General features: G+C 48.0%; 13 protein-coding genes, 1 long non-coding RNA gene, 1 other non-coding gene and 2 pseudogenes across 25 annotated transcripts; 5 read left to right on the top strand and 12 right to left on the bottom strand.

Moving 5' to 3' along the window:
- The first annotated feature begins 13703 nt into the window (after positions 1 to 13703).
- LOC100285073 (anther-specific proline-rich protein APG) lies at positions 13704 to 15400 on the top strand. 2 transcript variants are annotated; one of them, XM_008645577.1, is made up of 4 exons: positions 13704 to 14031; positions 14149 to 14276; positions 14382 to 15135; positions 15249 to 15400. In XM_008645577.1, the coding sequence occupies exons 1-3, from the start codon at positions 13782 to 13784 to the stop codon at positions 15132 to 15134; spliced, it is 1131 nt and encodes a 376-aa protein (XP_008643799.1). In that variant the 5' UTR covers positions 13704 to 13781; the 3' UTR covers position 15135; positions 15249 to 15400. The 2 variants fall into 2 exon arrangements, with proteins under 2 accessions (XP_008643799.1, NP_001151440.2); NM_001157968.2 differs by having other exon boundaries at positions 13736 to 14031; positions 14382 to 15396.
- A 4479-nt stretch (positions 15401 to 19879) lies between these two features.
- LOC100216665 (C2 calcium/lipid-binding plant phosphoribosyltransferase family protein) lies at positions 19880 to 23753 on the bottom strand. Its single transcript, NM_001309901.2, has one exon. It carries the CDS (start codon positions 23264 to 23266, stop codon positions 20249 to 20251), a length of 3018 nt encoding a protein of 1005 aa, NP_001296830.1. The 5' UTR covers positions 23267 to 23753; the 3' UTR covers positions 19880 to 20248.
- Positions 23754 to 63040: 39287 nt separating this feature from the next.
- Positions 63041 to 69390, top strand: LOC100383859 (uncharacterized). 3 transcript variants are annotated; one of them, XM_008645894.4, is made up of 8 exons: positions 63041 to 63595; positions 65012 to 65125; positions 65211 to 65300; positions 65509 to 65883; positions 65962 to 66225; positions 66738 to 67127; positions 67508 to 67748; positions 68185 to 69390. In XM_008645894.4, the coding sequence occupies exons 1-8, from the start codon at positions 63511 to 63513 to the stop codon at positions 68852 to 68854; spliced, it is 2229 nt and encodes a 742-aa protein (XP_008644116.1). In that variant the 5' UTR covers positions 63041 to 63510; the 3' UTR covers positions 68855 to 69390. The 3 variants fall into 3 exon arrangements, with proteins under 3 accessions (XP_008644116.1, XP_023155806.1, NP_001349100.1); NM_001362171.1 differs by having other exon boundaries at positions 63434 to 63595; positions 65512 to 65883; positions 68185 to 69233; XM_023300038.2 differs by lacking the exons at positions 65012 to 65125; positions 65211 to 65300 and having other exon boundaries at positions 63249 to 63595; positions 65512 to 65883.
- A 2729-nt stretch (positions 69391 to 72119) lies between these two features.
- On the top strand, positions 72120 to 74588 carry LOC100281965 (uncharacterized). 2 transcript variants are annotated; one of them, XM_008645422.4, is made up of 7 exons: positions 72120 to 72427; positions 72507 to 72581; positions 72906 to 72994; positions 73199 to 73283; positions 73772 to 73853; positions 73945 to 74067; positions 74319 to 74588. In XM_008645422.4, the coding sequence occupies exons 1-6, from the start codon at positions 72248 to 72250 to the stop codon at positions 74031 to 74033; spliced, it is 600 nt and encodes a 199-aa protein (XP_008643644.1). In that variant the 5' UTR covers positions 72120 to 72247; the 3' UTR covers positions 74034 to 74067; positions 74319 to 74588. The 2 variants fall into 2 exon arrangements, with proteins under 2 accessions (XP_008643644.1, NP_001355038.1); NM_001368109.1 differs by having other exon boundaries at positions 72193 to 72427; positions 73945 to 74059; positions 74319 to 74575.
- Positions 74589 to 76377: 1789 nt separating this feature from the next.
- LOC103627890 (carboxyl-terminal-processing peptidase 2, chloroplastic) lies at positions 76378 to 80992 on the bottom strand. 2 transcript variants are annotated; one of them, XM_008648195.4, is made up of 13 exons: positions 80641 to 80992; positions 80040 to 80382; positions 79778 to 79930; positions 79281 to 79363; positions 78970 to 79178; positions 78731 to 78799; positions 78509 to 78624; positions 78350 to 78425; positions 78226 to 78267; positions 77251 to 77359; positions 77035 to 77132; positions 76854 to 76947; positions 76378 to 76759 (listed from the first exon to the last, which is right to left on the bottom strand). In XM_008648195.4, exons 1-13 carry the CDS (start codon positions 80725 to 80727, stop codon positions 76631 to 76633), a joined length of 1608 nt encoding a protein of 535 aa, XP_008646417.1. In that variant the 5' UTR covers positions 80728 to 80992; the 3' UTR covers positions 76378 to 76630. The 2 variants fall into 2 exon arrangements, with proteins under 2 accessions (XP_008646417.1, XP_020394331.1); XM_020538742.2 differs by lacking the exon at positions 78731 to 78799 and having other exon boundaries at positions 80641 to 80962.
- On the top strand, positions 80488 to 84437 carry LOC100284663 (diphthamide biosynthesis protein 1). Of its 2 annotated transcripts, none has more exons than XM_008645565.3 (2): positions 80488 to 82627; positions 84132 to 84437. In XM_008645565.3, exons 1-2 carry the CDS (start codon positions 81241 to 81243, stop codon positions 84194 to 84196), a joined length of 1452 nt encoding a protein of 483 aa, XP_008643787.1. In that variant the 5' UTR covers positions 80488 to 81240; the 3' UTR covers positions 84197 to 84437.
- Positions 84438 to 84886: 449 nt separating this feature from the next.
- Positions 84887 to 88581, bottom strand: LOC542459 (formaldehyde dehydrogenase homolog 1). The gene is made up of 9 exons (NM_001112015.2): positions 88484 to 88581; positions 88213 to 88349; positions 87703 to 87749; positions 87283 to 87608; positions 86585 to 86667; positions 86432 to 86507; positions 85615 to 85772; positions 85339 to 85500; positions 84887 to 85264 (listed from the first exon to the last, which is right to left on the bottom strand). Exons 1-9 carry the CDS (start codon positions 88521 to 88523, stop codon positions 85148 to 85150), a joined length of 1146 nt encoding a protein of 381 aa, NP_001105485.2. The 5' UTR covers positions 88524 to 88581; the 3' UTR covers positions 84887 to 85147.
- A 366-nt stretch (positions 88582 to 88947) lies between these two features.
- On the bottom strand, positions 88948 to 91936 carry LOC100274347 (uncharacterized). The gene is made up of 9 exons (NM_001365845.1): positions 91682 to 91936; positions 91504 to 91563; positions 91207 to 91254; positions 90978 to 91110; positions 90805 to 90881; positions 90288 to 90383; positions 90139 to 90209; positions 89543 to 89633; positions 88948 to 89438 (listed from the first exon to the last, which is right to left on the bottom strand). Exons 1-9 carry the CDS (start codon positions 91910 to 91912, stop codon positions 89322 to 89324), a joined length of 924 nt encoding a protein of 307 aa, NP_001352774.1. The 5' UTR covers positions 91913 to 91936; the 3' UTR covers positions 88948 to 89321.
- Positions 91937 to 93877: 1941 nt separating this feature from the next.
- LOC100277436 (YCF37-like protein) lies at positions 93878 to 94818 on the bottom strand. Its single transcript, NM_001196203.1, has one exon. The coding sequence runs from the start codon at positions 94580 to 94582 to the stop codon at positions 94037 to 94039; it is 546 nt and encodes a 181-aa protein (NP_001183132.1). The 5' UTR covers positions 94583 to 94818; the 3' UTR covers positions 93878 to 94036.
- A 2388-nt stretch (positions 94819 to 97206) lies between these two features.
- On the bottom strand, positions 97207 to 98752 carry LOC100217196 (uncharacterized). Its single transcript, NM_001143555.1, is given in 4 exon segments — positions 97207 to 97634; positions 97709 to 97981; positions 98082 to 98183; positions 98282 to 98752. Coding segments are annotated over 4 exon segments (864 nt in total). The 5' UTR covers positions 98720 to 98752; the 3' UTR covers positions 97207 to 97583.
- Positions 98753 to 100428: 1676 nt separating this feature from the next.
- Positions 100429 to 103198, bottom strand: LOC100281952 (60S ribosomal protein L23). Its single transcript, NM_001154870.2, has 4 exons — positions 103098 to 103198; positions 102008 to 102292; positions 100874 to 100915; positions 100429 to 100706 (listed from the first exon to the last, which is right to left on the bottom strand). The coding sequence occupies exons 1-4, from the start codon at positions 103108 to 103110 to the stop codon at positions 100624 to 100626; spliced, it is 423 nt and encodes a 140-aa protein (NP_001148342.1). The 5' UTR covers positions 103111 to 103198; the 3' UTR covers positions 100429 to 100623.
- Positions 101568 to 101710, bottom strand: LOC111589472 (small nucleolar RNA snoR137). Its single transcript, XR_004849890.1, has one exon. It is a non-coding gene; the product is annotated as a small nucleolar RNA snoR137 (small nucleolar RNA).
- A 2166-nt stretch (positions 103199 to 105364) lies between the features above and the next one.
- LOC103627889 (protein PHOSPHATE STARVATION RESPONSE 1) lies at positions 105365 to 109385 on the top strand. 2 transcript variants are annotated; one of them, XM_020538741.3, is made up of 8 exons: positions 105365 to 106538; positions 106926 to 107534; positions 107731 to 107938; positions 108087 to 108163; positions 108255 to 108294; positions 108457 to 108517; positions 108950 to 109022; positions 109148 to 109385. In XM_020538741.3, the coding sequence occupies exons 2-8, from the start codon at positions 106935 to 106937 to the stop codon at positions 109337 to 109339; spliced, it is 1251 nt and encodes a 416-aa protein (XP_020394330.1). In that variant the 5' UTR covers positions 105365 to 106538; positions 106926 to 106934; the 3' UTR covers positions 109340 to 109385. The 2 variants fall into 2 exon arrangements, with proteins under 2 accessions (XP_020394330.1, XP_008646416.1); XM_008648194.4 differs by having other exon boundaries at positions 105365 to 107534.
- A 187-nt stretch (positions 109386 to 109572) lies between these two features.
- On the bottom strand, positions 109573 to 110480 carry LOC100276225 (uncharacterized). Its single transcript, NM_001320251.1, has 3 exons — positions 110269 to 110480; positions 109958 to 110183; positions 109573 to 109873 (listed from the first exon to the last, which is right to left on the bottom strand). The coding sequence occupies exons 1-3, from the start codon at positions 110442 to 110444 to the stop codon at positions 109748 to 109750; spliced, it is 528 nt and encodes a 175-aa protein (NP_001307180.1). The 5' UTR covers positions 110445 to 110480; the 3' UTR covers positions 109573 to 109747.
- Positions 110481 to 111484: 1004 nt separating this feature from the next.
- Positions 111485 to 112795, bottom strand: LOC109939601 (uncharacterized). 2 transcript variants are annotated; one of them, XR_002262102.2, is made up of 3 exons: positions 112647 to 112795; positions 112443 to 112557; positions 111485 to 111744 (listed from the first exon to the last, which is right to left on the bottom strand). It is a non-coding gene; the product is annotated as an uncharacterized lncRNA (long non-coding RNA). The 2 variants fall into 2 exon arrangements; XR_002262101.2 differs by having other exon boundaries at positions 112443 to 112619; positions 112709 to 112778.
- Positions 112796 to 113007: 212 nt separating this feature from the next.
- LOC103627888 (pumilo motif and calcium-transporting ATPase motif pseudogene) lies at positions 113008 to 114082 on the bottom strand (annotated as a pseudogene). Its single transcript, XR_002262100.2, has 3 exons — positions 113722 to 114082; positions 113408 to 113620; positions 113008 to 113164 (listed from the first exon to the last, which is right to left on the bottom strand). The product of XR_002262100.2 is annotated as a pumilo motif and calcium-transporting ATPase motif pseudogene (transcript).
- Positions 114083 to 114319: 237 nt separating this feature from the next.
- On the bottom strand, positions 114320 to 114795 carry LOC103628909 (Peptidase M1 superfamily pseudogene; annotated as a pseudogene). Its single transcript, NR_165311.1, has 2 exons — positions 114695 to 114795; positions 114320 to 114573 (listed from the first exon to the last, which is right to left on the bottom strand). The product of NR_165311.1 is annotated as a Peptidase M1 superfamily pseudogene (transcript).
- Positions 114796 to 137770: the final 22975 nt, after the last annotated feature.

The raw sequence follows: 137770 nt of genomic DNA, 5'->3' as shown, positions 1-137770 counted from the left end.
CTTTAAGGTCTCTTGGGTATGAGATTTCTCCTGCAAAAAGAACACCCAAGTGAAGCGAGAATAATCATCCACAATAACTAGACAGTACTTACTCTCGCCGATACTTATGTAAGCGATCGGGCCGAATAGATCCATGTGTAGGAGCTCCAGTGGTCTGTCACTAGTCATGATGTTCTTGTGTGGATGATGAGTGCCAACTTGCTTCCCGGCTTGGCATGCGCTACAAATCCTGTCTTTCTCAAAATGAACATTTGTTATTCCTAAAATGTGTTCTCCCTTTAGAAGCTTATGAAGATTCTTCATCCCAACGTGGGCTAGTCGGCGATGCCAGAGCCAACCCATGTTAGTCTTAGCAATTAAGCATGTGTCGAGTTCAGCTCTATCAAAATCTACCAAGTATAGCTGACCCTCTAACACACCCTTAAATGCTATTGAATCATCACTTCTTCTAAAGACAGTGACACCTACATCAGTAAAGAGACAGTTGTAGCCCATTTGACATAATTGAGATACGGAAAGCAAATTGTAATCTAAAGAGTCTACAAGAAAAACATTGGAAATGGTATGGTCAGGTGATATAGCAATTTTACCCAATCCTTTGACCAAACCTTGATTTCCATCCCCGAATGTGATAGCTCGTTGGGGATCTTGGTTTTTCTCATATGAGGAGAACATCTTTTTCTCCCCTGTCATATGGTTTGTGCACCCGCTGTCGAGTATCCAACTTGAGCCCCCGGATGCATAAACCTACAAAACAATTTTAGTTCTTGACTTTAGGTACCCAAACGGTTTTGGGTCCTTTGGCATTAGAAACAAGAACTTTGGGTACCCAAACACAAGTCTTGGAGCCCTTGTGTTTGCCCCCAACAAACTTGGCAACTATCTTGCCGGATTTGTTAGTAAGCACATAAGATGCATCAAAAGTCTTAAATGAAATGTCATGCTTATTTGATGCATTAGGAGTTTTCCTATTAGGCAACTTAGCACGGGTTGGTTGCCTAGAACTAGATGTCTCACCCTTATACATAAAAGCATGATTAGGGCCAGAGTGAGACTTCCTAGAATGAATTTTCCTAATTTTGCTCTCAGGATAACCGGCAGGGTATAAAATGTAACCTTCGTTATCTTGAGGCATGGGAGCCTTGCCCTTAACAAAGTTAGATAAATTCTTTGGAGGGGCATTAAGTTTGACATTGTCTCCCCTTTGGAAGCCAATGCCATCCTTGATGCCAGGGCGTCTCCCATTGTAGAGCATACTTCTAGCAAATTTAAACTTTTCATTTTCTAAGTTATGCTCGGCAATTTTAGCATCTAATATTGCTATATGATCATTTTGTTGTTTAATTAAAGCCATGTGATCATGAATAGCATTGATATCAACATCTCTACATCTAGTACAAATAGAAGTGTGCTCAACGGTAGATGTAGAGGGTTTGCAAGATTTTAATTCTACAACCTTAGCATGCAACATATCATTCTTAGTTCTAAGGTCGGAAATTGTAACATTGCAAACATCTAATTCTTTAGCCTTAGCAATTAATTTCTCATTCTCATTTCTAAGGCTAGCAATAGAGACATTCAACTCATCAATCCTAGCAAGTAAATCAACATTATTATTTCTAGGATTGGAAGTTGAATCAATACAAACATGAGAATCAACCTTAGCAATTAATTTAGCATTTTCATTTCTAAGGTTGTTAATGGTCTCATGGCAAGTGCTTAGCTCACTAGACAATTTTTCACATTTTTCAACTTCTAGAGCATAAGCATTTTTAACCTTAACATGTTTCTTGTTTTCCTTGATTAGGAAGTCCTCTTGGGAGTCCAAGAGATCATCCTTTTCATGGATAGCACTAATTAGCTCATTTAATTTTTCTTTTTGTTCCATGTTAAGGTTGGCAAAAAGGATACGCAAATTGTCTTCCTCACCACTAGCATTATCATCACTAGAAGATTCATATTTAGTGGAGGATTTAGATTTAACCTTCTTCCTTTTGCCGTCCTTTGCCATGAGGCACTTGTGGCCGACGTTGGGGAAGAGGAGTCCCTTGGTGACGGCGATGTTGGCGGCGTCCTCGTCGGAGGAGGAGTCGGTGGAGCTCTCGTCCGAGTCCCACTCCCGACAAACATGGGCATCGCCGCCCTTCTTCTTGTAGTACCTCTTCTTTTCTCTCCTTTTGCCCTTCTTGTCGTTATCCCTGTCACTGTCACTTGATAAAGGACATTTAGCAATAAAGTGACCGGGCTTACCACACTTGTAGCAAACCTTCTTGGAACGGGATTTGTAATCCTTCCCCTTCCGTTGCTTGAGGATTTGGCGAAAGCTTTTGATGATTAAAGCCATCTCCTCATTGTCGAGCTTGGAGGCGTCAATTGGTTGTCTACTCGGTGTAGACTCCTCCTCCTTCTCCTCCGTTGCCTTGAATGCCACCGGTTGTGCTTCGGACGTGGAGGGTTCATCAAGCTCGTTGATCTTCTTTGAGCCCTTGATCATACATTCAAAGCTCACAAAATTCCCGATTACTTCCTCGGGAGTCATTAGTGTGTATCTAGGATTACCACGAATTAATTGAACTTGAGTGGGGTTAAGGAAAATAAGTGATCTCAAAATAACCTTAACCACCTCGTGGTCATCCCATTTCTTGCTCCCGAGGTTGCGCACTTGGTTCACCAAGGTTTTGAGCCGGTTGTACATATCTTGTGGCTCCTCCCCTTGGCGAAGACGGAAGCGACCGAGCTCCCCCTCGATTGTTTCCCGCTTGGTGATCTTGGTGAGTTCATCACCCTCGTGCGCGGTCTTGAGTAGGTCCCAAATCTCCTTTGCATTCTTCAACCCTTGTACCTTGTTGTATTCCTCCTTGCTTAGAGAGGCGAGGAGTATGGTTGTAGCTTGGGAGTTGAAGTGCTCGATTTGGGCAACTTCGTCCGTATCATAATCCTCATCCCCTATGGATGGTACCTGTGCTCCAAACTCAACAACATTCCATATACTTTTGTGGAGTGAGGTTAGATGAAATTTCATTAAATCACTCCACCTAGCATAATCTTCGCCATCAAACGTTGGCGGTTTGCCTAATGGAACGGAAAGTAATGGAGTAGGTCTAGATGTATGAGGATAGTGTAAGGGGATCTTACTAAACTTCTTGCGCTCTTGGCGCTTAGAAGTTACGGACGGCGCATCAGAGTCGGAGGTTGATGTTGATGAAGTGTCGGTCTCGTAGTAGACCACCTTCCTCATCCTCTTGTGCTTGTCGCCTTTCCGATGCGACTTGTGGGAAGAAGATTTTTCCTTCTTCTCTTTGTGGTGTGAGGAAGAAGATCTTTTGTCCTTCCGTTTGGAGGAGTCCTTCTTCTTCTCCTTCCTCTTGGTGCGGGACTCTTCCGATGAAGTGCTCCCTTGGCTCGTAGTGGGCTTGTCGCCGGTCTCCATCTCCCTCTTGGTGTGATCTCCCGACATCACTTCGAGCGGTTAGGCTCTAATGAAGCACCAGCCTCTGATACCAATTGAAAGTCGCCTAGAGGGGGGGTGAATAGGGTGAAACTGAAATTCTCAAAAACAATCACAACTACAAGCCGGGTTAGCGTTAGAAATATAATAGAGTCCGCGAGAGAGGGCGCAAAACAAATCACAAGAGAGTAAGGAGAGTGACACGCGGATTTGTTTTACCGAGGTTCGGTTCTTGCAAACCTACTTCCCGTTGAGGAGGCCACAAAGACCGGGTCTCTTTCAACCCTTACCCTCTCTCAAACGATCCCTCGGACCGAGTGAGCTTTCTCTTCTCAATCACTTGGAACACAAAGTTCCCACAAGGACCACCACAAGATTGGTGTATCTTGCCTCAATTTACAAGTGAGTTTTGATCGCAAGAAAGAATCAAGAAAGAAGAAAGCAATCCAAGCGCAAGAGCTCGAAAGAACACAAGCAAATCGCTCTCTCTAATCACTGGGGCATTGTGTGGAATTTGGAGAGGATTTGATCTCTTTGGTGTGTCTAGAATTGAATGCTAGAGCTCTTGTAAGTGGTTGGGAAGTGGAAAACTTGGATGCCATGAATGGTGGGTGGTTGGGGGTATTTATAGCCCCAACCACCAAACTAGCCGTTTGGTGTGGTTGTCTGTTCGATGGCGCACCGGACAGTCCGGTGCACACCGGACATGTCCGGTGCGACAGCCACGTCACCAAAGCCGTTGAGATTCGACCGTTGGAGCTCTGTCTCTGGGCCCGCCTTGATGTCCGGTGGCGCACCGGACATGAACTGTAGATTGTCCGGTGCGCCTGCTCCCGCGTGCCTGTCGACTGCGCGCTTCTGGCGCGCATTGAATGCGTCGCAGGTAGCCGTTGGCGCCGAAATAGCCGTTGCCCCGCTGTTGCACCGGACAGTCCGGTGAATTATAGCGGAGTGGCCGAAGTGAATTCCCGAGGCTGGCGAGTTCCGGAGGCCGCTCTTCGTTGGAGCACCGGACATGTCCGGTGTACACCGGACAGTCCGGTGAATTATAGCGGAGTTGCCTCTGGAATTTCCCGAAGGTGAGCAGTTTGAAGTTGGAGTCCTCTGGTGCACCGGACACTGTCCGGTGGTGCACCGGACACTGTCCGGTGGTGCACTGGACACTGTCCGATGTACACCGGACAGTCCGGTGCCCCAGACCAGAGGTGCCTTCGGTTGTCTCTTTTCTCCTTTGTTGAATCCAACATATGATCTTTTTATTGGCTAAGTGTGAACCTTTTTCACCTGTATAACTTATACACTAGAGCAAACTAGTTAGTCCAATTATTTGTGTTGGGCAATTCAACCACCAAAATTATTTAGGAACTAGGTGTAAGCCTGATTCCCTTTCAGGGGTCATTTCCCAAAGCGACAGCCGTCGCTCCGCCAAGGGAAGCACCCTCCGACGGTGGATGGCGGCAATCACTCCCGCAGCGGTGAGTCCCCCCTCCCGCAACGCCTCCAAGGCCTGGAGAAGGGGTTCGAGGTTCTTCTGTCTTTCGTGCGGGGTCCCGTGGCGCCAAGCGTCGGTGGCGGTGGTGACTACTCGCTGGGAGAACGGCGGAAGCAACTCGCCGTCATTCCGGAGGTAGAACCACCGGCGCTGCCACCCCTTGTTCGAGGACGCGAGGATGGCAGGAATATACTGCGACGCCCGCGACTGCCTCAGCAGGAGGGTGCAGCCGCCGGCCCGCACCGCCGCGCGGACCTTCCTCTCCCCCGTCGGCGAGGCAAAAAGCTCCGCGAAAAAGAGATGGGTCCACAAATCCCAATGGGGGCGATCCCCAAATACCCCTCGCACACCGCTACGAAGATAGCGGCCTGCGAGATGGAGTTGGGGGTGAGGTTGTGCAACTCCACCCCATAGTGGTACAGGATCGCCCGCATAAAGCGGCCCGCTGGCACACCGAATCCCCGCTCGTGGAAGGAGATGAAGCTCACGACGTACCCCGGCGGAGGGGATGGAGCGGCTCCGCCCACGGGAGGAATCCATTCTGGTCGCTGCTCATCGGTGAGAGGGCGAAGCAAACCCTCGCCGACCAGATCCTCCAGATCGCTCGCCGTCACCGTGGAAAAGGGCCATGGATCGCGCGGCGAGATGATGGTCACCCGGTCAGCCATCACCAAACGGAAGGGATGGCGGCGCAAGGGGCTGGAAGGACGGTTTTCTCTTCTCTGGCTAAAGTCTCTCGGGTTGCGAAAACCTAAGAAGGAGGCAGGTAGCAGAGCGAAGAACCGTCACCAGACCCTCTCCCAGGTATATAAAAACCAAGGCGAGACCGTTTCCAACGTTTCGCCCGGACCGGATGCGGGATTCAAAAAACGCGAAGCGAAACAGTCGTTCCTCGAACGGCTCGCGCACGCGCAACGGCCGCCCTGCCAACAACTCGCCCCGTCGCATTAACTCCGCGGAGGGACAGACGACGCTTCTGGCAGGAGAAGCGGGCGACGCTTCGCCTTCGCCGTAATAACCGCGCCAAAAAAGGTACACCGCGTCGTTCGATTTCGTATCCTTTTCCGTTTTTCCTCTTTCTCTATCTCTTGCAACAGGGACCGGGAAAAGGGGATACCCCGAAAAAGATCCTTCCCCGTGAAGGAACCAGGCTCCGAGCCTCCTTACTGATCAGAGGTTCGAAGGCTGCCCCCCCGAAGGGTTTCAACAGCCGCCTCAGATCGCGTGGGCCCTACACCCACTACTGGTCAGAGGTTCGAAGGCCGGCCCCCCGAAGGGTTCCACGGCCGCCTCAGGCTACTCGGGCTCCGCGCCCATTACTGATCAGGGGTTCGAAGGCTGGCCCCCGAAGGGTTCACAGCCGCCTCAGACGCCGAGTGAGGGATGACCAGGGGTACGTTCGATACATAACCAAGGCTCGGGCTACGCTCCCGAGGTACCCTAGAACATTTCCGAGACCAGCGGGAGCGATCTTGTAATGGAATCCCATCAGAGGGAGGCATCGAGCCCTCGGACCCCGTCGCCAGGGGACCGGGTCCGGCAGATCACCCGCAGGTACTTTTGGGCGTGCCTCTGGGCCCCTAGCCGACCCCTAACGAACGGGGCACGGACGTCCACTCGGATTACCCGCTTGCAGCTCACCGGAGACACCATGTTCGGCACCCATCGAGGGTAACATGGCGCTTTCCCCCCTCCTCCTTGCGGAAAGGCGACGCAGGGGCGTGTGTAAAAAAGTCGAGTTTGTCCCTGATCGCCCTCGCGCCCTGTGTGGAGGCTCGGGGGCTGCTCTCGCAAACCCGGCTCCGCCCGAACCGTTGATAGCGTCAACGTACCAGCCCGAGAACTTGGGCCCCGACCGTACACCCGGGCTACGGCCAGTTCGCATGAGGGAACAACCAGACCGGTCGAAGCGTTACACAAGGCATTAAGACCTCGGAGGAGTGAAACCACTCCTCCGAGGCCTCGGGGGCTACACCCGGCGGGTGCGCTCGCGCGCACCCACCGGAACAAAATGCAACCGAGAAAGGCTGGTCCCCTTGCAAAAAAGTGCGACGAAAGCCTCCAAGCGAGTGCTAACACTCCCTTCGAGGCTCGGGGGCTACTGTCGGGGACCATAATTAGGGGTACCCTCAAGACTCCTAATTCTCAGCTGGTAACCCCCTTCAGCATAAAGCTGCAAAGGCCTGATGGGTGCGATTAAGTCAGGGATCAGTCCATTCGAGCGACTCGATCATGCCTCGCCCGAGCCTAGCCTCGGACAAGGGCAGCCGACCCCGGAGGATTTCCGCCTCGCCCGAGGCCCCCCTCCAACGGCGGACACATCTCCGGCTCGCCCGAGGCCCTGCCTTCGCTAAGAAGCAACCTTGACTAAATCGCCGCACCGACCGACCGAATCGCAGGAGCATTTAACGCAAAGGTGGCCTGACACCTTTATCCTGACGCACGCCCCCCGGCAGAGCCGAAGTGACCGCCGTCACTTCACCGCTCCACTGACCGGCCTGACAGAAGGACAGCGCCGCCTGCACCACTCCGACTGCGGTGCCCCTTGACAGAATGAGATTGACAGGCAGTCAGGCCCTGCCAAAGACACCATAGGAAGCTCCGCTCCGCCCGACCCAGGGCTCGGACTCGGGCTAGGTCCCGGAAGACGGCGAACTCCGCTCCGCCCGACCCAGGGCTCGGACTCGGGCTAGGTCCCGGAAGACGGCGAACTCCGCTCCGCCCGACCCAGGGCTCGGACTCGGGCTAAGTCCCGGAAGACGGCGAACTCCGCTCCGCCCGACCCCAGGGCTCGGACTCGGGCTAAGTCCCGGAAGACGGCGAACTCCGCTCCGCCCGACCCCAGGGTTCGGACTCGGGCTAAGTCCCAGAAGACGGCGAACTCCGCTCCGCCCGACCCCAGGGCTCGGACTCGGGCTAAGTCCCGGAAGACGGCGAACTCCGCTCCGCCCGACCCTAGGGCTCGGACTCGGGCTCAGCCCCAGAAGACGACGAACTCCGCTCCACCCGACCCAGGGCTCGGACTCGGGCTCAGCCCTAGAAGACGACGAACTCCGCCCTGGCCTCTGCCGAACGTTCTCCGCCTCGCCCGACCCAGGGGCTCGGACTCGGCCTCGGCCATGGAAGACAAACTCGACCTCGGCTTCGGAGGAACCTCCACGTCGCCCAACCTAGGGCGCAGGCCAGCCACGTCAACAGGAAGCGCCATCATCACCCTACCCCGAGCTGACTCGGGCCGCAGAGAACAAGACCGGTGTCCCATCTGGCTAGCTCCGCCAGATAGGCAATGATGGCGCCCCGCATGCTCTGTGACGACGGCGACTCTCAGCTCTCTTACGGAAGCAGAAGGACGTCAGCAAGGACCCAACCGCTCCGACAGCTGTCCCTCCGCCAGGCTCCGTCGCTCCTCCGACGGCCACGACATCACACCAACTGGGTGCTAAAATCTCTCCGGCTGCCACATCGGCATGTACTTAGGGCGCTAGCTCTCCCCCGCTAGACACGTAGCACTCCGCTACACCCCCATTGTACACCTGGATCCTCTCCTTACGCCTATAAAAGGAAGGACCAGGGCCCTCTTAGAGAGGGTTGGCCGCGCGGGGACGAGGACGGGACAGGCGCTCTCTTGGGGCCGCTCGCTTCCCTCTCCCGCGTGGACGCTTGTAACCCCCTACTGCAAGCGCACCCGACCTGGGCGCGGGACGAACACGAAGGCCGTGGGATTTCCGCCTCTCTCACGCCCATCTCCGGCCACCTCACTTCCCCCCTTCGCGCTCGGCCTCGCGTCGACCCATCTAGGCTGGGGCACGCGGCGACATTCACTCGTCGGCTTAGGGACCCCCCGGTCTCGAAACGCCGACAATTGGGTTATTGGAGATAAAGTACTTAAATTTCTTGAGCTATTTTATGATTCTACAGTTGGTGTTTATTATCCTACATCTCCACTTATGCTTCATTTTCTTGTTAAGATTGCTATACATCTAAAGAACTATGCTAATGACACTCACATCAGAGGTGTCATTCAATCTATGGTAGATAAATATAATAAATATTGAAGGAACATCCCTTTACTTTACTCTTTTGCATTCATCTTGGACCCTAGAGCTAAGATGAAAGGTTTTAGTAGAGTGCTTAGAAGATTAATGAACCTGACAAGTACAGATTATGCTGTTTATCAGGTTACCACTAGAGATAAGCTTACTGATGTTTATAATAAATATGAAGAGAAATATGGATCTGTTAGATTGAATAGGGTTGTCCCTCCTAACTTGTCTGGTAAGAAACAGTCTGCTTGGGATGAAATTTATGATGATGCTGATGATGTGGGTACTTCTGTTGGTATGCATTCTTTTGCTTCTACTCTAAACATTGCTAGAGATACCTCTGCAACTGCTCTACTGCATGCTGCAAGCTCTTCAGCTTCTACTGCTTCTGAACTCATTTCTTACTTAGATTGTGACACTGTCAACCAGTTAACTGATGATTTCAACATCTTGCACTGGTGGCATCAGCACAAACTCACTTATCCAGTACTGTCAATTATGGCTAAAGATATTTTAACTGTTCCTGTGTCTACCATCTCTTCAGAATCCACTTTTAGTTTAACTGGCAGGATCATCGACGAGCGGAGGAGGAGATTGAAGTCTGATGTGGTTGAGATGTTGACATGCATTAAAGATTGGGAGGATGCTGAAGCAAGGATGCAACACATGGTGGATGACAAAGAGCTTGAAGAAACATTTGAAAATCTTTATCTTGATTAGTCTCTAGTATCTTACTCTCTTAGTCTCTTTGTGACCATTTCTGTAATGGGACTGTAATATTATGCACCTGGACTGGACTTTGTTGTAAGGATAATAAACTTTTTAATGAGCTGGGATGTACTCTTTTTTCCTGTCTAGGGTTTCTCACAAGGGTGAGTTTTACCTAGACAGGTTTTTAACGAGGCAGCCATTGCACTACAGCTAATAAAATTGTTGTTTGATTAGTCTCTTACTCTCTTTGTGACCATTTTTATGTTGTTTGAAATTATCTTGTATCTGTTTGATTGCTAGAAGTCATAATAAAATTATCTGTTATTCACTTATGCTGTTTGAACGCTGCTGCTGGGATTTTTACGCATAGTGCCCGTGCTGGCACTAGCACTGGCGTGCCTGTTGGCACGGCACGGCACGGTTAAGCACTGGTAGTGTCGTGCCTGGGCCGAGGGCCCAGCATGCTGACACTAACAGGCACGGCACGGATCTTCTACCGTGCCTAGCCGTGTCGTGCCTTGTCGTGCTAGTGCTAGTGTCGTGCCGTGTGACCTGGTTGGCCATCTATACATGTGGTACGCGCTAGCTATCACATGTCAGCCGGTGCAGTGGCGCTGTTGCATCGTCAATATCAGCTGCTGATCGATATGCATGGTCGCGATAAGCAAGAACCGAACAGCTCGCGCGCGTCGTCGTCGGTGACATGCATGCATGATGCTGCCGCCTCAACGACCGTATTGTACAACGTACACCGTGTGTCGCGAGAGCTACCAAATGATACTAGCTTTGTCTTCTGCGTATTGCACGCGCGTATACTTTTGTTGCTTGCATTGCACAACTACTACTCCCACCAAGAGAGGTACGTACCTGCTACATACACGGTATGTATATTCATATGTCTCCTCTGATCTTCTTTTATTATATTTTCTCCAGCCGTGGAACAACTGCATACCGTGTGTGTGTGTAGCTAGGTAGGTACAGCTAGCGCTCAGAACTGCTTCAATCGTTTCCCCAAAAAAAACAGAGAGAAAACCACAATGTGAAAAAGGTCACGCCCCTTTCATAACACATATGCATATGTCTCCTTTCGACGACAGATGCATATATGTTGTCCAGGGTAAGGCCAATGTGATGAGTCTCCTACGATGGCTTAACAACTCCGGTTGTCTTCTATCTAGTATAACCTATACAAATTAACAGATATATATATATATATATATATATATATATATATATATATATATATATATATATGCTGTGTGTGTCGTTCATCGTGCCTTTACAAAACAAATATACATGGCCACGAGAATTAGGACGACACGCAGCAGCGCAGGGCAACGATGATGGCATGCATGCATCCGATATGCAGGATGAGAGCTCTGCTAGCTGTTAGGTGAGGAATGGTTGTCCGACACTACTTTTTCGTATTAATTAGCAAATATATATAGGACTATCGGTATCTGTACCATCTCTCACGAAGTACGACATGACGAGCAACAATTTTTTTTTTAAAAAAAAGGGAATAAATGGTTTGCAAATCCTATTTTTTGTCAAGGCTTTTATTTTAAAATGGACTATCGCTAGCTATATGTACTTTCACGTCAAAACCAACCAACGGTGTGCGCAGTAGAGTTTCACCATTTGGGTAACTAATTTGTATGATACCATTAGCATGCTAGCTGCAATTAATACACAGGCGCCTAGCTATATATATCCGACTATAAATTAAACCTATTTCTCTTTAAATCCTGTAATTATACTTTCTCTTATGTATATAGTACATATGCTGCTATGCATCTGAATACTTGAGTCTGTACCAACACACTATGTATATACTAATATAACATATATTAAAGAGCAATAATATATATACTTAACTTGGAGTGTATAGCAGTAAGACATGTATATTATGATAATCCAACGGCTCGTAGGTACACGGGTCATATACATATGTGCTAATCGAATTGGAGCAGTTGTGAAGACCGGTCAGAAAGCACAGCCAGCTGTATGCCTGTATATACCAAACAAAAAACACTACTACCTCTGTCTCAATGAACTAGATTTTATAAAAAGAAATGAAATGAAATGAATTGAAGAAAGGCTCCCAAAGTCCAAACAAGAGCTTGCCCTGCCTGCAGTAGTTGTAGTTGTGAAATTAAAGGTATTGCCAAAGTCCAAATGGGCAGGCATTATATATTCATGTTGTCAGAATGTCACTTGTCCCAAGCTAGCCGAAGACTCGCGCGATTTTAGAACGGACGGTTTTTATAAAAGAGAAAGCGAATGAAATTCATGATTGATTCACCGAATCTTGGGCTTCTCGTGTATAGTACAAGACAAACCTATCGTTTTGGGATCAAATACAAACCTATCGTTTTCAGACACCATACCTACCATCAGTGGATTTGCGTGCTGCTATCCTGCAGAGACACGGACGGAATACCCGACCGCTACAAACTAAGAAAAACAGTCGACAGGTACATAGAAATTCCGTCCGATTGAAACGCCACTGCATGATTCTTGGATGGTCGGCCCAAACAGGGGCAGGCAAGCCTTTGGCACTTCGGTCAGCCGAGACGACGGCTCCGGGTCCGGCCCAGCCCACGAGGCCGGGGGTCCACTCGCCGGCACCGACGGCCCCTGCGCGCGGGAAAAAAATTGACCCCACTTACATAAGCAATAACACAATTAAAACGTTATCAGGTGAACCTGAAATTAGGATCAATCCTCTTTTTTTTAAGGAGCTGCAAACACCAAATTTTTTTCGTGCGCGGGCACTGAGGTTACTGGAGCCAATCGCCGCTTCAGCTGGCACTGGCAAGGCACACGGGACGGCCGTGGCATGCTTCGTCATCCTTGCGACTTTCCAATTACTTGGCCGTTGGCCGTTGCCGCTCCAGCTGAACCAACCAGTGCACTGCAAGTCTGCAACGCAACGCAACGGAACGCAAAGGCAGACCTTGGAGGGCGAGGCCGTCGCGTGCAGGAACTGGCCGCCGGGCACACCGGCCGGCCGGCCGGATCGCGTGCCATAAATCATAAAAATAAATGGCCGGTGAAACGGGTCGCCTGATCTCCTTGCAGCTTTCCAGCTCCATCGCCTCCCTCGCTCCCAGCTCGGCAGCGTGCTCATCAGCAACGCGTACGTAGTACCGCGGATAAATCGGTCGATACGATGATGATCTAATAGTATTTAGTAGCATCATATCGCCCTCAGGGACAGTGAGAGATTCAGCAACAGTGAGTGACCTGCTATCTATCTATCTATCTATCTATCTATCTATCTATCTATCTATCAAGTCAGCCTCTGCTATCTCCAGTCCTGGCACGCGACTGCTCGCCGTGGCTCTCTGGTTTTCATCTTTCCCTGTCGTCCAGTGCAGGGAACACCAGAATTCAATGGCCGGCCTCCATATAAGAAGCTGAACCTGTAGAAGCACTGCCCCTGTTTGGTGCATGCAGGTCATTTGTAATCGTAGGAAGCTGAACCCCAGGCCAGGCATCATTGCAAACATGGGCGGCGATAAGATGGACGGATGGATGGATGGACAGATCCAACTGCGTCCCTCATGAATACCGTGCAAGCTGGAGCTGCTCTGAATCTGATCGTCGCTGTAACGCAAACACCCTTTAATTTGTGTGGCAGTGGCAGTGGCTGTGGCACATTCCCGTTTCAGCCGGGCGGAGTGCTCGCCCAGTAGCAAACCTACTAGCTAGGAACAAACGTACGACGACGCCGCGTGCGTTTACAGAAAGAAAACAGCTCACTGATGCGCCGCTCCTTGCGGTTGAGCTTGAGCTCTTTCTGTTCGGCAGACGCTGATGGATGTGCAAGTAAAAGTGAACGACACCCGATTGTGTGTACATCTGAAAGCTAAGCGTCCGAGATTGTGTACAAGAGAAGAGAAGAGCAGTGCACCAACCACCGATCCGGCGGAACGGAACGGAACGGAACGCGACATCTGCGGACTGCGGCAAGGGCAACGAGGGCGCTATAAAAGAGAGGGCCGCGACATCGATCAGATCACAAGGTGCGCTGGCCAGTGGCAGACAGACACTGCCAGTGGCACCGCCGCCCGCAACCGCAATGGCCTCCGCCTCGCGCCTCGTCTCCCTCGCGCTCTGCCTGTGCCTGGGCGCCGCGCTCCACGCGGCGCCCCGGGGCGCCCACGCGGCCCGCGCCTTCTTCGTCTTCGGCGACTCCCTCGTCGACAACGGCAACAACAACTACCTCTTCACGCAGGCGCGCGCCGACGCGCCGCCCTACGGCATCGACACGCCCGACCAGCGCGCCACGGGCCGCTTCAGCAACGGCAAGAACGTGCCGGACATCATCAGTTGCGTGATATATCGAGCCACGTGTCATTGCTTAATTGCATTATTGCATGCCATTCCGAGCGAGGTCCTGCATGTCGTCTAATTAATAATTAACCTGCTGGTGCACGCACACGCAGGTGAGCACCTCGGCGCGGAGCCCGTGCTGCCGTACCTCAGCCCCGAGCTCGACGGCGACAAGATGCTCGTCGGCGCCAACTTCGCGTCCGCCGGCGTCGGCATCCTCAACGACACCGGAATCCAGTTCGTGCGTATCTATCTATCTACTACTCAGCAGCGTACGATGACGACGACGTGCATGGTCATATATATATATATGATATGCATTGCATTGCATTGCATTGCATTGCAGGCCAACATCATCCACATCTCCAAGCAGCTGCGCTACTTCGAGCAGTACCAGAGGCGCCTGGCCGCGCTGGTCGGCGCGGAGGAGGCGTCCCGCCTGGTGCGCGGCGCGCTGGTGCTCATCACGCTGGGCGGCAACGACTTCGTCAACAACTACTACCTGGTGCCCTACTCGGCGCGGTCGCGGGAGTTCTCGCTGCCCGACTACGTCTCCTACCTGCTGTCGGAGTACGCGCAGGTGCTGGCCCGCCTCCACGACCTCGGCGCGCGCCGGGTGCTGGTGCAGGGGGTGGGCCCCATCGGCTGCGTCCCCGCCGAGCTGGCGCTGCACAGCGCGGACGGCGCCTGCGACCCGGAGCTGCAGCGCGCCGCCGAGATGTACAACCCGCGCCTCATGGCGCTGCTGGCCGACCTCAACGCGCGCCTCGGCGCCGGCGGCGACCCGGTGTTCGTCGGCGTCAACACGCACCGGATCCACAACGACTTCATCGACGACCCCAGGGCGTACGGCTTCCAGACCGCCACCGAGGCGTGCTGCGGCCAGGGCCGCTTCAACGGGCTGGGGCTCTGCACCGTCATGTCCAGCCTCTGCGCCGACCGCGACGCCTACGTGTTCTGGGACAACTTCCACCCCACGGAGCGCGCCAACCGCCTCATCGTGCAGCAGTTCATGTACGGGACCACCGACTACATCGCGCCCGTCAACCTCAGCACCGTCCTCGCCATGGACCTCCGGAAGCAGCAGCTGCGCACGTGATGTACGGTCTCATCCCATATGCATGCAGGCCTCTGCAGCTTCACCATCTTCATTGTTGCATGCTTGTTTTCGTTCCTCGTTCGTACTCCTCATCCTGGCTGCTAATGCATCCAGGTCCAGGTGTGCCTTTCTCGTTTGCGTCTCGGTGTGTGGTGCGTTGTACGTGCAATTGTGTGTAACAGTGACAACCATAACTTGTCCATTTCTATCATATAGGACAGCGCAGCTGCATCCAATTTATATAAATTTTCAGGGGATTCATAACTTGTTTGCTTTTTTTTTTTTGCATTTGTTCGATAAATCTTCAGCCAACAATGCAGTATATTATTGATTATCGAACGGAACGAATGCCCGAGCCATTAGGATACAGCCAATCACGGTTTATACCGCCTACCACGTGAGTTATCAACGGCATCACGATATTAACAGTTGTCAGTCGTCAGTCTATCTCGAGCAGACTCTTTATTCCACTTTATATCTCACTATCTATTTTAAACTCCAATCTGCAAACAATGTACTATCTACTGTACAAAACAGTATTTTACACAACTGTTTACACGGTCTACTGGAGATAGCCTAATATATACCAAAAAGCTTCAATATACAGTTTTTATAGTTAGTCTAAAGTCATCTCATCACCACATCAAATTTTATTTTACATACTCTTATTTCTATCAAACACATAGTAAAAAATCATAATTCAAATAAATTAAATAAAAATAATAAAATTAGTTTGTAAGGAAAAAAACTTCCTTACAAACCTCCTTGGCCATTAGGTACGTTAATAGCAAGAACTTCTATTCGTCGGGTACACAGACACAGGTACGGATGGGTACTACCCATACCCATGTATCATTTGTTTATATCTATATCATATCACTATTACTATCTAATTAAAGTTCATCTTAGCTAAAATAAAATCCTTCTTCAGTTATCATTTGTTTAATTGTCAAGTCATGTAATCATATAGTTGAACCCATTTTTTGTGTGTTTGTTTGATATTTTGAATCATTAGCATATTAGAATTTTGGACTTCTCTAGCGAGTATGGGTAACCCGGCGGGTAAAATTGCCCGCACGAGTACAAGTAGAGGTAGGATTTTATACCCACGAGCCTATAAGGATAACCCCGCGTGTACAAATTTTTATGGGTACGGGTACTAGCCGACGTGTATACACCTATTGCCATCCCTGATCCTTATACGCTAATCACTGTTCATACCCGTACCCGCCTCACTCTGTTCTTAAATATTGCTTGCCATCCCTGATCATTATACTAGCCGACGTTTATCCCACCTCTAATCACTGCAGCTTATATTAATTTGTACTAACTATGTTCTTAAATATTTATTGCCAGCTAGTTTATTTCTAAACTAAATCAGTACAAATAAAAAAGAACGAAGGGATTATTATATAAAGAAATGAAACAATATCTAAGACATAAAAACCGTAGTGACCGGTAATGGCCGAGTAGGGTTGGATTCAAAACTAGCCTTATCCGAGTCTCCAACGTATGGTGCCACTTTAAGCTTTGGCTTCACCGCTTCAGAGAGGGGCCCGCCGAGTCTACAACTGAATCATCTAAAGTCTCAAAAGACACTCCAGTTTGGAGCCCCCTCCGCGTTTCGCGCGGCTGTTGGCCAAACGCGTGCTGACACCTGGGCCTTGACCTCGGACCCGGAAACATTATTCGTTTTGGTTCTGAGCTATACCGTGTGTCCGTGCCCTCACCCTCTCACACATCGTCTCTCTCGCCGCACAGCTGGCTCCCTCGAGTCACATGCCTCCGCATGCTCCGCTGCCTCAACTTCTCCCCCTCTCCCTCCCCTGTTGCCGCGAGCCCGCGATGTGGCCCTTCCTCAACGCTGTCCACTCCGGCGCCGCTGTCACCTCCCGCTCGCTCACCGCGCTCCACGAGTTTAATGCGAGAGATGACAGAGAGAGGTGAGAAGTGACCAGCAGTACCTAGCTATCTCTCTATTTCCTCGCCCAGTTCTAAGATCTAAAGTCGGAGAGGGTTTCAGGCGACTGTCGCATCTCACATAGTGTCGTCTCCTCTCCCTCCCGGGCTGCTGGCCTTACCAAAGCGAAAGCAAGACACAGAGAAGCCAATGACGCTGTCCCACATCCAGCGTCGCCTTCCTCACCAAATCCTATGGTGGCAGCAAGCTCAAGGAGGTGGAAGTCGATGCAGATGGTGCGTGTCCTTGGCAGCGCTACGGAGGAGATCTGGGAACCAGCCAGCGAAACCATGGGGGCCACAGCGAATGCTACCGCCCTAGCCACCAGGGTCCTTGCAGCCATGACTGTACCGATGACATCGACTTTGTTGCTCTGTGCCGCCTTGTTTTTAGTTTATTTTTGCTGCTTGTGCCCTTGCTAGGTGACGGGATTGTTTACTTTTCTCCCATAGGAAAATGATTCTGTAGCAAAGACCTTGGACACCTGGGATCCGGATAGTAAAGGTGATTCCAAGGCCGAAAAAGATGATGTACCCATTTAATACACAATACTTTTTGTATTTAGAAGAACGTAAATTTGTGCTTGCAAAGTATACGGTGTTCTATACATGGCATTACCGATCTTTATTTTTCAAATGAGGAATTTGGTGGCATCTGTAATTTTTCATATGGTCAAACTAAATGCACGTTTTGTACTGATATATATTAATTATCCCTGCTGTTGTAGTTGCGCCTACAGGATGTCCATTTAATCCTCCCTTGGAAGCGCATCAACCATGTGTTAACATTTATTTTTAGAAGAACCTAATATGGGCAATGTGCTCTGTTCCTGAGTAGTTGGTCGTAGATACTCCTACATTTTTTCTTGTAGATACTCCTACATTTTTCAATGAAAACAGAGTTGGAGCAGCACATGTACCACTCATATATACTGTTGTAGCTAAAACTGAAGAATATGTATGTCAAAATCTGCCATGGAATGACCTGACGAAGCTGTACCGAAATAATTAGCAGAGAGATAAGAAAAACTGCATTATGTCTCTAACCTGAAATGCATCAACATAAAAGTAATGGTTCAAAGGCCATCTAGACAGATTTCACATATTAGCTCTAATTATTGGCTTCTTCAGGGTGAGCTGAACTTTGTACATAGCTACCATTTTTGACATGTGTGGTATGTGATCACCTGCATTCTCCGTTTAGCCTCTGTTGTCTTAAATTACTTGTTGGATTTCTTCTCTGTTCCTTTTCTTACTGTAAGTTTAGTTTTTATGATCAGCTTTCAGATGGAAGAGTTATTAAGGTAGGCACTGAACGATCCCAAACTCCTAAAGCTCTTATATGTGTAATGTAACCAGGAAACTTTTCCACAAGGTCTCTAATGGTTTTATTGTGTTATCATAAAGACCATCTTATCAAGAGAGTTGGAAGATATTGCTTCTATCGAAGACAAGATATGAAGTTCACTTACAACCAAGGAGAAAGATAGAATTAGAGTGGGTAATTTAAGATTATATTTGGAAGAGTTGCTGCAGAGGAGGTATTGGTGCAGTATCTGTACAACATAATGTCTTTTGTCATTCTCATATTTTCTTTTGAATGATTCAGATGTTTTTGTTACTGAAAGGTATGTTGAGAGTGTTGCTGGAAATTGTTTTTCTACTCTGGCAGGCTGGTTTAATTTAGGCTAGACACATGCTTAATGGATTTGTTGTTGATACATCAAATACTTCTTTAATTTTGGAACTTTTGAACTTCTTGAGATAAACATATATGCCCTCTTCATTTTAGGGTGCATTACAGCATCAGAGCCTACAATATTTGAATCACTTGCGCAGTTGCACTAGATCCTTCAATTCCTTGAGACACCTCATGATTTCTATCTTCCTGTATAGTGGTATGTCTATGCTTCCTTTTGCTTGCGCTGTCATCTGTTTTCGATTCTTCTTGTCTTTTTGACTTGTTGTGATGCTTTTTCATAGAGCTCCAACTTCCACCAATTCGCTTTTGAAGCGGCAACTCAGAACAAATCTTATTGGTTTTTGCTTTCTTTTCCATGTTTGTTCTGAGAACCGATCTTTTAGGATATGCATTCTCCCTAACTACATACTGACAATTGCCGCATTGGATAATGCTTTCATGGCTTTAACTTCTAGCATTTTACTGATTCTACGTCGTTTCGATAGGGCGCCCGCAAGGGCGCCTCATGTTCTAGTAGCCTCCAAATGAGGTGGTAGTTGTAGCCCATCCAACAAGCCCAGATCAGTAGATCACGGATTTACGCAGCATGCTGTTCGAGCTCCACGCCTCCACCGCCGCCTCCTCCTATTTTATCCAGAAGCTCATGGGTCCGTATGTCTAGTACAAAGCAACATGTCGAGCCTCCCAAGACAAGCAAACACTTTCGAACACAACACAAGCACATGGCTTCACCCTTGCGTTAGCCAGGATCAAAACATGCATGGCCTAACCATTGCTCTGCTCCACCCCCATTGCAGCACAGACACAATTCCTTGTTCCATTACTTTAAGCCCTGAGCCACATGGGAACGGTATGGAGACAACCTTAACAAAAACCACATGGGAGCCATGCACACGTGAGTGGAACAACAACCATTCCATCTTTCAAGAACAGACAAGAGTTTAGAGACTGGAAGATATTTAAGGAGACAATTGTACTACTCTGGTGAGCTCCAAGAGAGAAAAAACACGGATTCTGCATTTGCTACTGATACTTTGGGCAACCGGCATCCGGCAGACAGTTTTTAAATAAAGCACAGGGCATAAAGATCAAATCAGTTCTCTAGTTAAACTGAAACTCATGATCTCACCATCACCAGTTTGCCGAAAACATCACAACCTACTACCCAAACTACTTCTACTCAGCTAGCCATTGCACAACTTAAGCCGAAGCACAAGAACAGCTGCTGGTACTGCAAAGCCTACAACTAACTACTACCAAACGCATCACATAGCACACAGTACTGCAATACCTAACACCAACAGGGTAAACGACATCAAGCTAACAACCACCACATCAGCAGACTAATTTGTTTCTTCCTAGACTCACTCCCTTCCTGCCAAAACCGCCTAACTGAATCAGAGGGCCAAACTGACTTATCCACTGCCAGCCGGCCAGACAGCAGTAGGAAGGATCAGAGCAGGATATCAGCCCTGGAAGGAAGCCTTCGGAAGAAGTTCATCAGCGGGGAAGGCATCCTGCTCCTGAACCTCGGCGGACGCATGGCGTAGAGGCCCCACATCCCAACCATCACCTTCGTGGGAACGCAATACGCGATCACCGCGGCAGCGACGCAGGCGACGGCGAAGAGCAGCGTCGCCCTCGGGTCACGCCAGCTCAGGACGGCCTGCATCCTCTCGCCCTGCGTCGCGATGTCGCCCACCACCGTCTGGACCCTCCCGGCCACGCTGCGGAGGCGGTCGTACCGGAAACGCACGACGTCGCCGCGGGTCGAAGGGAACGTGTCGAACTCCTCGTCCAGCTCGTCTGCGGTGGCTCCGTCCGCGTGAGACAGCCTCATCTCCATGTGAGGCGGGTGCCTTGGGCGGCCTCTGTACCTCCAGAGCCCAGCGAACGCCATGGCCAGAAAGGCTGTCGGAAGAACCAGCTCCGGCGTTGCGAGGAACACCAGGAACGTGAACACGGCCAGGCATGAGTGCACCGGGCGCTGCCAAGAGCGGACGAGCTCGAACCACCTCCCGATAGCAACAGGGCCAGAGAGCACATTGATGAGGCGGAAGAAGTTTGCCTTGCTGCGCCGCATGCTCCACAGGCTTGAGCGATGGTCAAGCATGTACTCGACAACCTCCTTGCCGAGGGGTGGCTCGGCACGTCCAAGCCGGGCCGCAACCACGTTGGTGGCCTGACACCGAAGGGTCTCGACCTGGCGCACGAGGAGTGGCTCTGCATAGTGCATCTTCGGAAGCAATGGGTGTGCATAGGCATGGAACATGTTGCCGGCGTTGCCACAGGCGAAGCGCACGGCTAGGTGAAGCTCCCCCATCTTCTTCACCCCCGTTGGATGCAGCATCAGCAGAGGGTAGGCATGGGTATACACCCTATCAGTCTCCAATGTCGAGAGCCGGATACGGACCTTGCCAATGCAACTGTCACGAGCAGCACTCCCAGATGCGCCGTCAACATGGCAATTGTCAAACACACCTACAGTGATGACGGTGCAGGGGTCGAACACGTCCCATGTGTACTGCTCGTTCCACCGGGGGCACAACGAGTCAACAATGGTGCGTGTGCGGATCCACTTCTGGCCGTACTTTGCAACGCAATAAGCATCCGTCGTCGCGCCCCTACCACCATCACGTGACTTCATTGGCATCAGGCCAGTGGCACCAAGAACACCAAGCTCGAGCACTCCAACATGTGGCTTCCATAGCTGTTTTGCTGTAGGCTGGAGGTCGCTGCTGTAAGCTGTAGCCTCATCCAGAACATGGTAACCGCCATCAAGACTTAGCCGGAGATGCACACGGCGGCTCCCGAACCTGTGCACACTGTTGCCAGCAACATTGCCCCCACCACCAGTACCACAGTCCAGCCCGAACCACCTGGAAACCACTGGCTTCCAATCCCACCGCCTCTCAATGGCAGACACCGGCACGACGAGCCGGCCAAGCAACTCATCACGGCCTGGCGACACACGATCTTCCACGGACAGAACAAGGAACTCCTCAAATGGCTCAGCCACCACGAACATCAGGTCTTCATTCCAGAATGGACTCGCAGGTCCCCGTGTCGACACCACCGGCGCCGGCCGTGTGCGCATGATCTGGCTCCCCACCTGCGCACGCACGAAGAGCTCCGGGAATCGACCGATCGCCAACGGGCCCTTGTCCATGGGGAACAGGTCCTGCCCTTCAATCACGGAGACACGAAGATACCAGAGCTTGGGCGCGACGTACACCTTGGACCTGATGGAGCCAAGCGCCCCGTTGCCGTGGACGCCGGCGGCCTTGGAGTGCCAGGCCTCCGCGAACGACTCGTCGGCCTGGGTGCCGAACCAGACGGCGAGCATCACCTCCGCGCCGCCGCGCTGTCCCTTGCGGTCCTCCATGCTGTACCACTGCGGGGCGAGCGTGCTGTCGGGCGGCGCGCGGCGCGGAACCTCGGATAGGTCGAACCAGACGCGGCCGACGTGGTCGTCGCTGCCCCGCGCGCGCACGAACACCTCCACGAACGACGACTGGATGGTCTCCCTGGAGAAGGCGAACACCTGGTCCCAGTTGTGCGAAGGGACGGCCGGCGTCACGCCGCGGTAGTTGCCAAGCTTGACCTCGGCGACGGCCTCGGTCGCCATGGGCACGCCGCGCGCGCGCACCACGCGCACGTAGAGGTACTCCACCTGCTCCACCAGGTCGTAGGTCGCGCTCGCCTTGTCGGCGACGACGCCGCTGCCGAGGCGGGGCCGCGTCTCCTTCAGCGAGAAGTCCGCAGGGCCGGAGAACATGGGCGGGACGGGGTAAGGGTCCGCGTGCATCGCCACCGGCTTCATAGCCATCGGGACCGGCGGTTGCGGCATGACATCCATGGGCGGCTCCGGCGGCGGCTGCACGGCCGCCAGAGGATGGCGCTGGTGCTGCTGCTGCGGCGGCGGTGGGTGTGGGTGCGAGTGCGGCTGCTTCTTGGGCCCAGTCACCGTCGGCGCCGCCACCACCTCCGGCCCAACCACCACCGCCTTCGCCGGCTTCTCCTGCTTGGACTTGACGACGACGTCGCCGGAGTTGACGCGGTAAATCTTGAGGGTGATCTCGCCGCGGATGTGGGAGAAGAGGCTGCGCTTCTCGAGGGTGAAGAGCTGCGGTACTGCCTCCTCGCCGGGCGCCGGCACGCCGGCGGACGGGACGCGCACCTTGCCGAGGAAGTTCCGCCCGTGCGGAGCGCCGCCTCCGCCGACGGCGGCGCCGCGGTCGTTGTATACCCCAACGTCGATGGCGCGGTAGGGCAGGTCGTCGGGGTCGGAGACGGGAAAGACGAGGCGCTCGTTCCAGACGGGGTTGAGCTCCTTGGGCCTGGCCCGCGTGCGGCGCTTCTGGTGCTCGAACTCCACCTCCACGTACGGCGACGAGGAGCCCTGGCCGTCTTTGGGCATGAGGTTGTGCGCCGCCACCACCTCCACCACCAGCTTCTCCGCCTTGGCCATCCCTCGGCACGGGAGGCGGCCGCCGATTCTACTCCTATTCAAAATTCAAAATTTTCCCCAAAATCTCCAAGAGGGAGGGGTTGGGGTTGGGGGGAAATAGGAGGAGAGAAATGGGGAGGGTTTATACGGATAGGAACGACGGCGAGTAGGGGGCAGGCGCGCGTGAAGGAATCTTCATCATCGCAATCGATGAGGCGCTGGGTCAGGAAGCGGATGGGGGAGGTGCCGAGGCGGTGTGGGCTCTGCTCGCTGCTTGGGCAGCGTAGTGTGTCGCCGATGCCGCCGCGGCGGTGGTGGTGGCTCTCTGCTTCCTGCCTGGGCTGCTTTGCTCTGGTTTCTCTGCCCCGCGCTCTTCGCTTTGGGTGGTTTTTGAGGCGCCGCGCGGGTTTTGGGTTCTCGTTTCTGTTGCCGTTGCCGTTGCCGTTTGGGTTTTCGCTGCCACCCCTCTCTCTCTCTCTGCGCTGCGGTCTTCTCCTGCTTGGTGCTTGCAGTTTGCGGCCTACCCCCTCTCTGTTGACTGTTTGCAGGAGATGGGCGGCGAAGGGTGGTGACGTCACTGCTCATCCCGCATAGGATGCCACTGTTCCGCTAGCTCCAATGGCGTTACTTGAATTGATTTTTGGTGGCGGCCCATGGGCGTGGGGATGAGACTGTGAGATAAGATAGCGAAGATAAAATGAGCACACGGCGTACATGTGTGTGCAAAATATTGTTTTGCGTTTTTAGCGGTGCAAAATATCGTTTTGCGCTTTTCGTAATATCAAAAGCGCTTTATTTACGACTCATTCGTAGCACGGTGTACATTTCTGCTCAAGTCTTGCGTTGTTGGGGGCCGTTTGGAAGCACCCAGTTTTTAAAAAATTAGTTTATAAAAGCCGAGATGATTTTAAACATAACAGCTTATATCCTAATTTATAAAAACTGTATTTTTAGTTTCTTAAAAATCAATAAGCTAGTCTCACCTAACTAAAAAGACTGTCGTAGGTGTTATTATGTGCCTATTTGGTTCAGCTTTTTTCTGACTAGCTTTTCCGAGAATCTAGCTGTGGAGAGAATATGGCTGTGTAGAGAATCTGAGTATCATTAGAATTACGTGCGGAGGAAGATAAAGTTGTTCATGGGGCTTAGAATCTATAAAGTGACAGCTTACTACTATTGCGACGACTCAACCGATTATATGTTTATGTTGATTTTGAATGGTTTTTACCCAAACGAATTTTATATAAGCTGGCTGAAAAGCAGAGTGTTTGGCAGTGCGCAGCAGCTTTTGGTGGCCAGAAGCTGCGAAAAGCCGAAACAAACAGGGGCTATCTCTATCGTAAAGTCTAAGTTTCAATCCTAAATAATCTAGCTACAAATGTGTCGGGGGCCATAATTAGGGGTACCCTCAAGGCTCCTAATTCTCAGCTGGTAATCCCCATCAGCATAAAGCTGCAAAGGCCTGATGGGTGCGATTAAGTCAGGGATCAGTCCATTCGAGGGACTCGATCACGCCTCGCCCGAGCCTAGCCTCGGACAAGGGCAGCCGACCCCGGAGGATTTCGGTCTCGCCCGAGGCCCCCCTCCAAGCGGCGAATATATTTCCGGCTCGCCCGAGGCCCTGTCTTCGCCAAGAAGCAACCCTGACCAAATCGCCGCACCGACCGACCAAATCGCAGGAGCATTTAATGCAAAGGTGGCCTGACACCTTTATCCTGACGCACGCCCCCCAGCCGGCAGAGCCGAAGTGACCGTCGTCACTTCGTCGCTCCACTGACCGACCTGACAGAAGGACAGCGCCGCCTGCGCCACTCCGACTGCGGTGCCACTTGACAGAGTGAGACTGACAGGCAGTCAGGCCCGGTCGAAGGCACCATAGGAAGCTCCGCTCTGCCCGACCCAGGGCTCGGACTCGGGCTAAGTCCCAGAAGACGACGAACTCCGCTCCGCCCGACCCAGGGCTCGGACTCGGGCTAAGTCCCAGAAGACGGCAAACTCCGCTCCGCCCGACCCAGGGCTCGGACTCGGGCTAAGTCCCGGAAGACGGCGAACTCCGCTCCGCCCGACCCAGGGCTCCGACTCGGGCTAAGTCCCGGAAGACGGCGAACTCCGCTCCGCCCGACCCAGGGCTCGGACTCGGGCTAAGTCCCGGAAGACGACGAACTCCGCTCTGCCTGACCCAGGGCTCGGACTTGGACTCAGCCCCAGAAGACGACGAACTCCGCTCCGCCCGACCCCAAGGCTCGAACTCCGCCCTGGCCTCAGTCGACGGACTCGACCTCGGCCACGGAAGACAGACTCGACCTCGGCTTCGGAGGAGCTTCCACATCGCCCAACCTAGGGCGCAGACCAGCCACGTCAACAGGAGGCACCATCATCACCCTACCCCGAGCTGACTCGGGCCGCAGGGAACAAGACCGGCGTCCCATCTGGCTCGCTCCGCCAGATAGGCAATGATGGCGCCCCGCATACTCTGTGACGACGGCGGCTCTCAGCCCCCTTACGGAAGCAAGAGGACGTCAGCAAGGACTCAACCGCTCCGACAGCTGTCCCTCCGCCAGGCTCCATCGCTCCTCCGACGGCCACGACATCACACCAGCTGGGTGCCAAAATCTCTCTGGCTGCCACAACGGCATGTACTTAGGGCGCTAGCTCTCCTCCGCTAGACACGTAGCACTCTGCTACACCCCCCATTGTACACCTGGATCCTCTCCTTACGCCTATAAAAGGAAGGACCAGGGCCCTCTTAGAGAGGGTTGGCCGCGCGGGGACGAGGACGAGACAGGCGCTCGCGTGAGGCCGCTCGCTCCCTCTCCCGCGTGGACGCTTGTAACCCCCTACTGCAAGCGCACCCGACCTGGGCGCGGGACGAACATGAAGGCCGCGGGATTCCCACCTCTCTCACGCCGGTCTCCGGCCACCTCGCTTCCCCCCTTCGCGCTCGGACCATCTGGGCTGGGGCACGCGGCGACATTCACTCGTCGGCCTAGGGACCCCCCGGTCTCGAAACGCCGACAGTTGGCGCGCCAGGTAGGGGCCTGCTGCGTGTTGACGAACAGCTTCCCGTCAAGCTCCAGATGGGCAGTCTCCAGCGACCTCTCCAACCCGGGACGGTGCTCCGTTTCGGTAGTCTTGAGTTCGTGTCCCTCGACGGCAGCTACGACATGATACTCCTTCCACCGCCATGCGACAACGACAATGGCGGCCGACAGCCCGCCCGCCGGCGGCGGAATCGACGACGTCTTCCCCGCGTGGTGGAAGAGCAACATTCGAGCTCACCCTGTCCTCTCCCCCGCCGACGGAGGAGGAGGCGGGGCAACCAAGGCCAAGCAGGAGGCAGCGCCTCGTCGGCTGTCGAGCGAGTCGGCAGCGCCAGCACCTCAACGGGGGGTGCGCTGGGCATCGACCTCACGCTTGAGACGAAGACGAGCGCTATCTCCCCGCGACACGCCAATCCCGAGCGAACGGACGACGCCAGCACGCTCACGGAAGGCTTGCTGGGTGTAACACCCTAAAACTCTATTTTTGAGATCTAGAAAAAAAATCATCTCAGGAACTAAATAAAAATGTTATCTAAGAAAAGATGGGAGAAAAAAAAATCATCGTAAGACTAGAGGTACTTTTTGAATAAACTATATATAAAATACTTGTAAAGAAAAATATCCAACCAAGGTAATTCTTTATATTGGACCTTACTTTTCACAAAATAAATATATAATGAATATTTTTGTTCTTCTAAATTAAAATTTTTAACTTTGATCACACATTCAAAATTATTTGTGCATTGCATTTGTGAACCAATACTTAGATAAATAAATTGGCAAATTTTATACTGGTGTTTTTGTTTATGCATTAAAAACCTAAATTTAAAATCTCAACTGAAGATTCAAACTCAATTTTGAAATTGGATAGCAAATAAAAACAAAATAACAAGAAAAGAAAAAGAAAAGGAGAAAATCAGTTCTGGGCTCGCGCAAGCACATTTCGGCCCATCTCCACTACTCGTTTCCTGCTTGGCCTAGCTCCTCTCGTTCCCTCTGTCTCGCGGGGCCCACCTGTCATACCGCGCGCGCCTGCGAAATTCACTGACCGTGCGTCACCGATTGGCGGGGCCTGTCGGTGTTTTGGGTCCGACCGCACACCCGGGGTTGCCCCTCAAGGTGTTTTTAGGAGTAGGACGGTGTCGACGACTGTAGCAAAATGGTTTGTGCTGGTCGCACGAGGAACAGTAGACAAGATTTGCAGGTTCGGGCCGCTTAGAAGTGCGTAACACCCTACGTCCTGGTGAGTATATGAGCGTGGTTACAAGAGGGTCCTCCGGATAGAGGACGTAGAGAGTTTATGTGTATGGCTAAGTAGAACAGGGGCGATCGTTCTGAAGGGGTGCCCCTAGGTCTTATATATTCGACCGTGGGGCAGTACACGTGAGTATGATAACAACAAGTAGCTAAAAGATAGTGAACCTCTTGAGTTTATCCCTACGTAACCCTTGCCGACTTATCCTCGCATGGCTCTGTTGCATGTGGGCTTCAGCGCGGGAAAGTCGGGTCTCTGTTGCGATTCATTCGCCCGACGTTGTGGGCCGTCTGGGTTTGCGCTAATCAGTTTCACGTCTTCTTTTCTTTGTTGGTTGTCCTTCCCTAGGCCCACGAAAGAATGACCTTACGAATTATTGGGCCCTTGGGCCTTTCGTGAGGCCTTTTACTTCTTTAGTGGACCCAGGGGATATCTATCCCCCACAAGCCCCCGATCTTTGGGTTGATTTAGAGGTAATCAACTCAAAGATCCAAGGTCCAAAAAATGACTTCCTGCTGTCTTCTCTAGCTCTGATCACTCGTTTGACCAAAGTTTGGTTTTGTGCTTGTGCCTTAGAGGTTGGCATTTTGGATTGTAAGACTCTAGACTTCATTGGGTGCACCGGAGGTGCACCCAATGGGTGTAGCCCCCGACTTTTGAGTAGATTTTAGAAGATAATCTACTCGAAGGTCTTCTTCCCAAGGTTATCTCCATTCGCGCTCCTGCATCTCGGTTGAGGATCGGTCTTTTCAGTCTTGCTCTACGCCTTAGAAGTCGGCGCTATATCGGCTTAGAATAATACTCCATGGGGTGCACTGGAGGTGCACCCAATGGGTGTAGCCCCCGACCTTCAAATGGATTTTTTAAGGATAATCCATTCGAAGGTCTTCCTTTCGCTTGTGGAAACTGGCATGAAGCTATTTTGCATTATGCTTTGGAGGTCAGCATTATGTCATCAATATTTTGCTGCAGAGGTCAGCGTATATTTTGTCTTAAGCAGCCGAGTTTGCAATCCATCCATATCTTGCTAGGTAGTGCAATTTATTTGCTTCTGTGATTGATTGGACGTTTGACAGACGTTCTCTGTCTAGTCTTCACGTCGCTTCTGTCGGCCATATCTTGTACTTTGCTGGCTATATTTGGCTTTCCACTGATCCTTACTGATATCTCATTTTTGTCTTGAGGTATTCACTGCGTGCCCTGCACGGATGTGACCGTTTTGAAAAATATACTGATAATTCCTGGGCGTCCCCCCCCCCCAATGGGTGTGGGTAAGGGACGACTTGGTACGCTGAGTGTTTTAGCCGGTTGCCTCTGAGTAGTAATGCGATGGGACGGCTAGTGTAATCATATCCTTTGCGCTGTTGACTGGAGTCCCAATGGGTGTAGTGTTGCATGAAACGGCGTCCGCCGTCTGACGTGTCTTCAGATGGGTGGAAGTGCTTATTGAATGCCTTGCGACTGTTCAGTGACCGTGGTTAGAAGTGAGCGGTTGCCTTTCCCTTCTATAAATAACCCATTTGCTTCTCTGGTTTCTCCACATCTCTTCGCTGCTCCTTACTGCCTTCTTTTCCTCCCCTCTGTCTGCTTCCGCCATGGGCAAGAACAACAAGCGCAAGCGCGAGCCGACTCCTCCATCGGAGGATTTCGGTGACTCGGAATACTCGGAGGAGGAGTTCTCCTCCGAGTCCGAGGGGTCTCCGGCTCCCGTCTCTCCCCCGGCGTCGTCCGATGACTCGGACGACTCCCAGGGGATAGCCGCGGAGGTCTGGACGTACATCCGGGCCGTCGAGCGCTCCGGGCTCGAAGGCTCGGATGAGTCGGAGTACTCCTCTGATGAGGAGGACTCGGACGGCGGCGACGAGGGTGAAGGCGACGACGACGATGACGACGACGACGACGACGGCGACGGTGACGGCAGCGGCAGTGGCAGGGGCGGCGGCGACGGCAGCAGGGACAGCACCAAGGGTGGCAGCAGCAAAGGCAGCACCAAGGGCGGCGGCGGCGGCAGGGGCAGGGCCAGTGGCTAGACGCCACTGGTCTTCTTAGATGTTAGTATAGTTTTAGTATAGTTAGAATAATGTAGTAGTAATTAGTGTAGTTTAGTAGTAGTAATAATGTAGAGTAGAAGTAGGGAAGTACCAACTCGTGAAGAGTTGGTTTGTAAACTCGTTAACTTCCCTTTAATGAAGAACTATCGTTGATCCCCCCTTTTTGATGACTTGTCGTTGCTTTTCCTGAATGTTGAACTGATTCTTTTAATGTAGTAGAAACAACGCCGAGCGGTGTGTAGGTTGTCATCAGCGTTTTAGAAGTAACACCAAGCAATCGAACACAAGATCCGCGTTTTAGAGGCAATGCCGAATGATAGAAGGTCGGCATCGGCATTTTAGAAGTAATGCCGAGCGACAGAATACAGGGTCGGCATTTTAGAGACAACGCCGAGTGATTGAAGGTCGGCGTCGGTATTTTTAGAACTAATGCCGAGCGATTGAACACGTGGTCGGCGCGTTAGAGGATACGCCGAGTGATTGAAAGTCGGCGTCGGCATTTTAGAAGTAATGCCGAGCGATTGAACACGTGGTCGGCGTTTTAGAGGCAACGCCGAGTGAGTGAAGGTCGGCATCGACATTTTTTAGAAGTAATGCCGAGCGATTGAACACGTGGTCGGCGTTTTAGAGGCGACGCCGAGTGATTGAAGGTCGGCATCGGCATTTTAGAAGTAATGCCGAGCGACTGAACACGTGGTCGGCGTTTTAGAGGTAACACCGAGTGATTGAAGGTCGGCATCGGCATTTTAGAAGTAATGCCGAGCGATTGAACACGTGGTCGGCGTTTTAGAGGTAACGCCGAGTGATTGAAGGTCGGCATCGGCATTTTAGAAGTAATGTCGAGCGATTGAACACATGGTCGGCATTTTAGAGGTAACGCCGAGTGATTGAAGGTCGGCATCGGCATTTTAGAAGTAATGCCGAGCGATTGAACACGTGGTCGGCGTTTTAGAGGTAACGCCGAATGATAGCCAGCTTTACAAGTTATTTTGAGGAAAATAACCGAGTGATGAGGTGGCACGTCGGCTCTCTTGGAAATAACTGTCGGATATCCACGTGGCATGCTGGAATTTCGGAGATGACCGTCGGGTGATGACTGGGCACTTTTTAAAAGGGTATCTGGCTCAAGAATATCCCTTAAGAGTCGCGCTTTTAGCCGCCTTTGCTTTCCGTGCCCTAGTTCTTGCATTTCCGCATCTGAATCTTCTCTGCCACTCGCCTCCTACTCTGTTTCGCCAGTGAGAAGCAAGATGGCGCCCAAGAGAAAAACTGCGAACTCGTCTGCCGCAGTGATCCCCACAATCGACCCCAACAGCCAGTTACCCTTCGCAGGTAACCACATGTCTGTAATTTCTGAAGCTGAGCTTTTCCGCCTTGTCTCCATCGGGGTTCTTCCTCCGCGGGAACTCTGTTCTTGGCGGGCTTGCCACGGGACTACTGTCCCAACCGAAGATACCCACGAGTCAGTAGTTTACACTCCTTTCCTTCTTCGCGGCCTCGGCCTTCCCATATCTCCTTTTTTCCATGGCATCCTTGATTTTTATCACATCAACCTGACTCATTTGAACCCTAATTCCATTCTCCAAATCTCTATTTTCGTTCACCTTTGCGAAGCTTATCTCGGCGTGCTGCCGCATTTTGGCTTATGGAAATATCTGTATCACTGCCGTCCTGGGATGGCCGGGGGGTAACATCAGTTGGTCGGAGGTGCCAGTTTGGAGATGCGCCGTGGGCGGAAGACCGAGTATCTCGAGATACCCCTCAAGGACAGCATTAAAGGTTGGCGTCTAGAGTGGTTTATAATTGATAATTATGGAAATTCTCTCCCTCCCCGCCCAGGAAGACAGCCAGACGTTCGTACTCTGAGTTGGACTGAGTCTCCCACGGATCAAGAAGTGGCCGAGGCAGGCGTGTTGCTTACTGAAGTCGGATTACTGAAAGAGAGAGGTCTGACTGCCGAAGCTGTGGTCACAGATTTCGTTTTCAAAAACATTCAGCCGCTGAAAGACAGGGCCTATCCGGCATATCTTTACCGAGGGCTGGCCGACTCAACCCGAGTTACCAATAGGAGAATTCCTTCTGTTGATTTGGTAAGCCGACTCGAACTGATCCTCAGGGGTAAAGTTTCAAACGTTGGTGCTCCAGTGGCTTACTCGGCTTGGAACCTTCCTTCTCCCAAAGCTTTCACCCTTTTTGTGTCCAATCCACCCGTGACTGATAGCAATTTGGGTCTTAGAGTGCGACCTTCTGCCGAGGAAGTCAGTGCTTTGGTTGCTTCGCTCGGGGCAATTCCTGATGATGAACGGCAGGTTTACTTCGAAGTGCCTTTGAACCCCAGTGATGCTGACATAAATGATATGCTCGATCTGCTAGCTGAGGACTCATCCGATGTTGCTCCTGATGGTACATTGGCAGTGGTGCCCCTTCCAGAGGTTGATGCGACCTTGGATGTCCCAAAACCTGTCAGTACTCGCCCGAGGCGCCCTAGCCAAACCAGTCAGCCCGAGCCTTCTGCTGATGAGCAGAAAAAGAAGAGAAGACGCCTCCGGCGAGTATCCAGCTTTGACGAGGATGCCAGTACCTTAGCTCCTGCTGCCGAAGAAATGACTGCAACTGGCCTTGCTGACATTGATCCCAATGGGTGTGCTGTTTGTGCTGTTACTGTGGAGGATGAGGAGGAAGAAAATGAAATTCCATTAACTCGGAAAAACAGTCGGCAGTTCGTCGCTAGCGGTGGAAGTAGTGGAGTTCCTTCTCCCGCCTTGTCTGCCCTTATTGGTCTGCAAGAACTGTCCATGGCCAATTTTGATCAAGCTCTAGAGGATATGGTCCCTGAGAACTTGTTGTTGGAAACTGCAGATGCTGACGCGACAGAAACTTGTGCAGCCGTGCCAGATGCTGGGTTGAGGTCATCCCGTGCCTCGTCGACCTTAGAGCATGATCTCGAGGGTCGGGATGCTGACCTGGATCGTTCTGATCCCATGGAAGTAGCTGAAGGCCCGTCAACCTTAGAGGTGGTCACGGCAGAGAGCCTGGGTCCCAAGAATGGCGCTGATATATGCCCAGCCCCCGAGGATGTCGTCGGGAGTGACTTAGCTCGGGCGAAGAGTGTAGGCCACTGCCCAGCCCCTGAGGGTGTTGCCGGGGATGATCCGGCTCAGGTGGGCAGTGCCGACTGTGACCCAGCCCCCGAGGGTGCCCGAGCAGGGTCTCCTTCCTGCACTTCTATGGACGTTCACGCGGGTTCACCTCCACACTCTGGCGGCATGGTGGTGGCTCAAACTCCAGATCAGGGGGTCGCTTTAGAGGGCAGCATCCCCACTGGTCTGGCGTTAGGCTCTGCTGAATGTACTGAGCTCGTTCCTGCTGGTCTGCTGCAAGCTGCTTCGGGTGGTGGTCTTGCACCTGATTATCCACTGATCTCTCCTGATTTGGGAATATCTTCGTTCTTCTCCAACCTCCAGGTAATTGTGCTGTATTGTAGCTTGATCCCTACATTGTATGAACTGTTGCCGTTCTACTCATCTGTTCTTCTCATCAGGCTTTGGTGAATGGGATGGCCAGCCAGCTGAGATTGCAGGGTGCTTCTGTCCCGGAAGTGGCTTCGTCTCTTGCGTGCTGGAATCCAGTGTCGCTTCAACGTCGTGTGTCTGAGTTGGAGGCAACAAATGCTGGTCGGTGTTCTTTTCCTTTTTCTTCTTTGCCTTTGCTCGCGGATTGTTTTACCTTCTGACCTTATTTCATTTGATTACTCCTTGATAGGAATGACTCGGCAAATTGCAGTTCTTGAAGAAAAACATTCCCAAGATCAAGCTGAAATGGCTCAACGGTGCGCTGACTTCGAGGAGAAGTATTCTCAGAGTCAGATCGAGTTGAGTCAGGTATCCGCGGCTTTGGATGATGCCAACGCTCTGAGTTCTTCTCTTCATGCTCAGCTTGACTCTGAGAAGGTAGCTTACGAACCCGTGCTTTGCCTTATCATGCTCTTGGATTCTGAATGAGTTGATTTTTTGCTTGTAGGAAGAAAAACGCATCCTTGCTGCTTCTCGCGACAACCTTGACAGATTGTACCAAGATTCCAGCAACTCGCTGACCATCTTGGAGAGGAGCCACCGCTTTACGATGGAGGAGCTGGACAATCAGCGTCGTCAGCTGCAAGAATCCTCGGACGAAGTGACCCGCCTTACATAGTTGCTATCAGCAAAGGATACCATCATCAAGGGACTCCGAGCTTCTAAGAAATCCATTGCTCAAGAGTTAGAAACTGCCCAGCAGGCTGTTAAAGTTGCCGAAGAAACTGCTGCCACTTTCAAAGCTCAGCGCGATAAGGCCCTGGACAAGGCCATTCGGGCGGGACGAATCTTGATGAGAAGACCTGGCGTGGTTGTCCCTGAAGATATAAGAGCCGATGTGAATGCTGCCCCTGACTCCTCGAATCGCCCTTCTTCGTCAGTCGTTCCTGAGAAAGACATTGGAAAATAAAGAAACAGTTCGCGTGCTCTGAGCGCGCAGTTAGCATGATCAAGTACTCGTTAGAGGTTATCGGCTTATCATTCAAATGACATCATCATTTTCTTATTGTATCCGAATTTCGAATTTGTGGTAACGCTACATGATGATTATGAAGTTTGTTTGTGGGATATGGAAATCATCCCCTGAACTGCATAAGCGCGAGTATGCTATACCGGTTTAAGCCGTAAATGACTTTTAGCCGATAACTCCGTTGGTAGGGTATAGTGGTCCCCCTAGGTAAAGTAAGCGTGAGCATGTTGCACCGCCTTAAGTCGTTGCCGACTTAAGTCGATTGCTTCGTTTGTAGGGCATAGTGGTCACCCCGAGTTAAGTAAGCGTGAGCATGTTGCACCGCCTTAAGTCGTTGCCGACTTAAGTCGATTGCTCCGTTTGTAGGGCATAGTGGTCACCCCGAGTTAAGTAAGCGTGAGCATGTTGCACCGCCTTAAGTCGTTGCCGACTTAAGTCGATTGCTCCGTTTGTAGGGCATAGTGGTCACCCCGAGTTAAGTAAGCGTGAGCATGTTGCACCGCCTTAAGTCGTTGCCGACTTAAGTCGATTGCTCCGTTTGTAGCTTGTGCCGTCCCTCCCCCGTTAGAATTCGGCGGAGGACGAGGTCTCCTACTGAAAAGAACCTTTGCTGCACAGCCTTATCGTGATAGCGCCTTAGAGTCTGCTGGTACCGTGCTGATTGGATTACTGCATTCAGTCGTTCTTCCTCAAGTACATCAATATCCTCCAGCCTGGTGGCCTCAGCTTCCGCTATGCTTTCGAAGATCAATCTTGGCGCCCCAAACTTGAGGTCAGCAGGTAGCACTGCCTCCGACCCATAGACCATGAAGAAAGGGGTGTTTCCATGCAGGGCTCGGCTAGGTTGGGTTCTCAGGCTCCAAACGACATAAGGTAGTTCTCTTATCCATTTTCCTGCGAATTTTTCATTCTTATCGAAGACCCTTTTCCTGAGTGCCTCCAATATCATTCCGTTGGCTCGCTCAACCTGCCCGTTGGCTCTTGGATGCGCCACAGATGCGTATTTGATCTGAATGCTTTTTTGCTCGCAGAAGTCAAAGAATTCTGAGCTGGTGAAGTTGGATCCTAAGTCAGTGATGATGCTGTTTGGTATCCCGAATCTGAATATTATATCCTGTATGAATTCCACGGCCTTAGCAGAGGTTAAAGAAGCAATGGGCTTGAACTCTATCCATTTAGTGAATTTGTCAATCGCCACCAATACGTGGGTGTAACCTCCTTGAGCTTTCTTGAAAGGTCCAATCATATCCAATCCCCAGCATGCGAAAGGCCAAGTTACTGGTATGGTCTGTAGCTGCTGTGCTGGCATGTGCTGTTGCTTTGACAGGTATTGACAAGCTTCGCATCTCTGAACTAACTCGGCTGCGTCGTTCTTCGCCGTCGGCCAATAGAATCCTGACCTGAAGACCTTCCCGACTAGTGTTCTGGAGGCTGCATGTATTCCACATTGCCCTGCATGGACCTCCTCCAGAAGTTGCTTCCCAGTGGACGGGAGAATGCACTTCATGAGAACACCTGATGCACCCCTTCTGTATAATATCTCCCCAATGAGTGTGTAGTGAGCCGACTGTCTGGCAATGCGCTCTGCCGAGTTCTTGTCGTCTGGTTCTTCTTCGTTCTTTATGTACTTAATGATCGGCCTCCTCCAGTCATCAGAGTCTGACTCGGGTTGATCTACGATGTTGCACTCTTCTGTTTGATCTATTGAGATACTCGGCCGTGCAATTTCTTGCACGAAAACTCCGGGTGGGACCTGAGTTCGACCGGATCCGAGCTTGGATAGTGCATCAGCTGCTGTGTTACGATCCCTTTCCACATGATGAAATTCCAGACCCTCGAACTTATCTTCCAGCTTTCGGACGGCAGCGCAGTATTTTCCCATTGAATCACTTGAACAATCCCATTCTTTGTTTATCTGGCTAATGACTACCAGAGAGTCTCCATATACCATCAATCTTTTGACGCCCAGTGATATGGCGATGTTTAATCCGTGTATCAAAGCTTCATACTCGGCTGCGTTGTTAGAGGCCGGGAATAGCAGCTGGAGAGCATACTTGAGGTGCTCGCCTCCAGGTGCAGTGAAGAGAATTCCTGCTCCTGCTCCTTGCAGTTTCAGCGAGCCATCAAAATACATTCGCCATACTTCTGCGGTTTCTGGATTATCCGGTACTTGCTGTTCTGTCCACTCTGATACGAAATCAACCAGTGCTTGAGTTTTTATGGCTGTGCGAGGTCGGAACTCGATATCATGGGATCCCAACTCGCAAGCCCACTTGGCTATTCGGCCAATGGCTTCCTTGTTGTGAAGAATGTCCCCTATTGGAAAACCAGTAACTACTATGACTTTGTGGTCGTCAAAGTAGTGGCGTAGTTTGCGGGCAGTTAGAAGTACTGCATATAATAGCTTCTGAACTTGAGGATACTTCTTCTTTGATGGACCCAGAACCTCACTGATGAAGTAGACAGGATGTTGTACCGGATAAGCATGCCCTTCTTCCACTCGTTCGACTACCAACGCAGTGCTTACCACGTGAGTCGTGCAAGAGATATATAGCAGCAAATCTTCAGCTGGTTGAGTTGGCGTAGCTCGCCGGGGCGGCTTTAGTACTGGTGGTGTTGTCAGGAATTTCTTAAGTGCATCTAGAGCTTCTTGTGCTTCTGAAGTCCATTGAAACTTATCCACCTTCTTAAGCAGCTTGTAAAACGGCAAGCCTTTCTCCCCCAGTCTGGATATAAATCTGCTTAGAGCTGCCATACATCCTGTGAGTCGCTGAACCTTCTTTTGTGACCGAGGAGCTTCCATCTTCATGATAGCTTCAATCTTATCTGGATTAGCCTCAATTCCCCGGTGGCTGACGATAAATCCGAGCAACTTTCCTGCTGGTACCCCGAAAACGCATTTTTCAGGATTGAGCTTCCATCTATATCTTCTCAGGCTGTTGAAAACCAGCTGTAAATCTTCGATGAAGTTTTCCGGATTCTCAGTTTTGATCACCACGTCATCAACGTAAGCCTCCACACGCTTGCCCCAGTGATCGGCTAGGCATGTTTGAATGGCTCTCTGATAAGTCGCTCCAGCGTTTTTGAGGCCGAACGGCATGGAGGTATAACAGAAGGCACCAAACGGAGTGATGAACGCCGTTTTTTCCTCGTCTTCTTTTGCCAAACTAATCTGATGATACCCGGAATAGCAATCTAAGAAAGACAACACAGAACATCCAGCGGTGGAATCCACCACCTGATCTATCCTCGGGAGCCCGAAGGGATCCTTCGGACAGTGTTTGTTGAGATCGGTATAGTCGACGCACATGCGCCAATCCACTTTATTCTTTTTGAGTACAAGAACAGGATTGGCTAACCACTCAGGGTGTAATACTTCTCTAATAAATCCAGCCGCGACCAGGCGAGCTAATTCGGCACGAATGGCTTCTCTCTTGTCGGGCGTGAAACGACGTAGCTTTTGTCGAATCGGCCTCGCCTGGGGGTAGACTTTCAGTTTGTGCTCGGCCAGTTCTCTTGGGACTCCCGGCATATCCGCAGGTTGCCATGCGAATACATCCCGCTTATCTTGCAGAAACAAGACGAGCGCGCTTTCCTATTTGTCGTTCAAACTGGAGCTGATGATAGCCGTCTTGCGCTCGTCAGCGAACCCCAGGTTGATTCTTTTGGTTTCTTCAGTCGGCCGCATAGAGGTCGCGGCCTGAGTTTCATTCGCCGGTACCGTGAGGCCTTCCTCAGGCTTAGAGTTCGCCGATGTAGAAGGAACCGCCGACGGCTTGGTGGTGAGGGCTGCCTGAATGGCCACTCGGAAACACTCTGCGGCACCTTGGAAGTCGGCACGCACAGTTATGATTCCTCGTGGTCCCGGCATCTTCAGTATCATGTATGTATAGTGCGGAATGGCCATGAATTTGGCCAGTCCCGGCCTCCCGATGATGGCGTTGTACCCGCAGTCGAAGTTCGCCACCTCGAACCTCAGGAACTCGGTTCTGTAGTTCTCCGGAGTTCCGAAGGTGACCGGCATGTAGATGTGGCCCAGCGGGTACTCCCCTTCCGTCGGCACGATGCCGAAGAAAGGAGTGTCCGACTCGTGGAGCTCTTTGAGGTGAACTCCCAAGCCTTGGAGTGTACGAGGGAAGGTGACGTTGATGCTGCTCCCCCCGTCCACTAGCACCTTCTTTACCCGGCTCTCTCGGATCACCGGATCGACGAGGAGCGGGTATTTGCCTAGATGGTCGAAGTTGAGCCACTGATCCTCCCGAGTGAAAATGATCGGGTGCTCCGACCACCGGTACGGGGCGGGAGGACCGGTGGTCGCCACCAGTATCTGGCGGTCGTTGAGCTTTTGTTGTCTTTTGTTCTCCTGCGACCCATGTCCGTCGAAGATGACGTTGACCTCCCTGTCAACGCGCGGGAAAGCTCCTCCTCCCCCCTCCTCCTGCCGATGGGGCTGTTGTGGTTCATCTGGTCCTCCCCTCGGCGGAGGAGGCGGTAGAGGTTGGAAGGGTCGGCCGTGCCCGACGGAGTGCTTGAAGTCCCGGCAGTTTCGAAGGGTGTGGCGCATGTCCTTGTGGTATGGGCACTGGGCGTCGAGGATGTCGTCCAGCGTGCGCTCGCCTCCACGAGGTCCTCCTCGGGCGCGAGAGGCGGGTGGTCCGGCGGCGTGTACTTCTTCTCGAGGCCTCTTTTCCCAGCGTTTGTCGGACGGCTGGTTCGCGTCACGCCGTGGCGCTGCCGGTGCAGGCTTTGCTCCTCCGATGAGATCCTGGGCCCGCTCGTCGGCGGTGATGTAGAGGTCGGCTTCCCGGAACAGCTCCTCGGAAGTAGTCGGCGCCTTTTGTAGTATGGCTCGGACGAAAACCGAGTCATTGGATCCTCTGTAGAAGTCCTCGATCACGGCCGCCTCCATGACCTCGGGGATGCGGTTTCTCATGGTCTGGAACCTTTTAAGGTATGACCGGAGAGTCTCATCCCCCCGGCGCTTGATGGATTTGAGGTCCCATGGTTGCGCCGGCTTGTCGGAGAGGGACTGGAAGTTGGCGATGAAACGTCGACTGAAGTCTCCCCAGTCGTCGATGCAGTGTCGGGGTAGATGTCGCAGCCACTGCAGCGCATCTTGCCCAAGGACGATGGGCAGATATGCGGTCATGACATCTTCGGATGCTCCGGCAGCTCGAGCGGCAGTGGTGTAGACGGCTAACCAACCCCCTGGATCCTGCTTAGGTTCATATTTGTCGACATTGGATACCTTGAAGTTGGGAGGCCATTGGATGGCCCTAAGGCGCGGAGTAAGTGCAGATACTCCGCACGTGTCCTCCTGTCGTCGGGGATGACGTCTGTCCCGGGGAGGGGAGTGGTGGTGGCGGTTCCTCGACCGTCCCCGGGTGGTACCGCCAGTTGAAGCTGTTGCCGACTCAGTCCTGGTGGCCTGGCTTTGAGTCGGGAAGCCATGATCTCGGTCATACTCCTCCCGACGGCGAATTTCGTTCTCATGCCGCCGTTCGCGCGAAGCATTGATGGAGCTTCGCGCGTCTCGGCGACTGTTGATGGTGTGTCGCAAATCGTTCGGCGGGTGAGCGAGCGGTAGAAGATGGTTGGCCGCATGAGTAAACAGGCGTCGGTATCCCTCGGCGTCGGGAGTCCGAGGAAGTCCGTCTGCTATCCGAGCTAGAACGCCTCCGACTTCGCTCGGCGTGTTCATAGCTCGAGCGAAGTCGGGGTTCAAGTTGCGCCCGAAGAGCGGATTCTCGCGTCGTTGCCTTGCATCTTGCTCGGCTTGCTCCTGAGTCCGACGGCGATCACGTCGTCGAGAGTTCCTTTGTTCCCTGAAGACGCGTTCTTCCGGAGTTTCTCCTATCTCTGAGACCTCGTCTCGCGAGACAGGCTGCTCCGGATCCCTTTCTCCAGCTGCGTGATGTCGTCGAACGTTCCTGCGCCGGTTCCTTCGTCGGCGGGATTCTCGCTGAGGCGGTTCTTCTCCAGGCGCGGTCGGTTCATCGTCGGAGATGGCGAGCGACTCTGCTCTCCCGATGAAGAGGACGTCGGGGTAGAACGGTACCGCTGCCGCGGCGACTTTCTTTCTGTTCTCCTTTGAGGTCGGAGGAACGGGAAGAACGACTTGTCTCTCCCTGGTCTCCTTCTTTCTCATGACCCGTGTCCATTCTTTCGTCGGGGAAGTAGACAGCGGAATCTTCCGGGTCAGCGAGCTTCTAGCTCCAGCCTCCCCGGAGACAATCTTTTTCCGAAGAGCCGGAGGTAGCGTCTTTCCAGCATTTTCGGAGTTTGTTGGAGGAGACTTCTGTTCCGGCAGATCTGCGAGGCGGTGTAGAATTCCTTCTTTATCTGCTACAGACGAGATTGTCCCGAAGCAGAATACAGATCCGGGACGCACGACGATTTTGCTGTGGAAGGTGACGGCCATTGAGCTAGCTTGGATCGTCGACACACCCCCTACCTGGCGCGCCAGCTGTCGGTGTTTTGGGTCCGACCGCACACCCGGGGTTGCCCCTCAAGGTGTTTTTAGGAGTAGGACGGTGTCGACGACTATAGCAAAATGGTTCGTGCTGGTCGCACGAGGAACAGTAGACAAGATTTGCAGGTTCGGGCCGCTTAGAAGTGCGTAACACCCTACGTCCTGGTGAGTATATGAGCGTGGTTACAAGAGGGTCCTCCGGATAGAGGACGTAGAGAGTTTATGTGTATGGCTAAGTAGAACAGGGGCGATCGTTCTGAAGGGGTGCCCCCTAGGTCTTATATATTCGACCGTGGGGCAGTACACGTGAGTATGATAACAACAAGTAGCTAAAAGATAGTGAACCTCTTGAGTTTATCCCTACGTAACCCTTGCCGACTTATCCTCGCATGGCTCTGTTGCATGTGGGCTTCAGCGCGGGAAAGTCGGGTCTCTGTTGCGATTCATTCGCCCGACGTTGTGGGCCGTCTGGGTTTGCGCTAATCAGTTTCACGTCTTCTTTTCTTTGTTGGTTGTCCTTCCCTAGGCCCACGAAAGAATGACCTTACGAATTATTGGGCCCTTGGGCCTTTTGTGAGGCCTTTTACTTCTTTAGTGGACCCAGGGGATATCTATCCCCCACAGGGCCCGCTTGGCAGGTTTATCCTCTCCACTGAACGGACTCCGTGTCGCGCGTGCGTTGTAGTCGCTGGACCACGGGACCCACTGCCAGCCACACCTTTGCTTCACCCACGCGATCGGTGTGGCCCGCTGACCGGTAGGCCCGGCCGGTCAGAGACGTCTCCTACGCCTAACTCGCGCAACGGAAGGCGCGATTTCAGCCGCCATGACCGGGAGCGTGGGCGACCTCCCTCTCCCTCCAAACCGGAACCCCGTGGGATAAAAGGGGAATCCCCGTGACCCGTTCTCTCCCCTGCTACCGTCACGCGCGTGCTTGTTCCCCCAGAAACACTGCCGCCTTCGTGTTCCTCGTCGCCACCGCGAACAACCACCTATAGCGCGAATTCGACCTCATTCGGGACACCGGAGGCTTGTGTTGCTCGCGTATGAACCATACGTGGGCGCAATTGGAGGGAGGTGACCGGAGGCCGTGCGAATTCCTCGCCGTGGTTGGAGATCCGTCGTGCGTCGCGGGTGGCTTCGCTCGGTTCTCAACTCCGGTGAGTAAACCCTATACCTCTTTCGCTCGTCCCATGCGACGGTGTAGCACCCAGCAGAATCAAGCGTAGGGCACTAAATCACCGGGTTCGGGATTCTAGCAATGGCGGTCGCCGCGGGTTAACGCGCGCCGCCGCAGACCTCCATCGGAGTTGAGTAGGGGGGGTTTCGGCCGTTGGATGAGCGATCTGTGGCCAGGATTAGACTAGGGATACCGCTTCGGCCAGGGGGGGCGTGTGCCGTCCGATTCAAATCGAGCGGACGGTGATTGTCATGTAGGTATTTAGATCCAGAGCGTTGTCGTCTGATCCAACGGGCGGGATACTAGCGCTGGCGTGGCCATTCTTGGGACCATGGATCCTAGATCATGCGGTGTCTGCGGCATGCCAATTTATAAGCAGGCGAGGATGTAATCTGGACCGTCTAAGCGAAATCCATCGGCCCAGAGGTAAGGATACCCCTTCGTTGTGACAATTTTGCTAAAGAGGCCCTGCCTTCCCTTAAAATAAACCCGCCATCCACGCGCGGGGTGGGTATGAGTCTTGGAGAAATATACGAAATAGGCCCTGGTCTTTCATGGAATAGTGTCCCCAGTCCAATCATTGAATAAAAGGGATAAAACAATTCAGAAAATGGTTTTTAGTTTAGAAATAAATTCAGAAACTTGTATAATTCATATCAAATTCATTTTAACTCCGAATTGACCCATTCCAGTTTCTATAATTTTGTATTAATATTGTTTATCAACTAGTACCTTTGTTTAACCATGAAACTTGAATTAAAATTGTTTATTTGGATTAATCTATTCTAAGTACTAAATAATTTCGGAAATTCATGACTTAATAATCGTAGCTCCGAATTTAGTGGTTCTCGAATCCACGATCTCGTATAAACGCGTAGAATATTATTACACAGCTTATTCTTATGTTTGTTGTGATGTTAATTCTGCCTATACCATGTTTGTTTGTATTGCTACGACTAGCGTGAGGTCACGAGTCATTTGAAGATCATCCTGGTACCTGGAATCTCAAGTCCCAGGCAAGTTGTGCCCTTGATCACTTCTTTTACCCACTCATGTTCTAATTAATCATAATGATCTGCATAGGTTAATTTTGATGGGACCTAATAGGTTACCCTAGTTTGTCTATCTTTATGCCTTGTTTACCACTGAACTTTTTGGGTAGTACTTGCTAGTGCTATATGTGGTTTTGGGCATTGAGATACACATTATTCATGATTATACTTTTGTTATCCGTTGTTATTTACTGTTCATGTCAAGATCATTAATGTTAATTGGAACATAGAGCTTAACTTGAGAAACACGTGCCGCCACAAGGGTTTAATGGGACGCCCTTGGCCGATTAATTAGGAAAGCTAGTGGAAGACTACCTTACCTGAAAGGGGCAAGGGCAGTAGGGGAGTGGTTAGTGTAGGGAGGCCCTCGGGAGGATTTTGCTGCGATGGCAGTCCTGCAAGGGATTCCTGCATTGGAGCTTCCTATAAACTGTAGCGGGTTTTCTGAAGCTAGTGGAACTTTGTAAAGGCCTCGTAGTGTTACCCTGCCTCGCCTCCTCGGTAGAGGTGTATGGGAAGTCGCGATCCCTTGGCAGATGGGTAACATGACTTATGGGTAAAGGGTACAACCTCTGCAGAGTGTAAAACTGGTATACTAGCCGAGCTCACGGTCATGAGCAGCTCAGGACTCTCTGATGATTAATTTATGGAACTTAAATTCAATTTGTCATATGCATTGCATCGCAGGTGATGTTGTTACTTCTGTTCTACTATTTAATTGGGTTGGTATTTACTTATACTTAGTAATTGCTAATAAAATTTTGACCAACTTTAAAAGCAATGCTCAGCTCTAACCATCCTCTTTGGTAAGCCTTACACTTCACATGAACTCCCACCTTTGGCGAGTTCATTCACATTATTCCCCACAACTTGTTGAGCGATGAACGTATGTGAGCTCACTCTTGCTGTCTCACACCCCCCCACAGGTCAAGAACAGGTACCACAGGATGAGGCGCGTGGAGGATGCTGTGATGAGTTCGTGAGTGGTCTAGGTCGTCGTCTCCCAGTCAACTTTGGGTTGCTGGATTGTTTCCTCATATGATGTAATTATTTAATTATTTTGTATAGAACTCCTGTTATATAGTAAAGATGTGACATTCGATCCTGTGCCACTATGCATCATATGTGTGAGACTTGGTCCCAGCACACCTGGTGTTTATGTTCGCGCCCGGGCTTTGGACCCCTAAAACCCGGGTGTGACACTGGGTGTCACCCTCGTACCTAAGACGACGGTGCAGTCAGTCCCCGACGTGACTTCATCACCACCCGTCGACCAAAAGGTATCGACCGATTCCCATCCCCCGTCTTTCGGATTCAGCCTCGACCCACCTAGTGGCTTCGCTTTGGCGGGTGCTCTCGTAGAGGCGAGTCCAAACCCTCTGGGTTTCATATGCGGTCACCTTGGGACCGGCTGACGGACGTCTCGACCTACGGGCCCCCTGGGTCCGAGGAAGACGACGAGCCCAGCTTCTGTTGGGATTTCTCTGGACTTGGCAACCCCAGTGCCATGCGGGACTTCATGACCGCATGCGACTACTGCCTTTCCGACTCTTCCGACGGTAGCCGTAGCCTCGGCGACGAGGACTGCGACCCAAGTCGTGAATGCTTCCACGTCGATCTAGGGGGTCCTTCCGAAGGCAACCATCTCGGCATGCCGGAGGATGGTGATCTCCCTAGGTCGGTGCCTCGCGTTGACATCCCACGGGAGCTAGTTGTGGTCCCCGTTCAGGCGGGGGGCCATGACCCACAGCTCGAGCAAATTCGCGGGGTGCAGGCCAGGCTCGACGAGGGAGCAGGAGCGCTTGAGCCGATCCACCGGGACGTCGGGCAGGCATGGGCGGGCCAACCTCTGGCCGGAGAAATACGTCATCTACCCCAGGGCTTCCAGCACCACATCGCCGACGATTGCAGGGTCAGGCCGCCACCCGCATCCAGTGGGGTCGGCCAGAACCTGGCTGCAGCAGCAATGCTCCTCCGTGCGATGCCGGAGCCATCAACCACCGAGGGGCGGCGAATCCAGGGAGAGCTCAAGAATCTCCTGGAAGGCGCCGCGGTCCGACGGGCCGAGAGCTCCGCCTCCCGAAGGCAGGGGTACCCCTCGGAACCTCATGCCGCGACTTCCCGATTCATGCGGGAAGCCTCGATCTGCCCCGGGCGCACGGGCAACACAGCGCCTGCGGCCCCGGGTCGCCTCGGCAACGAGCACCATCACCACGACCGTCGGGCCCACCTCGACGAGAGGGTGCGCCGAGGCTACCACCCCAGGCGTGGGGGACGCTACGACAGCGGGGAGGATCGGAGTCCCTCGCCCGAGCCACCCGGTCCGCAGGCCTTCAGCCGGGCCATACGACGGGCGTCGTTCCCGACCCGGTTCCGACCCCCGACTACTATCACGAAGTACTCGGGGGAGACGAGACCGGAACTGTGGCTCGCGGACTACCGTCTGGCCTGCCAACTGGGTGGAACGGACGATGACAACCTCATCATCTGCAACCTCCCCCTGTTCCTCTCCGACACCGCTCGCGCCTGGTTGGAGCACCTGCCTCCGGGGCAGATCTCCAACTGGGACGACCTAGTCCAAGCTTTCGCCGGCAATTTCCAGGGGCACGTACGTGCGCCCCGAGAATTCCTGGGACCTCCGAAGCTGCCGACAGCAGCCGGGAGAGTCCCTCCGGGACTACATCCGACGATTCTCGAAGCAGCGCACCGAGCTGCCCAACATCACCGACTCGGATGTCATCGGCGCGTTCCTCGCTGGCACCACCTGCCGCGACCTGGTGAGCAAGCTGGGTCGCAAGACCCCCACCAGGGCGAGCGAGCTGATGGACATCGCCACCAAGTTCGCCTCCGGCCAGGAGGCGGTCGAGGCCATCTTCCGAAAGGACAAGCAGCCCCAGGGCCGCCCATCAGAAGATGCCCCCGAGGCGTCAACTCAGCGCGGCGCCAAGAAGAAGGGCAAGAAGAAGTCGCAAGCGAAACGCGACGCCGCCGACGCGAACCTTGTCGCCGCCGCCGAGTACAGAAACCCTCGAAAACCTCCCGGAGGTGCCAACCTCTTCAACAAGATGCTCAAGGAGTCGTGCCCCTATCACCAGGGGCCCGTCAAGCACACCCTTGAGGAGTGCGTCATGCTTCGGCGCCACTTCCACAGGGTCGGGCCACCCGCGGAGGGTGGCAGGGCCCACGACGCCGATAAGAAGGAAGATCACCAAGCAAGAGAGTTCCCCGAGGACCGCGACTGCTTCATGATCTACGGTGGGCAAGCGGCGAATGCCTCGGCTTGGCACCGCAAGCAAGAGCGCCGGGAGGTCTGCTCGGTGAAGGTGGCGGCGCCAGTCTATCTAGACTGGTCCGACAAGCCCATCACTTTCGACCGAGCTGACCACCCCGACCATGTACCGAGCCCGGGGAAATACTCGCTCGTCGTCAACCCCGTCATCGGCGACGTCAGGCTCACCAAAGTCTTCATGGATGGAGGCAGCAGCCTCAACATCATCTACGCCGAGACCCTCGGGCTCCTGCGTGTCGATCTGTCCTCCGTCCGGGCAGGCGTTGCGCCCTTCCATGGGATCATTCCCGGAAAGCGCGTCCAGCCCCTCGGACAACTCGACCTTCCCGTCTGCTTCGGAACACCCTCCAACTTCCAAAGGGAGACCCTGACGTTCGAGGTGGTCGGGTTCCGAGGAACCTACCACGCGGTACTGGGAAGACCATGCTACGCGAAGTTCATGGTCGTCCCCAACTACACCTACCTGAAGCTCAAGATGCGGGGCCCCAACGGGGTCATCACCATCGGCCCCATGTACAAACACGCGTTTGAATGCGACGTGGAGTGCGTGGAATACGCCGAGGCCCTCGCCGAGTCCGAGGCCCTCATCGCCAACCTGGAGAGCCTCTCGAAGGAGGTGCCAGACGTGAAGCGTCATGCCGACAACTTTGAGCCAGCGGAGACGGTTAAGTCCGTCCCCCTCGACTCCAGCAGCGACGCCTCCAAGCAGATCCGGATCGGCTCCGGGCTCGATCCCAAATAAGAAGCAGTGCTCGTCGACTTTCTCTGCGCGAATGCCGACGTTTTCGCGTGGAGTCCCTCGGACATGCCCAGCATACCGAGGGATGTCGCCGAGCACTCGCTAGACATCCGAGCCGGAGCCCGACCCGTCAAGCAGCCTCTGCGCCGATTCGACGAGGAGAAGCGCAGAGCCATAGGCGAGGAGATCCACAAGCTAATGGCGGCAGGGTTCATCAAAGAGGTATTCCATCCCGAATGGCTTGCCAACCCTGTGCTTGTGAGAAAGAAAGGGGGGAAATGGCGGATGTGTGTAGACTACACTGGTCTAAACAAAGCATGTCCGAAGGTTCCCTACCCTCTGCCTCGCATCGATCAAATCGTGGATTCCACTGCTGGGTGCGAAACCCTGTCTTTCCTCGATGCCTACTCAGGGTATCATCAAATCAGGATGAAAGAGTCCGACCAGCTCGCGACTTCTTTCATCACACCCTTCGGCACGTACTGCTATGTCACCATGTCGTTCGGCTTGAGGAATGCGGGCGCGACGTACCAGCGGTGCATGAACCATGTGTTCGGCGAACACATTGGTCGCACGGTCGAGGCCTACGTCGATGACATTGTAGTCAAGACGAGGAAAGCCTCCGACCACCTTTCCGACCTTGAAGTGACATTCCGATGTCTCAAGGCGAAAGGCGTCAAGCTCAATCCCGAGAAGTGTGTCTTAGGGGTGCCCCGAGGCTTGCTCTTGGGGTTCATCGTCTCCGAGCGGGGCATCGAAGCCAACCCGGAGAAGATCGCAGCCATCACCAGCATGGGGCCCATCATGGACTTGAAAGGCGTACAGAGGGTCATGGGATGTCTCGCGGCTCTGAGCCGCTTCATCTCACGCCTCGGCGAAAGAGGTCCACCTCTGTACCGCCTCTTGAGGAAGGCTGAGTGCTTCACTTGGACCCCTGAGGCCGAGGAAGCCCTCGGGAACCTGAAGGCGCTCCTCACAAAGGCGCCTATCTTGGTGCCCCAGCTGCCAGAGAAGCCCTCTTGGTCTACGTCGCCGCGACCACTCAGGTGGTTAGCGTCACGATTGCGGTCGAGAGGCGAGAAGAGGGGCATGCATTGCCCGTTCAGAGGCCAGTTTACTTCGTCAGCGAGGTACTGTCCGAAACCAAGATCCGCTACCCACAAGTTCAGAAGCTGCTGTATGCGGTGATCCTGACACGGCGGAAGTTGCGACACTACTTCGAGTCTCATCCGGTAACTGTGGTGTCATCCTTCCCCCTGGGGGAGATCATCCGGTGCCGAGAGGCCTCGGGTAGGATTGCAAAGTGGGCGGTGGAAATCATGGGCGAGACAATCTCGTTCGCCCCTCGGAAGGCCATCAAGTCCCAGGTCTTGGCGGACTTCATGGCCGAATGGGTCGACACCCAGCTACCGACGGCTCCGATCCAACCGGAGCTCTGGACCATGTTTTTCGACGGGTCGTTGATGAAGACGGGAGCCGGCGCAGGCCTACTCTTCATCTCGCCCCTCAGGAAGCACATACGCTATGTGCTACGCCTCCATTTCCCGGCATCCAACAATGTGGCTGAGTACGAAGCTCTGGTCAACGGATTGCGGATCGCCATCGAGCTAGGGGTCCGACGCCTCGACGCTCGCGGTGACTCGCAGCTCGTCATCGACCAAGTTATGAAGAACTCCCACTGCCGCGACCCGAAGATGGAGGCCTACTGCGATGAGGTTCGACGCCTGGAAGACAAGTTCTACGGGCTCGAGCTCAACCACATCGCTCGGCGCTACAACGAGACTGCGGACGAGCTGGCTAAAATAGCCTCGGGGCGAACAACGGTTCCCCCGGACGTCTTCTCTCGGGATCTGCATCAACCCTCCGTCAAGATCGACGACACGCCCGAGCCTGAGGCACCCTCGGCCCAGCCCGAGGCACCCTCGGCTCGGCCCAAGGCACCCTCGGTTCAGCCCGAGGTACCCTCGACCCGTGAGGGCGAGACGCTGCACGTCGAGGGGGAGCAAAGCGGGGTCACGCCTGATCAAAACTGGCAGACCCCGTACCTGCAATATCTCCACCGAGGAGAGCTACCCCTCGATCGAGCCGAGGCTCGGCGGGTGGCGCGGCGCGCCAAGTCGTTCGTCTTGCTGGGTGATGAGAAGGAGCTCTACCACCGCAGCCCCTCTGGCATCCTCCAGCGATGCATCCCCATCGCCGAAGGTCAGGAACTCCTGCAAGAGATACACTCGGGGGCTTGCGGCCATCACGTAGCGCCTCGAGCCCTCGTCGGGAATGCTTTCCGACAAGGTTTCTACTGGCCGACGGCGGTGGCCGACGCCACTAGAATTGTCCGCACCTGCGAAGGGTGTCAGTTCTACGCAAGGCAGACCCACCTGCCCGCTCAGGCTCTGCAGACGATACCCATCACCTAGCCTTTTGCTGTGTGGGGTCTGGACCTTGTCGGCCCCTTGCAAAAGGCACCCGGGGGCTACACGCACCTGTTGGTCGCCATCGACAAGTTCTCCACGTGGATCGAGGTCCGACCCCTAAACAGCATCAGGTCCGAGCAGGCGGTGGCGTTCTTCACCAACATCATCCATCTCTTCGGGGTCCCAAACTCCATCATCACCGACAACGGCACCCAATTCACCGGCAGAAAGTTCCTTGACTTCTGCGAGGATCACCACATCCGGGTGGACTGGGCCGCCGTAGCTCACCCCATGTCAAATGGGCAAGTAGAGCGTGCCAACGGCATGATTCTACAAGGGCTCAAGCCTCGGATCTACAACGACCTCAACAAGTTCGGCAAGCGATGGATGAAGGAACTCCCCTCGGTGGTCTGGAGTCTGAGGACAACGCCGAGCCGAGCCACGGGCTTCACGCCGTTCTTCCTAGTCTACGGGGCCGAAGCCGTCTTGCCCACAGACCTGGAATACGGCTCCCCGAGGACGAGGGCCTACACCGACCAAAGCAACCAAGCTAGCCGAGAAGACTCGCTGGACCAGCTGGAGGAGGCTCGCGACAAGGCCTTACTACACTCGGCGCGGTACCAGCAGTCCCTGCGACGCTACCACGCCCGAGGGGTCCGGTCCCGAGACCTCCAGGTGGGCGACCTGGTGCTTCGGCTGCGACAAGACGCTCGAGGGCGGCACAAGCTCACGCCCCCCTGGGAGGGGCCGTTTGTCATCACCAAAGTTCTGAAGCCCGGAATGTACAAGCTGGCCAACAGTCAAGGCGAGGTCTACAGCAACGCTTGGAACATCCAACAGCTACGTCGCTTCTACCCTTAAGATGTTTTCAAGTTGTTCATATACCTCGCTCCCACGCAAAGTTTAGTCATCAAGGAAGGGTCAGCCTTGCCTCGGCAAAGCCCGACCCTCCCTCGGGGGCTAAAAGGGGGGAACCCCCTCTGCGTCGAATTTTTTCCTCGAAAAAAGATCCTTTCTGCCAGAATGTCTTTCGTGCTTTTTGACTACTTCGGAAGCAGATCCTAAAAACGACGGAGTACACGTAAGCAACCAAGGCTGACCGAGCCGAGGGACTCCTACGCCTCCGGGATACAGATACGTCACTCATCACCTTCTGCGATAAGTAACTCGCGTTCGGATAAGTGATCCCGCGGACCGAACAAGTCTTCTCGTTCGGAAGCCCTTCTGCCGGAGCGATTCTTCGAGCCTTCTCGACTGCGTCGGTAACAGAACCCCAAGGACGGGTGTAACACCCGGTTTTAAAGAACAAAGCCGGGTGCATCTCATACATGCGCCAAGAAGACAACATATATAATAACAGAGTGTATAGAGATAAATGTCATAAATCATCAGAGTATTTATTACATAGCGGAAGACTTATTACAAAATAAAGATAAATATAAAACAAACTAAGGATCGTCGGCGCCAATGTCGACTGAGAAACGCCACCTAGATCAGATCATACTCCTCGCCTTGTGGCTCCTCTTGAACCACCTGTTCTTCTCCTGTGGGGGGGTGTGAGACAGCAAGAGTGAGCTCACATACGTTCATCGCTCAACAAGTTGTGGGGAATAATGTGAATGAACTCGCCAAAGGTGGGAGTTCATGTGAAGTGTAAGGCTTACCAAAGAGGATGGCTGAAGCTGAGCATTGCTTTTAAAGTTGGTCAAAATTTTATTAGCCATTACTAAGTATAAGTAAATACCAACCCAATTAAATAGTAGAACAAAAGTAACAACATCACCTGCGTTGCAATGCATATGACAAATTAAATTTAAGTTCCATAATTTAATCATGTGAGTGTCCGAGCTGCTCATGACCGTGAGCACGGCTAGTATACCAGTTTTACACTCTACAGAGGTTGCGCATCTTTACCCACAAGTCATGTTACCCATCTGCCAAGGGATCGCGACTTCCCATACACCTCTACCGAGGAGGCGAGGCAGGGTAACACTACGAGGCCTTTACAAAGTTCCACTAGCTTCAGAAAACCCGCTACAGTTTATAGGAAGCTCCAATGCAGGAATCCCTTGCAGGACCGCCATCGCAGCAAAATCCTCCCGAGGGCCTCCCTACACTGACCACTCCCCTACTGCCCTTGCCCCTTTCGGGTAAGGTAGTCTTCCACTAGCTTTCCTAATTAATCGGCCAAGGGCGTCCCATTAAACCCTTGTGGTAGCACTGTTTTCCCGGGTGGTTCTCCATGTTCCAATTAACATAATGATCTTATCATGAACGATAAATAACAACTGATAACAAAAGTGTAATCATGAATAATATATCTCCATAGCCAAAACCACATATAGCACTAGCAAGTACTACCCAGAAAGTTCAGTGGTAAACAAGGTATAAAGATAGACAAACTAGGGTAACCTATTGGGTCCCATCAAAATTAACCTATGCAGATCATTATGATTAATCAGAACATGAGTGGGTAAAAAAGAAGTGATCAAGGGCACAACTTGCCTGGCACTTGAGATTCCAGGTACCAACTTGCTCTTCAGATGACACGTGTCCTCACAGCTAAACGTAGCAATACAGACAAACATGGTATATGCAAAATTAACATCACACCAAACATAAGAATAAATCGAATAATAATAATCTACACGTTGCTACGGGACTGACGCAACTTGAACGGATCAAATCGGAGTTAAAACGGAGGAGTTATGATTTTCTGAATATTCTATGTGTTTTGTACAAGATTAAATAGGGTATAAATTTTAATGTGACTTTTATGTCAAAACAGTGGCACTAAATGATAAACAATAATATTACAAAATTATAGGAACTGGAATGGGCTAATTTGGACTTAATATGAATTTTCTATGGATTATACAAGATTCTGAATTGTTTTTATATAAGAAATTCATTTATAAATCAAATTCTCTGATTTTCTATTTCCCTGGATTGCGCCTCAAATGCAGGAAAGAACAGGGGTTAGACCGAAAAACTTTAGCAGACTCAGACTACCACCGAGTTGGATGGCGGGTTTATTAACAGATTCTCCAGGGGCTCTTTAGCAAAATACTACGACCGAAGGGGTATGGATAGATTTCAGCCGTTGGATTCTAGTTCAAGCGCTCCGATTAAATCCGAGCCCTGCGAACCGGTACGCAAATCTGGCCATCGGAACAAGATCCTACGGTCAGGGTTTTATGGGTACGTGACCTATCCCACATCGTCCATGGCCTGATCGATGGCTGGGATCAGAGCCACAAAGGGGTACGCTCCTGATCTAATCGTGACCGTTCCACGGCAGATCGACAACACACCAGCTTCCTTCCCATTGACTGCATCAGCACGACGGCGCCCGCGGCTCCCATGGCGGAGGACATCGCCGGAGATGAGACTATCGCGCCCAAGCGTGCCAAAGCTTATCACAAGCGGTGCTATACGCAGCAATGGATACGGTGAGTAGGTTGGAGGAGGTCTTACCATGAATCACGTGAGCAGGAGCACAGTCCACAGCGTAGGGCGGCATGCGGTGGTTCCCCCACTCCGGCAAGGGATTGCCGATGCCCAGGTCTCCATCCTCCCCATGCCATCACCGCAAATACAACCCAGAACCCAAAGCGAGCCGCACTGGCCATACGCCCGACCCTGGCGAGGGTGCCTCCAGGATTCACCCGCGGCGGCGGCAACTCTCCCTTTCTCTCGGTGTGCGGCGAAGCTAGGCGATGGCGCGCTCGGCTATGGCTTGGGTACCGAGGAAAGGCATAGGTCTTATAGGAGGCGGGTCTGGGGTTGGTTGCGCTCGGTCTGCGGAAGTCGCGCGCGTGCGGAGTTCTCGGCCACGGTCGATTCGGTCAGCGGGATCCGATTCTCGCGGGGAAGAAGGTTACCCAACGGGGCGGCCCCACCACCAGTGAGCCAGCAACGCGAGGGCAACGATGCGAGCACCAGACGACCCGGTTCTTATGGCCCCATGGTCAAGCACCCGAGCGGAATCAGGAAGATGGCGTGGAGGTTAGTTGAGCTCGCTGCGCGAATCACGGAGAATAGGGGAGAAGAAGTAGCTGACCGGAGGGCCCCACGGTTCAGTGCGACGTCCGAGCGTGCGAGAGCGCGTAGGCCACGGCTGATGTGGGGGAAACGTGGGCTGACCACAGGGACCCGATCATCAGTGGCCGCCGTGCGCGCGTTGAGGAGGAGCAGATGCGAAGGAAACCCCAAAGGTGGCGTGGCGGCTAGGGTTTGCCCCGCCGCAGTGGAGGGGCTTGTGGGCCGGCGGGACGCTTTTCAGCCCAGTTGGTGAAGTGAAGGCGCGGGGTGAGTTGGGCCCAGAGAGAAAACAGCCCAAAACGTGGTCGACCGTTTTATCTTTTCTTTTTCTTATTTTCCTTTCTATACATTCAAATTCTAATATTTAAGCTTCAAACTTGGGTTGTGGATCCATCATAACAGTCAAGTGCATAAAATATACTCTTCATCAATATGAAACAGTATTTTTATTTATATATTTTATTTATTTTTATTTAGTACTTCCCTTATCCTTCATCTCCTTTCTAAATTCCAAAACCTCCTTTTATCTTCTAAATTCTATTTTGGGAAGTTGATATATTTCTTCTTCAAATTATTTTATGTTGTCACAAAATGCACACAAAATAAACATCCAGCATGATGCATAGTTTAGTGGTACAACTTTTTTATTAGTTACTTGTCTTTAAATATGCTATTCATATGTGATGATAAGTAGATACAAAGTACGCATATACCTAAAGGAGATAACTTTTCCCTTTTATATATGATCTTTTACAAATTGGGTATTACAACGGGTAAGAGTGCGCGTAAGCGGCAAGGCCGACCGAGCCGAGGAACTCCTACGCCTCCGGGATACGGATACCTCACTCATCACCTTCCGTGAGAAGCAACTCTCGCTCGCACAAAACAATTCTGTTACCGACAAAAAAGTCCAGATACTCGAAACAAGAGGAAAAGAGACGCAGCTTTACAACACGGCGAGGGTGTGTTTAGGCCTCGGCGGCCGCAGAAGACACACGCTACAAGATAATCCGATCCTGCAGGCTCGGATCTTGGCGGCTAGAGGGAGCAGCAGCACCCTCGGCGTCGGCAGCACCTTCGGCGAGGCCCGACCTAGCCTAGGACGGCGACGCGGTCCGAAGATCCCCACTCTGAAGGACGGCGTCATCACCAAGCCTGGGCCGTCGCCGCCAGGGTCTTCTCCAAGAATCCAGCTCGGGCAGGCGGCTCGGCTGGCCACCCCCGAGGCCTCGGCCAGCTGTCCCCCGAGGACGCCAGCCCGACCCGAGGCCTCGGCAGGTCAATCCCGGCGTCGGACCCGCTAACGGACGACCCGGCCAGGCTCCGGCCAACTAGGTTTTCTTTTCAAGCCAACTCTGCCTCTGTTCATGCTGACACCGCTACCCCTGGCCTCGACTCATCGGAGAGCGGCTGAGGGGTTCCTTTAACTAAGCTAGAGAAGCCTCGGACAACAAGGTCGACCGAGCCGAGGGACTCCTACGCCTCCGGGATACGGATACCTCACTCGTTACCTTTGCACGGGGCGACTCACGCTTGGTGAAGCGGTTCAGACAACCAACAGGCGAGTCTTAGTGCTCGAAAATGAGGAAAAAACACGGCTCCGTGCCAAAATTACATAGATGTTTAGGCCTCGACAGCCACAATGAACAAAAACACTGCATTCAAAGTGCCATTACAAACGGAACTCCGGTTCCACCTCCGCAGGTACGAACAACCCCACTCGATGGGGGGGCTGCGGAGCAACAGAAGACCGACGAATGGCGCGCCGTCGCCCGATCCAGCAGCGGCGATGACGACGACTTTTGCTCCGGGGGGCCGAACAGCGGCAGCGATGACCTCAGGGCGGATGCTGCTGCCAGGAGGCCCCGCCCATGCCCAAACTCGTGAGGCAAGGACGGGCAGAAGGCCGTAGAGTTGGAGGTCGGTCCGTGGGCGGCCCTGGCTATCTCGTCGGCGGAAGAACCTCTTCCAGCTGCCGTGGCAGATGCTGGCGCCGGGAGCGGCTCCGAAGCCACTCGCGTCCGAGAGCCAGGCACGCGGCAGCTGCCGGTGCCACGAACACCAACCGCCCTCCCCCCGATCACTAAGGGAAGGAGCGGGCCGCCGCCCACGCAGGGGCCGGCCCCAACTCGGCACACTCCCCTCCCCAGCCCTGGTGATGAAAATCCTTAAGGCTGAGGGAGGGGCAGAGGCCGCAGCCCGGCTCGCTTTCCCCCACCATCAAACTGGAGGTCACCGTCTTGGGTGACCGCCGGCGGAGGGGTGCAGCCGGGCTGCATGATGAAAATCCTTGAAGCCGAATGATGGCCGAAAGGTACCAACTCCCGCGGAGTTGCATTCCCCCGACGACAAGGCAGAAAGACGGCGGGTATCCCCCATCCGGGGGCTTGGAAGGTGGAAAGACACGATGCATAAGGAAGCACGAAGACATGGTCGCCTTCCAAGGGGGTCACCCTCCTTTTAAAGGCGGCTCTCCCTACTTGCGTCCCCAGCCGTCGTGGGCTGAGTCTTCTCCAACACACTCCAAGGTCCTCCTTCTACGGCGTGGGGGCTGGGTCCCACACGCCATGCAAGCCGGCTCAGAGCAGAAGAAGCCAAACCGCCACGCGTGGTGCGTACAACCGCCCAGCGGTTACAAGCGACCCTCCACTTTTGCCCAGACCAGCGGGCGAAAGGGCGGGCAGCCACGCAGGCAGCATGCAACCGCGCCAAGTGGGCGCACTTCTCCGACTCCCAACACGCCCGGCATGGGGGCCCAGGCCCACGCGTCATGCAACCGGCGCGCTGAATGCTTCGTGCATGCAACTGCACCGCCACTTGCGCCACTACCGCGCCTCCTCGACTGCGGAACCAATACCGCGACTCGAGGCGACCCAGCGCGCGACCCAGCAGCGCCAGCCTGGCACGACGGTCAATACGGCCAAATATGGGCCGGCAGTAATGGCGGTGGCAGGCGGGCAGGAGCAGCGGTCACGTCGTCAGGCAAGCCTACGTCCCATCCAGGGGCGACGAGAGAACCCTCTCTCGCGGCGTGAAGACAACGCGCCCGTGTTCCGTTCCTCGAACGGCTCGCGCACGCGCAACGGCCGCCCCGCCAACCACTCACCCCGTCGCATTAACTCCGCGGCGGGACAGGCGGCGCCTCTGGCAGGAGAAGCGGGCGACGCTTCGCCTTCGCCATAATGACCGCGTCAAAAAAGGTACGCCACGTCGTTCGATTTCGTATCCTTTTTCTTTTTCCCTTTTTCTCTCTCTTGCAATAGGGACCGGGAAAGGGGGATACCCCGAAAAGGATCCTTCCCCGTGAAGGAACCAGGCTCCGAGCCTCCCTACTGATCAGAGGTTCGAAGGCTGGCCCCTCGGAAGGGTTCGACAGCCGCCTCAGATCGCGTGGGCTCTACACCCACTACTGGTCAGAGGTTCGAAGGCCGGCCCCTCGGAAGGGTTCCACGGCCGCCTCAGGCTACTCGGGCTCCGCGCCCATTACTGATCAGGGGTTCGAAGGCTGGCCCCCGAAGGGTTCACAACCGCCTCAGACGCCGAGCGAGGGATGACCATGGGTACGTTCGACACACAACCAAGGCTCGGGCTGCGCTCCCGAGGTACCCTAGGACATTTCCGAGACCAGCGGGAACGATCTTGTAACGGAATCCCATCAGAGGGAGGCATCGATCCCTCGGACCCCGTCGCCAGGGGACCGGGTCCGGCAGATCACCCGCAGGTACTTTTGGGCGTGCCTCTGGGCCCCTAGCCGACCCCTGATGAACGGGGCACGGACGTCCACTCGGATTACCCGCTTGCAGCTCACCGGAGACACCATGTTCGGCGCCCATCGAGGGCAACATGGCGCTTTCCCCCCCTCCTCCTTGCGAAAAGGCGACGCAGGGGCGTATGTAAAAAAGTCGAGTCTGTCCCTGATCGCCCTCTCGCCCTGTGCAGAGGCTCGGGGGCTGCTCTCGCAAACCCGGCTCCGGCCGAACCGTTGACAGCGTCAACATACCAGCCCGAGAACTTGGGACCCGACCGCACACCTGGGCTACGGCCAGCTCGCATGAGGGAACGACCAGACCAGCCGAAGCATTACGCGAGGCATTAAGACCTCGAAGGAGTGAAACCACTCCTCCGAGGCCTTGGGGGCTACACCCGGCGGGTGCGCTCGCGCGCACCCCCCGGAACAAAACGCAACCGAGAAAGGCTAGTCCCCTTGCAAAAAAGTGCGACGAAAGCCTCCAAGCGAGTGCTAACACTCCCTTCGAAACTCGGGGGCTACTGTCGGGGACCATAATTAGGGGTACCCTCAAGGCTCCTAATTCTCAGCTGGTAACCCCCATCAGCATAAAGCTGCAAAGGCCTGATGGGTGCGATTAAGTCAGGGATCAGTCCATTCGAGGGACTCGATCACGCCTCGCCCGAGCCTAGCCTCGGACAAGGGCAGCCGACCCCGGAGGATTTCCGTCTCGCCCGAGGCCCCCCTCCAAGCGGCGAATATATTTCCGGCTCGCCCGAGGCCCTGTCTTCGCCAAGAAGCAACCCTGACCAAATCGCCGCACTGACCGACCAAATCGCAGGAGCATTTAATGCAAAGGTGGCCTGACACCTTTATCCTGACGCACGCCCCCCAGCCGGCAGAGCCGAAGTGACCGTCGTCACTTCGCCGCTCCACTGACCGACCTGACAGAAGGACAGCGTCGCCTGTGCCACTCCGACTGCGGTGCCACTTGACAGAGTGAGACTGACAGGCAGTCAGGCCCGGTCGAAGGCACCATAGGAAGCTCCGCTCCGCCCGACCCAGGGCTCGGACTCGGGCTAAGTCCCAGAAGACGACGAACTCCGCTCCGCCCGACCCAGGGCTCGGACTCGGGCTAAGTCCCAGAAGACGACGAACACCGCTCCGCCCGACCCAGGGCTCGGACTCGGGCTAAGTCCCAGAAGACGGCTAACTCCGCTCCGCCCGACCCAGGGCTCGGACTCGGGCTAAGTCCCGGAAGACGGCGAACTCCGCTCCGCCCGACCCAGGGCTCGGACTCGGGCTAAGTCCCGGAAGACGACGAACTCCGCTCTGCCCGACCCAGGGCTCGGACTTGGGCTCAACCCCAGAAGACGACGAACTCCGCTCCGCCTGACCCCAAGGCTCGGACTCCGCCCTGGCCTCAGCCGACGGCCTCCGCCTCGCCCGACCCAGGGGCTCGGACTCGACCTCGGCCACGGAAGACAGACTCGACCTCGGCTTCGGAGGAGCTTCCACATCGCCCAACCTAGGGCGCAGACCAGCCACGTCACACAGGAGGCGCCATCATCACCCTACCCCGAGCTGACTCGAGCCGCAGGGAATAAGACCGGTGTCCCATCTGGCTCGCTCCGCCAGATAGGCAATGATGGCGCCCCGCATACTCTGTGACGACGGCGACTCTCAGCCCCCTTACGGAAGCAAGAGGACGTCAGCAAGGACTCAACCGCTCCGACAGCTGTCCCTCCGCCAGGCTCCATCGCTCCTCCGACGGCCACGACATCACACCAGCTGGGTGCCAAAATCTCTCCGGCTGCCACAACGACATGTACTTAGGGCGCTAGCTCTCCTCCGCTAGACACGTAGCACTCTGCTACACCCCCCATTGTACACCTGGATCCTCTCCTTACGCCTATAAAAGGAAGGACCAGGGCCCTCTTAGAGAGGGTTGGCCGCGCGGGGACGAGGACGAGACAGGCGCTCGCGTGAGGCCGCTCGCTCCCTCTCCCGCGTGGACGCTTGTAACCCCCTACTGCAAGCGCACCCGACCTGGGCGCGGGACGAACACGAAGGCCACGGGATTCCCACCTCTCTCACGCCGGTCTCCGGCCACCTCGCTTCCCCCCTTTGCGCTCGGCCTCGCGCTCGACCCATCTGGGCTGGGGCACGCGGCGACATTCACTCGTCGGCCTAGGGACCCCCCGGTCTCGAAACGCCGACAACATGAGAGATTGAAACTTAAGTACTTAATGTAAATGCGAAGATAAAGATCTAGTAGAGATAGCAAACTGTAGTGTATGACGTCGATATTTTTACCGAGGTATCCGGAACTTTGAAGTGACAAAAACTTTGTTGTTCCTATCCACTTTGAAGTTGGCCAAGAACTTTACTTTCGCCTCCTGGATCAGCTGCTCCTTGTGCTCCTCGAACTGGAGCTATTCATCGGCCGGGAAGGTTTCCCAAGTTGGCTCTATAATGTTGCTGGGAGACTTCAGAACTATCCCTTGAACCGGCCATTGAGGGCCGATTTGATAGGTCTAGAGGTGTTGTCCCCAGCGGAGTCGACAAAAAGTATGTTGACATCTTTTTAAGGCGTCAATCACTCAACAAGAACCAGCAGTGGTGCTCTCTGGTCAGGCGCGGACGACCCGTGACCTGGCGCGAGGCTAGAGTTCCCTGCCTGACGGCCGGACGGTACGTGCCCTAGGGCCGAACGGTCCACGTGTGTGCAGGGGCGACGGAGGATCGCCGGCGGCGCCTGGATCTCGCTCCCGGGAGGGACCCCGTCGGGAAGTAGAGATCCTAGGTGATGTCTAATCGACGTAGAGTCGAAGCGAAGCGGAAGATTTGGGAATTGGAAAACTAAACCTAGACTAGACTAGAACTACTCCTAAGATAAAATGTAAATTGTATTGATTGAAGATTCAATTGATGATTACAAATCGGCCGTATACCTCTCTATTTATAGAGGAGGGGAGCTGGACCCTTTACAAACTGATTTCCGAGCGAATCACACGAATCTAGCTAACAACCGTAGCACAAAACTCGGAACCCTAATCTGTTCTGCGCTTGCACGGACCGTCCGGCCCATAGGCGCGGACCGTCCGTCCGGTGCTTAATTTGGTGCCCAACAGAAACTTAACTATTTACCGCTATTTAGAGGTGGGTGGCAATTTTTTTGCCATGTGAGTGACATAAGTTAAATAGCTTCTACAGTAGAGTGACAAAAAATCGAATGCCCTTTCAACCCCTCTCTCAAGGGTAATGCCTCCTTAGACATAAAAAACATGATGAAACCGTCCCAACGAACATATGAAACCTCCTAGACGACCTTATACATATACGATACGATTGGATGGTCGCATGCACGCTAGTTAATGTATAGGAGTCTAGATCTCCTGACATGGACTAAAACACGCCCTAGACGTATTCCTTCAACTGTCTTATTAGTTGTCCTTTGGACAAGTTTATTATAAAAAAATTATAAAAAAATATTTAGTTTTGAAATATAATATTTATACATGTAATGATTTGTCTTAAAAAGTACTTTTATAGATATATAAATATATTAAGAGTTTATTATATTTTTAAAAAATATTGGTCAAACTCTATATTTTAAAGACTATGTCATTGTCCTAAAATAAAAATAATAGGATACAGAAGGGAGTATTGTTTAAGATCAATAAGAGCTTGTTGATTTGGTTACTAAAAGTTAAGGCTAGGCCTAGGCGTGAACTCCGTGCAGCCACCACGACGAGTCCACGAGCGGCGACAGCGTGCGCACGCCGAGCCCGTCTCGCTGCACGCGCACGCGGGCTTTTTTTTTTTTGTTTCGTCGTGGGGTTCCAGCCGGAGCCGGGCGGTTGTGGTCCCTGTCGGCCGTCGGCTTCCTCCGTCCGCGTCTGCGTCTGCGTCTGCGTCTGCGTAGCCAGCTTAGACTCGGTGACGTCGGAAGAGAGGCGGCCCCCCAGCTAGGGCACCCACGTTGCAGTGGCGTGGCCGAGTTTTTTTTTCTTCTTCTTTATATCTGCCGACGTGCCGCCGGAAACACGGAGGCAGTCGGGCTCCGGCCGCGTGTCGGGGCGAGGGACCAGCTGCCGTGCTGTTTGTTTTTCGACTACTCCAAGCATCATCCATCACCGGTGGCGTGGCGGAGCTTTCCAAGGCCCTGGACCCGGGCGGCGTGGAAAGGCACGTCGTGGCCCGCTGCTGCAGCGTCGTCGTCGGCCGGCCGGCCGGGCAGGTCAGGTCGTCGAGCAGACAGCAGACCACGCTCGCTCGGTTGGCCGTGCATTGCCGAATCGCATGCGCAGAAATGTGGACGGATAAATCATCTCTGTGCTAGGTGGGGCCACTGGCACTGGCAGGATGCCAGTTGCAGCCACTAGTGCAGGCTGCAGCCTGCAGGGTCGGCGGGGCGTAGGGGAAGAACAAGGGCAGAGGCAGGCAGCACGGGGCACGAGACGACGGGTGGCCCGGCCTCTTCCTCGCGTCCGCTGTCCTGTTGCTGATGGCGACGCAGGCACAAACGGTCCACGTACAGCAGGGCAAAGGCAGCTGCCAGCACAGAGCGCCGGCCCGGCCCGGCCCAGGAAAGAAGCACTCGTACCCATCGATCGCTTCGGTGGAAGCTCTTCCGGCCCACCTCCGCCATCTTGGTCGATGGAGACTTCTCCTTCGTTCACGGGATTGGACTGACGTGATGAGCATGGCACAAGTGCACAGCACACCTGTAGGCGGCAGGCAGGGAGACACTGGAAGACAGGCGACGCGAGCTGCATGGCAGGCGCCATCGAAGTCACGGACGCGTCCAATGCTGCTGCACTGCATGCATACAGCCATACAGGGAACAGGGGAAGAAGGAAGGGGATCCATTCGCCGATTCAGCTAGCCATGCGCCGTGCAGCGGGCAGCCACACACACGCCGGCGGCCACCCAGCCTTCCCTCCTCAGACCGTCCCGCCGTGGCCTGTGGCTGTGGCTGTAGCACTACTAGTCTAGTATGCACTAGCACCTGCCCACCTGGCAGTCTACGTCATATTGAATTTTTATCATGTTCAAAATACACGCTTGCTAATAAGACACGACCTCATCCTTTCCCTGTCCCTACAGAGAAAAAAAATGTTGTCAATAAATGCAAGCTTAAATATAATAGAAAATCTAGAATCTTATAAGATATATCGTGATTTTCTCTGTTCCTTTATTTTAAGACATCGTAATAATACCGTGTATAATTCGGTACCACATATATCTAGTTTCAATCAGTTCCATCATGGCTAGAAAATAACCAAAATGTCACATAATACATCTAATTAATTATTAGATTGCAAGTCGTAAGATTTGTTTCTTTAGACCTAACCCCGAGGGATACTTTGTTTTTAATCAAATTTTAGGGTAGTCGGAGGCCTAACGAAAACATCATTTGGATTCGTCCCTGGTCGTAGTCTCGTAGAGGTAAGATCCAACCTAAGTTATTTTAGAAACTCAAATCCACTAGAGATCGAAGAAAATCGAGTGAGAAATAAAGAATGTTTTCAGTTGATGCTGGTTAGCCAGTTAGCCGTGCAAGAGCACATATGGAGTATGATTGGACCTGGAATTTGATGATGGCGCGACTTTATTCATCCTTTTTCCTCCAAACTTTAAAGTGTAAAAAAGTAGAAAATTAAATAGAAATAAATCCTTGGATTTTACAGTATACGGTGTGAGCTCACAATTTCTAAGAAAACACTCATTCATTCTGGCAGCTTTAAAAATCTAGCTAACCTACTCTTAACCTGGGTGCATGAAGGCTTAAACACTGAAATCCTGCTGTTATTGAGAGCTTGCTTTAGAACACAAATGAGTGAGTGATGCATGGCTTGTCGTAGTTGAATACTTTCACTAACAACATGCGTTTGGCATATCGTCACACGGTTCTCTCTCTCTCTAACCCAACCTAGCAAGAAAACCACAAAAAAAAACGAAACGAAGTCGAGGAAAAGAAGGGAACACTTGTTTGACTCTGGAGCCACCAAGTCCAAAACAATCTACACGTACTACGCAGGTCCGGGACGCCAGAAAGCAGCTCGCCAGCGTGCGTCACTCTCCCTCCCCGCCCTCGATTCGAAACCCACACAAGCGGAGCGGAAGGGGAGGCCACTCACTAACCCCTGATTAGCTGCTCATTAACTCCACCCCCGATCTGAATTGGCAGTAGCAGATCGGCGTGCCATTGCATCACCGCCAGCAGCAGCAGCAAGACCACCAAACCCAACGAGAGAGCAGCCGAGGCAATTTAATGCGTTCCCCTCCTCTCCCCATCCCTCTCTAGCTACTCTGTAGATTGACAGAGAGACAAGAGCGCTCTTGCTACCAATCTCCTCCTCGTCGCCGCCGCGGCCGCTCTCGCTCCCACGATCCGGCGCTGCCACGAGCTTCCAGATCCGCCGCCCGGGCAATGCTGTAGCTGCCCGCGCCGAGATGGGCGGCGTCGGCGCCGGCTCTCTCGCCCTGCTGCGGCTGCTCCTCCTCCTGCTCCTCCGCGCCGAGGCCTCCGCTCTCCACGGTACAAAGCCTTCGACACTTCCCTTTACCGTCCCCGTCGGTCTGTCCTGTCCCGTCCCGTCCCGCTCGATCCTTCCCTGTGTCCGCTCCCCCCTCCGCATTCCGCGGGGTTGCTCGCCGTGGGGCGGTGCGCCCGCGCTCGCGCTTCGGGCGGGCGGGGATTCCGCGCCCCGTTCCGCATTCCACCGAAACCTCCCCGACCTTGCCGGGCGCGCTGCTCCTGCTCCTGCTCCTGCCGCCGTGCCTCGCTGCCGTCCCAAGCGCGCTCGCGCCCGCTGCTGGAGCTTGGCATTTCTGGTGCGTGGCGCGGAATTCGGCTGCTTTTTCTTTGTGCGGATTTTTTTTAGATTACAGCGCAGGCGCATGGTTTTCGCATTGTGCGAAGGATCTGACGACTGGCGAGGAGGCGTAAGGTCTACGATACTGTCGGTGGGTTCAGTTGCTTGCCACTCCGTCCCCGCCCCCCGCCCCCCGAGTGGAAAAAGTGCTCTGGCCTTTTGGAATTTTGGCTGACACCGACCCGGGATCATCCTAAATTCCTAATCCTACCCAGGAGATGGAGAAGGCAAGGGGTGTCTACTTAGATAGATTGGCACATGCCTTCTCTCGAGGGCATTCATGCTGCAGCCAGAAGTAGGTGCTGTCTATTGCGCCTTGTTCTACGGGCTCATGGGATTGGTTGTTGGATGCAGAGGTTGCAATGTACGAGCACATGTTTTGTTTAGCGAGGCTGTGGTTGCTAGAATGCTAGCTGAGCTTCTTTACCATGCATGTTTTCTTTTCTCTAGGTTGGCCTCTGTAGTATGGTGTTGTAACAATGGTGGGGGCGTGTTGTCTGACCTTCCTCATCAGGCATAAAATCTTAGGATCTACATGGAATGCTGCATAAAATCGTCACTTGTCAGCGAGGCGATATTCTTCGGTATACCTCCGTTCTCGAATATTTGTCGCCCGCTAATTCATTTTTGAACTCAAACGCGACAAATAAAAAAGAACGGAGGGAGTAATTTGTTTCGACTCGGTAGTATTGAAACTGGAAAGTGTATTCCATGTATGGTGTCCAGTCTTCAGGAAGGGGAGCAATTTTCTTAGGCTATTTGGAGAACTGTAGAAGTACTAGATTTGCATTAAAGTAACTTATGCAAAGCTACAACATTGTCGGATGCAGTATAAAGTTCATTGGGAATTCAATCTTTTGTTTTTCTATCTTTCCATATCACGTAGCCTTGTTTTACAAATAGTATTTGCCAGTGGACGTTGGCCATTTAACTCCAATGCGCCACATGCCTTTTATGATGTTACAGTTACACCGTATATGAAGTTTATATATAATTATATGAGACCGTTGCATAAATTTCCTCCACCAGGTTTACATAATTTTCTCCAGTGTAAACCCTAACCCCTCTATGTTCTGCAGCGACTATATTACCTAGCCCAGCACCAAGTCCATCAAAAGCCCCTGAAGCGAGATCGTTTGGACCTCGAATTTCCCCTTCACATCCTCCGAGTGCACTACCTCCAGGATCTCCTGGTACATAACCATGACAACTTAAATACTACAATTTCAAACCTTATTTTTTTATAGAGTGGTGTTTACTTTCTTCTAATTCTTGAAGGCGTTGATGCGCGCCATCATTCACACAAGCACCCGCACCACAGAGAGTCAAATCAGGGCCCTTCACCATCCTCAGCACCCACACCTGAAGGTTTGTGGTTTGTCAGTGCACCTTGTTTATGCAATTCACAATTTTATGCCGTTAGGATTCCTTGTATACCGATTCTGTTGCTTATGCCATTCTTCTGTGGTCTATTTTTATCTTGTACTGTTGCTATCGAGGTTTGAACTACTCTTATGACTAGATATGTGATTGTATTCGTTACCTATATTCATTGAATAATTCCTTGGATCTTTAGCAGGTTGTTCTAGTTATATCTGCACCGAGCCACTGACTGCAACACCAATTGGTTCCCCTTGTGGCTGTGTCGAGCCTATTAGTGTTATCGTTGATCTGGACTTAGCTCCTTATCTACTGTTCATGAGCATAGCTGAGTTAGAAGTTGAGGTTGCAGCTGGGACATTTCTTAAACAAAGCCAGGTGAAGATCATGGCTGCAGTTGCAAGTATCCAGGATGACCAGAAGACACGGGTGACCATTTATTTGGTGCCGCTAAGAGAACAGTTCGATACTTATACGGCATCCCTAATATCTGATAGGTTCATGGAGAAAAAGGTTCAGATAAATTCATCTATATTTGGAGATTATAAAGTTATCAATATCAGCTATCATGGTAAGGCCGTGCACATGGAATACCCCTTAGGTTGTTTGCTCGACTTATGTTCATAGCTATGGATCTTTGTTACTGCAGGATTGCAATCCCCGCCATCATCTCTGCCTGGAGGATCGGATCCTTCAGGAACTGAAGAATATCCTATAACTGCAGAGGTGCCTGATCAGAAGAAAAAGCACAATAAATCAGATATTTTGGTCATCGTGGTAGTGTTAGGGTCTTCTCTTGGACTTCTGATGACATGTGCTGTTCTGCTGATCTTACTAGTAAGATGGAAGAAACTTGGACGGCTTCATGAGGCTATGACCCCTGCAACTATCCCAGCAGTTAATAGAAGATATGGTATGGTGTTTATAGTATTACTTCTATTGTGCTTTGTCAATTATCTATTGCTTATGGCTGCTTGGGAAATATTTTTAACTAAGGCTGTGTAGGAGTTAGCATCATGTTAATCTGTTTTTTCTAGAGCATTTGTTTTCATTTTCAAGTTGCCAAGTCTAGAGTTTTGTGGTCAACAATGGAAAAACTTAGCACCATTTCCATTTTGGTGGGAGTATCATTTACTATTTCTATGCAGTCGAGTTAAATGAAAGTTGTTATGTAATGATTTCACTTAGTCTTCCCCTGCAGTAAATGTCTCTTTGCAATCTATGATAGTCTAAGTTTTTAGACTCTTACCAACTTCCTTATGATAAACATGCATTAACAGTTTTCAACTTCAAAAAACGCTGTTAGCATATGGTTGACAACAAAAACTGTTAGGAAAGGTCACACAAGTTGAACTTCTTGAGTACACTAAATAATTTGCCACTCTTAAAGCTGCCGTTATGCTGATAACTTAATGCATGATGCAGGCACCAGGCCAACTTTGTCAACCAGCATGGTGAGCTCTGCGTCAGCATCAGTGTTTTCAACAGTGGCTACTTGCACAACATCTGTAAAGACATTTTCACTAGCCCAACTTCAGAAGGCCACAGATGGTTTTGATTCAAGAAGAGTTTTGGGTCAAGGGGGCTTTGGGCGTGTCTACCATGGGACGATAGAGGATGGAAACGAAATTGCTGTTAAATTGCTTACAAGGGAGGACAGGAGTGGTGACCGTGAGTTTATTGCAGAAGTGGAAATGCTCAGTCGATTGCACCACCGGAATCTTGTCAAATTGATTGGTATTTGCATTGAGCGGAGTAAAAGATGTCTTGTGTATGAGCTCATACGAAACGGAAGTGTGGAATCCCATCTTCATGGTATGCCAGCCAAATAGAAAAAATATGGTTAATGAGCCTTGAATGGAAAGCGCTGACTACAATAATCCCCATAAAATAATCAGATGAGGCTTATTTAATTTGTTAAACATGAACTGTCTGAATCAGCTGGCATTCTAAAAATAGAACTGAGTTGTTTGATGGCGTAGTTCTAATGAATCACATATATGTACAATATTAACTACTGCGTCCAAAACTTAAAAATTTTCTGATGATGTGTCTCAGTGAAACACAGCACTCAGAACTAAAAAGTACGGAAGTCCGTATTTTTCTCTGTGATGTTTGTGTCTAGTGTAGGATTTTTTTTTTACTTAACATGATTGTTTTGGATTGATCCTAGCCTTGTTTTTTTCCCTGTCTAGGCGCTGACAAGGCTAAGGGTAAGCTGAACTGGGATGTTAGGATGAAAATTGCTCTTGGCGCTGCTCGAGGCTTAGCATATCTGCATGAAGATTCAAACCCTCATGTCATACACCGTGACTTCAAGGCCAGCAATATATTATTAGAGGAAGATTTCACTCCTAAAGTGACCGATTTTGGTTTAGCAAGGGAAGCATCCAATGCGACTCAACCTATATCTACCAGGGTAATGGGTACTTTCGGGTAAGGCACACTTTGCTCTTACCCCATCTTATATAACGATGTCAATTACCATGTGACCGTTAGTTGATGATTTTTTACTATTTTTCTGCTTCTTGATACGTTAGATTGTAGTAGTATGACTTTGGTTCTCTTTGTGATTGCTTCTAATTACATTATGGATGTACTCCTAGATGTCACAGTTGGGGAAAATCAGCTAGTATGATTATCTTGATTAAATCCTAGTGTTCCTGAATTCCGAGAATGATTATTCCTAGAGTGTGTTGATACTATTTTTTTGTGTGTCAAACAATGGCAATGCTTGAGGGGTCGTTCCTTTTTATTTTCCTTGCTAAATAGTTCGTGCTATCACAATAATTGTTTTCCTACACTTTGTACACAGCAGTGTCTTGCTTTTTATTTGACTCGATTTTATTTTTTTTTCTCTTTGACTGCACAGTTATGTTGCTCCAGAATATGCAATGACGGGCCATCTTCTTGTTAAGAGCGATGTCTACAGTTATGGGGTTGTCTTGCTGGAACTTATATCAGGAAGGAAGCCTGTAAACATCTCTGAGTCCAAGGATCCTGAGAACCTTGTAACTTGGGCCCGTCCTCTGCTAAGCCATAAGGAGGGCCTGGAGAAGTTAATTGATCCGTCTCTGGATGGAAATTTTAACTTCGACAATGTAGCGAAGGTGGCATCCATCGCTTCCATGTGTGTGCACACAGATCCATCGCAGAGGCCGTTCATGGGTGAAGTTGTCCAGGCACTGAAGCTGATCTACAATGATCCAGATGAGGCTTGCGACGATTCCTACAGTCCAAGGAATTCATCTGACCAAGACGGTGACTACGAAGGAGACCTGGTCTTTGAGAGTGGAAGCTGGGGCTTTGGGGCCTCTGGGTGTCTAGACTACCGGAATTCCTTACCGTTTGTCACTATGGACTACAGTTCTGGCCGAATAGAAGGGCCGCACGACCCTCGCGCGGCATTGTCAGCGGGATCCCATGCCCAGTCACCAGTGCTGCAGAATAGATCAGGCCCCTTGCGGATGAAGAAGAAGCTGGCCTCCTTCTACCGCTCTAGAGGCAGCATTAGTGAGCATGGGCACCTGCCACGCCATTGATCAGTCAGTGAACTAGTGTTAGGCTGTTAGCTTCGGTTGACTCTGGGATTGAGGCTGGCGGGGGTTGTCATTACCTGATTCGTGCCTCATGTTAGTGTACAGTTCGTGGTGACCCTTCACCCTTGGGTATGGGTGTTTTCTCTCTCTCTTTGCCTTCTGCTTCTTCCCCGGAAGCAATGAGGATGGGGTTGGCAGGTGCTCTCTAATTTTCGCAAATTGCGGTTCATTTCTCATGCATCTGATTGGTTTCTTGCCGGAGTTCTGGGCATCATGTTGTTGTGACTAGGTGGTTGTACTGGATGCAGTTCGTTGTAAACAGACAGTGTCAGGGATCTACCTCGCGTTGGAGAGGTGAACTATACAGCCGGCTCAGTTCCTCAAATGTCAGGTGGTACCTGTGTTAATATTCTTTTGGTTCTTACTTTGCATGGTCTTATTGCATTTTTTTTTTACTTTGGTCATGAGTGATGTTCGTTCTAGTCTTGTGGATAACTGGATATCATGGTTCCGTGTTCAATTCATGTTCTCTAGCACAAGCGGCCCTACCTTCGGACAACGGTGTATTCTTTGGTTGTAAACCCAAGATTCTTTTTACTATTACTAATTGGAGCTTTTAATGTTGCTAATTGGAGTTTTTTTACTAGACATGCTAGAAAAAAAAGATAAATTGTAAACTAGAAAATATTACAAAGATCCAGTCATTAATTTGATAGGCTCAAGTCACCATTGAAAATAATAATTACTGAACTAGCTATGATCTCTAAAAACTTGTCCACCTCTACTATTATGAGAAATAACATAAAATATAATCTTCTAAGTTTGGGAACCCTAATTTTCTATAGGATTTCTATTTTTCTATGAGAAATTAGTTTATTTTCATATGGAAAATATAAATTCTTTGGGAAATTAAGGTTCCTAAAGTAGCCCTAAATCTGCATCAAAATCATCCATACATACATGCCATTATGAAGCGTATAAAATGTCCACTAAATTTGCATTTAGATTACCCTTTCAGCCACCATGATATATAATCTGAGCATCCTTTTAAATTATATCAAATACCACTTATGCCATTATTAAAATTTTAACACAAAATAGCACCTCAAGCCTATATCTAAGTTAGATAGCCATAGGTTATACCTGCATAAATTGTGATATAACTATTACACGCGAACATCCAATGCTCATGCTCATAAGATTCTAGTTCATATAGGAGTGGATTGATGGACTGATTTACAAAAAGTCGATAATAGAGATTCATACCTACGTCATGCATATTTGTAATTACTAGACCGTATTGCTATTTTTTCAGACAAAAACAATATAGCAGTCTATGCCTGTTTGTCTGTTTTTTCCCATTTGGTTTGGTCTACTCTACTATGCGGGACACTTATTCATGGTCCATTTTTTAAATTATACAGAGTACATATCTTATTAGATTTTTATTGATTAAATATTTACAGAAAAGCAGTCTACATCTATATCAAACTTTTATAATGAAATAATAATATTTATGATGCTAATTATTATTTATTAATTATATATATATATTTAATATCATGTTTTTTTGCAACTCTTTTAATAATTTTGGTGAAACTTGAGATCCTTTGATTGTCCAAGGGAGTGAAATGATTTTTTATATGTAATGGAGGAGGGTTATGATTTAACCGTTAGAAGGTATTTTCTCCATCTTAAATTATAAGACATTTAAGTTTTCTAGATATACAATTTTTATTATGTATTTAAATCTATACCGTATCTAGATATATAGCAAATCAATGTACGTAGAAAAGCTAAAAAAACTTATAAATTTAGGATAACAGTGCGTAGAAAATAAGCAATTTTAATCATATTGAGGGAGACTAGGAGAGCATAAAGCGTCTCTGTTTTTCGGTGGAGAGGTGAAATTCAGACTGATAGCGAGGATACCGACTAGAGATGGCAATGTGTACGCGAAACCCGAATATTCAACGGATTTTATCTAATATGAAGGTGGATATAAGATGATTTCTCTACCCACGGATATATTAATGGGTAAAAAACTCTACCCGTTGGGTAGACGAGTACGAGTACAAGTTGGTACTACTCATACCCATCTATCCATAGATAAAATATACCCACATCAATACCACTATTGGAGGTATTTTCCTCCGCCGAAGGTCCTCAAGACGAAGACATCATTTGTAAGCGATGTTGGAGTCTTTTCTCCGCCGAAGGTCCTCAAGACAAAGACATCGTTTGTAAGCGATGTTGAGGGTCTTCTTCTCCGCCGAGGGCTCTTAAGACAAAGATATTGTCTGAAAGCAACAATATCGAATGCTGAAGCTTTCAGCCGAAGGGCGACAGCTTCGGGTCAAGACGGCGATGAAGGTCAAACATGATGCTGAACCGATGAGGAAAAAACTAGTTAAGCTCTGATAACTTATGTTACGATTATGTGTACATGTTAGGGTTATAAATATATTTTTACTCGGGCTGCGTCCCATGTCTATAAATAAGTGAATAGTATCCCCTTACTGTTCATGTTGGATTGTATCTGCCCTCGCATCACCACCTTCGATCAAGCCGAAGGTATCAATGTAATATAAGTTTTGTTAATGTTCATGAATATATACATTACAGTTTGGACACATAAATGAATAAGTGGATAGATATATAACATATTGTTTCTATGGATTTTTTTTTTGATAAATGATGAAGGTGTGTCCTTCATAATCTTCGTCTGAACATCATTATACTCGAAAGGAGATAATGATTCGAAGGTCGAAGGTCCTTAATCCTTAACAATTGTGTTGCTTTGTTCTTGATTCACAACATTTGAGAATAAGTGACCAACAACCACTATAACCATCTAATAGAGTCCATCTTAACTAAAATAAAACCCTTCTCTAGCCATCATTTGTCTAGATACCAAAGTTATGTAATCATATGATTTGTTATGTGCGAAGTTGAAGTTATTTTTTATGTTTATTTAATATTTTGAGTGATTGATATATTGAAATTTAAGATTTTTTTAACGGATATGGGGTTACCTGACAGGTAAAATTACCCGCGCGGGTACGAGTATGAGTAAGATTTTATACCCACGAGCATATATGGGTAGTCTAATGGGTATAATTTTTTTATGGGTATGAGTATGAAATGGTACTACCCGACGGGTATGTACCCGTTGCCATCCCGAGGAATGTCGATGATTTTTTCATCGAATAACCAAAAGAAAAAAAAGAATGGGCCTAATCTGTTATTTTGGGCCTGTAAACCCATTGCTCTCAGGTCCATTGACGACTAGTATCATCATTAGAAAGCCCACGTAGTCGAGCGAGGAGGAAAGGCGGCGAAAACCCTCCCTTGCCTTGCCCAGTTGCCCCCAAACCCCAGCCACCAGCTATACCAATGGCGGCCACCGCGATGGACCATGACGGCGGCGACGACGTGGTCACACCAGGGGAGCTTCTCGGAAACTCATTAACCCTCGCGGCCGGACGTGGCGCCTACGCCGACGGTCGCTCTGTGCGCGCGTCGGTCACCGGGCGCCGCCGCATCGTGCCGCCCGCACCTGGCTCCGACGACCAGGTAGGGTTGGCTTGGTAGGGTTTCTGATTTCCTTTTGTTTTGTGCGTGTGATGAGTTGGTTTGTTCGTTTGGGCTGCAGAGATCCACGGTGGAGGTGGTGGGGCACAAGGCCCATGGAGCTGTGCCGCAGCCGGGAAGCGTCGTCATCGCCCGAGTAAGATGCTCAGAAATACTGGGCATAATATGGTTTCAAGAATTGCAATTCATTTGCTTTTGTGAAAACACTCAATGGCAATTGGCCATGCTCTGAAATTTCCAATTACCACACGCATCCCCTGGTTCAGGTTGGAGGTGGGGCGATGCATGTGTCTGAAAGTCAGAGCCATTACTCTTGTAGTTGTCTATAGGGTAATAATGGGCACACCATCGTATTTTTCAGGCATCTTTGCTGCAGGAAGTCGTCGAACATAGTCACAATGTTTTTTTAAAAAGCAGAAGTTTCTAAACCGCTGATTCCTGAAAGCTGTCACTTTTGCAGGTAACAAAGGTTATGGCTAGAATGGCCTCTGCAGATATCATGTGTGTTGACTCAAAGGCTATCAGAGAAAAGTTCACTGGCATGATAAGGTGGTGCACTGGTGCCTTCCCCATGATTTTATTTTGCCTTGTGTTGGTTCCATCTTTTATTTGTTTCCAGTTGATGTCTTGTACTACATTTGCTTTAGTTGCTTGCTGAATTCTGTACTTGGATTCATGCTCTTGTTCATCTTGGGGACTTAGGGAACCTATCAGGGGAAAGTTTCTCATAAATTTCCTCTGTTTTACCTGCAGGCAGCAAGATGTTCGTGCAACTGAAATTGACAAGGTGGATATGTACCAATCATATCGTCCTGGGGACATTGTTAAAGCTATGGTTGTATCCTTAATTGACGAAAATGATGCAGTACAAATAATCTCTGTTTTCTTCTCTTGTTATCAACCTTGGTTAGGTTTACTTGCCCTTAGGTTATCCACATCTACCTTCTTAAGCTGTCGTAACTTTTTAAATCTTTAAACTCTTGCTTTGAGGGCCCGTTTGGCTTGGCTCCTGAAGTGCTCCTCCGGAGGAGCCGGAGCACTTGAGGAGCCACTTTTGTGGCTCCGGCTGCTCAGCCCAAAATAGCTCCGGCTTTCTATACTGTTGACCCCAAAACGGGCTTCTCAACACATTTTGAGGAGTCGTCTTGGGGTGAACAGTAGAGGTACAGCCTTTTGGGAGTGAGGACTGAGGAGGCAGAGCTGCAAAAAGTGTCTCAAATGCTCTGGCGTGTTTGGAGGAGCCATGCTGAATGGGCCCTGAATATTTTTCCTGTTTGAAGTAGTTAATATTCTTGGCTGGCTTTGGATCCTTAAATAATGTTAAAGCTTTCTCTTGGTGATGCAAGGGCATATTACCTTTCCACTGCGAAAAATGAACTTGGAGTCGTTTCAGCACAAAGCATAGCTGGTATGGAAGGGTGCAAAATGCAATTTGTTTACATGGAACTGCTATCGTTATTCTAGATTTTGTTAATGTTGCTTCCCACATGTTTCCTCAGGTGGTACATTGGTTCCAATCAGTTGGACTGAGATGCAATGTGATTTGACCGGTCAAATTGAGCAAAGGAAAGTTGCAAAGGTGGAATAGATGTGCTGTGGCCCTCCTGATAAATGGTAAACATGTTAGTAACTTATCTTAATTTGAGCTTTCCCTTGTGTGGGATACATGTACTTCTATCTGGAAAGTATGTTTTTCATGTACTAGAATGCTGATGATTTGTTGCATCATGTGGTTTTCTTATGATCTTTTATACTGCAGTAGAAATTTGACTGCCTTTGTTGTCATTAACCATTGAATGCTCGCTTGCCTTGCCATTTGTTCTCATTCACTCATGACTCATGTATCACAAATTTCTTTGTTCTCATGAAACAGGTGGTGGCGGTATACAAATTGTGGACCAGTGACACCAGGTCCTTGGGCGGACTACCCAATTCTGCGACGCCCAACTTCATTACAGCTGCATTGAGCATGGGTTTTTAAAACCCTGGCTGAATTTAACTAGACATGAATCGTAGCCATGGGTCCTGTAACCCAACCTTGGGATCTGAATCATAGCCATGGGTTCTGTAACCCAGTAACCTTGCCCTTGTGATTTGTTACTCTGTGAGCTAATGACATTGCAGTTTTCCACCTCGTGATTTCTACAAGTTTTGTTGCGCATTGTTGAGAACTTGAGATCTGTTGCTGTCTTTCTGGCATGATGTCAAATGGCTGTACCGGACTTGTTTCAAACGGATCGGGGGTCAGTACCACTGATTCATTTCTCGCCGGGAAATCACCGAATTATGGTGAACTTACCCGTTTTCGATGCTGACCGAGATGTGATTTCGGTTCTAAATTCAAAAAAATAAAAGTCAAACTTAAACTTTGGGAAAAAAACAAAATTCGCTACAGTAAAAACGAAACGGTGAACCCTGGTCAGTACTCACTTTCTCCCCAAAAAAAGAATGCAACTATGGGTTGCTTGCTATAGTTAAATTGCTTCATGTTTGATAATTTTCTAAAGAATGGTGTTCTCATTTATATCCCTAAATTAATTTATTATAGAAATAAATTACATATATACTCTGATGGTATTTATTCAATATTATTATAAGTATTGATATTTTTTATTTATTGTTGATCAAATTTAAGATAGTAAAAGCGGTTTGGTTTACTATCTAACTCACCATAGTTTATCTAACTTTTTTTTGTCTAATGTTAAGGCATGTTTGATACTTTGTTTTACTATCTAAGATGTCATAACTTGCTTAAGTTTAATCGTTTGAATTAAATAACTAATCTTAGACACTAAAGTTAAAATCGTGGTGCCTTAGGCAGAAAAACCAAACAAACCTTTAGTTTTTTAATTTGACCGATTAATCTTATGCAAGTTATGACGTAGTTAGAGATGAAAACGGATGAAAAAACCTCTCTTATTTCCATTCCTATATTTTATCACGGGAAATGACACCGAGTCCGAAATAGTCGGGAACAAAAATGGTAGCAGAACAAAAGGGTGCACGAAAACGAACATGAGCGGAAATATTAAGCGAAAACTCGTAATTTAATACAAGCACACATGATATTGATGATCGAGTAGCAGGACAATAACATGAAACAAATAGATATGGAGAGACAACATTTCATTGTTGTTTGCTTGTTACTGGTGTATATATAGCTACATTCCATATTGTTTGAGCCTTTAGACCACTTGTTATTCAGAAGAGCCGGTGGCTAGAATGACCACTTATGCTATAGTATGTCACTTAAAAATATGATGCTTTAGTTTGTGCACTAATGCATATTAGGCTCATCTTGGATTTCTTAAATATGAGATAAATATGGGTTAAATCCGGAAAAACGGGATTCCGCAAAAACAAACATAATATACCCTATCCCGTATCTAGATTTTTTTCGCAAATACGAAAACTGATGGGTCAAATGTGAAAAAACGGTACAGGTCGAGATGGATTTTTTCCATCCGTTTTCAATCCTAGACGTAGTTAGCCGAGAACCAAACATGCTCTAAAACATTAAGTTTTTGGGTTAAAAGAGACTATTTTCATTTATGGACCGCCCTAGGCGTTGAGTGTCTCATTCTCAAACAATGTTTTTCCAAAATTTCCAAAATCTGCTTGAACCAGCACAAATGGCTTTGTCAAGATCATGGTTGATGTGCAGACCAAGCGCAAGGTGCCCGAGCAATTAGCAGTGATATCCTCTCTTTGGTAAAGCGTGTCATTCTCATCTACTGAGAAGTCAAATGTTTTCTTTTTGACCAAACATACATAAAAGGAATACATTTTTATAATAATTCTATTTAAAAATATAATATTGTCAATACTTTTTACAAACCCAATCAAACTTAAGAAAATTTGACCAGCACAAACCCTATAGCGACACTCTTTTGCGGACAGGAGTATTCAGTAACGCTGATGCATAAAATGACTGAAAATGAAAGACAATTTGCAGGTTTTCTTAGTGCTTCCATTCAAAATTGTTGCATCAAGTGCATGTTCAACACGACCGTGATTTCACGCAGAAACAATGCTTTCATTTCACAGGCGATAAAACTGGGACAAAAATCAATGCTAATGAAAAGAATTACGGACTACCCACACACCACGCACAAGCAGCTCCTACGAAACACCACGGTTATCTGTACAACGCCCAAGACCCAAAATGTTGAATGAAGGGCCTGGTCATGATTTTGCAAACAGCTGAGCAGCATTCAGATTGCAAGCAGCCGTTGAATCCCTAAGGCAGCTGCAGAAGGCATCTTCATCGGTAGGAAATGAAGCTGGCAGTGGTCGGTCTGGAATCACACCAACCTAAAAAAATATCATTCACAACTACTCAGAAACAGCTAAAATCATAAGTGGCACCAAATTCTGTTTTTAGGCCAATTGCTATGCTTACTCTTACCTTGTCAATGTCGGTATGTGCAGGAGTTTCATAGCGTGCTACGGTAACAGCCAAGCCAGATCCATCAGATAATCCGAAAACCGACTGAATCTTCCTGAATGTCCACAGGTAATGGGAGTGAGACAATACACATTCAGGATAAGAACAAGGACATCATGATAGGGGGAGGGGAAAGCAATACCCTTTTCCATATGTTGGTTCCCCATATACGACTGCCCTCTTATTGTCTTTCAGCGCTCCAGCAAGGATCTCACTTGCACTTGCAGTTCCTTTGTTTACCTAACAAGTTTAAAAGTGGAACATTTGATGTTAGGAAAACAGGTAAAATGCAATAATCCAGGTAAATATTAACTAAATCTATCAGTCGTTGTTTTCTTTAAGCAATGCTAGGTCATACCAGCACAACCAACGGTTCTGATGCAGCAATTGTATCAGCGCCATCAGCCTCATAAATGTCACGAACACCTTGGCTATCGCATATATATACAATAACACCCTTGTCCATCCTGGCAAAGCAGGAGTAACACTTAATACTTCAATCATCTCATTAGATAGCAGTTAAAATTTTAAAAAACTGATCAACTTAGATAACAGTTGTTATTTATTGCAAGATAGCTTTTTTTTTTATCTCAGAATGAATACAGACCATTCACTTTTTCCAATAAAATGGACTAGATTTGTTAGAACTTATATGGGAGTATGATCTGTTGGAGGGTGATCTTTCAAGATACAAACAAAAAAGAAAGAACAAAACTTCCATGTTTCCAGGAAAGTGTTATTTGGTTTTGCCTGCCTTTATTTCCTCCTTCCTCGAATGTCCAAACCAGAAGCATCACTATCTACTATATAGGCAGCCACCAGGAACCAATCAATCATCAATGAAGAAATTTCTCTAAAAACATCGTGGAGACTGATTTCACACTACCATTGATGAATTTTTTCCAAGTTGTGCTTAACACAAACAAGAGTGCGGGCATCATATTATGTTCTTCTGTCATAGTCTACGCCTCTAGGATAACGTGTACTCAACTCATCGTTGATTAAAAAGTTAAACACTCAATTATCATTCGACATAGAAGTTCCATTCAATTGTTGACACATGTTCCCGGAGAAATACTACAGCCTAGGTCATCCCTTGATCATAACCCGAAGTTCTCATATTGTAGGCAAGGTTCAATGATCAGATTTAGACTATATTCCAGCCTGTCTGTGTTGGAGTAGAAGGTACTGTAAAGTTCTCTTTTAGAAGGCCGATTAGAATTCCAGTGATTTTTCTAGGTGCACCAGGACATATGCACAGTTAAGGAGGCCACCAAGACATATGGATAAAGCTCACACACCATGAAATAATTTGTGGTTCAAACAAGCTTACCAAATCTTTGCAATTTGAATTCCTTCAGGAAAAAGGCCACCACTGCATAAGACAACCACGTTAAAATTCCAACAAAGCAAACATTTAAACATCAACATACATCCCAATTTCTGCAGGCTCAAACCTGTTATTCCGCAGATCCAGCACAAAGGATTTAACATTGTTGTCCCTCAATGTCTTAATGGCTTCCTTAACAGATTCTGTAGGAGGATAATGAATTGACATAATCAGCAGGACTTACAGCATCCGAAAAACATCATGATGCTTTCTCAAGGCGGCAAACCTGCAGCATTTTGGTTAAATGTTGTCAATTTGATGTAACCGATCTTTGAGCTATCTTTTGAACCTGGAATCTCACACATCCTTGACCTCACGGGGTTTAAATTGACTGTTTGTCTCCTGGAAATAATAAAAAAGGATGGAATACTTAATGGCGAGTTTTTCAGTAAATGGGTTTCATCCTTTTGTTCTAACTATGTAAAAGGGGATTGTATGATTGGCTTACTTTAGAACGACATGCCTGGTATTGGTCCCACTACGAATAGACAAATCTACTGAACTTCCTTCAGGGCCCCTAGAAAATCAGTTGACAGAACACCACCAACTCTTATTAAGAATATTAAGAAAATGTTGACCTAGGGCAACCAAAACTAAGGGATGCATGTATACAATTATCGGTGTTTTTTTGTAACACTGTATTTTAGCCACTGATTATATTTACATAGTAATGAGAGTTGGCCTTACTGTAAGCGTTCTGCGGCATCATATATATCCATATCTTCAGTGCTTCTGTTGTCAATTGCCAAAATGGTGTCTCCAGGAAGAATGCCAGCCTTTTCTGCAGGACCACCAGGGGTGGCTGTCATGACAGCAACTCCTGAAGGTGATCCATTAATTGCCATTGGGTAACCAATCGATAAACCTACACCCGTGAGTGCGCCTTGCGTACCAGACTTCCTTCAGAAAAGATAATGGCCTGCTTTATAAGATATATTGCACTAACTAGTAACTAAATGAATCAAAATTCTATGGGAATCAATAATTGAGTTCTATACCCGCAAGCTCTTCAATTTCTCAGGTTCTAAGAAACGAGTAAAAGGGTCATCCAATGTTGAAAGCATTTTCTTGATTGCCGCATCTGAAATTCAGTATTGATTAAACAAAATGATAATATGGAATCAACACTGTACAGTGTGATGGTTTACTTCAGCACAAATCTATAATGCATTTGAGTTCTGGATTATAGAATTCCCCATAGTTAATTAGTGATATACTAACACTGCAGTTTGGAAATTTAGCTCCTACCGGAGACACACTGTAATATCTGTCTGTGACAGAAAAGCTTGGGGCAAATGCGATGGTGGTTTCCTTTAAACAACTAAATCTGTCCTTGGTGTATGATAAATGTATTTGAAAACACTGTATTAAATGACTGTTGAATGCCTAATGTAATTATTCTGACCGTGATAGAAGTGTGATTGTGATGTATGAAAGGCAAGGTTCTAGTTCTAGTTATGAAAGACAAAGTTGGGGCAATATGCAAGAATCATACATGTCTCTTCCCTTGTGTTCATCGGTTCATTGCGAAGGGCATTTTCACGGTATCTAAACCAACTTTGCCCATTAAAAGATTTGTCATAGTATGCTCGATCAACCGCGCGCCAAGCCTCCAGGAAAAGCAAGTTTTCCTCTGTGAGCGCCGATGCTTGGATCACCCACCAATAGACAATCACACAAAGGTGTCAGCATACATAAGAAAGAACGCGGAGAGATGATGAAAAGCCACATGGCTGTACCAATGTTGGAACACTTACATGACGGTGCTGTATAAGAAGCTCCCGAGATGGACATGACGAGCACCACCCCTAAAACGACGCGTTCGAAACCACCAGCGGACATGAAGTGCCTGGATACCCCATCTGGCCGCAGCGCGCTCATGGCCTTGTAGCACCGGCTGAGGTTGCCGTGCAAAGTGACCATCAGTGAAGAGTAACGGGACAGCATTCTCCTTATTGGCCGCGTCAATCTGGAAACGGACGGTCCACTCGCCAAACACTCGGTGGATCTCCTGGAGCATTGCTTCGTTCGAGCGAAACGGCAGGCTGCAGCCCGCAGTGGTGGGTGGGGCAGGGGTTCCCAAATCGATACGACTGCGACCTGCAGTTCATTCAGCAATTGTTCGAAGTTCAAACGATGGTTAGGAATCGAAGCATCAGCATGGCCACAGTATAAGCAATCGACAGCAACAGAACGCACTACTGCGCTAGTCTCTAGCTACCCCCTCACCCAGAACCGACCCTACCGACAAGCGCCGAATTGTTTTGATGAATGCAGTATACAAACAGCTGAGCTTGATAGAAGGGAGGAAGGAAGGGTGTGTGTGTGTGGCAGCGACAGAAAGCTAGGTGAGATCACCGTGCGAAGGCGGCGAAAGGACGCCCGAGACGGCGAGGCGGAGGCCGCTGAGTCGGAGACGAAGAGCGGGCGAGAACACGTCGCCATCGACCTTCCCCTTCTCGCTCACCAGGCGATGGCTTTTCGAATGGAACGGAGACTAGCGAGGTCGAGGCCTCCCGTTTTCTGGGGTCGACGCTTTTCCAACTCCAAATTGGGGGAACGAATTCTTCTGCGAGGAGAGGAGCCGAGGAGTAGATAATGGCCACGGAATTGCCAAGTGCGGACTGCGGAGACACCACAAGCTCAGCTATGGAAGACGACGACGATGGGATGGCGACGCTGGATTGGGCGGCCAAGCTGTCTGGCCCACCACTCTGACGAGGCTGCACTTTTCCGGGCGGGCTGGGTGGCTGGGCAACGGCCACGCGACGCGACGCGTGTGTGGGCCAGACCATTCAGGTGGGAATTATTGGGCTGAGCCGTATCTGTCCGAGGCCCACTTGTCTGACCTCGTTTCGTTGTCTTGTATTGTATTACTGGGCCGTTTTGCTGAAGAGACACACCCGCCGGCGACTAACAAAACCCTCGCCAGCCTTTCCCGTCCGCCGGCCGCCGCTAATGGACGCCGGCGACGCCTCCACCGCGCTTGCCCTCACGGCGGCGGAACCATCACCGCCGAGCCCCAACAGGAGGGGCAAGAGGCCGACCAACCCGCCCAAGCGCTTCGTGCACACCCCGATCCCGCCTTCAATCCTCTCGGACCCGACCCTGGCCGCCGCCGCCACCTCCCTCCTCCCGGCCAACTACAACTTTGAGCTCCACAAGACGGCGCACCGCATACGGTCCGCGGCCGCTCGCCGCGTGGCGCTGCAGCTCCCCGAGGGCCTGCTCCTCTTCGCGCTCCCACTGTCGCACCTCCTCGCGCCCTACCTCGAGCCCGGCGCCGACAACGACGTCCTCGTCCTCGCCGACGCCACCTACGGGGCCTGCTGCCTCGCTGACCGCCCCGCCAGGGCGCTCGCCGCCGACCTCCTCGTCCACTACGGCCACTCCTGCCTCGTCCCCGTCACGGCCTCACTCCTCCCGGTGCTCTACGTCTTCGTCGAGATCCGCGTGGACGCCGCCCGCCTCGCCGCCGCCGTCAGAGCCGCCTTCCCGGACCCAGCGGCCGCGCCCCGCCTCGCCATCGCCGGGACCGTGCAGTTCATCGCCGCGGTCCACGCCGCGCGCGAGATGCTCACGGTAGAGGGCTACCACGACATCGTCGTGCCGCAGGCGAAGCCGCTGTCCGCCGGCGAGATCCTGGGTTGCACCGCCCCGACGCTCAAGAAGTCGGAGGAGGTGGGCGCCGTGGTGTTCGTCGCCGACGGGAGGTTCCACCTCGAGGCGTTTATGATCGCCAATCCCGGGGTGAAGGCCTACCGTTTCGACCCATTCCTCGGGGTTCTCGTGCTGGAGGAGTATGACCATGTTGGCATGAAGCAGGCGAGGAAAGCGGCGGTGCTGGCGGCCAGGAAGGCCAAGAGCTGGGGAGTCGTACTTGGCACCCTGGGGAGGCAGGGGAGCACCAAGGTTCTTGACAGGGTGGTGGAGCATTTGGAGGAGAAAGAGTTGGAACACACAGTGGTGCTCATGTCGGAGCTTTCCCCGGCGAGGATGGAGCTATTTGGAGATTCCATTGATGCCTGGGTGCAAATTGCTTGTCCACGCTTGTCGATCGACTGGGGGGAGGGTTTCAAGAAGCCAGTGCTGACAACGTTCGAGTTTGATGTCGCACTGGGCTATGTCCCTGGGTGGTGGGAGAAGGGGAGCAGGGGTTGCGGTAGTGAATGTGGTGTTGGGTGTTGTTCAGGATCAGGAACTCGTGGAAACTGCAACTGCAGTGATGGGGATTATGGTGGTGACTACCCGATGGATTATTATTCGCAAGATGGAGGTGATTGGAATAGCTGCTACATGAAGAAGAAGCCATCTACTGGCGAGAGGAAACTGCGGGTTCGGATTGGTAAGTGCTCAACATTTCTACAAACTCTGCCATCACTGAACCATAATTACATGACCCAATATTTGGTTAGGCTTAATATTAAGAAACAGTAAGTGCTGTCTTATAGCCTCAAGGAAAGAAAAAACTGAACATTATGGCTCTGTTTGTTTGAGATTATACTCTGACTAGATTATATAATTTAACTTATTTTGAACTAACACTTAGGATGTGTTTGTTTCCTTTCTAGATTATATAAGTTAGATTATGGTGGAAAGGTAGGAGGGAACACTTAGGGTGTGTTTGTTTCCCTCCTAGATTATACAAGTTAGATTATGGTGGAAAGGTAGGAGGGTAAAATATCACTTTAGAACTACAAACAAGCTGAAATAAGCTAGTATTGGGTAGCTTATTTTAGCTTATTTGTAATCTCAATCTAAAATGTCACATAAGACTGAATAACACTAGCTATTTGAGGAAACCATGTCTTCCTAATTATCAAGTTAACAATGAGCTAGTGAGAGATGGAGTTGTGCCCATTTCATAAGCCAAACAAAATTGCGATGCAAATTACCTAATTGTCCTGGTTTACTTGTGAGATCATCGTTTCATGGCATGGCAATACTTCGGTATAGTGATGGCAACGGGTACAAACCCCTCGGGTTTTGCCATCTCAAACCCGTATCTGTGGAAAATATCTATACACATTAAAAAAAACTCGTATCCATGACGGGTTTGAAATTTTGTCCAAACCCGTACCCATCAGGTTAGTGGATACTCGCGCGTTATCCACGAGTTTCATCTCCAATATGCTAGTTTTTCTCATAATCAATAAGTTTCGTAATGATTAATGAGATCATGTCCAAAATTTATGTGATGAAGAACGAGTTCATGATTTGGTATAAAAATTATTAGTAGAGAAAATAAAATATGAATAATAAGTTGTATAATCAAGTGACCTTACACTAAGTTATCCATCCACCACGTATATAACGCTTGTAAAAACTATAATAGCAAGCAAACAACACTCTCACTAACTACTTATACATTCACCATTTGATACAAATTAGGAAGTAAATGGGGGAGATAACAAGTTTGTTGTTCGTTTATAAAATATAAAATAAAGTAACAATATGTACTAGGTTTGGTGGGGTTTAAAATCCTACGAGTTCACGGGTTTGGGTACTCCAGGAACAAATTTGTACCTATAAACTCGTGGGGTATAGATATATGTCCATCGACAAACCTACGTGTATGAAAATTGACCTAAATCTGTACCCTAAGGCATAGTTTGAGAATGTCATTTTCTCAAGGGTTTTCCATTTTTTCCAAGTGAAATTCGTTTATTTTTCCTTAGAAAAATAAGAATCCTTAGAGAAAATGGAGTTCCCAAACTAGGCTTAACATGATAAAAACTGATCAGGTTTCGGGTACCCATTACCTTTCCTACTTCGGTAGCATTGTTGTGGTCCTGTTTTTTTTTTTTTGGTCTGGTAATGGTTTTATGTTTGTTTGCAATTCTAATTAGCAGGCAACGAAATTCAAGCCGAGGAGAAGCGTGGGAATCAGGATTCTCGTGAGCTAGTCAGGTGAATAGGGATACCGAGAACAGCTTCATGGCTCAAAAAGGATTTTTGACACCAGGTTTTAGTGTGATTGTAACGATGTTTAGTTACCAGAGGGAAAATCTTGTGACTGTACCTGTATCGATGTATCCACCACCCCATATACTGTAAATTTGTTACGTACAATGTCTCATTGTAAACATCTTGAGAAGGTATGAGGTGTTGTCATACCCATTGGTGCAACCATCCAATTAAGGCATGTTCCCTTATTCCTACACCACATAAATTAGATGAGATTGAAAAAAAACGTAAAGATTTTGATTTGCTCTGGATTTAAAACCACCCAATCATATCGAATCTATATTACATCCAATCTATATGGAATCTATATAGATTGAGATAAAAACAAACATACATTAAGATGGAGGTTCATCCACCTTCATCTTTGTGTCTTGTTTGCCTGGTTGCACCAATATATGGTTCAGTTTCCAAACATTGTCTCCATATTGTTATCGCACAATCTGCCATAGTAAACATCTTCCCCACATATGATACAGATCACTTATAGGGTGTTTTGGTTTGAAAGATGAGCTAGTCCATCATCACCTCACTTTTTTCTTTGGTTTGTGGAATGGAATTAGTTGATCCATCACCATCTCATTCCTCATAGTGAATTAGTTAGTACTAATATAAGGATTGAAGTCATCCGAGCAAATTTGAGGAATAGATCTATGATGCACCACCTCATTTTGGATGGAATGATTCCTCAAACCAAACAACCCCTTATTCACCGAGAGGGAGTGTTTTAGAAACAGCACTTATTTGCAACCGTGATACAGATCAAGTACCACATTGCTAGCAACACAGCAGTAACCATCGTCAGCCATCCAACACAACATAGCATTATACAGCGGGTCCAGGCCTAACGAGGCAAAAAGGAGTTCTAGTTCCAAAACAAAAACTGCTTAGCTTAGGAATTTCAAATCTGCATTGCCAGCACACAACGCAGACAGCCACCTTCGTGCAGCAGGTGGAAGGCGTCGTTGATGTCAGCCAGGTTCATGTTGTGCGTAATGTACTCGTCCACCTTAATTTCCTGCGGACAGCACAAACTTTGGTAAGCCGAGAACACACTTGGCTGGGCAAGTACTCGTGATAGCGCAGCAGTACCTTTTTCATGTACTTGTCAACAAGCCATGGGACCTGGGTCCGGCTCTTGAAGCCACCGAAAGCGGTTCCCTTCCAGACACGCCCAGTCACGAGCTGGAATGGTCGTGTGGCGATCTCCTGGCCAGAGGCGGCGACGCCGACGATGACGGAGGTTCCCCAGCCCTACAGGTGTGCGCGCCCCCAAATTTAAAACAAGCGAATGGGAATGGCTGGATAAACAGGATACAGCTGAGATATAAGCAGCAACACCCAGATGCCGCAATGGGAACGCTTTACCTTGTGGCAGCATTCCAGTGCAGCCCTCATAACCGAAACATTTCCAATGCACTCAAAGCTGTAATCCACGCCGCCATCTGTAAGATCGACCAGGACCTGCTGTATCGGTTTGTCATGCTCTTTTGGGTTAACAAATTCTGTAACTCCAAAGTTCTTTGCTGCAAACAGTGAGACAAAGATTAGAGGAGGCATGTGCTTCGTAGGTATATACAACAGATGGAATGATGAATACATAGTTTATTATAAATAAATGATAGACCACTAGCACAAGTGAACTGCACATCCCCAAAATGCACCTTTGACCACTGGGAATATATTAACGAGGAAATAAAAATCAGGTTCAGGAAATTCAGAACTATCAAGCCACTCAGATTCGGTAACTACAGTTGTTGCATCCAAGTTTTCCTGCACTTCATAAACAATATCCTTTTGAACTTCTATTTATCTAGGGCAGTAGATATACTGCTTACATTGTAGAAATTAATAGAGTTAGCCCTACAGAATATAACTTTGGAGATTTTCTGTTCCACGTTAGATAAAAAATGCAGCCTCTCCACAAAAATTGCAGGGGTGGGGCTTGCCTCGGTTATTCCTTTCCTAGACCCCACTTCGGTCTGTCCTTTTTTAATAGAAACAAAAGCAACAGAAGTTAGTGGTCCCAATTTATTAACAGGTTCCACAACTTGCACAAGAAAATGGACACGTTCAGTGCATTGGAAACAAAGGAAATTAGAATTTTCCCATTTCACCAGCTGATAAACAACATAAGAGAAGAATAAGAGTCGAAGAACATAATTGCGGAGGACGTAAACCATACCAACATCAAACTTTTTATTGTCGATGTCAATGCCAATAACTCGAGAAGCACCAGCAGCTTTTGCTCCCTCAGCAACCTAAAGGAGAAACTCAGAAGTCAAAATCCTACCCACTAACTCAGGTTTATGACAATGACCTAATAAGAGAAACTTACTGCAAGTCCAACTGTTCCAAGGCCAAAAACAGCAACAACTGAGCCAGATTCAACCTTTGCAGTATTCCACACCGCTCCAAGACCTGGATGATTAAACTTTGTCAGATGTATGGACTATGGACAAACTAAATACCACTTATTATAGGAAAATATTTAGAGGATAACGAGAAAAGATATGTATAAGTGTGAAGCTGCTAAACATGTTGTCAGTAGTTCAATCAGTGTAGCAGGCTAGCAGCAGTATGGTTTTTCATAATCAATTCATTTCACAGAATAAAAACAGGGATTTTTGCGTCATCACAAAGACACAAAAAGAAATGGCATGCGAGTTTCTGCATGAGATTAAAACCACCAACTTTTTGCTAGTTGCATGGATCATGAACAAATGTAAGAATGTCTTCGTGATTGTGCATGTTAAGAAAATATTGGTGCTAACTATTGCAGTTTAGGCATAAACAATGAGAGAGAAACATTGGTAGTAATAAAGTATACAGCAATACACCGAGGCAGACAAATATATAAGTATCACATGCAAAGATACTTAGCACTAAGCCACACAACAATATGTATGACAGGATAACTGTCCTGACTCCTGAGGATCAAGGAATCCTCAAAACAATGCGGACAAATATGTGTCCTGAATTAGCAATTTATATCCTAAATATAAAAGCAAGTAAACATACATGAAAAGAACATACCAGTAGGAACACCACAACCGAGCAGGCAGACTTTATCTAAGGGTGCCTGTGGGTTGATCTTTGCAACACTGACATCATGCACCACAGTGTACTGGCTGAATGTTGATGTCCCCATGAAATGGTAAATGGGCTTTCCATTTACAGAGAACCTGCTCTTCATATCATTCATCATGACACCTACGCCTGTGGCACTCCGGACCTTACCACAGAGGTTGGTCTTTCCGCTCTTGCAAAACTTGCATTCTTTGCATTCTGCTTGGTAGCAAGGAATGACATGATCCCCAGGCTGCACATCAGTTACTCCTTCACCGACACTTTCCACAATTCTATTAAGACAAGTAAAAGAAAAATTGTCCATCACAGCCCAACGATGAATTACTTCGTGTATAGAACTGAAGCAAATACACACACACTTATTACCCGGCAGCTTCGTGGCCAAGAATGCAAGGGAAAAGACCCTCAGGATCCTGCATAGAAAACGGAGGTATTAATATCGTTCTAGTGTTCTAACATGACCACATGGTCAACTAAATAATACCTACTATAATTGCACAGCATGTGTCTAACTAACAATACCAAGTTTCAGCAATATTCTTACGTTACAGCTGATGGCACCATCCCCTGTTAGTGAGGGAAAGTAGGAAAAAGTCTTACAGTGCGCCATCAAATCCTTGTATTTGTTTAGAATCATTATTTTATCAACCAGTCTATAAAACTCTAGGAACATAGCCACAAGATGAAGTGACAAAAATACGACCAAAACGCCAAATTATATCAGAACAGCGACTGTCCATCAGCGTCAGGATTGCCATTTGCCAATGGCTACTACACCCACCAGAGTGAGTGACCATTTCGTAGAATTTCAAGAACCCTAGATTGGAAGAAAAAAAACCAAACGAGCATGAGTAAGTTAGGAGAACAAGACAACACCTTGCCGCTCCAGGTGTAGTGGTCGGTGTGGCAGAGCGCGGTGAATAGGATCTTGACGCGGACCTCGCCGGCCTGCGGCGGCGCCACCTGCACGTCCTCGATCACGAGTGGCTTGTTCGGCTCGTACGCCACCGCCGCTGCACGCACAGACCAGCCATGAACCCCCTCACGCCAGATCAAATCGAACGTCGTACGAACAACGAACAATACAAGGAAACTGCTACCCCTACCGATGCGAAGAAGCAGGAGCACACAAGATCAAGCAGGTTACCTTTGCAGGTGATGACCTGGCCCTGGGTGGGGGAAGCCATTGCTTCCTGGGGGAGTAGGGGTTTGGGAGGTGGACGCGCTGGACGGAGCAGTGGAGAGATGTGGCTGTGAGGTCCCCGGGGATATAGCGAGAGGGGAGAAGAAGAGCAGCCGGCGGAGCAGGTGGAGGATGAACTGGACTGGGCCCGCTCTGGACTTGGGCTTCCAAAAAAAAATACCGAATCGGGCTCCCCACATTATTGGGACATGGCCACCTTGGCAGATCAGTATGAGATTCGTATAGAGAATTTTATTTCTTTCTTTTAAGTAACGAAAAAGAAAAGAGATTCACGCGGAACATAATTAATTAAGGATACGTGGTACCCAGCTTTGGATTAAAAAAAGATACCGTCAACTCTTGCTTCATGCGTGGTTTCTTGTTTTTGAGCTTGCAGATTCATAGGAAAGATCATGCTCTTCCTCGCGAAAAAAAAACCATGCAGAATATATACTCATTCATCATACTTAATTATGATGGTAAGAACGATTTTTTTCAGTTTTGATGAGTAACAGCAGTACCACACTCCGAAAGCACAATTTTGAATACAAGCAGTTCCCTGTTGCGTTCACTAACAATTTGTTCTTCAGTCAGTCCCAGGCTGACTTCCATGTTTGCTTCAATATCTCCACCGATTATTTTATCCGTAATCACAAACAATTGGCTCTTTATTTTTATACAGAACATTGCATGCACTGATACACACAAGGTCCCAGTGTATGCAATTCCCTATGAACGTTTGCCTCATTGGAGCATAGAAAGGCAAGGCATGAGGTCCACAACTTCAGCGAGTGCCTGTCAGTTACTCCGATTTGTTCTCAGAGTTAATCTGCTGGGCTAGCAACAGCAGCCCAAAAGCCGCGAATAAGGATAGGCCGGTAGATGTGTAGCCAAGAACAAGCAGTGCGGTCTTGAGCGACTGTTTTTGGAAGAAAAAGGTACGGAAGAAGTTAGCTGGAAGGTCGAATAGAACTCACAAGTTAACTGAACTTTGTAATATTCAGGTAAGCTATGTTTTATTACCTTGGCCAACTGCAGTGCATTGTCATTTGTGTATTGCGTTGTATTGTCAGGAATACTTTGCACGCCTCGTGCTAGTTGCCATGAGATTAATCTGGATCAAGTAACAAGTGTCAGATCAGATGTATTTACTTTCTAATATCACAGATGCGCTAAACCAAACAGTATGACAGTCCAATGATAACACAAAATTATGTGGAGGTGAATTCTTTACAGAAAGAAATGGGTTGACCAGCGTTTGAACTTTGAACCTCGTTTCGATGCCAGGGGGCAATTCTACCCTCTAACCGTGACAAGAAAACAGAAGGGAAAATGTAGCCCAATTCTACCCTCTACCAATCAAGGGCACAGCTAGGTTATCCATTTGATAAATGGTGTTAACTAGTTGCAGATAACTTTGGAGAATCTTTTGACGACAAATCACAAATCATGTTGGCATAAACTATGTAGCCACATGAAGTGAAGCATCAACTTCATACCACGCATCTATTGTATTTCCATATGTATTCACATGCATACTTGAGAATTAACCGATATCAATCTAGTGAAACCAAATTATACTTTCAGAATATGAAATTTTGTGTTAGTTTGAATGTTACCCAAAAATTGCCGCTACTGCAGAACCGATAGTGGCACTTTGAGCAGTCACTCCGAACTCAAGTTCTCCAAACTGGCAGGAGCAAAGGACGAGACTTAAACCATGTTCACAGCTCACATAAGGGTCATTAAAGTGTTTAGAAGCAATTACCTTTAGTCTCCTTTTTTCTTTCATAGCCTGAACATCAGATTGAACCACTGGGTGTTTCGATAGCAGCTTACCATTCTTGATCATTGTTTCAGCAATCTACAAAATCATGTTACATTTGCACATGCCCTGTGGTTTAATCTCTTGACAATAGCCGATAAAAGGTAAATTAGCAATGATGCAGAGAAAAAATGCATTGATTTCAGTAGTGATAAATTGGCCATGCTGGAATCAACTTTTTATAAAACAGAAAGAAAGAAGATATGTTTATGTGGAACCAATTTTTTTAGCAAAAAGACAACAGGCAATTGGTGGCCTGAACTTTATATATAAATCATATGCCAAGGTCAGAGCATACATGATTTGTGAAGGTACGTGGAACCATTTTAATCTCTGATCCCACTCATAGCAAATAGCATCAACAAGGTATCAAATTTGGTCATATCATCAAGTAGTTAGCCAGGTATAAGGTTGAAAGCAACTAATAGCCGGGTGGCTAGAGCGTGAGCAAGTAGCTAACCTTTTTGAGTTCTCCCTGGTTGTACTGTCCCATTGACTGAAACCTCCTTCCAGCTGACACCAGCCGCTTGCCAAACGCTACACTATGTAAAGCAAACAGCAAGGGACGCGACCTTCAGACAATTGAGGACTGAATTCTGACAAGTGACAACATCATATGGATGCAGTCCATGCCTGATTTGGCGCTGCGCGTCAAGTAGGGCTCCATCAACGGCAGCTGCTTGGCAATGCTATTTGATGTTGACGTATCAGCTAACTCCCATGCTTTTGCCAGGTTCAGGAGCAGATCACCCACTTCTTGGCCACACTATGTCTCAGCAAAGAAATGAGCATTGTAAGCGTGCTTGGTTGTGCTGAAACCTCTAGCATGTATCCAGTTGCTGAATGCTGAGTTCTTTGGTACCTCGTCGAGAACTGGCCCGTTGGAGAGATCAAACGCAGCGTCATTGAGCTTCAAGAAAGGAAAGACAATTGCTGTTATAACAAAATATGTTTTCCCACATGAGAGTAAAATTTCAGTGTGGGTGTTGTGCGATGCATACTGCTTCTGAACTGTATATATGCATATGCTACAAGTGATATTTCCACTAGAACACATACATACGGAGTAGATGTATACAATTCTGGATGGAATTTCCACTTTGCTAACAGATTTGGGAACAAGCAGACGGATGCTAAAACAAAACGATGAGCCACTTACGTCGAGACGAAGGTCGCTCGGGAGCTGAGCGAGGAGCTTGGGCGGAAGAATCAAGCAATCCTACAACCAACCAGATCAACCGCATGGGAATGGAAACAATTCACAGAGCTAGGGCTTTAACAAGCTAGCGGCGTAGACAGATTAGACAGTAGACACTGGAGGAAACATGACGTCTTACCGCAAGCTCCTGGAGGAGCGGTAGGACCGGTGGTTCCTCGTCGGGGCTGTCACCGCCGGTGGGGGAGGAAGTGGAGGCGACGGGCTTGGGGGAGTCGGAAGACACCGCGCGCACGGAAGGAGAGGACCTACGTCTCCGGGGACGGAACCAGGAGGAGGTCCCGGACGCCCCTCCGGCGGCGGGGAGGAGGAGCGCGGCGAGGAATGGGCGGCGGAGCACGGCCGTGGCCATTCGGAAACGGCAATTTTGTGCGTGTGTTTTCCTGTTGTGTTTTCGGAAGGAACCGAACAGAATAGTGAGCCAGTTCCGGTTGGACCCACGTTATCTCTTCGCTTCCAATGGAAGCCCCGTGGCCCCCGTCCATTGGCCGTGTTTGTTTGTTTTTTTTTCTGATTATCGTTGCCAGAAGCTGCTGTACATTCTCAAATACAGTACCTTTTTCAATTGGTTTATGTGAGAATCGCTTTAATAAAAATAATCCAACATCAACGTAAGCATATGACCGAGTCATGATATAGAAGAATCCCGTCATTTCCTCAATTCTAAATCCTATGTACCCTTTTATTTTGCTCCACGTGTAATCTCCACGATACTCGGATTTCTCTCTACAATCAGATTATCTTCACAACCAGCTTATCAGAAAAATTGAACCAGAATCATTGGACCTATTTGTTTCAGTTTTTTGCTGATTCTAGCCACCAGAAGCTCTTATGAACTGTCAAATGCTAATTTTCCAATCCATTTCTATGAAAATCCTTCAATGAAAAGTCATCTAAAAACAACGTGAACACACAGTCGGTCGAGTCGTCATGATAGAAGGATTCTGTCACTTCTAGATCCTAAACCTTATAGACTTCGTCTTCTGGTACACGTAATCCCTATAATACTCAAATTATCTTCACAATCAAAATTTTCTTGTAGCTAGGTGACGTTTTGTTCACATATTTGTAACGTAATAGGTAACTAATAACATTAAATCGTATTTATTTAAGTTTAACCGTAATCAGATACCATACTAAAAATTGATATCGATCTATTTAAAATATGTTACCGGCGATATTTAAGTGTAAACTATTATCTTTACTATTTAAGGGCTCGTTTGGCACAGCTCCAGCTCTTGATTCTAAGCGAGGATCTGGAGGAGCCGTGTCAAACGAGTATTTTTTTAAACTGATTCTCGTGTGGAGCCGAAAGATTGGGAGTTGTTTTTGTGAAGAAAGGTGGGATCTAAAAAAACCTGCTCCACCCTCCCTTAAAACAGCTCCTCAACCAACCAAATATGGACCTCCCCTTAAAGTTTGATCGAAATTACCCGCAATTGCCATTGGACAAAAACATAACAAGCCAATTTATGGATTAAATATTTAAGACCATTTTATGCACTACTATGATGAGAATATTTTATATGTTATTGTTTCATAATTTTTTCTGTATATGCATCCTACTTATTGGTTTGTAACAATGTTGAACTGCAAAGGGTAAAACAGACAATCGTCACAGACCACCAACTCTCAACAGACAAGAATCAGTTTACTTGCCAAACGGTTTTAAAAATGATTCTGATTCTCTAGGAGAATCAAGAGAATCAGCTCCTCACGAGGATTAGGATCTGGAGGTAAAGAAGCAGGAGCTGGAGCTTTGCCAAACGGAACCTAAGTTTCATTTCGTGAACAAAACAGATTCTAAAAAAATCTTATAAAAAAAAGAAACAAACCGACCCATTGTCTCCTACGAGACCGGTAGACCGCGACGCAAATCCACGTCACGCAAGGGCTTGCTACTAGTGGAGAGGAGGGATCAAGAAACCAAGAACGCAACAAAAGTGAAAGCCACGTGTCAGTTTTTTTTTCCTTAAGGCCTTGTTCGTTTCAGTTAGTTTAGCTTATTTCAGATCTGGTTCCGGATGAGAAAAATGAGCCGGTTTAAAATTCGGTCGTCTCTCTATGAACGGTTTGTTTCGACCTTAATCAAAAATAAAAGCGATCCGGTTTAGAGTTTCTTCTTCCATTATTGACCGATACAAATTCCGGTCTTCTACCCTTCGAATCGAATCTGTCTGGAATGAGTGAAAGGGTTACTGGCCTGGATCCCATCCCCGAACGGCCCCTAAACTAACTCTGATGCTCCGATCAGTGGACCTCATGTAGTCATGTATGGTGTTCAAATCCTGCAGCATTACAAATTGATCACACTTTTCTAGCTGCCCATATCCGCACTCCAATAATTGTTATAATAATAACAATTTACACACAAAAGAAGAGGTCATCAGCAAATTACAGCGACACCGACAACGAAGCGCTAAAGCCCAAACACTTGTATTCGGCCGAAACTACAAGGCCCAGCAGCCTACACCATCTAGGCCTCGGGCTTCAGGATACCATTTACCACGGATAGGCCCACGACGACCCCGAGCGCCTCGGCGCCGGCGACCACCGCGGCCTGCACTAGCCCGTCCCCGGCGAGCTCCGCGCCGGCCACCAGCTGCAGGCCCTCGCTGGCGACCTCCTTCTCCGCCTCCGTCACCGCCCCCTTCACGGCCTCCCCGCCCACCGCCGCGGCCTCCTCCACCTCCCGCACCGCCTCGGCCGCCGCCTCCTTCACGGCTTCCCCGCCCACCGCCGCGGCCTCCGCCGCCGCCTCCTCCACCTCCCTCACCGCCTCGACTGCCGCCTCCTCCGCGCGCTCCAGCTTCTTGCGGATGCCGAAGAGACCGATGCCCGCGGCGCTCGCTGGGGGAGCTGTCGCTGCCGATGCCGCTGGAACCGCCGTGGACAGCAGGAGCAGGGCCGCCGAGCGCCGGTCGAGCCGCGCCGCGGCGGCGGCGGAGACCACGCTGACGCGGCGGCGACTGGGCGGGGCAACGTGGAGGCGGATGCTGCTGCCGGCGATGGAGACGGCCATGGTGGATGGCAGATACCTTTGCTCGCTCTGCTCTGCTCTGTTGTGCTAGGACGTGGGAGACGACTGGGCAGCTGGCGAGTGGCGCGGAGGTTGCCTCGCCCTGCTCCAGGATGTGGTGGTGGTGGTGGTTCTTGGCGCCAACGAGATCCGGACATGTCACACGCAGACGAAGCAGCACATGTGGCTCTCCCTTCGCTGCCTCTTTCTGCCCTGACCAATAATCTCTCTAACTCCGCCTACGTATGGCTGCCGTTAATCAAATCTGTTAGCTCGAATAGACAGAAAATCATTTCATCTTTATACTGAAAAGAAATCAGGCCCTACTTCGGTATACGATCAACGTAGACAAGGAGCGGCGGCAAGATTCAGAATTGAATAATGAGGGATTTAAAATTGAATAATAAGGAATTCTACTCCACTCAGTCTCCTACATTACACTTGCTTCCAAATAAGCCATAAACTTCATCTATGGTCTCCATGTACTAGTTGATATATTGCATGAGCTCCTCATTGGCGTATATATATAAGAGATTAATTATGAGTGTAGTAGATAAATATAATACGGTTTTAGACTAAATTCTAATCTGTCTTAGAACCAAAACATCTATTCGATTACAATTTCTCATATTATATGCTATCTTTTAACATTCTCTCTCAATCTTAACCTTCACTAGTTAAAATTATACTTAAAATTGTCTAGTAGTCTTAACGATAAAGATTTAGTATATCCATTAGCCACCTAATGCTTTGAAGAACCACAGAAGATCTCAATCATTTTTGTAAAAACTCTTTCTCGAACAAAATAACAATCAATTTGTACATGCTTTGTTCTAACATGAAACATGATTAGATGATAAATACTTAGCTCTATTTTAGAACTAGGGATATTATGCTATTTTAAAAGAATTTGCATCAACATAACTTCTTATGTAGCATTTTGTATAGCTTTATAATCAACTTCGGTACTAGACCTTGATCTAGTATTTTGCTTACGTGCACTCTATGAAATAAGATTAATGCTTAAATAAACTACAAAACCACCCATAGATCTTCTATTATCTATATCTCATGTTCAAACTTCATCAAAGAAGGTACTCACAAGAGTATAATTTGACTTCTTAATTTCTAGTCCTAAACTAGTGGTCTATTTGATATACCTCAATATTCTCTTGATTGTTGTCTAATAAATAGCAGTAGAAGCATGCATAATCTGATCTACCTTATTTACTGAGAACGCAATATTAGGTCTTGTCAAAGTTAAGCATATAACTTGTAGTATCATTTAACTCTAGAGGATATCCTACATGAAGCGATAATTTCTCACTTATTGAGAGTGACATGGCAAGAGGCTTGCAGCCACCAACCCAACTCATTTAAAATATCACATGCATGCTTTTCATGAGTAAGTACAATCATATTTGAGTTCTTGTTACTTATACACCAAGAAAATAAAGATCTCCTAAGTCTTTGAGAGAAAATTCTTTTCGTGAGTCCTGTAACAAAATCTCAGACAGAGGACGGCCTCGAGCCAGCCTCAACCAAAGATCTCGGGAACTATGAAGACGTACGCATTAAATGCAACAATACATATATCTGCTCCATGTGACACAACGATCAACAGAGGACGATGGGACCGCGGTCCCATCTACTTTCATCGACTACGATGATGCACACTCACGAATACCGGACACTGCTCGTCTATCCGGCCACTATTCTTGAATAACTCCGGATGGGACATGCAAACGTCTAGGCACACCCTTACCCACGGGAGAGAACATCGCTTCACCTGAAGACGGCTTCAGCCTTGGGAGAAAATTTCGCCTCACCCGAGCTCAGCCTCGGCCAACTACCTTGGCAGTAGCCACCAGTATAAACCTTGTGTCTCAGCCCCCTTTGCTGGAAGTAGGACCTTCTATTGCCCGAATCAGGATAAACCTTGTGTCTTCTTTCATCACTCATCTGGACCGGGACACGCAACACTAATTCACTAGTTGGTTAGGACCCTCGGATATTACACGTGATGAGAGATGTCAAGGTTGATAGCTTTTGGTATTCGGCTCTCTGTTATGATTGTACAGTAAAAACCTTATGATACAAGACTCTGAAACTCTTGAAATTTCTAGAAAAAAACTTCAGACTTAAAATTTTATGAGATTCACCCAAGTAGACTTACTATAGTCACTAACAACACTTACATAATATTTTTTTCAACATATTGATTTTGGTGATGAGCCCCAAGCATCAATATGCACTGCAAAAGAAATTCAGACACACTTACAGACTTGGAATACACAATTGATTACTCTTAGATGGCTATAAAGCATTACAAACCGACTCTCTCATAAACTCTTGTGAACTAACAAATTGTTATTGCTAACAGTTTGCTCGACAACACTAAAAGATGAATGTGCCACATGTAATTTCTTTATTGTTGATATTGAAAGCGAATATGTCCCTCCTATGCATCTCCCTGTAAGCAGAATTATTTTGGTTTTTCTATCATTAATTAGAAAGAAAGCAAAGTAGGATGTAGTTCAATAAAGCTTGAATTGTCAGACGTAAGTTGACGAATAGAGACAAGTTTTTTTCTTGGATTCAGAACGTATAGGACATCTTTCAGTATTATCCACAAATCCATATTCTCATAAAAAAAGTTGTACCAAACATACGGCCTGTCAACTCTTTCAGTAACAGCAGCTTCGAATGTGCATGGATCAAGCCAAAACTGTGCTCCAATGATCGGAGGAATCAGCATCCTAATCTCGCCAGAATCACAATTCGCACTGTATGAACCGTATATATTTGCTAAACACACACCAGATGGCAATGACACTCCCATGCTATGCTAGATCAGGAAGGTTTCCGTTTCCTTTTCCTTTTCCTGCTCTCTGCTCTCCTCGTATGTGCTCCGGATGAGATGAGCAAGCGTCGTCGTCTCGGTTGCATCGCATAGGCATCCATCACATACCAATTGCAACTTCCTCCACATATCTGAACTCTGTTACTTCTTTCCGAGGGCCAAGTTGACCCTCATCTCCCTGCCTTCCATTTCCTGCATTGCGCGTGGTGTTAGCATTCAGCCCGATCGACGCGTTCCGCAGGTTAGATTCATCAATGCCTACGTACCATTCCGTTGAGCGAGGAAAGCGCCTCGTCCATCTCCTCCCTGGTGGAGTAGCAGACGAAGCCGTAGCCCCTGGAGCGGCCGGTCTCGCCGTCGTAGAGCACCCTCGCGCCGACCACGGTGCCGCAGCGGCCGAACGCCTCCGTGAGCATCTCCGACGTGACCGTCCACGACAGGTTGCCGACGAACAGCTTGTGCTCCGTCTCCGGGTACAGCGCCTGCTTGGGCTTGGGCCGGTCGGCGAAGTTCACCTTCATCGTCCGGCCACCGTACAGCTGGTCGTCGATCGATCGGAGGACGGACCACAGTACCGTTAATGCGCGCGCGCGTGTGGTGTGGCTTGCATCAGTGTGAGTGTATGATGACACTACTTACGCTGCCGTCGAGGTTCTTGATGACCAACTCGCAGTCCTGAACCGTGGTCATCGTCACGAAGGCGAACCCTCGGCTTCTGCCCGTCGTACGATCGTACAGCACCTGAGCATGGAAGTTATCTTAAAGATCAAATCAACCAATCTTGAGCAATCTTAATTTGTTCTAGCAGGAAAAGTCGTCGCATTTGATCAGACACGTACCTCGACCATCTCCGGGCTGGCGTACTCCTGCACAATGCCGGCAAGCTGCGCGCTGTCGCAGTTGTACGGCAGGTTCCCGAAGTAGAGCTTGGTGGTCGTGGTGCTCGCGGCCACCGACGGGCCGCTGTCGTCCGAGCTAGCCCCGACGGCTGCACCTTCCTCCTGAACTTCGTCTTGTTCTTGCAACTGTACCTCTCTGCCTCGCTCCGCGACCTCCTCCAATTCCTCCTCGACAACCGTGGCCTCGGCCTCCTCCTGCGACGCGCTCGCGGTGACCGCGAGCGCGCGCCTCCGATGTACGGGCACCGCAACGGCGTGCGCGGCGACGAGCCGGTGGTGCGCGCGCGCTGGGCGCGGGAACACTGGTGACGACGCGAGATGGAGCTGCAGCTGCAGCTGGAGCTGCGCCGCGGCGGTGGAGAGGCAGGAACTGGCCATGTTTCCCGCGAGGCGTCGACGGCCACGGCCACGGCCACGCAATGAAGCAGCTGACGCCTGGGCGGTGTAGCTTGTGATGTGGAGGGGCGCGAGGCCAGTGGGAAGGGATAAGTGGCGGCGGGGTTAACATGAGCCGTTGACACGTGGGCCCGCGCAATGCCATAAGTTTGCGAAAAGGTAGCCTCAAGGTAATGCTTTTATGTGGTTCTGACTTGCTCGAGTCATTCAGATGTTTGGATACAAGATCAGGTAATAACTTTGCTAATAATAAACTTCCGCACCTGCTTTTGCTTCCAGGTCAAAACCATATGCAAGGAAAGGAAAGGATGCCGGGAAGTTGATAGCCAGCAGTGATGCAACTTGCTGTCTGATGGTTAAGTTTCCTTACTGATGTTCTGAGCTCGTTTCCAGGATAACATCATCTCGGTCGTGCCGAATCAGATCAGTTCATCGGTATAGTTCTTATGGGCACCTGTTTGTTGATAGTTTAATGCTGTTTTATGTGCTTCTTGAACAGTGACGTCCGTCTATGTATGACTGAATTTCAGAGAATGCATAAGGAGATGCCTATCTTACCAGTGATGAAGTAATTGGATACATTAGAGAACACAAGCTGTTTACGGAAACTGAAGGCGTTGTTGATACAACGTTGTAAAAAATAAGTGTCGCTTCGAGGCAATTTTACATGCCGTCTCCTTCATGCCTTGAGCATGCTGCATGCGCCATATCTGTAAGCAATCCACTCAATGTGAGTGAGCATTGGAGTATGTGGTTCATTTTCAGTATTATGCTTTGTGCAATTCAACTCTGTATTCAACATGTATCGGCTGTGGACCGTCATAATCAATGCTGGCAGCCAGCACATGACGAGATCTTGACAGCATATTTAGCCAGCGACTCATGGCGAAGAGTTTGCAAATGGCACTTACTGCTGATGCGATTTGATCCTGTGATGCTGAAGCATCAGTGTCTTGTAGAAACCACTTTTTACAGTTTCAGAAGTTCCGGCGTGACACCCTGGAGAAATTTATAATTTTGCCACTCTCAGTGTTCGCTTCCTATTATTATGTCATCTCATGTCTATGACAAATAAAACCATGTATATCTATAATTTACGAACCCGATATCATATTAGCGAAATCCACAAATGATAATGACAAAATTGCTAATGACTCCCCTACATATGACATTTAGAACTAGTTTGGGAACCACATTTTCTCAAGTAATTTTCATTTTCACAAGGGAATTTAGTTCATTTTTTTTTGGAAAAATAGAATTCCTCCAGGAAAATAAGGTTCCAAAACTGATGTGGGAAAAATTCCAGTGCTATTCAATTTCAAATAGCAAAGGAATTCCTCGCCAATGGACCCCCTCAAATTCCCCTATCATCAAACCAGCCCTTAAAGATAGCTTGGGAGACATAAAACCGAAGGGAATTGGAGTTGTTAGAATCCCCTAATTATTCAAATTTAAATAAAAAGTGGATTCTAGCCCCTCTAATCCTCTCCGGTTTTGTAGCTTCCAAACAAAACCGAAGAACAGGAGGGACTAAAATCCCCTTCTTATTAAAATTGAGTAAGGAAGGAATTTTAGCACCTCAAATCCACTCAGATTTTATGGCTCTCAAACTAGCCCTTAGATAGTGTTAGGCGCAAGGGGATTGGAGGAGCTAAAATAGCAACTACCCTTGCTCCAAAACAAGCCAACTTAAACTCTGCAAAATGTCAGGCTACGCAACTTTATCGATAACGGGGAGGATGTCATCAAAGCAAAGCTATCAGGAAACGGTCCAGCAGCACAAGCATTAGCCGGGGAAACATATTCAGGGCAATCAAAAGCTCGTCTAACTAAGAACTCCCTTCTCAAGTCCCCATTTTAAATGAAACTTCGACAAACTGCTTCCTTTAGACGATCGCATTTGCCGCGCTAGCAATCCTGGGCCAGAGATCAGCGCACTCCTTTCCGATGGGCCCAGTGATGGCAGAACCTGCAGCACAGGAGTACATATTATTTCCCCAACTTCTGTGCTAGGCTGCTAGCTTATGATAAAGCTAAACAGCTTGCTGTATTTTGGGATGAATTTCAACTATGCCCACAGCACAAGTAGCTGTAATAATAATGCATATGAAACCATCAGAACCTTCAATACTATACCTTTCATCTCTCCCTTTGGGTTCACAATCACTCCAGCATTGTCTGCAATACCACATAAACAGAACATTACAAAAGCCCAAACCGCAAACTAAGGCCAAAGCAAATTCTAATGTAGACCACAAAAGAGCAGCAGGTAAATAAAAAAGTTGATAACCACCAAAGGTCTAATGCTGATGGAATTGAATTAGGTTCAATACCAAATCAGCTATGATATTGAAATGAGATGTAATTCCAATTCTATTGTTTGGATGTCGTTGAATTGGAATTTGAAATTGTACGGCCTAATTTCACGCAATACAGAGCAGAGGGGTGACGCTTGGTATTGGGAGATGGAGTTTCTAGTTATAGTCCAATTCCAGGGAATTGGGTCTCTAATTCCAACTCTCAATTCTGTGTGCAACCAAACAACAGAATTTAGGAAAGTTAATTCCAATTCCCAATTCTGTGCTCCAATATCGACATCCAAACGAACTATAATTGAAATCTACCCACATATGTGAAGGCACAACAAATGTCACCATTACTCAAATTCAGCTGTAGGTTTACACCAAATTATTTCAAGGCATTAGTATCAATCCGGCGAAGATGCAACATATACCTGATATTCTTTCATGTTTATAATGGGCCTTAAACATTTAACCATTACTAGAGTTTGAGTTAAAAAGAACATGAGAACACGTTACAAATATTTTTAACATGTGCCAGGAGACAGGTAACACTGCACAGCAGAAAAATGTGCAATGCTGTTTAATACTGGCCAAGTCGATTGTATGCTTCCTCTTGACAAATGACCATACTGGGATGGTCACTCCTTATTGTGTAAAGAATAGAAGCAACACTGTTTACATAGAACAAGCTTCCTAAAATATAACCATAACTTCTCAGAACAAAGTATTTTAGAGCGCAATTTTGCAGAAAATAACTATGATGTGTTGATCATCATGTTTACTGAAATTCAGAAGTATTATCAAAAGTAGAATGTTAGCTAAGAAGACATCACACTCTAAAGAATAAAAAATAAATCAAAAGAAGCATACACAAGGGAACTAAATTCTCGGTAATCTACAAGCACACAGAAGCTCAAATGAGTAAACCATTTGGAGTCAATGCATCCAGTCATGATAAGAAATGCACCTTCAAAGTACATGTAGACACCATCCTTTCGGCGCCATGGCTTGCGCTGCCTCACAATAACAGCTGGCATCACCTTCTTTCTAAGGTCAGGCTTTCCCTTCTTCACGGTTGCCATAACCATGTCACCAACACAGGCAGAAGGAAGCCTGTTAAGGCGACCCTTGATTCCCTTCACAGAAATGATGTACAGGTTCTTGGCTCCAGTGTTATCGGCACAGTTCACAGTAGCTGCCACTGGTAGACCCAGTGACATCCGGAACTTGTTACCAGCCGAACCTCCACGCCCTGCAGTTCAAAACACAAGCAGAACTCCAATGCATCATTGTGAAGTGTGAACTATAGATAACAAGCAGCATTTAAAGCATATAGATGTGAAATGAATTGTACACATTGCCAAGTTTGTTTAAAGAGAGCTTTCATCTGATTGTCAAGTAATAGAGAAACCTAAGTAGGAGTAAATGATAAAATACAGAAAGCCTAGGCTGAGAAATGTGATATGCTGGGCTTCACTTAAAACCAACCAGGTTAGCTCTTCGCATACAAAAGAGGAAAACATCATGTGACAATTCGATTAACTCTTTACACATTAAAGAGAACACTGGGGAGGATTGGTAGCAGGTAATCATTTAACAACAATATTGGCTAAACGTAGCTGCCACCAGTCATCTAATAATCTAATAAATAGCATCATTTTTCAATCCAAGTGTGGATCTGACTGCAACTGCAAGTAAGGAAGTGTGACACTTGAAGCATTAGAACTGCAATCAAATATATAGATTTGACATCCGTAATAAACCAACTAACATCTAAACCACAAAGCTCAACGTCTAACCTCAGATCTAACTACGTATCAAACTCATGATCGTGGCATCAAAATTCAGAATAATTCGTGTAAAAAGATCACTCGTCCCGAGCCCATTTTCTGCGACATCAGATGATCTACTTGTTTACGATGACTTCCAAATACAAGGACTCGCGCTGTCGCGCATCAGAAAAAATTCTCAGCATATATCCTGAACGATTAAAAACAGCAGCACAAGCGCCGAAAGATACACGAGAAGATCGAGTGAGAAGGGGGCATGGTAATTACCTCGCTTCGACATCTTGGAAGCGGAGAGAAGGAAACGCAAGCGCGGCGCTGAGTGGCGGCGGCGCGGGAGGTGGGCGGGTTGGCTCGTTTATACGGTCGCGAGGTTAGGGTTTTGTGGCTGCTATTCAAGTACCACCTTGTTATAGTTGCAAATTTTCATTTCAGGACCTCAGGCTTGCGTGCGTCTGTGCGAGGTGCGAACCAAACAAAAGAGTGATAGAAAAGGAAATGCATAAATATAGGGTTCTGAGTGCAAAGTGATAAGTGCAGGATTGTTTTCCGGGTAGTCCCTGCAGAAGTCAGGATTGTGAGAAGCAGGCTCGGAAAATGGGGTGGGCACACCCGCCGGTGGTGGCCATGGAGGAGGAGCGCCGTCTGGTGCGGGGTTTCGTCGACGTCCTTGTCCTCGCCGGCGGCCGCACCTCGTCCGGCGCCGCTGCTACTTGGATCTCCGAATATATCAATAAGGCCCTCCGGTGGACGCTCTTCTTCGAGGAGGCCAGCGGCGGTCCCTCTCGCTCCTGCGGTCCTCCCCTTCGACTCCATAATGTCTTCTCTGTGCCACTTTCTTCTGCTTGACATTTGCGAATTTTTGCAACAAATTGGTTGTAAGTAATGCTGCTCAGTGCTTTCGAGACGTGTCTCCTGAGATGCTCGATTGTGCCTGCATTCTGTTCAGATTTTAAAGGACCTGCGTGGCTCGGGCCAATACGAGGATTCATCAAGAGAGCTCGACGCGTCACTCCTTGAGAATATCCACGATGATTTTTCATCCCCTAAATCTCATTTTTTTTCACCACTCTCCCCTCTAAATCCACCCCCTATACATAATACACCATATTCCTAATATATTTAAAATTAGATTTTTTTACATATGTATTTATTATAGTCTAAAATGGTATGTACATATTAATTCTGTATTTAATTCGTATTTTAGAGCATAAAAAATTTAGAGGAAAAGAGAGAACCCCATATATTTAGATGCATGAGGATCTGACTCTTTAATTTAGAGTGCCTTTTAGAGGCAACGACAGTAGCTTTAGGGTGTGTCTAAAACTTTAGGGAACGCTTTAGGCAAGCACCCTTGAAGAAAGTTTTACACACTATGCTGGGCCTTCTGACATGTTTTAATCTAACAAAAAGTTCTTTGGAACAGACTGCATAATAGTTTTATTAGTTATAATTAGCGGCAACGACTGCTATGCAAGCAGTGTTTCTGTGCAAGCGTGCAAGCAAACCATCTGATCCATTAAATTATGATCCAACCACAGATACAACCATGATTTGTTAGAGTTTTTTTTATAAAAATTATTGAGCTGGTGATGGAAGGGTTTAAATGTTAGATATGAATTACGGTTGGATCACGATCTAATGGATCAGATGGTTTGCTTGCACGCTTGCACAGAAGCACTGCTTGCATAACAGTCGTTCTCTTAATTAGCATGCCTTTCAGAGATCCCTCAAGAAATAAAATGCATAATGGGCCTGTCATATCTCACAATAACAATTGTTAGCAAGAGGGCGTATATTTTAAATCTTGGTATCTACAATGTTTTGTTTACTCAGACCTCCTGAAATAATGTATCTTCATCCAAAGCTTTGAACTACAGGAAAAGGATATTCTTGACTATGCAAGACAGTCACTATAGAGTAAACCATCCTTACTATGGCTTCTACATAAAGTTATTATGTGTTAATGTTTACGATGAAATAGATCAGCATCGTAATTGTAAGTTATTCGTAATTGCAGCTGATTCCTTTCTCAAATTTCAAATGAGATAAGCGCTCAGAATTCTAATTCTTCAGCTAAACCTTGTTTTTCTTCCTTCCAGGTGAGATTACTGAAAGGATTCAATGTCTTCGACGCATTCCATATTCAGAAAATTCATCTAATGGTTCCATGATGACATAGTTATAGTTCAAGTTCGTGCTGAGTATTAGCAAGTTGCACGCTGATTCTGACATTTCACTTTTGTCTTCTAAATGAGTGACTGATCGACTCCAGCTTCCTTGGTTGTATCTTTCACTTTTCATGTAGCATGAGATGATCATGAACTAGTTGTGTGTCACTGGTATGTGTGTGTGCGTGCGTGTGTTGGTAGGGTCGGGGAGATGTTGTACATCTTTGTATTCCTCTGTTTTAATGAAATGACACCAACTTTCCTGCATTGTTCAAGTAAAAATATGAGTGACTGATCCCCAGCTGACTGCAAACATTGATTGGATGAGCCTAAAATAGCAGAAATTCAATTGATTCTGCCTTTTTGCATGCTGGAAACAGTTGAACTGAAAGAGACATAGATTATGGCTATTTCATGCATATAAACCTAGAGATCAAATTTGTTTTTGCTCTTCTTTTTGTGTTCTAGGTGAAATGGAAGACTGTTACTGGATTCACTTTGGGTTCATTCTTCTATTCTTTTTGTGCTTTCTGGACATGAATGTACGGACATTTTTAGGGTGATAGATGAACTGTTTGTGATGATATATAATAATTTTGTAGTGTGGATTTTTTTGTTATTTGGTTTGCAATCCAGTTTCATCTCTTTACCTTGACTGCAAGCAGTATTTCACATCGGCCTAAGTATATTTTTACCTCTGTTAAAGCTGCAACCATTTCCATCTGCAAACGAATCAATGCCCGGTTGATTTTTTCATCAACACTTTTACCCTTAATGCTTTTAGATTCTCCCTACATCAGATTAAAACTGCAAATGTAAGTAATGAGGTGCCTGAGAATCTTTGGTTTTCTATTTCTGCTACTCCACTCAACTAAAAAAGTGTGAGATAATGGATACTGGCAAAAGAAAAATCTAATATACAATGTGACATTGTCAAGCCACCTTCTCAATGAAAGTTTCATACGTGCCAAATCGGGTTTGTCAACTACAAGGCACATTGCTGCCAAGGCGAGCTCCTAGAGTGCAAGCTCGTTGGAATTTATTATAGATGTTGCTTTACCCACACAGTTAGCTGATCAGACAAAGAAGCTTTGGGAAGGTAGATGCCAGCAATTTAATATAACCAGCTTTCACAATATAAAATGGTTGGGTCTGTATATATCTGAGCCACTGGTTCCTGCTTGTACTAGCAACCTAGTTTATCTATCTCGAGACATGTAAAGCTTTTAAAAAATGAAGGTATACATGTTGCTCCAGGAAAGATTGGGTGTGCAATAGCTTGCTGTTTTTGATAATTGTCATTTCTAAATTAAGAGAGCATGTTGTTCAAGTTGCTGCAATAGGGAATGGCAGTGGACTATTAGTTTGGTACTTTGGTCATTGTATGAAGAAAGGGGTAGCAGGTCCAGAACCATGGTCCCCACCCCAGACCTCTGAAAGGAAAACAATTGATGATTCCAGATGGTGCTAATCTCACTTCTATTTAAGATTTAAAGTTCAGCAGCACCTTTTTTATCGATTCCATTACCTGAAGAAACAAGTAAGCAGCAACCCAGAAGTAAATTCCAGCTTACTCTTGTTGCAGTTTTTTTCTGTCTGGTTTCCCTCTTATGATCATTTATTTGGTGTTATATTTCCTTGTATTCTTCATTGCATTTATTAACTTTTTCATAAACTACTTTATTAGGCGTATCTTACTCTAATCAGTTATCGGATGCTTCTTTCCTTTTATCTTTATGTTTAAGGAGTGATTTAACTCATGCTAAATGTCTTTTGTGAATCCTTAGCGATTTGCTCTCTATTACATCATGATTACAACCTTTAGTTTGCCTGCAGGCACTTGTTTTTCCCCAAGTTTTGTTCATAAGATTGATGAAATAAATCTCCGCACTTGACGAATGATTTGACCAAAGCTTCACTTGAACAGATTAAACTGATGGGTATTACATGCAGCCATACATCAACCATGAATCGGCTTCACAGTGGAAGAGTTCCCCCATGCCTTTCATCAGCTATAACACCAGTACCAGCGTTCTCAGAGGCATCATTTCCTAGTTTTACAGAACAGAGATCATCTTTTGCTGAAAGGAAATTACCTGTTAGTTCTGTCGCCTCAATTGGTACTTCTATGGCTGCTTATGATACCATGTCAACCCATATGTTAGCTTCCAACTTCACCAATGAATCACCTAATAGGCAGCTTTGTTCTGGATCATATGTTACTGAGCCATCTGATCCTGATACTCCATTGCTAGCAACACATTCATCATTAATGGCTGATTCAACGCCCTTATTCGTGGACTTTTCAGAAGTATCTGAACATATATGTTTGAACCAAGGCCAACTTCTAGGTTTATTTGATTATCCAGCAAGTGTTGATTTTTACAAATCAAAAAATATGACCATCTTTGGTCAACAAATTCAAGACACCATTACAGTCGATCCTAACACTCACCTTACACCGCAAAATGAGTTGTTCTCTGGGAGTTCAATGCAGCTTCAGAAAACTGTAGGTTCTGCTGAATCTGTGCTGAAGGTATCTGGATATATGTTTTGGTCATGCCATGGCCTAACTACTACATATTTCATTACTTCCCCCCTTGTTTATTTTGTATTATACTACCTGTAAAACGATATGATATGATCTTTATCAGTGAACTTAATTTGAAAATTAAAGTAGTGGTCTCCATCTTTCAATGCTGCATGTGATTAAGGTTATTCCTTATTTGTAGACAGTTGATGCAAGAAGTGCAACACCTCAAAGTTATTTATACTGCCATACTGAGAGTGAGAGGAGTGTACCAGAACCTTTCAACTGTGATAAACTTGGCGCCGACAGCCTCCCTTTTTCAAACACTGCTCCAAAGCCAAGGATGCGCTGGACACCTGAGCTTCATGAGTGTTTCGTTGATGCTGTTAACAAGCTCGGTGGGAGCGAAAGTAGGATACTGTTTTTTTTTATCTATGATCTGTTTTACATTTATCTTACTTGGACACTGAAGCGCAAGTCTCATTTTTTTTCAGTCACATTGCTAGTTGTCTAACCCTCGTCAGTAGATGATTTTATTCTTTTTCTTTGTTTCTGCAGAAGCAACTCCAAAAGCAGTCCAGAAGGTTATGAAGGTCGATGGATTAACTATATACCATGTAAAAAGCCATCTGCAGGTATCAATGTTTGACTTGCTCCTAAGTTTCCAGTGCTTTTTCTTCATCATGCTTCTATTTTTACTGACAGCCATGTGCTATTGTTCTACAGAAACACCGTATAGTTCAACATCGTTCTGAAACATCGGGTGGTCCGTCCGTTCGTCTCTCTTTGTTGTAATATCAGTTTAAAGGCACCCTACATCATATAATTAATGCCTTTCGTATAGGACCATATAGGACAATGCAGTGAAATTATTATTTGGAAAATTGGATGGAGCTATAATTTAATGTTTGTTTCCCCTTCCTAGCAGGTGTGCCTGGAAGGAGAGGCAGCCATACCGAAGTAGATGATGACTCCATCCCGCAATCAAAGTGAGATGATTTTTTATGAGTACTTGACATCAAGTCTTTCCTAATTTCTACTGTAAAATAGTCCATATCTTGCCCAACTTTGTAAGAAGCGATGCATAACATTTCACCTATTTACTTGACTGACTGACTGACTGATCGAGGTTTTGGTTACCGCCTGTCCACCTACTAGGTCCAAAATATATGTTTTTATTTCTTTAAGTACATGAACTTATAGTGAAGTTTCTTTTTAAGAGTCGGTTCGGATTTATAATTCTGAGAGATTTTTATATTTGACGCCTAATTCGCAAGCCTTTCAAGATTTGACACCCCTGTCACAATGACATGTGGAGCCACTATGAGTCATTGACATGTAGGCCAAGGTGTCAAATCTTGACTTGCTTGCGAATTGGGTGTCAAATCTTGAAATTTCTCTATAACTCTGCCCTACTGCAGAGGCGAAGGGGGCGTTGAAGGAGGACTAGTGTCGCAGATTGGCTTGCAGAAACAACTTCATGAACAACTTGAGGTACGTTCTTTTTTCCTTTAAAAAACACATATATACATATAATATACTGATTGAAAACGAAAATTGAACTGCCAGAAGGGAAGGTATGCAGCCTCGTGCACCCACTTACATTTCCCTTTACGCAGATCCAAAGAAGGCTGCAGCTGCAAGTCGAGGAACACAACAAGTACCTTGAAACGGTAATCGCGAAGCAAAACGAGAGCCTTAAAAAGCTTAGAGCGCTACGTGGTTTTCGAGACCGAGTGCGGCGTGTTTTGCAAGACAGTGAAGCACCCGGAGTGCGGGCACATTGTGCACAAGCACAACAGAGATCGTGAGAAATGGAATGGCAGCTCCGATCCAGCAGGCGAAGAGTTACAGCAACCTAGCTATCTGTTTCTTGCGGGTATGCATTACTCTGAAACTACGTTTTTGTGTCAGTGAGACTGCAATTCATATGGTTCATCGATTCGATTCAGAGTCAACACAGCGTTGACCTGTTTCTGCTCAACATCATCTTTTTTTTTGTCTCACTTTGAGTACTGCCAACAACCACAGTACATTGTAGGATAGGATTGATTTATTTCAGTACAAATGGAGGAGGAGGAGGATCCAAATGTTGTTCCCGCACACGGACATGGCAGCTTCCAAGAAAGAAGAAACAGACACACAGGCACACTGCAGCAGAATACTCACGTCACTAGAGCTGGGACTGGGATGTTCTAGTGACGAATCTGGCTGGCATTTCAGGGTGCCTGGGGAATCCTCACGTACGACTGAAGAAACTGCAGCCAGACAGGAGAAGCCAGCGACATCGTCGTCTTGATCTCGTCCGCGCTGTACAGGTTGCCGCGGCGCAGCCCTTCCAGCATCTGGCCGGTTTTGCCATGGACGGTGGAGCACCTCGTATCAGCAACGAATTATGGTAGCAGAGTTGGGAGCTAGAAGCAGCTTACTTTGGTGACGGCGGAGAGGTCCGGCGGGCAGGCGCCGCCGTGGAGCGTCGTCGCCGTCGTCAGCGCTGCCTCCTCCTCGTGGTCATGGACAACCACGATCTCGGCCGCCTTGGCTTCCACCTCGCCTCCGGCCGCCAGGGCCTCGTCGGCGAGGCCAGCGTACGGCAGGCCCGAGTGGCACGCCGCGCAGTCGTGCTGCATGAACACCTTGTGCCCGCCCCGCGCCCTGCTCGAACCACACGCAGCCAGCAACCTGGCTGAGGAAACGACGGTGGAAGTACTGGAACGTTGGAGGTGGCTGCGACGCTTACCCGTCCTGTGACCACGGGTAAGCCGGGCATGCGCTGGATGCCGACGCGACGGTCCCGGCGCTGAGGAAGCCCGCCGCCACGCCCACGCCCACACCTGTGCTGCAGAGCCGGCGGGTGCTCGTGGTTCCCTGTGGCTGCAGGAGCTCACGCACGAGGCCCATCGCCGCCGCGGCCATTGCGCCGGATTCGCAGTCGCGGCACCAACTCTAGTGGTGAGTGCCGCCTGTGGTTGGTGGAGCTCGACGATTTGTGATAAGAGGGCACAACATGTGGTCGTGGGAGCTGCTGCCTGCTGGCTTCGAATTTGGCAGAGCGACGTCGTCTTACTTCCATAGAACATCACACACGGCTATACCTTATCGTGCCATGACACTGCCCACTGCGCTAAAGGTTAAGATTTCATGGGGTATTTGTTTGGGATTATAATTTGTATAGATTATATAATTCTACAAATTTTGAACTATCGCTTAGGGTGTGTTGGTTTGGATTATAATCTAACTAGATTATATAATCCAACAAGTTTTGAACTAACACTTAGTTTAAAATTTGTTGAATTATATAATCTAGTTAGATTATACTCCCAAACAAACACCTCTTTAGTTCATAATTTGTGGACAGATTATAATCCCTGATTATTCCGTGGCGAGACAGTACCCGTACGGATATTAAAAATATTAAACACCTTCAAACACTTAGAACAACATGTACAGCTCAATTGTTAACTTCAAAATAGCGAAGTCAGTTACAAGGTGACAAAGTCACATATTACAAGGATTTATTTTAGAAAAAACAAATATTACAAGTTCAACGTCTAAGTGACTAAGTCAGACTCACAGGTAACAGATTCAACATATTACATGTTTAAAAATTTTGAGTCAGTGATGCCACAGCACACACAAATCACAAGATAACTAGGTATATGTCCGTGCGTTGCAACGGGGGATACTTGTACACGGATATGTCATTGTTTAGTGATGCTATCAAGAATCAACTCAACAATAATAACAAGTGAGTTGATCTAGATAATTAGTGAAAAAAATCAGCCATGCACCAAATATTCCTATGGATTTTGTTTGCATATTTAAAAATTCCTATAGATTGCTTTCCTCGTACAAGTTAGAGAAAAATAACAAAAGAATTGCAATTCACAGCTAACTCTAATTCGAGTACGAAAGAAGCCACCTGCAGCTGCAGAGATCCTAAAGCTCAACTGTGATGCTTCGCAGTATGCGTTCATTACAACATAACACTCTGAACATATGCAAGCCATCAGTTTTCACCGTTTCACCATCCTAATGTGGTCTTTTATTGACCCGAGTGTACTGTACTAAGGTGCATCAACGTGCGTCAGAACCGCAGAACTACATTCACTGCCTCAACTGAAGCTAGGGCAGATAGGTCCCTTGGACAAACCAAGGCGAACCTCCATTCCGTGGTGCATGTCAGGTTGACAGAAACCTTCAGAATCTTGAGGCACTGCAAGCCGGTAGAAAAAAAGAAAATCAGAACAAGTCAAAAACGATTGTGCCAAAAAGGAAAAAAAGTCTAATGCTATCACAAAGCATATACATATATAAAATGTTAGGCGGTAACTCAGTTAAGCACCAATGACCACTGACACATTTTATCACTCATCAGAGATGCTAATCCTAAAAGTTATTGTAGCTATGAGAGACAACTCAGGTCATACTGTCACAAAAACATATAACTTTTCTAGTTCCTTGACCTTATGACAACCTTCTTTGGTCTCAAGGCGTTTGCATTTCTTGGGTCAAGAATAAAATCAGACTTTGTATCTCATGTGAAGGCAACTTCTGGGTACAGTATGATATCTGTAATCTAATATTAAAACTTGTAGTGAATACCATATGGGACATATTCCTAAGCAATAAGGCCCAGTTCGAAAGCACGTTATATAACAGATCATGAAGTGACACATATCACAGCACTCGACAAACATTTAGCATTTATGTTCACTGCTATGAAGAATATTGGTTAATTCCTCTATTTCTAAAATACTTTATCAATCGGTTTTGGAGACTACTGCTATATAATACTACTAAACAATTTAGTTCATTCCTTCGAGATACGCACTGGAATGTTAATTACAGAAATGCTTAGCAGACCAACATAGAAGACTGTCACAAAATGGAAGTGGACTTGTGTTCATGTACCTCTCGGCTTGCCTCATGAGCCAGATTGGTGCCCTCTCAACCTTTTTCCCTCTGATTGCGCTCACCAGCAGTGGCTCCTCCACCGTCTCGGGCGAGGCCTCCTCCATTACCGTCTCTGAACCGTACCATCACGTCAAAAGAGCAGCTAAATTAACTTCTCAGCCCAAGCCTCGCAACCTGTGAGCAGAAGAGAATAAGATTCACCTTCGACAGCGCTGTAGCGGACGGTCGAGAGCTATCTGCGTCTAGGCTCGGTGCGGGCGAACCTATCGTGGAAGAGGGAGGCGGACGACAGCAAGAGTGGCTGGCACGTTTGGCATCGCGCTGTCCAACACCGACAGAAGCCCAACCCCTTGCTTCCGCCTCTACGGCCGCGCTGGTGGAAGCATTGTGCTGAAACATGAGGGCAAATCATATTTTCTTTTGTTGTATAAATTGCTATTAACCTTTTGCAGATATACATTTCCTGCTCCAAAGCTACATGGAAGATAATTTCATAGTAAAAAACAACTTAACTATAATAGCACCCCAAATGAAAGGAAATTTTATCACATGAAGAAATTATACCTTCAGAGCAGCTTTTGTGGGCATCCCTGTAGCAACATATTGATGCTCAGAGTGGCCAATGATTGCATCATTACAAACCACAACAATCTTTGCGATCATCTGAGAATTTTCATCCATGCTCAAGCTTGGCCAATCGTGTATCTTCCAAAGCTAATCTATAAATACGGGAGACATTTCAGAGATCATGGAGGGAGGAAAACATCCCATGACCACCGACAGTAACCTCTTGAGCAGTAAAGATGGACTTGGTACGGTGTAGTGCATAATTCAATTTGCAAAGATATACAAGCACCACAAAAATTTACAAAACTAAAGCAACACTGAATAAAACACCAGTGGATAGTAGCGGAGAAAGTGTTTGACCTGAAGTTAAAATATAATAACTTGTGCAGATATACCTTTGCACTGCCATACTTGAGGCAACTAATTCCTAGTTTTAATCCTTCCCTTGTCTGCATGATCCGAACAATAAGTGGCTCTTTCGACCTTTTCTTCTTAGCTTTTGCTTTCTTTGGTAGTTCTGGAGCGTTTGTAGGTTCATCTCCATCTATGATTAATGCCCCTTGAGTAAGAAGGGGGATAAGTTGACAAATAGCATCCGAGGCTGAGGTCTACCAAAGACATAGGTTACAATGTGATAAATTGAATACTTAGTTCACAGTAGAGGGCAGGTAAAATAAACATTGCACAACACAGGATACAATCCGATTACCTTATCTGCAATTGTAAAGTACTCCAATATGGCCGTGTGCACTATTAAGTACTCAACGGTACCTTTCTCCAAGATTTTATCAATCACAATAGTCATATGAAGCAGGACAGATGATATCTGCAACCCAAGCTTGGAAATTGTATCTATCAAACTGGAAAAGTAATTGAACATTAGGATTTGCCACAAATAAAAATCCATTGTATCTAGAGAAATATCTCGCGTACGGATAACCAAAGTCACAGTGATTTCCCCTATAATTCTAACACAGAGGAAAACTGTAAAAGACATGCTTAGCTCTAGCCTATTACGACTGTTCATAAGATGTTCAGAAAGAATAAATAGCAAAGGAAACTTCTAAAATACATGACCAGGATTCAAGGTTCATTTATACAGCGTAAACTACAAAAACAAGAGTGTCGTGCTATGGGACTCATCATATTCTGAATAGAATCATCATAAGCACCAGGGTAACTCTCAGACACCAATAAATGAGAGATAACGTTGGTATTTGATAAGAGCCCATACCTGTGAGGCTTCAACATCTGCTGGTAGATTTTCTATGTAAAGTTCCCATTCTTGCCCACTCCACTTTGCCACCTCATATTCACTTGGAAGTTTTCCAGATTTGAATTCTGCAGCTAAGGAGCAGATCTTTTTGTAAGTAGCTGAATCTGGTTCCATGGCATCGGGAGGGATACCAGTCCCCTCAACCCACAGGTGAAGGTCAATTTTGTTTTCTATCCCAGGTACATTGGTTTTGAGGAATTCAAGAAATGTCTCTGTATCTATTGATTGGAACTTGAAGGTTGCAATGTACTTCTTTAAAAACTCGTCGAAAGTAGGCCTGCCAATCTGATACAAGCAACAGGCATAAGACATCACATTAGAAATTAGTCCAATACTGAAGTAATTTTACTGAAAGAATGTTGCAAGGAAGAGTAGAAGAGTTGCCATGTTCCATACTTCCACCCACCTCACGCTCAATTCTCCAAAGGAACTGGAAACCTTTCTCATAGGGCACTTCAGAGTAAACATCATCAGGGTCAATCCCTGCCATCTTCGGCTTCAACTTGGTGAACTCCATGTTATCCTTAAACCTCTCCATCATCCTGTTCAACCCCCTCCATCCAATCCCCATGTTTAAGGCTGCCCGCTCCTCCCCTTGCACAACCTCAACAATCCTCCTCTCAGCATATGTTGTGAATCCCTGTATCAAGTGACAACAATATGAGACTAAAATGTCAATATACAAGTATACAATATACATATTAAGTTGTTAGGCACTTAGGCATGATAAACAACATCATCATAGCCCAGAAAAGTTGCATATTTACCTCTGTTTCCACACACGCCAACTGCAAACTTGCCCTTAAAAAACCAAATTCAAATTTGCCACTGAAGATCAAAATTCTGATTTGACACTGCTTTAACCCGGTCATTACTTTCTATTTTTATATTTGCAAGCAAAGAAAAACACTACATGAGGTTAAAGACCCCTTCTCTTGTTTCTCCATCTTCACCTACCTGCCTACCAGCTTTATTATTACTGGCCCATGCTATAACTCAAATCCAACCTTTTGCAGCTCTCATGCTACTCCCTATGGTGTTCCTCCTACCCATCTTCGTCCGACAGTTCTGGTACCATCTTCTTGCTCATTACTGGCCCATGCTATAACTCAAATCCAACCTTTTGCGGCTCTCCTGCTACTCCCTATGGTGTTCCTCCTACCCATCTTCGTCCGACAGTTCTGGTACCATCTTCTTGCTCATCCAATCCCCATGTTTGATCTATTTTAACTGTTCATATGGGATATGGGACGTGATCTAATCGCGACATGAGATGTCTACCCCACATAATCAAAATGTAAAATAGATCACACTGCAAGAATTACAGAAATAAAATTCAATGGGATATTCAAGCAGGGTACAATATCATGTACCAATTTAACGAAAAGTGTGTGTTGTGAAATGTGACCAGTATCCATATCAGAGTACACACATGGATTTACAATTATAAACATGTTGTTTAGTGAAACCTGGGAGAATAGGACAACATCAAGCAATCAGCATGATTTTTTTCTTTTTTGAATCAATGGAGGCAGGCAGACACAGTAACCAAATCAATGGTTGTCCATCTACTACTACTCTAGTTACTGTTGGTCTGTATTAGGACCCAAGTCCAACATCTAGCAGTAAGGTCAATAAAAATGCAACAAAAATAAGTATTCAGGGCAACCTGTGGTTCATGTTGAAATAACAAATGTGGTAGACTTTAAGCATAATATAACTATGTAGAGGTGCAGAGACAATGACGTGATGTTTCAGGACTACTTTAGTATATGCAATCCATTACTGAACCAATAGTAGGTTTAATAAGCAAAAACAGATAGACTTCGGTAGCATTGAAGGGAAGGAATTGCCGAATGCCACATTGTACTGCACCTGCACTCATAAAAAGGATTTCTTGAAAACATGTTTCAATCGGTTGCACAGGCTAATGGAATATGCAATATTGGAGTGAAAAATGGGGGAAATCAACACCTACAGATCCGATTTCACCTTGAATTATTTAACCATTCAACATCATGTCAGGGAGGCACTTAGTTTTTAGATACTTCGAAGTGGCATGGCAACCTTTCAGGAGCTGTCATCATCGAAAGTAATAGTCAAGCATGATACAGTTAAACATAATATATACCAACTGAAGAGCTATTACAGTTTGCTCTACCGTGATTCAGGGGGAAAGCTAAGTGCCATTCACAAATGGGGTGTCTCTGATCTTGGATTAAGTTTCAGCTCCTGTGTCAAACGGGAAAAGGTCCAAGATTCCAAGACTGTTCGCAGATTAACTGATGGCCCAAGACGTTCCTACATGTCACAGGCATCAACAGTACCATTGATTCCTTCTTCTATTAGCACTGAACAGAAAAAGAATGAAGATAAGACATTGGATTTAGGTTGCCCAGGTATGAATTTACAAAAATAAGTCTGGAGGCAAATAATCTGCGCCCTTTGACAGAACAGATAAAATCAGAAAATCTCTCACAGCTAAAGGAACCATGTGTGAAGAATGAATTATCTTGTCCGACCAGCAATGGTACCAGCCAAGAACATAAAGGAGGGATTGGAGGCCACAAACTTGCAGCAGCAAGCATGATGGTTCTTTCTGTCAATCATTTCCTGCAAATGCTAGTGAATCAGTGAGAAATGTGCATGTCTGGGCAGTACTTAAAGAGGGTAGAGACTGTACATCTTCACTTACACTTAGGGAGTAGCATAAAAGGCCAGTGTCAATGATTCAGAAGCACAAGATTAAGCAACTGATAAGAGCAATCTATATAGTGGGAAAAAAACTTATGATACAGAAGCACATGATTAAATTGAAAAAAACAAAAAAAATGCAATAACGGTATTGAAAGGGAAATGTGCCTTTGGGTCATTTCTAAGTATTTTGGTGATTTAGTGTCCAACACAAGTGTCTAAGTGTAAAATGGTGGGCAAAGTACAAATCAAGGATAAAGGTATGTTTCTCAGACTTAGTACATTGTTTTAGAGACTAATGTATTGTGTCTAAGTGCTGGAAACAGGAAAAATCGAATTGGAATTGTCTTGGCTCGAGCAGCCAAGACTCTGCTCAGTCTGGGAGCACCGGACTGTCCGGTGGTGCACCGGACAGTGTCCGGTGCGCCAGGCTGGCTTGCGCGAAGTGGCCGCTCTTGGGAATTCACCGGACTGTCCAGTGTGCACCGGACTGTCTGGTGTGCACCGGACTGTCCGGTGAGCCAACGGTCGGCCGGGCCAACAGTCAGCCGCGCGATCTGCGTGGGACACGTGACCGAGCCAACGGCTAGAAGGGGGCACCGGACTGTCCGGTGTGCACCGGACATGTCTGGTGCGCCAACGGCTCTCTGGCTGCCAACGGTCGACTGCGCCATTTTTGGAAGGAAATCGGGCACCGGACAGTGTCCGGTGTGCACCGGACTGTCCGGTGCGCCAGTCGACAGAAGGCAAGATCAGCCTTCCTAGATTGCTCTCAACGGCTCCTAGCTGCCTTGGGGCTATAAAAGGGACCCCTAGGCGCATGGAGGAGAACACCAAGCATTCCTACAACATTCCTAAGCACCAAGACATCGATTCCGCGCCTTTGATTCTTTGCGATAGCAATTAGAGCTCTAGTTGAGTAGTGAACTCTTTGAGTTGTGTTGTGAGCTCTCGTTGCGACTTGTGTGCGTGGTGTTGCTGTGATTTCTTGTCTTGAGTGTGTTGCTAATCCCTCCCTTGCTCCGTGCTTCTTTGTGAACTTCAATTGTAAGGGCGAGAGGCTCCAAGTTGTGGAGATTCCTCGCAAACGGGATTGAGAAAAAGCAAGCAAAACACCGTGGTATTCAAGTGGGTCTTTGGACCGCTTGAGAGGGGTTGATTGCAACCCTCGTCCGTTGGGACGCCACAACGTGGAGTAGGCAAGCGTTGGTCTTGGCCGAACCACGGGATAACCACCGTGCCATCTCTGTGATTGATTTCTTGTGGTTATTGTGTTTTGATTCCTCTCTAGCCACTTGGAAATTATTGTGCTAACAATTAACCAAGTTTTGTGGCTTAAGTTTTCAAGTTTTCAAAGGATCACCTATTCACCCCCCCCTCTAGGTGCTCTCAATTGGTATCAGAGCCGTTCTCTTCAAGAAGGGACTAATCACCCGAAGAGATGGATCCTAAGGGAAAGGGGATGGTGGTCAACAACGAGAAGGAGTGTATCTTCAACGAGCCGAAGGATGACAAGCCTACCGACTCCGGCTCGGGCCATAGACGGAAAGAAGGGAAGAAGAAGAAGACGAGGCGCATCAAGGAGATCGTCTACTACGACGACAGTGATGAGTCTACTTCCTCCCAAAAGGACGACGACCACAACGACTACGAGAGAAGGAAACCGGTCAATTCGAACTTTTCTTTTGACTACTCTCGTATTCCTCAAAGTGCAAATGCTCATTTATTATCTATTCCACTTGGTAAACCTCCTCATTTTGATGGAGAGGACTACGGATTTTGGAGTCACAAAATGCGTAGTCACTTGTTCTCTCTCCATCCTAGTATTTGGGAGATTGTAGAGAGTGGAATGCACTTTGATAGTTCGGATAGTCCCATGTTCATTAATGAGCAAATTCATAAGAATGCACAAGCTACTACTGTTCTTCTAGCTTCATTGTGCAGGGATGAATATCACAAAGTGAGTGGCTTGGATAACGCCAAGCAGATCTGGGACACCCTCAAGATTTCACATGAGGGGAACGACGTCACATTGCTCACCAAGATGGAGTTGGTGGAGGGCGAGCTTGGACGATTCGCGATGATAAGGGGCGAGGAGCCGACACAAACATACAACCGGCTCAAGACCCTTATCAACAAAATAAGGAGCTACGGAAGCACGCGATGGACGGACCACGACGTCGTCCGCCTAATGCTAAGGTCGTTTACTGTCCTTGATCCTCATCTTGTAAACAATATTCGTGAGAATCCTAGGTACACCAAGATGACGCCCGAGGAGATACTTGGAAAGTTCGTGAGCGGGCGAATGATGATCAAGGAAGCAAGATACGTGGACGACACATTGAATGGTCCAATCAATGAGCCTCAACCTCTTGCTCTCAAGGCAACAAGAAGCAAGGAGATGCTACCGAGCAAGGTGGCACAAATTGAGGCGGTCGGACTTAATGATGAAGAGATGGCTCTCATCATCAAGAGATTCAAGACGGTTCTAAAAGGTCGCAAGGGGCAGCCAAGCAAGACCAAGACAAAGGGGAAACGCTCATGCTTCAAATGTGGTAAGCTTGGTCATTTTATTGCTAATTGTCCCGACAATGATAGTGATCAGGATTAAGGGAACAAGAGGGAGAAGAAGAAGAACTATAAGAAGGCAAAGGGAGAGGTGCATCTAGGCAAGGAGTGGGATTCAGATTGCTCCTCTTCCGACTCCGACAATGAAGGACTCGCCGCCACCGCCTTCAACAAGTCATCCCTCTTCCCCAACGAGCGTCACACATGCCTTATGGCAAGGGAGAAGAAGGTATGTACTCGAAACTCTACTTATGCTTCTTCAAGTGAGGACGAATCTAGTGATGAGGATGAAATAGATTATTCATGTTTATTTAAGGGCCTAGATAGAACCAAGGTAGATAAAATTAATGAATTGATTGATGCCTTGAATGACAAGAATAGGCTCTTAGAAAAACAAGAGGATTTGTTATATGAAGTACATGACAAATTTGTAGAAGCACAAAAATCTCATGCTTTAGAAGTTAAAAGAAATGAAATGCTTTCTTGTGAATTATCTTCTTGCCATGAGACGATTTCTAGCTTAAGGAGCATTAATGATGATTTGAATGCTAAGGTAGAAATAGCTAGTAAATCAACAACTTGTGTAGAAAATGTTGTTATTTGCAATAGATGTAAAGACCTTGATATTGATGCTTGTAGTGAACACATAGCTTCCATTGCAAAGTTAAATGATGAAATGGCTAGTCTTAATGCCCAACTTAAGGCTAGCAAAAGTGATTTTGATAAACTAAAATTTGCTAGGGATGCCTACACGATTGGTAGACACCCCTCAATTAAAGATGGGCTTGGCTTCAAGAGGGAAGCCAAGAACTTAACAAGCCATAAGGCTCCCATCTCCGCCAAGGAGAAAGGGAAGGCCCCTATGGCAAGAAGTACTAAAAAGAACCGTGCTTTTATGTACAATGATAGAAGACAGTCTCATAGGAGTTGTAATACTTTTGATTCACATGCCTATGACTCTTATGCTATGTATGCTTCCAGTTCTTCCTATATGCATGGTAGAGGTATGCCTAGAAAAAATATTCATCATGTGCCTAGGAAGAATATTGTTCATGTTCCTAGAAAAGTTATGAATTGTCCGTCTACAATTTATCGTGCTTTAAATGTTTCCTTTGCTATTTGTAGAAAAGATAGGAAGATAGTTGCTAGGAAATTAGGGGCAAAATGCAAGGGTGATAAAGCTTGCATTTGGGTCCCTAAGGAAATTGTGACTAACCTTGTAGGACCCAACAAGAGTTGGGTACCTAAGACCCATGCCTAAATTTGCCTTGCAGGTTTATGCATCCGGGGGCTCAAGCTGGATTATCGACAGCGGATGCACAAACCATATGACGGGGGAGAAGAAGATGTTCACCTCCTACGTCAAGAATAAGGATTCCCAAGATTCAATCATATTCGGTGATGGGAACCAAGGCAAGGTGAAAGGTTTAGGCAAGATTGCAATATCCAATGAGCACTCTATCTCTAATGTGTTTTTAGTTGAGTCTCTTGGATATAATTTACTATCTGTCAGTCAATTATGTAATATGGGATATAATTGTCTATTTACAAATGTAGATGTGTCTGTCTTTAGAAGAAGTGATGGTTCACTAGCATTTAAGGGTGTACTAGACGACAAACTTTATTTAGTTGATTTTGCAAAAGAGGAGGCCAGTCTAGATGCATGCTTAATCGCTAAGACTAGCATGGGCTGGCTGTGGCATCGCCGCTTAGCACATGTGGGGATGAAGAACCTTCACAAGCTTCTAAAGAGAGAACACGTGATAGGTTTGACTAACGTGCAATTCGAAAAAGATAGACCTTGTGCAGCTTGTCAAGCAGGTAAACAAGTGGGAGGAGCACATCACAGCAAGAATGTGATGACCACTTCAAGACCTCTGGAGCTGCTGCATATGGACCTCTTCGGACCCGTCGCCTATCTGAGCATAGGAGGAAGTAAGTACGGTCTAGTTATTGTTGATGACTTTTCCCGCTTCACTTGGGTGTTCTTTTTGCAGGATAAGTCTGAAACCCAAGGGACCCTCAAGTGCTTCATCAGGAGAGCTCAAAATGAGTTTGAGCTCAAGGTGAAGAAGATAAGGAGCGACAACGGGTCCGAATTCAAGAATCTTCAAGTGGAGGAGTTTCTTGAGGAGGAGGGGATCAAGCACGAGTTCTCCGCTCCCTACACACCTCAGCAAAATGGTGTGGTAGAGAGGAAGAACAGGACGCTCATTGATATGGCGAGGACTATGCTTGGAGAGTTCAAGACCCCCGAGTGTTTTTGGTCGGAAGCTGTAAACACGGCTTGCCACGCCATCAACAGGGTCTATCTTCACCGCCTCCTCAAGAAGACCTCATACGAGCTGCTAACTGGTAACAAATCCAATGTATCGTACTTTCGTGTATTTGGGAGTAAATGCTACATTCTAGTGAAGAAAGGTAGGAATTCCAAATTTGCTCCCAAAGCTGTAGAAGGGTTTTTATTAGGTTATGATTCAAATACAAAGGCGTATAGGGTCTTCAACAAATCATCGGGTTTGGTTGAAGTCTCTAGCGACGTTGTATTTGATGAGACTAATGGCTCTCCAAGAGAGCAAGTTGCTGATCTTGATGGTGTAGATGAAGAAGACGTTCCAACGGCCGCGATACGCACCATGACGATTGGAGATGTACGGCCTCGGGAACAATTGGAGCAAGATCAACCGTCTTCCTCAACTATGGTGCATCCCCCAACCCAAGATGACGAACAGGTACCTCAAGTGGAGGCGCATGATCAAGGGGGAGCATAAGATGTTCAAGTTGAAGAGGAAGAAGCACCTCAGGCACCTCCAACCCAAGTTCGAGCGACGATCCAAAGGGATCATCCCGTCGACCAGATATTGGGTGATATTAGCAAGGGAGTAACTACTCGTTCAAGATTAGTTAATTTTTGTGAGCATTACTCCTTTGTCTCTTCTATTGAGCCTTTCAGGGTAGAAGAGGCCCTGCTAGATCCGGACTGGGTGTTGGCCATGCAGGAGGAACTCAACAACTTCAAGCGCAATGAAGTTTGGACACTGGTGCCTCGTCCCAAGCAAAATGTTGTGGGAACCAAGTGGGTGTTCCGCAACAAATAGGACGAGCACGGGGTGGTGACGAGGAACAAGGCTCGACTTGTGGCAAAAGGTTATGCCCAAGTCGCAGGTTTGGACTTTGAGGAGACGTTTGCTCCCGTGGCTAGGCTAGAATCAATTCGTATCTTGCTAGCATATGCCGCTCACCATTCTTTCAGGTTGTACCAAATGGATGTGAAGAGCGCTTTCCTCAATGGGCCGATCAAGGAGGAGGTGTACGTGGAGCAACCCCCTGGCTTCGAGGATGAACGGTACCCCGACCACGTGTGTAAGCTCTCTAAGGCGCTCTATGGACTTAAGCAAGCCCCAAGAGCATGGTATGAATGCCTTAGAGACTTTTTAATTGCTAATGCTTTCAAGGTTGGGAAAGCCGATCCAACTCTTTTCACTAAGACTTGCGATGGTGATCTTTTTGTGTGCCAAATTTATGTCGATGACATAATATTTGGTTCTACTAATCAAAAGTCTTGTGAAGAGTTTAGCAGGGTGATGACACAGAAATTCGAGATGTCGATGATGGGCAAGTTGAACTACTTCCTTGGGTTCCAAGTGAAGCAACTCAAGGACGGCACCTTCATCTCCCAAACAAAGTACACGCAAGACTTGCTAAAACGGTTTGGGATGAAGGACGCCAAGCCCGCAAAGACGCCGATGGGAACCGACGGACACACCGACCTCAACAAAGGTGGTAAGTCCGTTGATCAAAAAGCATACCGGTCCATGATAGGTTCTTTGCTTTATTTATGTGCTAGTAGACCAGATATTATGCTTAGCGTATGCATGTGTGCTAGATTTCAATCCGATCCTAAGGAGTGTCACTTAGTGGCCGTGAAGCGAATTCTTAGATATTTAGTTGCCACGCCTTGCTTCGGGATCTGGTATCCAAAGGGGTCTAACTTTGACTTGATTGGATATTCAGATTCCGACAATGCTGGATGTAAGGTCGATAGGAAGAGTACATCGGGGACATGCCAATTCTTAGGAAGGTCCCTGGTGTCATGGAACTCTAAGAAACAAACCTCTGTTGCCCTATCCACTGTTGAGGCCGAGTATGTTGCCGCAGGACAGTGTTGCACGCAACTACTTTGGATGAGGCAAACCCTCAGGGACTTTGGCTACAATCTGAGCAAAGTCCCACTCCTATGTGATAATGAGAGTGCCATCCGCATGGTGGAAAATCCTGTTGAACACAGCCGCACAAAGCACATTGACATCCGACATCACTTTTTGAGAGACCACCAGCAAAAGGGAGATATCGAAGTGTTTCATGTTAGCACCGAGAACCAGCTAGCCGATATCTTTACCAAGCCTCTAGATGAGAAGACCTTTTGCAGGTTGCGTAGTGAGCTCAATGTCTTAGATTCGCGGAACTTGGATTGATTTGTAGCATACATGTGTTTATGCCTTTGATCATGTTCCTTATGCATTTTGTTGTTTAGTTATGGTGCTCAAGTTATACAAACACTCCCTGGACCTCACAAGTCCGTTGCAAAGTGATGCACATGTTTAGGGGGAGATGTGTTACAACTTGACCCTTTGAGACTAACCATGTGCTTGAGTTTGATGCTTTAGTCTCAAAGAAGGATTGAAAGGGAAAAGGTGGACTTGGACCATGAAAGACTTCCACTGCACTCCGATGAGAGGGTAACTTATTCCAAGTTCATCTCATGTACTCTTATTGCCTTTGTATTCTTATTGAAGATTTTGGTGAGGCAATGGGGTTAAGGGGGCAAGATTCATCCCGTTTTGGTGCTTGATGCCAAAGGGGGAGAAAATAAAGGCCAAAGCAATAAATGGATCAGCTACCACTTGAGAGATTTTGAAAATAGTAGAATAGAGCTTTTGATTTGACAAAACTCTTTTATTGTCTCTCTTGTCAAAAGTTGGCTTCTTGTGGGGAGGAGTGTTGATTATGGGAAAAAGGGGAGTTTTTGAAATCTTGAATCAATTTCTCTTGGAATGACTCTCTTTATGTCTTAACATGTGTGTTTGACTTAGAGATAGAAAGTTGAGTTTGATTTGCAAAAACAAACCAAGTGGTGGCAAAGAGTGATCCATATATGTCAAACTTGATTCAAAACAACTTTGAGTTCTTAGTTGAATTGATTTTATACTTGTTCTACTTGCTTTATGTTGTGTTGGCATAAATCACCAAAAAGGGGGAGATTGAAAGGGAAATGTGCCTTTGGGTCATTTCTAAGCATTTTGGTGATTTAGTGTCCAACACAAGTGCCTAAGTGTAAAATGGTGGGCAAAGTACAAATCAAGGATAAAGGTATGTTTCTCAGACTTAGTACATTGTTTTAGAGACTAATGTATTGTGTCTAAGTGCTGGAAACAGGAAAAATCGAATTGGAATTGTCTTGGCTCGAGCAGCCAAGACTCTGCTCAGTCTGGGAGCACCGGACTGTCCGGTGGTGCACCGGACAGTGTCCGGTGCGCCAGGCTGGCTTGCGCGAAGTGGCCGCTCTCGGGAATTCACCGGCGACGTATGGCTATAATTCACCGGACTGTCTGGTGTGCACCGGACTGTCCGGTGAGCCAACGGTCGGCCGGGCCAACGGTCGGCCGCGCGATCTGCGTGGGACACGTGGCCGAGCCAACGGCTAGAAGGGGGCACCGGACTGTCCGGTGTGCACCGGACATGTCCGGTGCGCCAACGGCTCTCTGGCTGCCAACGGTCGACTGCGCCATTTTTGGAAGGAAATCGGGCACCGGACTGTCCGGTGCGCCAGTCGACAGAAGGCAAGATCAGCCTTCCTAGATTGCTCTCAACGGCTCCTAGCTGCCTTGGGGCTATAAAAGGGACCCCTAGGCGCATGGAGGAGAACACCAAGCATTCCTACAACATTCCTAAGCACCAAGACATCGATTCCGCGCCTTTGATTCTTTGCGATAGCAATTAGAGCTCTAGTTGAGTAGTGAACTCTTTGAGTTGTGTTGTGAGCTCTCGTTGCGACTTGTGTGCGTGGTGTTGCTGTGATTTCTTGTCTTGAGTGCGTTGTTAATCCCTCCCTTGCTCCGTGCTTCTTTGTGAACTTCAATTGTGATAGTCGCCTAGAGGGGGGGGGGGTGAATAGGGCGAAACTGAAATTTATAAATATAAACACAACTACAAGCCGGGTTAGCGTTAGAAATATAAACGAGTCCGCGAGAGAGGGCGCAAAACAAATCGCAAGCAAATAATGAAGTGTGACACACGGATTTGTTTTACCGAGGTTCGGTTCTCTCAAACCTACTCCCCGTTGAGGAGGCCACAAAGGCCGGGTCTCTTTCAACCCTTCCCTCTCTCAAACGGTCCCTCGAACCGAGTGAGCTTCTCTTCTCAAATCAAAGCCGGGAACAAAACTTCCCCGCAAGGGCCACCACACAATTGGTGCCTCTTGCCTTGATTACAATGGAGTTTTGATCACAAGAACAAGTGAGAAAGAAAAGAAGCAATCCAAGCGCAAGAGCTCAAATGAACACGGCAAATCACTCTCTCTAGTTACTAGGGTTTTGTGTGGAATTGGAGAGGATTTGATCTCTTTGAATGTGTCTAGAATTGAATGCCTAGCTCTTGTAAGTGGTTGAGAAGTGAAAAACTTGGATGGCAATGAATGTGGGGTGGTTGGGGTATTTATAGCCCCAACCACCAAAAGTGACCGTTGCTGGCAGCCTCTGTTCGATGGCGCACCGGACAGTCCGGTGCACACCGGACAGTCCGGTGCCCCTGCCACGTCATCACTGCCGTTGGATTCTAGCCGTTGGAGCTTCTGACTTGTGGGCCTGCCGAGGTGTCCGGTGCACACCGGACATGCACTGTTTGATGTCCGGTGCACCGGTATGGGCAGCCCTGACGTCTGCGCGCGCTGCGCGCGCATTTAATGCTGCGCAGGGAGCCGTTGGCGCCGCAGAGAGCCGTTGCTCCGCTGGCACACCGGACAGTCCGGTGCACACCGGACAGTCCGGTGAATTATAGCGGAGCGGCTGTCGTGAAAACCCGAGGATGACGAGTTCCGGAGGCCGCGGTTCGTTGGCGCACCGGACATGTCCGGTGCACACCGGACAGTCCGGTGAATTATAGCGCGCCGGCCTCCGCAAATTCCCGAGGGCGAAGGGTTGAAGTCGAAGTCCTCTGGCGAAGGGTAGAAAACGAAGTCTACGGGCGCACCGGCCTCCGCGAATTCCCGAGGGCGAAGGGTTGAAGTCGAAGTCCTCTGGCGAAGGGTAGAAAACGAAGTCTACGGGCGCACCGGACACTGTCCGGTGCACACCGGACAGTCCGGTGCCTCCAGCCAGAGGTGCCCTCGGTTGCCTTATTGTTCCTTTGTTGAATCCAACACTTGGTCTTTTTATTGGCTAGATGTGAACCTTTTGCACCTGTATAACTTATACACTAGAGCAAACTAGTCAGTCCAATATTTGTGTTGGGCAATTCAACCACCAAAATTATTTAGGAACTAGGTGTAAGCCTAATTCCCTTTCAATCTCCCCCTTTTTGGTGATTGATGCCAACACAAACCAAAGCAAATATAGAAGTGCATAATTGAACTAGTTTGCATAATGTAAGTGAAAAGGTTACTTGGAATTGAGCCAATATAACTACTTACAAGATATGCAAGGAATGTTTCTTTCTTATATAACATTTTGGACCACGTTTGCACCACATGTTTTGTTTTTGCAAATTCTTTTTGTAAATCCATTTCAAAGATCTTTTGCAAATAGTCAAAGGTACATGAATAAGAGTTTGCAAAGCATTTTCAAGATTTGAAATTGTCTCCCCTTATTTCAAATGCTTTTCCTTTGACTAAACAAAACTCCCCCTAAAAGAGATCCACCTCTTAGTGTTCAAGAGGGTTTTGATATACCATTTTTGAAATACTACTTTCTCCCCCTTTTGAACACAATAGGATACCAAATGATAAAGACTTTTGGAAAGCACTAAGTTTTTGAATTTGGTGGTGGTGGTGCGGTCCTTTTGCTTTGGGCTCATTTCTCCCCCTTTTTGGCATGAATCGCCAAAAACGGAATCATTAGAGCCCTCGAAGTGCAATCTTCCCCTTTGGTCATAAATAAGTGAGTTAAGATTATACCAAAGACGAAGTCCTTTTGCGTTTGAGCTTTTACTCTCTCCCCCAAGGATGAAGTCCTTTTCCTTGATGCTCATTTCTCCCCCAAAGAAGAGAGAGTTGCTCGGAGTGGTGGCGAAGTATGAGTTACGGAGTGGAAGCCTTTGTCTTCGCCGAAGACTCCAATTCCCTTTCAATATACCTATGACTTGGTTTGAAATAAACTTGAAAACACATTAGTCATAGCATATAAAAGAGATATGATCAAAGGTATTCAAAAGAGCTATGTGTGCAAGCTTAGCAAAAGAAATTTCTAGAATCAAGAATATTGAGCTCATGCCTAAGTCTGGTAAAAGATTGTTCATCAAGTGGCTTGGTAAAGATATCGGCTAATTGATCTTTAGTATTAATGTAAGAAATCTCGATATCCCCCTTTTGTTGGTGATCCCTAAGAAAATGATACCGAATGGCTATGTGCTTAGTGCGGCTATGCTCGATGGGATTGTCGGCCATTTTAATTGCACTCTCATTATCACATAGCAAAGGAACTTTGGTTAATTTGTAACCGTAGTCCCGCAGGGTTTGCCTCATCCAAAGCAATTGCGCGCAACAATGTCCTGCGGCAATGTACTCGGCTTCGGCGGTGGAAAGAGCGACCGAATTTTGCTTCTTTGAAGCCCAAGACACCAAGGATCTTCCCAAGAACTGGCAAGTCCCCGACGTGCTCTTCCTATTGATTTTGCACCCCGCCCAATCGGCATCCGAATAACCAAGTAAATCAAATGTGGATCCCCGAGGGTACCAAAGCCCAAACTTAGGTGTATAAGCCAAATATCTCAAGATTCGTTTTACGGCCGTAAGGTGGGATTCCTTAGGGTCGGATTGGAATCTTGCACACATGCAAACGGAAAGCATAATGTCCGGTCGAGATGCACATAAATAAAGCAATGAACCAATCATCGACCGGTATACCTTTTGATCCACGGACTTACCTCCCGTGTCGAGGTCGAGATGCCCATTAGTTCCCATGGGTGTCTTGATGGGTTTGGCATCCTTCATCCCAAACTTAGCAAGAATGTCTTGAGTGTACTTCGTTTGGCTAATGAAGGTGCCCTCTTGGAGTTGCTTGACTTGGAATCCTAGAAAATACTTCAACTCCCCCATCATCGACATCTCGAATTTCTGTGTCATGATCCTACTAAACTCTTCACATGTAGACTCGTTAGTAGACCCAAATATAATATCATCAACATAAATTTGGCATACAAACAAGTCATTTTCAAGAGTTTTAGTAAAGAGTGTAGGATCGGCCTTGCCGACTTTGAAGCCATTAGCAATAAGGAAATCTCTAAGGCATTCATACCATGCTCTTGGGGCTTGCTTGAGCCCATAAAGCGCCTTAGAGAGCCTATAGACATGATTAGGATACTCACTGTCTTCAAAGCCGGGAGGTTGCTCAACATAGACCTCTTCCTTGATTGGTCCATTGAGGAAGGCACTTTTCACGTCCATTTGATAGAGCTTAAAGCCATGGTAAGTAGCATAGGCCAATAATATGCGAATTGACTCAAGCCTAGCTACGGGTGCATAGGTTTCACCGAAATCCAAACCTTCGACTTGTGAATACCCTTTGGCTACGAGTCGAGCTTTGTTCCTTGTCACCACACCATGCTCATCTTGCTTGTTGCGGAAGACCCATTTGGTTCCTACAACGTTTTGGTTAGGACGTGGAACTAAATGCCAGACCTCATTCCTCGTGAAATTGTTGAGCTCCTCTTGCATCGCCACCACCCAATCCGAATCTTGGAGAGCTTCCTCTACCCTGTGTGGCTCAATAGAGGAAACAAAAGAGTAATGTTCACAAAAATGAGCAACCCGAGATCGAGTAGTTACCCCCTTATGAATGTCGCCGAGGATGGTGTCGACGGGGTGATCTCGTTGGATTGCTTGGTGGACTCTTGGGTGTGGTGGTCTTGGTTCTTCCTCATCCTCCTTTTCTTGATCATTTGTATCTCCCCCTTGATCATTGCTATCATCTTGAGGTGGCTCGTCTTCTTGATTTTGCTCTTCATCATTTTGAGCCTCATCCTCATTTTGAGTTGGTGGAGATGCTTGCATGGAGGAGGATGGTTGATCTTGTGTACTTGGAGGTTCTTCGGATTCCTTAGGACACACATCCCCGATGGACATGTTCCTTAGCGCGATGCATGGAGCCTGTTCTTCACCTATCTCATCAAGATCAACTTGCTCTACTTGAGAGCCGTTAGTTTCATCAAACACAACGTCACAAGAAACTTCAACTAGTCCAGTGGACTTGTTAAAGACCCTATATGCCCTTGTGTTTGAGTCATAACCAAGTAAAAAGCCTTCTACAGTTTTAGGAGCAAATTTAGATTTTCTACCTCTTTTAATAAGAATGAAGCATTTGCTACCAAAAACTCTAAAATATGAAATGTTGGGCTTTTTACCGGTTAGGAGTTCATATGATGTCTTCTTGAGGATTCGGTGAAGATATAACCGGTTGATGGCGTAGCAGGCGGTGTTGACCGCTTCGGCCCAAAACCGGTCCGGTGTCTTGTACTCATCAAGCATGGTTCTTGCCATGTCCAATAGAGTTCGATTCTTCCTCTCCACTACACCATTTTGTTGTGGCGTGTAGGGGGAGGAGAACTCATGCTTGATGCCCTCCTCCTCAAGGAAGCCTTCAATTTGAGAGTTCTTGAACTCCGTCCCGTTGTCGCTTCTTATTTTCTTGATCCTTAAGCCGAACTCATTTTGAGCTCGTCTCAAGAATCCCTTTAAGGTCTCTTGGGTTTGAGATTTTTCCTGTAAAAAGAATACCCAAGTGAAGCGAGAATAATCATCCACAATAACAAGACAATACTTACTCCCGCCGATACTTATGTAAGCAATCGGGCCGAATAGATCCATGTGGAGTAGCTCAAGCGGCCTGTCGGTCGTCATGATGTTCTTGTGTGGATGATGGACTCCAACTTGCTTCCCCGCCTGACATGCACTACAAATCCTGTCTTTCTCAAAATGAACATTTGTTAATCCTAAAATGTGTTCTCCCTTTAGAAGCTTATGAAGATTCTTCATTCCAACATGGGCTAGTCGGCGGTGCCAGAGCCAACCCATGTTAGTCTTAGCAATTAAGCAAGTGTCGAGTTCAGCTCTATCAAAATCTACCAGGTATAGCTGACCCTCCAACACTCCCTTAAATGCTATTGAATCATCACTTCTTCTAAAGACAGTGACACCTATATCAGTAAAAAGACAGTTGTAGCCCATTTGACATAATTGGGAAACAGAAAGCAAGTTGTAATCTAATGAATCAACAAGAAAAACATTGGAAATGGAATGGTCAGGTGAAATAGCAATTTTACCCAAACCTTTGACCAACCCTTGATTTCCATCCCCGAATGTGATAGCTCGTTGGGGATCTTTGTTTTTCTCATATGAGGAGAACATCCTTTTTTCCCCGGTCATGTGGTTTGTGCACCCGCTATCGAGTATCCAACTTGAGCCCCCGGATGCATAAACCTACAAAACAAATTTAGTTCTTGACTTTAGGTACCCAAACGGTTTTGGGTCCTTTGGCATTAGAAACAAGAACTTTGGGTACCCAAACACAAGTCTTGGAACCCTTGTGTTTGCCCCCAACAAATTTGGCAACTACCTTGCCGGATTTGCTAGTAAGCACATAAGATGCATCAAAAGTTTTAAATGAAATGGCATGATCATTTGATGCATTAGTGGTTTTCTTTCTAGGCAACTTGGCATGGGTTGGTTGCCTAGATCTAGATGTCTCACCCTTATACATGAAAGCATGATTAGGGCCAGAGTGAGACTTCCTAGAATGAATCTTTCTAATTTTGCTCTCAGGATAGCCGGCAGGGTACAAAATGTAACCCTCGTTATCCTGAGGCATGGGAGCCTTGCCCTTAACAAAGTTAGATAAGTTCTTTGGAGGGGCATTAGGTTTGACATTATCTCCCCTTTGGAAGCCAATGCCATCCTTAATGCCAGGGCGTCTCCCATTATAAAGCATACTCCGAGCAAATTTAAATTTCTCATTTTCTAGGTTGTGCTCGGCAATTTTAGCATCTAATTTTGCTATATGATCATTTTGTTGTTTAATTAAAGCCATATGATCAAGAATAGCATTAACATCAATATCTCTACATCTAGTGCAAATAGAAACATGCTCAATATTAGATGTAGAGGGTTTGCAAGATTTAAGTTCTACAACCTTAGCATGCAATATTTCATTCTTAGTTCTAAGGTCGGAAATAGTAGCATTGCAAACATCAAAATCTTTAGCCTTAGCAATCAAATTTTCATTCTCTAATCTAAGGCTAGCAAGAGAAATGTTTAATTCTTCAATCCTAGCAAGCAAATCATCATTATTATCTCTAGAATTGTGAATTGAAACATTACAAACATGTGAATCAACCTTAGCATTTAAAATAGCATTTTCATTTCTAAGGTTGTCAATCATCTCACGGCAAGTGCTTAGCTCACTAGACAATTTTTCACATTTTTCTACTTCTAGAGCATAAGCCTTTTTAACCTTAACATGTTTCTTGTTTTCTTTAATTAGACAATCCTCTTGGGAGTCCAAAAGATCATCCTTTTCATGAATAGCACTAATCAATTCATTTAGTTTTTCTTTTTGCTCCATGTTAAGATTGGCAAAGAGAATACGCAAATTATCCTCCTCATCACTAGCATTATCATCACTGGAAGATTCATATCTAGTGGAGGAGTTGGATTTAACCTTCTTCTTTTTGCCGTCCCTTGCCATGAGGCACTTGTGGCCGACGTTGGGGAAGAGGAGTCCCTTGGTGACGGCGATGTTGGCGGCGTCCTCGTCGTCGGAGGAGTCGCTTGAGCTTTCGTCGGAATCCCATTCCCGACAAACATGGGCATCGCCGCCCTTCTTCTTGTAGTACCTTTTCTTCTCCTTTCTTCTCCCCTTCTTGTCGTCGCCTCGGTCACTGTCACTAGATATAGGACATTTAGCAATAAAATGACCGGGCTTACCACACTTGTAGCAAACCTTCTTGGAGCGGGACTTGTAGTCCTTCCCCCTCCTTTGCTTGAGGATTTGGCGGAAGCTCTTGATGACGAGCGCCATTTCCTCATTGTCGAGCTTGGAGGCGTCGATTGGTTGTCGACTTGGTGTAGCCTCCTCCTTCTTCTCCTCCGTTGCCTTGAATGCAACGGGTTGGGCTTCGGATGAGTCGCCAAGCTCGTTGATTTTCCTCGAGCCTTCTATCATGCACTCAAAACTTACAAAATGCCCGATAACTTCCTCGGGGGTCATTTTAGTATATCTAGGATTACCACGAATCAATTGAACTTGAGTGGGATTAAGAAAAATGAGAGATCTTAAAATAACATTTACCACTTCGTGGTCATCCCACTTCTTGCTCCCGAGGTTGCGCACTTGGTTCACCAAAGTCTTGAGCCGGTTGTACATGTGTTGTGGCTCCTCCCCTTTTTGAAGCCGGAACCGACCGAGCTCCCCCTCGATCGTTTCCCGCTTGGTGATCTTGGTGAGCTCATCTCCCTCGTGCGCAGTTTTGAGCACATCCCAAATCTCTTTTGCATTTTTCAACCCTTGCACTTTGTTGTATTCTTCCTTGCTTAGAGAGGCAAGGAGTATGGTTGTGGCTTGAGAGTTGAAGTGCTCGATTTGGGCCACCTCATCCTCATCATAGTTTTCATCCCCTACGGATGGTACCTGCGCACCAAACTCAACAACATCCCATATGCTTTTGTGGAGCGAGATTAGATGAAATCGCATTAAATCGCTCCACCTAGCGTAATCTTCACCATCAAAAGTTGGTGGTTTGCCTAATGGGACGGAAAGTAAAGGTGTATGTTTGGAAATGCGAGGGTAGCGTAGGGGGATCTTACTATACTTCTTGCGCTCTTGGCGCTTAGAAGTGACGGAGGGCGCATCGGAGTCGGAGGTAGAAGTCGATGAAGTGTCGGTCTCGTAGTAGACCACCTTCCTCATCCTCTTGTGCTTGTCGCCTTTCCGATGCGGCTTGTGGGAAGAAGATTTTTCCTTCTTCTCTTTGTGGTGAGAAGAAGATTTCTTCTCCTTCCCTTTGTTGGAGGAGCTCTTCTTCTTCTCCCTCCTTGTGGTGCGGGACTCTTCCGATGAAGTGCTCCCGTAGCTTGTAGTGGGCTTCTCGCCGGTCTCCATCTCCTTCTTGGCGTGATCTCCCGACATCACTTCGAGCGGTTAGGCTCTAATGAAGCACCGGGCTCTGATACCAATTGATAGTCGCCTAGAGGGGGGGGGTGAATAGGGCGAAACTGAAATTTATAAATATAAACACAACTACAAGCCGGGTTAGCGTTAGAAATATAAACGAGTCCGCGAGAGAGGGCGCAAAACAAATCGCAAGCAAATAATGAAGTGTGACACACGGATTTGTTTTACCGAGGTTCGGTTCTCTCAAACCTACTCCCCGTTGAGGAGGCCACAAAGGCCGGGTCTCTTTCAACCCTTCCCTCTCTCAAACGGTCCCTCGAACCGAGTGAGCTTCTCTTCTCAAATCAAAGCCGGGAACAAAACTTCCCCGCAAGGGCCACCACACAATTGGTGCCTCTTGCCTTGATTACAATGGAGTTTTGATCACAAGAACAAGTGAGAAAGAAAAGAAGCAATCCAAGCGCAAGAGCTCAAATGAACACGGCAAATCACTCTCTCTAGTTACTAGGGTTTTGTGTGGAATTGGAGAGGATTTGATCTCTTTGAATGTGTCTAGAATTGAATGCCTAGCTCTTGTAAGTGGTTGAGAAGTGAAAAACTTGGATGGCAATGAATGTGGGGTGGTTGGGGTATTTATAGCCCCAACCACCAAAAGTGACCGTTGCTGGCAGCCTCTGTTCGATGGCGCACCGGACAGTCCGGTGCACACCGGACAGTCCGGTGCCCCTGCCACGTCATCACTGCCGTTGGATTCTAGCCGTTGGAGCTTCTGACTTGTGGGCCTGCCGAGGTGTCCGGTGCACACCGGACATGCACTGTTTGATGTCCGGTGCACCGGTATGGGCAGCCCTGACGTCTGCGCGCGCTGCGCGCGCATTTAATGCTGCGCAGGGAGCCGTTGGCGCCGCAGAGAGCCGTTGCTCCGCTGGCACACCGGACAGTCCGGTGCACACCGGACAGTCCGGTGAATTATAGCGGAGCGGCTGTCGTGAAAACCCGAGGATGACGAGTTCCGGAGGCCGCGGTTCGTTGGCGCACCGGACATGTCCGGTGCACACCGGACAGTCCGGTGAATTATAGCGCGCCGGCCTCCGCAAATTCCCGAGGGCGAAGGGTTGAAGTCGAAGTCCTCTGGCGAAGGGTAGAAAACGAAGTCTACGGGCGCACCGGCCTCCGCGAATTCCCGAGGGCGAAGGGTTGAAGTCGAAGTCCTCTGGCGAAGGGTAGAAAACGAAGTCTACGGGCGCACCGGACACTGTCCGGTGCACACCGGACAGTCCGGTGCCTCCAGCCAGAGGTGCCCTCGGTTGCCTTATTGTTCCTTTGTTGAATCCAACACTTGGTCTTTGTATTGGCTAGATGTGAACCTTTTGCACCTGTATAACTTATACACTAGAGCAAACTAGTCAGTCCAATATTTGTGTTGGGCAATTCAACCACCAAAATTATTTAGGAACTAGGTGTAAGCCTAATTCCCTTTCAAATTGTAAGGGCGAGAGGCTCCAAGTTGTGGAGATTCCTCGCAAACGGGATTGAGAAAAAGCAAGCAAAACATCGTGGTATTCAAGTGGGTCTTTGGACCGCTTGAGAGGGGTTGATTGCAACCCTCGTCCGTTGGGACGCCACAACGTGGAGTAGGCAAGCGTTGGTCTTGGCCGAACCACGGGATAACCACCGTGCCATCTCTGTGATTGATTTCTTGTGGTTATTGTGTTTTGATTCCTCTCTAGCCACTTGGCAATTATTGTGCTAACGATTAACCAAGTTTTGTGGCTTAAGTTTTCAAGTTTTCAAAGGATCACCTATTCACCCCCCCTCTAGGTGCTCTCAGGTATAAGTTTCACATTTAACTGTGTATTATCAAATAGGTTGCTAAAGTGTACCTCTAATTATTTGGTAAAAAACATATGCTCACGTGTACCTCTAATTATCGGTTGCTTAATCTTACATCGGTTAAAAATGCAACTGATAAAAAAACCTAGGATACCAGTAGCACACAGTAGAAGTTTCAAATACATACACTGGCTTGTCAACTACATACACTGCATCATCGTACCTGACTGTAGTCTTCCTAGGCGAGAGTAGAGAAGGATGGGGTTTGGTGTGGTGTCCAGCTTGACATGTTATCAAATAGGTCATGCCGTCGATGGAAACCTTTCTCAGTATCCATGGAGCGGTGTCGATTTGGGCTGATTGACCGGTTGAAGGGTGCTGGTATCGGCGGATTGGAGGATGGCGGGATTGAGAGCCGGGGCGGGGGCAAAGCAGATTTGGGGCGAGCTTTGCGACCGCTCCTTCCATGCATAGCGTGGGCGAGCTCAGGTGGCACTGCAATTCATGATCACAAGGTTATTCTGCTATTCTGAATCACCAAACAAAAATGAGGATAAGCACAATAGCTCTTAAGAAACAGAAAGCAAACCATGTTCTACTATTACCAACAACAGAAGGCCATATAGAAACAGGTGGCACTGCAATCTCTGTCACAATAAGTTGCTCTGGCCTATCACCAAGGTTTAGTAATTCACAATAATATAGAAAAATGAAATAAAAAGAGAAAGAATTGTCAACAAAAATGCACCGACTTCAAATTGGGAAATAACATCTAATGCAAGGCAACCAATGTGGCTTGGGAAACTTGTTATATATATTTAATGTTTTCTCCAACTCACTTGACTGTCCTAGTGTTTTTGAAAGTCTCCTGATTGGATGGCCCCATTACATGTTTTTATCGATTTTATATCATATATATGCATTGTGTTATGTCTATGAGCAAGTGGTGCTCAACTGTGCGATTACTATATTGAGGCATGCTTATTTAGTTTGTTTCCATACTTGTTAGATCTTTTGTTATATCTATTGATGCATATTGCATATCTATTGTACATGTATGCTTTCTTAACTAATGCAGTAAAAAGATTGTAGTTTCAATGGGAAGGGATTGAATATATTACCTGTGTGGCCACTGGCCAGCAGTACCGGGATCTCTGCTCAGCTCGAACTCTGGCAATCCAGAAATTTTAACAGATAGGTGTTAGCTCCACAAATCCAGATCTGGCAATCGCTTGCCTGCAGTAATCTGTCAAAAGAATCATGAGACAGTTGTGTAAGAATCACAGGTATTGTGTTATTTTCAATGGACACACACAGGAAACACAGACTAAATTGATTTTATAACATTGATTTCAGAAACTATTCTAGTATGAGAATGAAAGTGATGTTCATATAAATTAGCATACACAATGAAAAAAGTTGCTATGAAACATGAGCCTCGTGAGAGCAATCTGAAATAATCTAATGTGCAAACAAGTACAAGTATGCCCAGTCTCTGGGATCAAAAGAGTGCATATTAAAGGCAACATCAAGCATAGTTCAACTACTTACTCTCAACTCAGCATGAGTAAACATGTCTCGCAAAGTTATTACAGTAGGAATCATCACCTTCTTATCATCATGTCCACCCAGTTTGAAAAATTGCCAAGAAAACAAATGAAGTTAGATCCCAAATTAGTTTTAGCTAATAATTAAACTATTAGGATGCGTGAATTCATTAAGTAGAAAAGAAGATTATGATAAGCAAAATAAATTAGCATAGACTAACACATACTTCTCTTTGTATCTTAAAATCCAATAAGTGTACTTCTCTTTGACAGAATACCGATAGGAGAGTAAGGTCCTACTTAATGAAACTTAAAAACATGTTACTAACATTCTCAATTCTAACCGTTGGTTCTACGGAAATGTATTAAAACCCCATGGAGATTGAGGTTCAAAAAATGGGCACGACAAGATTGGATCAGTTCAAAAAAATCACAGTCCTAGTTAATGTTACTGGAAAATCT

The sequence above is a fragment of the Zea mays genome, chromosome 5, assembly GCF_902167145.1.
Source record: "Zea mays cultivar B73 chromosome 5, Zm-B73-REFERENCE-NAM-5.0, whole genome shotgun sequence".
Classification (NCBI taxonomy): domain Eukaryota; kingdom Viridiplantae; phylum Streptophyta; class Magnoliopsida; order Poales; family Poaceae; genus Zea; species Zea mays.
Note: the sequence above shows the minus strand (reverse complement) of the source record. Positions and strands in the feature narration are given on the sequence as shown.

Bases quoted from the DNA above. Each gene is read 5' to 3' on its own strand.
- LOC100383859 (XM_008645894.4), top strand. From the start codon at position 63,511: ATGGGCGGCGTCGGCGCCGGCTCTCTCGCCCTGCTGCGGCTGCTCCTC. The intron at 65,126-65,210 runs GTACATAACCAT...TAATTCTTGAAG, and splicing joins ACTACCTCCAGGATCTCCTG to GCGTTGATGCGCGCCATCAT. The intron at 67,749-68,184 runs GTAAGGCACACT...TTGACTGCACAG, and splicing joins AGGGTAATGGGTACTTTCGG to TTATGTTGCTCCAGAATATG.
- LOC100285073 (XM_008645577.1), top strand. From the start codon at position 13,782: ATGGCCTCCGCCTCGCGCCTCGTCTCCCTCGCGCTCTGCCTGTGCCTG. The intron at 14,032-14,148 runs GTTGCGTGATAT...ACGCACACGCAG, and splicing joins GAACGTGCCGGACATCATCA to GTGAGCACCTCGGCGCGGAG. The intron at 14,277-14,381 runs GTGCGTATCTAT...ATTGCATTGCAG, and splicing joins ACGACACCGGAATCCAGTTC to GCCAACATCATCCACATCTC.
- LOC103627889 (XM_020538741.3), top strand. From the start codon at position 106,935: ATGGGTATTACATGCAGCCATACATCAACCATGAATCGGCTTCACAGT. The intron at 107,939-108,086 runs GTAGGATACTGT...TTGTTTCTGCAG, and splicing joins CAAGCTCGGTGGGAGCGAAA to AAGCAACTCCAAAAGCAGTC. The intron at 108,164-108,254 runs GTATCAATGTTT...ATTGTTCTACAG, and splicing joins ATGTAAAAAGCCATCTGCAG to AAACACCGTATAGTTCAACA.
- LOC100276225 (NM_001320251.1), bottom strand. From the start codon at position 110,444: ATGGCCGCGGCGGCGATGGGCCTCGTGCGTGAGCTCCTGCAGCCACAG. The intron at 110,184-110,268 runs GTAAGCGTCGCA...TGGTTCGAGCAG, and splicing joins TACCCGTGGTCACAGGACGG to GGCGCGGGGCGGGCACAAGG. The intron at 109,874-109,957 runs GTAAGCTGCTTC...AAAACCGGCCAG, and splicing joins ACCTCTCCGCCGTCACCAAA to ATGCTGGAAGGGCTGCGCCG.
- LOC100284663 (XM_008645565.3), top strand. From the start codon at position 81,241: ATGGACGCCGGCGACGCCTCCACCGCGCTTGCCCTCACGGCGGCGGAA. The intron at 82,628-84,131 runs GTAAGTGCTCAA...AATTCTAATTAG, and splicing joins GAAACTGCGGGTTCGGATTG to CAGGCAACGAAATTCAAGCC.
- LOC100281952 (NM_001154870.2), bottom strand. The intron at 100,916-102,007 runs GTGCATTTCTTA...GTGGTATTGCAG, and splicing joins TGTCTACATGTACTTTGAAG to ACAATGCTGGAGTGATTGTG. The intron at 100,707-100,873 runs GTATAGTATTGA...CCTGTGCTGCAG, and splicing joins CCCAAAGGGAGAGATGAAAG to GTTCTGCCATCACTGGGCCC.
- LOC542459 (NM_001112015.2), bottom strand. From the start codon at position 88,523: ATGGCTTCCCCCACCCAGGGCCAGGTCATCACCTGCAAAG. The intron at 87,750-88,212 runs GTGTTGTCTTGT...TTTTCTATGCAG, and splicing joins ACTACACCTGGAGCGGCAAG to GATCCTGAGGGTCTTTTCCC. The intron at 86,508-86,584 runs GTAAGTTTCTCT...TTTCTCCTTTAG, and splicing joins TTGGAACAGTTGGACTTGCA to GTTGCTGAGGGAGCAAAAGC.
- LOC100281965 (XM_008645422.4), top strand. From the start codon at position 72,248: ATGGCGGCCACCGCGATGGACCATGACGGCGGCGACGACGTGGTCACA. The intron at 73,284-73,771 runs GTATCCTTAATT...ATAATGTTAAAG, and splicing joins ACATTGTTAAAGCTATGGTT to CTTTCTCTTGGTGATGCAAG. The intron at 73,854-73,944 runs GTATGGAAGGGT...ATGTTTCCTCAG, and splicing joins TTCAGCACAAAGCATAGCTG to GTGGTACATTGGTTCCAATC.
- LOC100274347 (NM_001365845.1), bottom strand. From the start codon at position 91,912: ATGGCCACGGCCGTGCTCCGCCGCCCATTCCTCGCCGCGCTCCTCCTC. The intron at 90,210-90,287 runs GTAATTGCTTCT...TGCTCCTGCCAG, and splicing joins AAGAAAAAAGGAGACTAAAG to TTTGGAGAACTTGAGTTCGG. The intron at 89,634-90,138 runs GTAACATTCAAA...TACTTGATCCAG, and splicing joins GCAGTAGCGGCAATTTTTGG to ATTAATCTCATGGCAACTAG.
- LOC103627890 (XM_008648195.4), bottom strand. From the start codon at position 80,727: ATGGCGACGTGTTCTCGCCCGCTCTTCGTCTCCGACTCAGCGGCCTCC. The intron at 77,360-78,225 runs GTAAGCTTGTTT...CTGCTTTGCCAG, and splicing joins ATTCAAATTGCAAAGATTTG to GATGGACAAGGGTGTTATTG. The intron at 76,760-76,853 runs GTAAGAGTAAGC...ATATTTTTTTAG, and splicing joins CACATACCGACATTGACAAG to GTTGGTGTGATTCCAGACCG.
- LOC100277436 (NM_001196203.1), bottom strand. From the start codon at position 94,582: ATGGCCGTCTCCATCGCCGGCAGCAGCATCCGCCTCCACGTTGCCCCG.
- LOC100216665 (NM_001309901.2), bottom strand. From the start codon at position 23,266: ATGGCCAAGGCGGAGAAGCTGGTGGTGGAGGTGGTGGCGGCGCACAAC.